Source organism: Mobula birostris, chromosome 7 (assembly GCF_030028105.1).
Source record: "Mobula birostris isolate sMobBir1 chromosome 7, sMobBir1.hap1, whole genome shotgun sequence".
NCBI classification, from domain to species: domain Eukaryota; kingdom Metazoa; phylum Chordata; class Chondrichthyes; order Myliobatiformes; family Myliobatidae; genus Mobula; species Mobula birostris.
This window is the reverse complement of record NC_092376.1, coordinates 149,674,065-149,810,424: the sequence shown is the minus strand read 5'-3', so window position 1 is coordinate 149,810,424 and position 136,360 is coordinate 149,674,065. Positions and strand designations below refer to the sequence as shown.

At 40.6% G+C, this 136,360-nt stretch overlaps 2 protein-coding genes across 5 annotated transcripts; one reads left to right on the top strand and one right to left on the bottom strand.

Annotated features, from left to right (window-relative positions):
• Positions 1-31,850: 31,850 nt before the first annotated feature.
• Positions 31,851-60,132, bottom strand: sar1b (secretion associated, Ras related GTPase 1B). Of its 4 annotated transcripts, none has more exons than XM_072263920.1 (7): positions 60,043-60,132; positions 42,859-42,946; positions 38,422-38,541; positions 36,698-36,763; positions 36,504-36,607; positions 34,439-34,570; positions 31,851-32,973 (listed from the first exon to the last, which is right to left on the bottom strand). In XM_072263920.1, the coding sequence occupies exons 2-7, from the start codon at positions 42,926-42,928 to the stop codon at positions 32,857-32,859; spliced, it is 609 nt and encodes a 202-aa protein (XP_072120021.1). In that variant the 5' UTR covers positions 42,929-42,946; positions 60,043-60,132; the 3' UTR covers positions 31,851-32,856. The 4 variants fall into 4 exon arrangements, with proteins under 4 accessions (XP_072120021.1, XP_072120022.1, XP_072120020.1 ...); XM_072263921.1 differs by lacking the exon at positions 60,043-60,132 and adding an exon at positions 59,920-59,989; XM_072263919.1 differs by lacking the exon at positions 60,043-60,132 and adding an exon at positions 57,643-57,802.
• sec24a (SEC24 homolog A, COPII coat complex component) lies at positions 59,450-127,742 on the top strand. Its single transcript, XM_072263918.1, has 23 exons — positions 59,450-59,755; positions 67,828-68,421; positions 92,465-92,635; positions 99,539-99,616; positions 99,977-100,122; positions 101,386-101,567; positions 101,674-101,776; positions 102,083-102,209; positions 103,549-103,658; positions 104,817-104,929; positions 107,509-107,627; positions 110,379-110,434; positions 111,561-111,767; positions 112,012-112,135; positions 115,722-115,880; positions 116,067-116,240; positions 118,195-118,305; positions 119,174-119,358; positions 120,337-120,474; positions 120,553-120,657; positions 123,189-123,281; positions 123,540-123,643; positions 125,965-127,742. The coding sequence occupies exons 1-23, from the start codon at positions 59,689-59,691 to the stop codon at positions 126,077-126,079; spliced, it is 3,381 nt and encodes a 1,126-aa protein (XP_072120019.1). The 5' UTR covers positions 59,450-59,688; the 3' UTR covers positions 126,080-127,742.
• Positions 127,743-136,360: the final 8,618 nt, after the last annotated feature.

The following is a 136,360-nucleotide window of genomic DNA, read 5'->3' as shown; positions in this document are numbered from 1 at the left end:
TGGGGTGATAATGATTGGTGGGATAAGGGGGGAGGGGAATGACAGAGGAGAATGTTTACCAGAAGTTTGAGAAATTGATGTTCATGTCGTCTAGTTGGAGACTACCATGGCGGGATATGAGATGCTGCTCCTCTAATCTGCTTCTAGCATCAATTTGGCAGTAGAGGAGGCGGCAGACATGTTGGTGTGGCAGTGGGAAAAGGAATTAAAATAACTGGCCAGCAAGAGTTTCCTGCCGGTACAGCTGAAAGAGCAAAGGTGCTCGACAGTGCGATGCCCGAGGGTGCGTTGGGAGTCTCTGATGCAGGGGAAGCCACACTGGAGCTCTGGATACAACAAATGGATGGTAACCATGACCACATCGTTATCAGGTTGTCATAAAAATCCATGCCACTCACTAACGTCTTTCAAATCTGCCACATCGTCACCTGGTCTGGGCCAAATGTCTCATCTGTCTTAGATCTACATGATCTATTTCTAACATTGACATTGTGTTTTCACTTAAATATATGTGGAAGTATCTATGGAAATGAGAAATAGTCAATGTTTTGGGCCAAGACCCTTCTTCAGGACTGGAAAGGGAGGGGTTAGTGTCCTTGCTGTCTGCCAGTCTCTTTCTGGATACCTCCTCCCAATTGCTGAAGAGCTGCTGCCTGAATTGAAGTGAGGATCCCATCTATCCAAAGATGCATAGTCTTCACTGCACACCAGTTCCAAGGAAAGTGCAGGGAGCAGTACAAGTTACTATACATGGTCTTGTTCAGTCTCACTTTAAGCCTTTGACTCCAATAATGGAGAGTGTCTGAGGAATATCCTCTTCAAGTTCATCTCCATCTTAAGATTGCTCCATGATACCAATTGTACAAGCTACTGAAGCATATTCTGGATTTAGGGTGTATAGCAAAATATTAACCAGCAACCAATCCTTAGACTTGAACATGAGTGTAGTTTAAATTTAAAATGCAGCTCTGGACAATAGGTTCCTAGAGCTGTAAACAACAGTCAACTTAAAAGCCGGATAATGCTGTTGGATATTCATTTTGCGTGTCTAGTGTGGGCGCAAAGAAAGAGGTGTGAAAGTTACATGTAATTCGAAGGAAGCATTGCAGATACATTGTAAGTATAGAATTGTCCTTTGATCTTTAGCACATAAAATGTCATGTAATGTTGGATCAAACAGGCCTCTTCCTCTGAAAGGGTCTCACTATGACGCCCGCTGTGTCTCATTTTGTCAAATAAGACGACTTCACATCTACCAGCTGCATCTCTCCGGTGACTTTGTTCATATTAATTATCAAGTCCATAAAAGCACCAATCTCAACTGGTGTTAAACAGGACTGCATTATCAACGTCAATTTTCTCAATACAACTTGTCACTATGTTCAACCTGCAACATGCTTTCTGCAGAATGAAGTTAATCTTAAGAACTGGTGGAAGACTGATCAGCCGAATGGAAACTGCACTCCAGAATCCAGGTCACTCAGACCACAACAATCAAGCCGCAGTACGCAGGCAATACTTGCATTTGCACAGGCTCCGAAGCCCAAACAAAAACCTTAATCTCGTTCACTGAAACATACACAAGGAAGAGCTTAAACTCAACGCCTACAAAGCAAAGGTCTTCTATCAATTAGCCAGTGCTGCATCATACTACCTCGGCAAGACCCTGGATAGCATGGACCATTCCCCACATCTCGGGAGCCACACTTTGACGAAGACAGACACAGTTCAGGAAACTTATCCTGTCATTCTTAACCACCAAGAAACAGGCCCACCTGTGACTCTGCACCCACAGCAATGTGGTCAGCCCTTCAGTGAAGTCCTCTGGATGGCTGTTGTTCTGGGACAGTGAGGGATAGTCAATAAATGCTGGTTTTGCCAGCAACACATACATCCTAATAAATAAATAAATAAATAAGTGGAGAGGTTTTTTTTATATAATTTCCAAATCTCCATCAGCACAGGAGCACTGCTGGGATGTGTACCTAGTAGCCCCCCCCCCCCAACCCCCCAGCTCTACTTGTGTTACACCTATGACTGTGTGGCTAAGTACAGATCCAACACCAGATACAAGTTTGCTGATGTTTTGGGCTGTTTCAAAGGGGCTGATGAATCAGCATGCAGGGGGGAGATTGAAAACTTGGCCGAGTGGTGTGATAACATCAACCTCTCACTGGACGTCAGTAAGACCAAGGAACTGATTGTAGACTTCAGGGGAGGGAAACCAGAGGTCCGTGAGCCAGTAATCACTGGAGGATCAGAGGTGGAGAGTGAAGAGTGTCAGTGGCTTTAAATTCCTGGCTGTCACAATCTCAGAGGGCCTGTCCTGGACCCAGCATATAAATATAATTGTGAATAAAGCACAACAGCACCTCTACTTCCTCAGGAGCCCGCGAAGGTTCGGCATGTCATCAAAAATCTTGGCAAGCTTCTACGGATGTGTGGTGTAAAGTGCTGACCGGGTGAAGACGGCCTGGTATGGGAACACTAATGCTTTTGAGTGGATAATCCTGCAAAAGGTAATGGAATTGGCCCACTATCATCATCATCATCATCATCATCATCATCAGGTGCCGCGCCCAGTTTGAGCTTTGACTGCCATGGCCCACACACTCCTGTTTCGGGTCAAGTGGATCAATTCATTGGTATTCATTTCCAGATCTCTGGCTGCTGTCTCCATCATCATTTGTCTTTGTCTTCCTCTTGCTTTCTTCCCTTCAATCTTTCCCATAATTACCGTCCATTCTAACTTCTCTTTTCAAATCACATGCCCAATGAAGTTACGTTGCCTTTTCATGATCTCATACATTATTTCTCTTTTTGTGTTTTCTCTGTTCATGACATCCTCGTAAGATATTCATTTCATCCATGATATTCTTTGCATCCTCCTCAAAAACCACATCTCTGCTGCTTCAATTCATTTCCTCATGTTACTAGATATTGTCCAACGTTCTAAGCCATATAACATAACTGGATAAACGTAACACTTCAGTGTTCTGAGGCGGGTTGTCATGCCTAGTTTAGTATTGGTCAGTATACTCTTCATTCTCGTAAAGGTGTCTTTTGCCATCCCTATTCTTCTTTTGATGTCCATGTCGCACCTGTCATCTGATGTCACCCAGCTTCCTAAGTAGCAAAAGTTCTGTACTTGTTTTATGTCATCCCTGTTTATTCTCAGCCTGCAGATAGGATTCTCCTTCTTTTTGGATATCACCATACATTCTGTCTTTTTGCAATTGATAGCTAGACCCATTTTTGCACTTTCTTCAACAACTGTATCAATTAAGTTTTGTAGTTCTTCCTCCATAATTGCAATTAACACAGTGTCATCTGCATATCTGAAATTATTGATGTTTTCACCACCAACTTTGATTCCCAAGATCTCTCTTATTTTTTGTAATATTGTTTCACTGTACACATTAAACAAATCAGGGGAAAAAACACACCCTTGTCTAACGCCTCTCCTGATTTTCATAAACTGACTCACTTCTCCACCTATTCTTACAGTGGCAGTTTTTTCCCAGTACAGATTTCTGATGAGGCAGAGGTCTTTCGAATCTAGATCTAGAGTTTCCTGTAATATTTCAAATAACTTATTGTGTTTCACGTTATCAAATGCTTTTGTGTAGTCGATAAAACAAACAAACGAATCTTTTTGCACTTGACTAGCTCGTTCTGATAGTATCCTTAACATCAATATTGTGTTTCTTGTACCTTTGTCTTTCACAAAACCACATTGTTCTGTACCTATCTCAGCTTGTATCTTACTTTTAGCTCGTCATCAAAATTCTTAGAAGTATCTTAGTGATATGACTCATTAAACTTATGATCCTATGTAATTCACATTCTATTGCTCCAGGTTTCTTAGGAAGAGTGTTAAATACTGATTTTTTCATCTCTTCTGGTATTATTCAAGTCTCATAAACGTCATTGATTAAATCAGTAAGTTTTTCAATTCCATAATCTTCAAGGGTGATAATTTGTTCTATCACTAATTCATTAGGACTTGCTGCCTTTCCTTTCTTCATCTTATTTACTGCATTACAAACTTCACCTTCAGATTTTAAAATACTTGGACCTTCAATGTTTTTCTTAATTTCTAGTTTTTTGCCTTGATCGTCTCCAAACAATTCCTGAATACGCTCAGTCCATCTGTTCATAATCTCATCTTTTTCCATGATAATGGTACCATCCTTTGCTTTCAAACATCCACCTGAAGAACAGAGGAGCTTTTTACCAGTGATATTCTTGATTTGTTGATGTAACCTTTTTGGATCAGTAATAGAGATTCTTTCTATTTGCTCACATTCCTGGTTTAACTATTCTTCTTTGGCTTTTTGACATAAGCTTTTAACTTTTTTATCTAAGGACTTATATTCTATAGGATTTGCTTTCTTCTATCTCCTTTCTTCCATTAGATTTTTGATTTCATCTGTCATCCTTTGTGCCTTTTTCTTTTTTAGGAATCACTGACTTTGCTGATTCTACCAAGGCATCCTTTAGAGAGTTAAATTTCACTTCTTCAACAGATTCTATTTCTAGACTTTGAAATCTATTCCTTACTTCAATTGCAAATTTTTGTCTGAGGTTTTCTTTTTTAATTAATTGCAAGTAGTCAAGGGATTGTTCAGGTTTTTGCTTCTTTAGTTTTTTAAGTTTTACTTTTACATGACATATTACTGGGTTATGGTCACTATTACAGTCTGCACCTGGATATGTTTTGCATTGAGTCACTGAGTTTCTAAATCTTTGGTTTATAGTAATAGTGAATTTGATTTCTGGTGTTATCACCTGGACTTTTCCAGGTCCACAAGTGTCTTGGATGTTTTTTAAAGTAGGTATTCACAATGACCTGATTATTCATCTTGCACCATTCTACACATTTCTTGCCTCTTTCACTTCTTTTCCCTAGTCCAAATTTTCCTATGGTATTTCCATCAGCACCTTGTACTACTTTAGCATTTAGATCTCCCATGACAATAACAATATCTTGAGATTTGCATCCATTCTTTGTTTGTTCAAGCTCTTCATTAAATTTATCTATATCTTCATTTGTTCCAACTGTTGTTGGTGCATATACCTGTATAATTGCTAAATCAAATGGTTGTCCTCTGAATCTAACAAGGAGCGCTCTTTCTAACATTGCCCAATGTCCTAAAACACTTTTTGCCATGTTTTCACCCATAAGAATTCCTACTCCATTAGTATGAGATGTTTCACAAGAATAAATTCGTGTTTTATTTCTATTCTGACATGTTTCAGCACCTGTCCAATGAACTTTGAGCAGTAGCTTGATGACAGTCAGGGATCCCCTGCTGAACAGAACCAACCCTACCGAGTGAAGATCCTCTTGATGCTGTTGTTGTGTGATACATTTTATGAGTTTGACCATGGTTTTCTTAGCAAGTAGATTCCAGGAAATCTAGTATCTAGCAATGGTGGTTTGCTATTGCCTACCATTGGGCGAACTAAAAGAAATCGCCATTTCTCTTCCCAAATGTTCATCTGCCTGTACTATAGCCGTTGACATTTGAGGTCTGAGCTCATCCATCTTCTCCATCATAAGTTCAGTTACTGAACCTGCCGGATCTGCTGTTGGCCTTTGCTCGTATCCTGAGCAGGAACCCTTGCAGGTGCTACCGTTCCGGGTCAGAGTGGCCCTGGGAGCAATGAATGACTAAGGGTAAGCTCTGAAAGTCCCCAGTCAGAGCCTCATCACCGGTTGCAGTTTAGAGTCACACCCAGGACACTGGCCCACTATATCATGGTTAAAACCCTCCCAATCATTGAGTACATCTACATGAAACATTGCCATAGAAAAGCAGCATCCATCATTAGAAATCCTCACCACCCAGGCCATGCTCTCTTCTCACTGCTGCCATCAGGAAGAAGGTACAAGTGCTTCAGGATTCGCACCACCAGGTTCAGGAACAGTTGCTACCCCTCAACCACCAAGCTCTTGGACAGAAGGGGAAAGCTACAGTCATTTAAGGACTCTGTTATGTTGTTATTTCATGTTTGTTATTTATTGCTAATTATTTATATCTACATTTGCACAGTTTGTTTACAGTTTACAGTTACTGTTCTACAGATTTGTTAAGTATGCCCGCAGAAGAAGAATCTCAGGGTTGTATGTGGTGAGATGTATGTACTCTGATATTACATCTTACTTTGAACTTTGAAATACGTGAGTTCACATACAGGTTCCACTAGAAATTGTGAGGGCTAATGAAACCTTGACCTTTATTGCTAGAGGACTCCAGTAGAAGGGCTGAGACATCTTGTTTCCAATTACACTGAGAACTTGTGAAACTGCATTTGGAATACAGTTGTGTTAGAGAGTGTGCGGCAATCGGTTACTGGATTGACCGCTGAGCTGGATATTTGTCATATGGGTTGATATTAGTACAGCACAGAAAACAAGCCCTTCGGCACATTGTGTTCATGCCGACCACAGCACCCTCCCTGCTAGTCTCAGTTACCAATGTTAGGCCCATAACCCTTCGAGCCACTCCTCTCCGTGTTCCTATCCAAAAGCCTCTTAAATGTGGCAATTGTACCTGTCTCGACCACTTCTTCCAGCTGCTCATTTCAGGCAGTCGCTGCCCTTTGTGAAAACAAGTTACTTCTTGGGTCTCTTTTATGTCTCTCCCCCCGACCTACCTTGTATCTGTGACTAACTTTGGACTCCCCAAACCTAGGGAAAAGACTTTCCATAGTCCTCATGATTTTATAGACTTCTACCATCAGCAAGCTAGCTAATTGTGCCATGTACATTGATATCCAAATCACGTACATACACAATGGATAACAGAAGTTCCAACACTGACCCTTGGGCCATCCCCACTAGTCACAGGCTTCCAGTCAGAGAACTGAATTTAACGATCACCCTCTACTTCCTATCATTGAGCCAATTCTGAATCCAGCTCTCTAGCCCTCTCTGAATCTCATGTGACCGAACCTTGTCAAAGGCCATACTAAAGTCCACGTGGACAACATCCACTGCCCTACCTTCATCTATCCCTTTCGTTATACTTCCAAAAACTTCAAAATATGCATCCGATATGACCTTCTAGGCACACAACCATGCTGTCTATTCCTACCAGGCCTTAATAGTAGACCCTGTCCCTCGGAATTACCTCCTGTAACTTCCCTACAACTGAAGTCGGTTTGCTGGCCTGCCCTTTCTACCCTTCTTGAACAATGAAACAGCTTTAGCCACCCTCCAATCTTCTGGAACTTGACAAGCTTCTAATGACGAAGCACGTACATTTACAAGGGTTTTTTATCTGAACTCTCCCAAGTAACGCTAGCGAACCTCCTAGCCCGATATTGGTTCCCCTCCAGTTAAGGTGCAACCTGTCCCTCTTGTACAGGTCACCCCTGCTCTAGAAGAGGTTCCAGTGACCCAAGAACCTGTCAATAAATAGTCGACATTTCGAGCTGAGACCATTCATCAGGAAGATTTTGGGCCGAGACCCTTCATCATGAGCCCTACTGAAGGGTCTCGGCATGAAACGTCGACTGCTTATTAATTTCCATTGATGCTACCCGACCTGCTGAGCTCCTCCAGCATTTTGTGTATTGCCCTGTGAATCTCTGGTGTTTCTCCAAGAACCTGAATACCTGCCCCTTGCACCAGCTCTTGAGCCACACATTCATCTGGCCTATCTTTCTATTCATGGAGCTCTCTAACACATGACGCTGTGAGTAATCCAGAGGACCCTACCCCCACGGTCCTTCATTTCAATTTCTGCTTTAATTAAGCAGACTGGGCCTGTACTCTGTTGACTTTCAGAAGTATGAGATGACTTAATTAAAACATACAAACCTTTGACTCTTAGAATTGATATTTCCCAGACTGGTATGTCTAGAACCAGACATGCAGACTCAAAATTAGAGCTGGGCCATTTCGGACAGGATGAGAACAAACTTCTTCACTCAGAAGTCAATAATCTATGGAATTTCCGATACCAGGGGGTTTTAGGCGCTTTGGTTTTTTACTATATTCAAAAAGGAAATTGAGAGATTTGTAAATATTAAGGGAATCAATGATTATGGGGCTAATGTATTAAAAATTCAGTATGATCTTAATGAATGGTAAAGCAGCCCTAAGGAGCTGAAGGACCCATTCTTACTTCTATCTCTCACATTCTTGAGTTTTTATGTTTTCCTATCCGACATTTACAGTTTGAGTTTACTGGATGGGATGTCATGCAGTAAACTAATTTAGCACTACAGATTACATCAGGTCTCTGACATGATTTGTTGATTTAATGATTTGAATTATGACTGGCAGTTTCCTGAGAACTGTACAGCTTCACGCAGGCGTTCGTCATACAGAGTTGAAATTTGTCTACGGTGGCGACCTACAAGGCAGTGCTGCAAAAGACACAGGAGAATGCGGTCTGACAACATCCCTGTAGTATATCAGATTATATTGCAGAACCTCACAAGATATAACATGCTTTGCTTTCTGAATAATAGAACTTAAGTGGATGAGAAGCAGATGAAAGCATTGTAGGCCAACAAAGAGCAATCAGCAGCGAAGAATTGGAAGAGAACTGAATCTACATTTTTTCTCTAGTCAACCTGAAGTTATGTCCCTTTACTTCAACTAATACCTGAAAGGATATTAGTAACCAAATTGCAGATATACAGTACTCTTCCTATACTTGCTTAATATTCTGTTGTTCACCCTTCTCCCGATTAATTTTGTGTTCACCTGCTACCTGTATTCTAACTTTCACCAAGTTCCAGTCATCCATCAAGCCAAGTCAAGCCAAGCTTACTGTCATTTAGCAATATACAAGTATATAATATATACAGAAACAAGATGTTTCTCCAAACACAGTAGTACACATAGCACACAGTAACCTGCGTAGTTACAGATAAAATCTACAGATGAATCACACATAAATAACAAACTAAAGTGCATTAATATTAAATATTGTAAGGTACGGAACAGATTAACCAGCGACACTTTGAATACGATGCGGTCAGGAGTTCAGAAGCCTAATGGCCTGAGGGAAGAAACTGTTTCCCATCCTGCTTTTATGCATCGTAGTCTCCTTCCTGATGGCAGAAAGTCAAAGAGGATGCTGGATGGGTGGGTGGGACCCTAAATAATTCTGAGGGCCTTGCAAGCGCAGCACTCCTGATAAATGTCCCTGTTGGATGGTAGGGAGAGCCCTATGATCCTCTCGACTGTTCTCTCAGTCCTTTGTGGGGACTTCCAGTCCAGCGCTCAGGTGCTCCCAGACCAGATGGAGATGCAACTTTGTCAGGACGCTCTCAGTGGTGCTCCTGTAAATGCAGTTAAGTTGGGAGGTGGGAACCTTGCTTGCCTCAGTCTTATTAGGAATTGGAGGCACTGCTCTGCCCTCTTGTTCAGGGAGGTGATACTTGGGGACCGGGTGTGGTCACCCGTGATGTGAACTCCCAGGAACTTGGTGCACTTAATTTGTTAGTTACTCATTTGTTCATTGGTAGATAATGAATATCCACTAATGATGCTACATTGGTATCATAGATAGTTTTATTTATTTATTCAAGAGGGGGAGGAGCGTAGGAGGAGACAATGGCGTCTAACAGCGACTCTCTTGTTTGCATCTTCAGAAACAGCTCTATTTCCATCTGCAATATCTCTATTTTCCCCTTTCAGGGTTCTTTTGAAGACCCTGACCTGGTGTTACATGCTGACTATGGTTCTTTGCAGGAATGGGCCCAATCTCGGGGTTTCACGGCTGGCCGTTATTTGGCATGCCAAGGGCGTGGCCTAAGAGCTTCGCTCGCCTTTGGGGGTTCAAGATTTCGTGGCTCTGGAGACGGGGGGATCGGAGGTCAGTGTCCAGGCAGGAGATCGGTGTGTCGTGGGAAATGGAAGATCTAAGGCTGTGTGCCCAGAGACCCAAGATCTTTGGGGACAAAGCTCGGAAAAAAAGACACAGCGGACTTTTAACATCGTAAACCAGCGAGTTATTTGTTATGTCTCCCCTCTCGCTGTGAAGTGGAGATATCTCCTTTTCCCTCATTAGGGAGAGAGACAGAGCCTGTGGTATGTTGAATATCGGGTGAACGAGTAGTCTTTGGAGTACTGCAATTCTGTGTCTTTGCTGTGTCTTTGCTCTCGCTTGAGTGTTCAGTGGTGGGTACCAACGCTTTCTTTTTGCCGGTGGGGGGGAGGGGTGATCAATGTTGTGTAATAACAACCTCTCACTCAATGTCAATAAGACCGATGGACTGATAGTAGACTTCAGGAGAGAGAAACCAGGGATCCATAAGCCGGTGGTCATCGGAGGATCAGAGGTGGAAAGGGTCAGTAACTTTAAATTCCTGGGTGTCACTATTTCAGAGGACTTGTCCTGGACCCAGCATATAAACATAATTGTGAAGAAAGCACAACAGCACCTCTACTTCCTCGGGTGTCTGCGGAAGGTCGGCATGTCATCGAAAACCTTGGCAAACCTCTATAGATATGTGGTGGAAAGTGTGCTGACTGGCTGCATCATGGCCTGGTACGGGTTCACCAATGCCTTTGAGTGGAAAATCCAACAAAAGATTACCTTTGATGCCCTGATCGATCAGGAAACTATCAGCTCGCAGCGGCCACTCCGGTGGTGATGTCTGTTATTTGTCAAGTAGGGTACCGTGCACAATCCTGATTTGATGGAGACAGACATGAGAGCACAGAGGAACATCTGGTGAAACTTCTGAAATGCCTGCTTCGCTGCTGCTGCTACTGTGTGGTCCAGAATCTCTGAAGGAGAAGGCCCTGAGTCCTCGGCTTTGCTTGTTTCGGCGGCTGGGGCGGGGTCGAAGCGCTCAGCAGAGGATGGTGCTCAGAGAGGCTATGTCGGAGGGGCTGGTCGGAGGCTCAAAGTTTTCAGACGGACTCAGAGTCCACTGCAGTCGGGTGTTTCCAATGGTGCTGCATCGGTAAGTTGGCGGCGCTTGGAGGTTCATGGCAGGGAGAATTTCTCCCTCCTGCTGTCTGTGTGAGATGATGAGCCTATCGGGACTTTGAGACATTTTTTTTACCGTGCCCATGGTCTGGTCTTTATCAAATTATGGTATTGCTTTGCACTGTTGTAACTGTATGTTATAACTATGTGGTTTTGTCAGTTTTAGTCTTGGTTTGTCCTGTGTTTCTTGTGATATCATTCTGGAGGAACATTGTATCATTTTTAATGCATGCATTTCTAAATGACAATAAACGAGGACTGACTGTCCTCATAATCTAAAAAAAAACTTGCTGACCACATCACCTTCCACCGCAGTCTGAGGCAGAGTATTCCACAGATTCACTACTCTCTAGCTAGAAAAATTCCTCCTTACCTCTGTTCTAAAGGGTTGCCCCTCAACTTTGAGGCTGTGCCCTCTAGTTCTGGATACCCCCACCATAGGAAACATCCTCTCCACATCCACCCTAATTAGTCCTTTCAACATTCGGTACGTTTCAATGAGATCCCCCCCGCCCCCCGCATTATTCTCAATTCCAGTGAGTACAGACCCAAAGTTGCCAAACACTCCTCATAGGTTAACCCCTTCATTACTGGAATCCTCCTTGTGAACCTCGATGGAAGCTCGAAGATGGAAGTATACCTCATAAATTGATGGACTCATCGTGTGTGCTCTTTGGTGCTTTTGAGTTTTGAGATTTTAATCCAGCAATGTTGCTGCACGAGTTGATCAAGGGGCTAAGAAGTCATATGGTGCGTTGGCCTTCATTAGTCGGGGGACTGAGCTGAAGAGTCGCGAGGTAAAGCTGCAGCTGTATAAAGCTCAATTTAGACCACACCTAGCTTGTCCTCCTTCCCCTCCTCCCACATTCTGGCATCTTCACCCTTCCTTTCCAGTCCTGATGAAGGGTCTTGGTCCCAAAGGTCAACTGTTTATTTGACCCTGCTCTTTGACCTTCAGGGCTCCTCCAGCATTTTTTGTGTGTTGCTCTGGATTTCCAGCATCTGCAGAATCACTTCTGTTTATAATGTGCGGTTATTAGTAGTGTGTAATTAACCCCGAAATTTGAGGTAAGAAGGATAATTACAATGATTACAAATTACCAGAAATCACTGGACAATTTGCAATTTTCCACAATTAGGCTTGATAAAACAGCTTTACCATTGGCCCAGAAACTGAGCAAGCCACACAGAAAGCTGAAGGAACACTGCAATTCCAGCAGCATCTGTGGAGGGGAATTAACAGTCAACGTTACAGGCCATGACCCTTCAACGGGACTCTCTCACTGCTGGATTTTTGTCGTAAACCATCTGGTTGTTTTCCCTTCTGACAGTCCTCTATTCTTAAGTGTAGCCTGGGGAAAAGTACACACTCAAGCCAACAAATACTTTTCCGGGTTTTAATTCCTTTATCTGTTTTAGATGTATTCATGCCGGAAGAGGGTCTCAAAACAAAACGAACGAATTTACAACCAGTTCCTGCCATTACAATCTCAGTTTAACTTTTGACCCACACTGTTGTGTATCGACAAATTGCGTATGCAGTATAAAAATAAACCTCACAAATCTAATATAAAACTAATACGGTAGTAGCAATTCTGAAGGAACATAATACAAACAACATTAGAATTACACCAACCCTGTACCTTATACATAGCAGCAAAAATGTAAACGAATACATCTCATCTAAGATGTCTACTCCCTTTTAGTACACATGTGCTTAACTTCCAAACAGAGACTAAACATTCACGTTACGCTGTTACACACACAATCAGTCATGATACAATAAAATTAGACAAAGGGTACAAGCAACATACATCAAAGTTGCTGGTGAATGCAGCAGGCCAGGCAGCATCGCTAGGAAGAGGTACAGTCGACATTTCGGGCCGAGACCCTTCGTCAGGACTAACTGAAGGAAGAGCTAGTAAGAGATTTGAAAGTGGGAGGGGGAGGGGGAGATCCAAAATGACAGGAGAAGACAGGAGGGGGAGGGATGGAGCCAAGAGCTGGACAGGTGATTGGCAAAAGGGATACGAGAGGATCATGGGACAGGAGGCCCACAGAGAAGGAAAAAGGGGAGGGGGGAAAAAACCTAGAGGATGGGCAAGGGGTATAGTCAGAGGGACAGAGGGAGAAAAAGGAGGGAGAGAGAAAGAATGTGTGTATATAAATAATGGATGGGGTACGAGGGGGATGTGGGGCATTAGCGGAAGTTAGAGAAGTCGATGTTCATGCCATCAGGTTGGAGGCTACCCAGACGGAATATAAGATGTTGTTCCTCCAACCTGAGTGTGGCTTCATCTTTACAGTAGAGGAGGCCGTGGATAGACATATCAGAATGGGAATGGGATGTGGAATTAAAATGTGTGGCCACTGGGAGATCCTGCTTTCTCTGGCGGACAGAAAAGATACACTTTGGCACAACTCTTACAAGGCATTGCCTGATAGTTAAATTACAGGAAGACTGACCTACTTGGCCGGTAAGGAAGTTTGCACAAGCCACGCTGTCCAGCGCCGATGCCTTCACTCGTGAAAATCTAAAGTATCCACATGTAAAACCTGTCAAATTACCAATATTCTCGATTCGCCAACAAGCATAAACAAATTCGCATGGATGTCGTCAATTAATACTCACCATTCCTCACCATGCCCAGTATCTCTGGGAGGAACTTAATCCCAAAGCCCCACCAGCTTCTTCTGCAGAAAACAAAAATAGTCTCCCCACTATCCCGTGCGTGCGTAATGACATCAGCGTCTCCACTTAAAGGCACAGACAACTATTCTAGCATTACCTGGTTGGATGCCTAAGTACACTTTTAATGATAATGAATAAGATTCGACGGTCACCCGGTTACCTAAATTCAATTGCTTCTGTTCTTCACCAAGGATCCAGGATCTCCCCGGACTTCATTGTGCATTAACTTACCACATTTTCATTCATTTGTCGTGCAAAATTGTTTTCTGTCGAACTCTGAGGAAAGAATCTAGCTAGTAACACATTTTGTTTTGTTTTACCTAAACATCTGCAGCTTATAACCCTGACTGGGAGTTCCCTGATAATAATAGCACAGAAAGGATATCACTCAACTTCTGCCATCCATACTGTGAGCAGTTTTGGCCTGATTTTGAATTTTGAAGAAAAGATAATGAGAGGGTCCAGAGGGGGTTTACTGGAATGATCCTGGGAATGGAAGAGTTAACATATGAGGAGCATTGATGGCTCTGGGCCTGTACTTGCTGGAGTTTAGAAGAATGAGGAGATTTTCATTAAAATCTACTGAATAGAGAAAGGCCTAGGCAGGAAGTGGATGATTCCAACAGCGGTAGGGTCTTGGACCAGAGGGCATATCCTCATGATAGAAGGATGTCACTTTAAAACAGAGATGTGGAGGAATTTCTTTAGTCACACAGTGGCAAATCTGTGGAATTCTTTGCCACAAACAACTGTGGAGGCCAAGTCATTGTTTAAAGTGGAGGTTGGTAGGACATCAAAGGTTATGGGGAGAAGGCAGGAGAATGGGGTTGAGAGGGAAAATAAATTGGCTATGATCAAATGGAGGAGTAGACTTGATGGGCTGAATGGCCTAATTCTGCTCCGAAGTCTTATGATCTTATGGTCTTGTATTGCATTTCCCTTTGAACTCTCAATGTCCAAATCAGGACAGTATTTTGAATCCAGCTAAAAGTGATGAAATAGGTTTCAGAGGAGTAATTATATTAATTACTTTGTGTGAAGTGAGTTTAGCCAGTTGCAGTTTAGTTCAAAGTGGGAATGTAGATCAAAACTTACAGCAATTTAGATTTGACTGGCTTTCAATTAGCCATCTCATGCAGGAAAGAGGAGGACGATGGTTTACTTCACACACAGCCACAAAGCTGCATTCATCACCAAGGTGGCTGGTTTCCAGTTCTTCGAGGAGGGATCGACTGGCTACTTGAGACAGCAGTACATCACCTTGTGGTGCCTTGGAGCACCTCACAGACAGTTACGTACAGAAACAACGTCACTCTGCTTCTACCCTATGTTGTATTTATTTATCGAGATACAGTGCAGAATAGTCCCTCCTGGACTTGGAGCCGCGCCACCCAGCAGTCCCCTGATTTAATTCTAGTCTAATCATAGGACAATTTACAATGACCAATTAACCTCCCAGCCTGGAGGAAACCACAGCACCTGGAGGAAACCCATGCGGTCACGGGGAGAACATACAAACTCCTTATAGGCAGTGGCAAAATCTAACCCAGTTTGCTGGTACTGTAAAACACTGAGTTAACCGCTACGCTACTGAACCTAACACATGGTGCCCAAAACAGAACTGCATTTTGAATCTAATAGATATTGGGAGCATGGTAACCAAACTGAGCACACTCATACTCCTAAATAACGATGCAATAATAAAAAGAGAACCAGTCTGAGAGACTGAAAAGCAAAAAAGCTGCAAATGCTGAAAATCTGAAATAACAGAAAATATTGGAAATGCTCAGTAGGTCAAATCGCTCAAATGCCCAACATGTCGAGGAACCAACTAGAGAGCAGGCCATTCTAGACTGGATATTGAGCAATGAGGAAGGGTTAGTTAGCAATCTTGTCATGAGAGGCCCCTTGGGTAAGAGTGATCATAATATGGTGGAATTCTTCATTAAGATGGAGAGTGACATAGTTAATTCAGAAACAAAGGTTCTGAACTTAAAGAAGGGTAACTTTGAAGGTATGAGACATGAATTAGCTAAGATAGACTAGCAAATGACACTTAAAGGGTTGACAGTGGATATGCAATGGCAAGCATTTAAAGATCACATGGATGAACTACAACAATTGTTCATCCCAGTTTGGCAAAAGAATAAATCAAGGAAGGTAGTGTCCCCGTGGCTGACAAGGGAAATTAGGGATAGTATCAATTCCAAAGAAAAAGCATACAAATTAGCCAGAAAAAGTGGCTCACCTGAGGACTGGGAGAAATTCAGAGTCCAGCAGAGGAGGACAAAGGGCTTAATTAGGAAAGGGAAAAAAGATTATGAGAGAAAACTGGCAGAGAACATAAAAACTGACTGTAAAAGCTTTTATAGATATGTGAAAAGAAAAAGATTGGTTAAGACAAATGTAGGTCCCCTACAGACAGAAACAGGTGAATTGATTATGGGGAGCAAGGACATGGCAGACCAATTGAATAACTACTTTGGTTCTGTCTTCACTAAAGGAGGACATAAATAATCTTCCGGAAATAGTAGGGGACAGAGGGTCCAGTGAGATGGAGGAACTGAGGGAAATACATGTTAGTAGGGAAGTGGTGTTAGGTAAATTGAAGGGATTAAAGGCAGATAAATCCCTAGGGCCAGATGGTCTGCATCTCAGAGTGCTTAAGCAAGTAGCCCAAGAAATAGTAATAATTTTTCAAAACTCTTTAGATTCTGGACTAGCTCCTGACGATTGGAGGGTGGCTAATGTAACCCTACCTTTTAAAAAAGGAGGGAGAGAGAAACCGGGGAATTATAGACTGGTTAGCCTAACATCGGTGGTGGGGAAAATGCTAGCGTCAGTTATCAAAGATGTGATAACAGCACATTTGGAAAGTGGTGAAATCATCCGACAAAGTCAGCATGGATTTGTGAAAGGAAAATCATGTCTGACGAATCTCATAGAATTTTTTGAGGATGTAACTAGTAGAGTGGATGGGGAGAACCAGTGGATGTGGTATATTTGGATTTTCAAAAGGCTTTTGACAAGGTCCCACACAGGAGATTAGTGTGCAAACTTAAAGCACACGGTATTGGGGGTAAGGTATTGATGTGGATAGAGGATTGGTTGGCAGACAGGAAGCAAAGAGTGGGAATAAACGGGACCTTTTCAGAATGGCAGGCAGTGACTAGTGGGGTACCGTAAGGCTCAGTGCTGGGTCCCCAGTTGTTTACAATATATATGAATGACTTAGACGAGGGAATTAAATGCAGCATCTCCAAGTTTGTGGATGACACGAAGCTGGGCGGCAGTGTTAGCTGTGAGGAGGATACTAAGAGGACGCAGGGTGACTTGGATAGGTTAGGTGAGTGGGCAAATTCATGGCAGATGCAATTTAATGTGGATAAATGTGAGGTTATCCACTTTGGTGGCAAAAACAGGAAAACAGATTATTATTTGAATGGTGGCCGATTAGGAAAAGGAGAGGTGCAACGAGACCTGGGTGTTATTATGCACCAGTCATTGAAAGTGGGCATGCAGGTACAGCAGGAGGTGAAAAAGGCGAATGGTATGCTGGCATTCATAGCAAGAGGATTCAAGTACAGGAGCAGGGAGGTACTACTGCAGTTGTACAAGGCCTTGGTGAGACCACATCTGGAGTATTGTGTGCAGTTTTGGTCCCCTAACCTGAGGAAAGACATCCTTCATAGAGGGAGTACAAAGAAGGTTCACCAGATTGATTCCTGGGATGGCAGGACTTTCATATGAAGAAAGACTGGATGAACTGGGCTTGTACTCGTTGGAATTTAGAAGATTGAGGGGGGATCTGATTGAAACGTATAAAATCCTAAAGGGATTGGACAGGCTAGATGCAGGAAGATTGTTCCTGATGTTGGGGAAGTCCAGAACGAGGGGTCGCAGTTCGAGGATAAAGGGGAAGCCTTTTAGGACCGAGATTAGGAAAAACTTCTTCACACAGAGAGTGGTGAATCTGTGGAATTCTCTGCCACAGGAAACAGCTGAGGCCAGTTCATTGGCTATATTTAAGAGGGAGTTAGATATGGCCCTTGTGGCTAAAGGGATCAGGGGGTATGGAGGGAAGACTGGTACAGGGTTCTGAGTTGGATGATCAGCCATGATCATACTGAATGGCGGTGAAGGCTCGAAGGGCCGAATGGCCTACTCCTGCACCTATTTTCTATGTTTTCTATGTTTTTTTCTATGTCAGGCAACATCTGTGGAGAGAGAAACAAGTTAAACTTTCATCACAACTTCGAAAAGTTTAAAGAGGCATATTTTAAGTTGCAGAGAAGGGGGAGGGGTGAAGAGAACAAAGGGAATGTCTGCGATAGGATGAAGAACAAGAGAGGCTAAATTAGAACAGTGGTGCAGATTAAGACACAGTGCCAAAGATGTGGAAATCTGACAAAAACCTTGTAAAAAGGAAGTATTGATAGTAAGGGACTAAATTATCAGGAGGATTGACAAGGAGTCTCGTATAGTGTGTTGCCTACTAGGAGCACAAGTCAAGACCTCCCTGGATGAGTAGATAATGTGTGAGGGATGTGAAGGCACTGGAGAAAGTTCAGAGAAGGGTGACGAGACTCATTCCAGGTCTGTAGGATATGAAATATGAAGAAAGGTTGAAAGAATTAAACCTTTTTAGCCTAAGTAGGCATAGAATGAGAGGTGACATGATAGAGGTGTTCAAAATCATTAAGGGTATAAGTAAAGTGGAAGCCAGCTGCTACTCCAAATTAATCAATCATCAAGGACACAGGGCCATAGGTGGAGACAGGTTAAGGGGAGTTTTTAGACTAACGTCAGGAAGCATTTCTTTACACAGTGAGTCGTGGACACGTGGAACAAACTAGTTGTGTAGTTGAGAGTGGTACCTGAGAGACTTTCAAATCTAAACTCGATAGTTATTTCAACACACTATGTGAATAGGAACTTGACAAGCTTTGCTAGGCCAAATGGCGTGTTCTCATCAAAAACTTTCTAATGTTCTAATGTTCTGATCTGAAGGTTCTGGAGTATTGCCTTTAGCCCCATCATAGGAAGTATAGAACATAGAAACCTACAGCACATTACACAATGTTGTGCCGATCATGTAGCCTAAACTAGAAACAGCCTAGAATTTCCCAACCGCATAGCCTTCTATTCTTCTGAGCTCCATGTACCTGTCTAAGAGTCTCTTAAAAGAGACTGAGGCTTTGGGGAGGGTGCAGAAGTGGTTTACCTGGATTAGAGGGAATGTGCTGTGAGGAGAGACTTGGGCTGTTTTATCTGCAGTGGTGGAGTCTGAGGGGAGACTTGATGGAAGTTTATAAGACTATGAAAGTCATAGGTAGAATAGACAGCTGGATTCTTGTTCCTAGGGTCAAACTGTCCAGTAGTAGAGGCTGTATATTTAAGGTGAGACGGGGTAAGCACAAAGGAGATGTGTGGGGCAAATATTTTACACGGAGTGTGGAGAGTGCATGGAATGTGCTGCCGGGGTCGTGGAGGAGGCGACCACAGTAAAGCCATTTATGAGGCTCTTAGGCACATGGATATGCGGAGTATAGATTGATATGAACATTATGTAGGTAGAAAGGATTAGTTTACCTTGGCACTTAATTATTAGTTTAATTAGTTTGACACAACTTTGAGGGTTGAGTGACTTATTCCTCTGATCTATATTCTATGTTATGATCCATGGGATCTTTCCACTCTCCACTGCTTGGTAATTTAGGGAGAAGGGCTGGGCTTGCAGGGGTACATGAAATTGGAGGCTGTGGCCAGATCAACAAAGAAAACCAGTGACAATAAGGGAAAATTTGGACCGATGTTTGGTCAATGTTAACCACATTGAGTTGATGGAAACTTTTGTGAAACCAATTGCACCAGAACAACGTTTTCAACACAGGCAACATTTCAAGACAAATTTTGCACTTTATCCCATTGCAAAGCACCTTGAACTACATTGTTTGTTTGAAAAGTGCTCTATAAATAAGTTATTATTATTACTAATATTATTATTAAGGCCTATTTGTGTCTTCATTATAGAATGCACCTACTTCTTCCAAACCCAGTCTCTGAGTGGGTTTGGAAGAAGTAATAAGGATGTCTGCATTGTTCGTGCCATACGGTATATAATTTCCTGTTTAATTTAAGCTGACCTTTGTTATTAGTATTTATACATAAAGATTAATTTCCTTAAAATAAAATACTCTCAGATTTTTAAAAAGTATTCTATATCTTGTGGCTAATGTCATTTTACTGCTTATCTCCCTTGCTATTCATATCAATCGACAGGAAACATAAATCGATTATACAGCAGTTCAAAGTTCAAAGTAAATTTATTATCAAAGTACATATATGTCACCATGTACAGCCCTGAGGTTCATTTTCTTCCAGGCATACTCAATAATTCCAAAAACCATAACGTAATCAGTGAAAGACTACATCCAACAGGTGGACAACCAGAGTGCAAAAGACAACAAATTGCAAATACAAAAGAAAAAAAAGGAAATAGTAATGATAAATAAATAAATGATTAACATCAAGAACATAAGATGAAGAGTCCTTGAAAGTGAGTCCATAGGTCTTGGGGACAGTTCACGCTGAGACAAGTGAAGTTGAAGGAAGTTATTCCCTCTAGTTCAAAAACCTGATGATTGAGGGGTAATAACTGTTCTTGAACCTGGTATTATGTGTCCTAAGGCTCCTGTATCTTCTTCCAGATGACTGCAGTGAGAAGAGAGCATGGCCTGGGTAGTGAAGGTCGCTGATAATGGATGCTTCGTTCCTGCTACAATGCTCCGTGTCGATGTGCTGAATGGTTTTGTAATGGACCGAGATTTATCCACTGCTTTTGTAGAATTTTCCGTTCAAAGGCACTGGATTTTCCTTACCAGGCTGTGACGCAGCCAGTCAATATACCCTCTACTACAGATCTATAGAAGTTTGCCAAAGTTTTAGATGTCACAAACTTCTAAGGAAGAAGAGGCGGTGTTGTGCTTTCTTCATAATTGTATTTACATGCTGGGCCAGGACAGGTCCTCTGAAATGATATCACCAAGGAATTTAGTTTCTGACCCTCCGCACCTGCAATCCCCTGATGAGCCCTGGCTCTTAGACCTCCTGCCTCCTCCTCCTAAAGTCAATAATCAGCTCCTTGGTCTTGCTGACATTGAGTAAGAGTATAATCCATCATAATTCCCTACTGTTAGCTAAAAGATTTAGCAGAGACTGAACCATACTATCATGATTGGCATGCCTATTACAATTCTCCATCAAGTGATGTCAACCCTTGACAGGCGACTGAATTTACAGAAATTATTAAAGAGGCAGAGTGCCATCTAGTGCATCAGACTTTGCCTGTTTTTGGGTCTGTAAAGAAAACCTCTAGTGGCATGTAATCATGTAAAGAATAATAACCCCAAAAATCAACTGATCATATGCTCTTCCTTGGTTTTGAAAGTTTAAAACAGTGAGGGCAATGTTTACAGAAGAAGGAGTAATTGCTGCTGCGTAGCAGTGTGACTGCCAACAGCTGAGTCACAAACATTTCATCAGCCTTCTAAACAGAGGAACATAATATTAGGATCAATAACACAATGAAACGGGGACACCTCATTTCCCTTATTGGGGGGGGGTGGGGAGAGAGTGCTTGTGGCATGTCAAATTATCAGGTGAATGAGTAGTCTTTGGGGTACTGCAAGTCTGTGTCTTTATTGATGCTTTGCTGCATAATTGAGTGCTCAGTGGAGGGTGCAGATGCTTTTATGTTGGCGGGGGAGTGGGGTTCGTTGATTTGTTGCTGCTTATGTGTGTGGCGGGGGGCGTTGGGGGTGCTTTGGAGCTCCATACCCAGAGCCTGGACTGACACCAACCTACTGGCCTCTACTGTGCCTATTGTCTTGTTTATCATTTATTGTAATGCCTGCACTGTTTTGTGCACTTTATGCAGTCCCGGGTAGGTCTGTAGTCTAGTGTAGTTTTGTGTTGTTTTTTTACGTAGTTCAGTGTCGTTTTTGTATTGTTCATGTAGCACCATGGTCCTGAAAAACATTGTCTCGTTTTTACTATGTACTGTACCAGCAGTTATGGTCGAAATGACAATAAAAGTGACTTGACTTGACTGTTATTCATTCTTTGGGGCACTCCTCTGTTTTCATGGATGTTTGTGAAGAATAAGTATTTCAGGATGTATATTGTATACATTTTCTGACATTAAATGTACCTATTGACCTATTGAAACCTATTGAAATCAAATAGTATATAATATTCCCAATCGTACAAACAGAATGATGTAGCACAAAGTCTGATAAAACAAGACACATGGAAAGTGGACATTCATAAATGAGGAACTTGTAATATTAAGATAAAATCTTAGAATATGATTGTTCAATCAAAAGATTATAGAAGTACACTTAATGACCACTTTACTAGGTACAGCTGTATACCTGCTCGTTAATGCAAATATCTAAACAGCTAATCATATAGCAGTAATTCAATGCGTAAAAGCATGCACACCTTGTCAAGAAGTTACATTGTTGTTCAGACCAAACATCAGAATTTGGAAGAAATGTGATCTAAGTGACTTTGACCGTGGAATGATTGGTGGTGCCAGATGGGATGATTTGAGTATCTCTGAAACTGCTGATCTCCTGGTATCTCTCTCCACACACACAGACACAAACATGCAATGAATGATAGTTCTGTGAGTGAAAATGCCTTGCTAATGAGAGAGGTCAGAGGACAATGGCCAGATTGTCTCAAGCTGACAGGGAGGTGACAGAAAATGAAATAACCATGCAGGAGAGCATCGCTGAATGCACAGCATGTCAAACTTTGAAGTGGAAGGGCTATAGCAACGGAAGACCATGAACGTACCCTTGATGGCCAATTTATTAGTGCAGGCTGTACCTAATAAAGTGTCCAATGAGTGTATGATTTCATAATGTGTGCAACTGATAGGTGATCCCCTGAATCAGAAACACCGACAGAAAATGTATAGATCAAAATTTTCATCAATTTAGATTTAACTTGTTTTCAATTAGTGTTGTGTTGTTGTTGTTCGTCCATCATTGACGTCGATGAGGACCCCCATTATGATGGTGCCAAGACCAGCGCTTGACTTGGATTTAAGTGAGGGAGAGTTGCGCAGTGTCAGCCTCACTCTCTCTTCCCAATTCCCATCTGGATCCAGCGGCAAGACAAGAGTCGGGACGGCTGGAGATAGAACTAGGCGCAGTGGATGACCAGGACATCTTCTGTGTCTTGTCCTGCTCTACACATTCCACGACGCTTGACCATTGGACCTTCCATTGGTCTCGTCCGCTCAATCCGCCAGAGTCTGTCTTCACATGCTGAGATAGACAACTCCCTATCTCACCGAGGGTTTGAGACCCGTCGGCTACCCTCACCTGGTTTAGCCGGCTTGTCGAAGCCGTTGCCCAGGGTGTGGCCGATGTTGCATGCAAACAGCTACGGGGAGCCACAGGTGAGAGCTGAGTGCCAGGTGGGGACCAAAGGTGGACTAACCGCCCTGAAAAGGATGCAACGTGTTCCCCCACCAGAGGTGCTACCCCTCCCTGACACCCAATTAGTAATCTCATGCAGTGTATCAGGAAAGAGGAGAGTGATGTCCTGGCTTATTTCATGCAAAACTGCAAAACTGTGTTCATCGCCAGGTCGGCTGGTTTTCAGTCCTTCAAAGAAATATTGACTTTCCATTTTATACAGCAGTACACCATCTTGTGGTGCCTAGGAGCATTTTACAGACAATTACGTACAGAAATTATCTCAACCTACTTCTACCCTGTGTTATATTTCGTCTGAAATCTAAACCTAACACATGATGTCCAAAGTAGAACTGCATTTTGAGTCTAATAAAAGTGGCAACCAAATTGTGCACGCTGGCCTCCTAAATAACGATGCAATAATAAAAAGAGAACCAGTCTGAGAGACTGAAAAGCAAAAAAGCTGCAAATACTGAAAATCTGAAATAACAGAAAATATTGGAAAACCTCAGTAGGTCAGGCAGCATCTGTAGAGAGAGAAAAACTAAGTTAAACTCTCATTCTCAACTTAGCAAAGTTAGAAATCAAGCATGTTCTCAGTTGCAGAGAAGGGGGAGGGATGGAGTGAACAAAGGGAATATATGTGATAGGATGAAGAGTAAGAGGAACTAAATTATAACAGTGATGCCAATTAAGAAAGGGTGCCAAAGATTTGGAAGTCTGAAATGCAGTAAATTCCCAACAGGCAGATGTGGTAAAAGAAACATTGATCTACCTTTACACACTGATGATCTTTCATCATAATCGGTCAACTGTGACACAGGGTGCAATGATAGTGTAGCAGTTAGCGCAACGCTGTTACAACTTGGGGTGTCACAATTCGGAGTTCAATTCCGATGTCCTCTGTAACGACCCTGCGCGTGGGCTTTCTCCAGGACCTCCGGTTCCCTCCCCCCCTCGCAGTTTAAAGAGGTACTGGTAGGTTAATTGGTCATTGTAAATTGTCCCCTGATTAAAATAGCATTAAATCAGGGTAGTTAAGGGTTGCTGGGTGATGCAGCTCTAAATAAATAAAATAATATCTACACATAAAATTTTGATAACCATTCACTTACTCTTGTGATCCTGAATGCTCAAGACTTTTGAGGTGTTGGACTAGCAGATTTTCCAGCATTATTGCATCAGAATCAGGTTATATATGATATATGTCGTGAAATTTGTTGTTTTGCAACAGCAGGAGAATGAAAGACATAAAAATTACTGTTAGTGCAAAAGACTGATAATATGGTTGTGTTCATGGGTTCATAGACCGTTCAGAAATCTGATTTCAGAAGGAAAGAAGCAGTTCTTTAAACATCGGGTCTCCAGGCTCCTGTTCATTGTCGCTGATGACAGCAACACGAAGAGGGCATGTCCTGGATGGTGAGGGTCTTTAATGATGGATGCTGCCTTACTGAGGCAAACTACATTTTGAAGATGTTCTTAATGGCAGGGAGGATAGTGCCCATGATTGACCTGGCTAAGTGTACAACTCTCTGCAGCCTCTTGCGATCCTATGCGTTGAAAGCTCCGAGACTCCATTGTCCTGCTGAAAGATCTCGGTCCGAAATATCGACTGTACTCTTTTCCATAGACGCTGCCTGGCCTGCTGAGCTCCTCCAGCATCTCATGTGCATTGCTTGGATTTCCAGCACCTGCAGATTTCCTCATGTTTTTCATTGAAGGCTCCATACCAGACTATGATGCAACTAGTCAGAATGCTCACCACTGTACGTCAGAAGAATTTTGCAGGAGTCTTTGTTGACATACCAAATCTCCTCAAGCTCGTAAAAAAATTCCACCCGCTGGCATGCCTTCGTTGTGATTGGATCCAGGGTCATCTGAGATGCTGACAGTCAGGAATTTGAAGTAGCTCACCCTTTCCACTGCTGTCCCCTCAATGAGGACCAGTAAACCTAGTAAAGTTAAAGGGAGCCACAAGAGACTGCAGATGCTGGATTCTGGAGCACAAGACTGCAGGAGGAACTTAGTGCATTAGGCAGCATGCGTGGTGGGAAATGGACCATCAATATCAATCCTGCAACTGGGAGTGCAAGAAACTGCACCAGGTAAGTTTAATGGGGTTGCATGTGTTTACCAGTGAAAGGGAACTGAGGTCCCTGTAGGTGGTAGAAAGCATGGAAATTGGGGCCCCAGTAAATGGAGGGAGCCCAGGGAGTGGAAGGAGCTCAGGTATTTGGAGGCCAGTGAGTGGAAGAGAGCACAGAAATCAGAAGCCCATCTGAGTGAAGGGAAGTACAGATCTGAGGTCCCGGTGAGTGGAAGAGAAAATGGAGAACAGGGCCCCGGTGAATGATGGAGATCATGGAAAAAGCCCAGCGTGTAGTACTTGCACAGGAATCAGCAACTGCTGTGCTAGGTGCTGAAGTATCAGGATCTCTGAGAGGTTGGATAGTGGATTATCAGAATTTTACTGAAACTTTTTATCATAACTGGTTCCAATTGTGTAACACAAAATAAAGATCAACAGATCATTATTCAAGAATAAAGTAATATAAGGCAACAAATTTATCCAGCCTTGCCAAGATCACAATGTATTGATGACTCAGCATAACCTACAGTGTTTCCTGTCTTTTCCATGTCAGTATTGTCAGTGTTAACTGAAGCAGAAAGTCTTTAACATTAGAGTTTGGGTGCAGTACTGATGCAATATGGGATGCTAAACAGATAGATCAATGCAAAAAGTCCTATGACATAGCTTGAAGGGGGAATCCTCAACTGACCAGAATGACTGTGCTTATGACGCTTTCAATAAGTTAAAACATTTTCATTTGTGGAAGTCTGCAGTACACTTAGTGACTGCTCTCACGACCAGACTACGTAACAGTTTCTTCCCCCAAGCCATCCGACTCCTCAATACCCAGAGCCTGGCTTGACACCAACCTAATATACCCTCTACTGTGCCTGCTGTCTTGTTTATTATTTATTGTAGTGCCTGCACTGTTTTGTGCACTTTATGCAGTCCTGGATAGGTCTGCAGTCTAGTGTAGTTTTTGTGTTTTTTCCTACGTAGTTCAGTGTAGTTTTTGTATTGTTTCATGTAGCACCATGGTCCTGAAAAACGTCTAATTTTTACTATGTTCTATACCAGCAGTTATGACAATAAAAGGTGACTTGACTTGTAAAGAATTCTATATGACAATGGCAGTTACAATTCAAAACCATCTTCTTGGTAAAGTGCTTTGGAGTGCCCTGAAATTGCGAAGGGTGCAAATTAGTGCGAGCAATTTGGCTCATGCTGTTTGCAGAATTTAACTGTGTACAAGTTGGACTTCATGGTTCTTTGCATTATAAAGCTGCTTACGCAACAAACCAGAGTTTTATAAGCTGTTAAGTGATCCGGGCATTGTAAGGATGTGAAAGATGTTTTGTAAGAGTTTTTTGTTTCCTCTCCCTGGCTTATTGTTACTAACTTATAGCTTGGTTTAATACTGAGAGTTACTGCCAGATGCTCTTGACTCATCTATTGTGGTGTTTCCAAACCCGAACCCTCTACACGGCAGTACTCCCCCTTCCCATTTTGGTGCTGCAATAGTCTGACTACCCTTCCTTGAGAGATCCAACATCAACACTCAATTAATGCTAGGTCCCCTGCTTACAACACAAAGACTCAGAATGTCCACTGAAGCATTTCCAAAAACAAATTTACCACCTGTTAACTGCTATAAATCCCACAACCCTTTTTCTTTAATGAGCTATCAATTTTCTTGAACCTGGAATTATCTGTCTTCTTAAAATAATACACTGAAAAACAGTGTTGCAGCATAACAGGGGTTCGAAGTCAAAACAGTTTGATGGATACAGGACTGAAGGTGCTATATTTAAATGCACACAGTATATGGAATAAGGTAGATGATCTTGTAGCACAGTTAGAGACCTTAAGATCTGCTGGGACCTTAAGATCCAAGGCTACACACTGTATCAAAAGGACAGGCAGGTAGGCAGTGTAGCTCTGTTGGTAAAAAAAAATCAAATCCTTAGAAAGAGGTGACATGGGGTTGGAAGATGTAGAGTTGTTGAAGGTAAAGTTAAGAAACTGCAAAGGTAAAAAAGACCCTGATGGAAGTTATATGCAGACCTCCAAACAGTATTCAGGATGTAGACTACAAATTACAACAGGAGGTAGAAAATGCATGCCAAATGGGCAATGTTTTGTTACTTATGGGGGTTTTCAATATGTAAGTAAAGTGCTGATTTTAGATGCCAAAAGAGAGAATGAGTGCTCATGAGATAGCTCTTTAGTGCAGTTTGTGGTCAAACTCACAAAGGGATCAGCTATTCTGGATTAGGTGTTGTGTAATGAACTGGATTTGATTAGAGAGCTTAAGGTAAAGGAACCCTTAGGAGAAAATAATCATGACAGAATTCACCCTGCAATTTGAGAGGAAGAAGCTAGAGTCAAATGTGTCAGTTTTACAGTGGAGTAAAGGGGATTACAGAGGCATGAGAGAGGAGCTGGCTGAAGTTCATTGCGAGGAGACACTGGCAGGGATAACAACATATCATCAATGGCTGGAGTTTCTGGGAGCAATTTGGAAGTCTCTAAATACAACACAAAGAAGAATATGTATTCTAAAAGTAGGATGACACAACTGTGTCTGACAAGGGAAGCCAAAGCCTACATAAAAGAAAAAGAGCATATAATAGAGTAAAATTTAGTGGTAAATTAGAGGATTTGGAAGCTTTTAAAAATCAAGAGAAGTTAACTAAAAAAGTCATGAAGGAAAAGATAAAAATATGAAGGTAAGCTAGCCAATAATATTAAAGAGGATACCAAAAGTATTTTTTCCAGACATATAAACAGTATAAGAGAGGCAAGAGTAGATATCAGACCACTGGAAAATGATGCTGGAGAGGTAGTAATGGAGGACAAGGAAATGGCAGATGATCTGAACAATTATTTTGCATCAGTGTTCACTAGCAGTAAGCCAGAAGTTCGAGATTGTCAGAAGGCAGAAGTGAGTGTGGTGGCTATTACTGAGAAGGTGCTTGGAAAGCTGAAAAGCCTGAAGATAGATAAGTCACCTGAACCAGATGAATTACACCCCAGGGTTCTGAAAAAGATAGCTGAAGAGATTGTGGAGGTATTAGTAATGGTCTTTCACAAATCACTAGAGTCTAGCATGGTTCTGGAGGATTGAAAAATAGCAAATGTCATTCCAGTATTCAAAAAGGAGGCAAAAGAGAGGAAATTACAGGCTAGTTAGCCTGACCTCAATGTTTGGAAAGATTTGGAGTCAATTGTTAAAGATATAGTTTTGGGGTACTTGGAGACACGTGGTAAAATAGGCCAAAGTCAGCATGGTTTCTTTGAGGGAAAATCTTACCTGATACATGTGTTGGAATTCTACGAGGAAATAACAAGCAGGTTAGACAAAGGAGAATCAATGGAAGTTGTGCACTTGGATTTTCAGAAGGACTTTAACAAGGTGCCACACATGAGGCTGCTTAGCCAGATGAGAGCCCAGGGTATTACAGGAGAGATACTGGCATGGATAGAGCATTGGCTGATTAGCAAGAGGCAAATAGTAGGAATAAAAGGAGCCTTGTTTGATTGGCTGCTGCTGACGAGTGGTATTCTGCAGAGATCAATGTTGGGACCGCTTTTTAATGCTGTATGACCTAATTGATGGTTTTGTAGCCAAGTTTGTAGATGATACAAAGATATATACACCAGCTGGTAGGGTTGAGGAAGCAGGGAGTCTGCAGAAGATTAGGAGAATGGACAAGTGGCAGATGGAATACAGTGCCAGGAAGTGTATGGCCATACACTTTGGGAGAAGGAATAAAAGCGCAGATTACTTCTGGAACTATTTTTTAATCCTTGTGTAGGATTCTTTAAAGGTTAACTTGCAGATTGAGTTGGTGGTGAGGAAGGCAAATGCAACATTAGCACTCATTTTGAGAATACTAGAATATGAAAACAATGATGTAATGCTGAAGCTTTTTAAGGCACTTGTGAGGCATCACTTGGAGTATTGTGACCAATCTGGGGCCCCTTATCTAAGAAAGGATATGTTGACATTGGAGACAGTTCAAAGGAGGTTCTCGAAAATGATTCCTGGAATTAAAGGCTTATCATATGAGGAGTACATGATGGCTCTGGGCCTGTACACCGGAATGTAGAAGAATGGGGGGGGGGGGTGGATCCTTCTTAAACCCACTGAATGCTGAAAGGCCTAGACAGACTGGGTATTTCCTATAGTGAGGGAACCTAGGACCAGAGGGCATAACTTGAGAGTAGTGTTATGTTCATTTAGAACAGAGACAAGGAGTTATTTCTTTAGCCAGAGTGGGAATCTGTCGAATTCATTGTCACAGGCAGTTGTGGAGACCAGGTCATGGGGAGTATTTAAGTCAGAGGTTGATAGATTCGTGCTAAGTCAGGTAATGAAAGATTATAGGGAGAAGGCAAGAGAATGGGGTTGAAAAGGAAATTGATCAGCCACAATCAAATGGCGGAGTGGACTCAATGGGCGAATGGCCTATTTCTGTTCCTATGTCTAATGGTCTTAAAAACACATAAAGACAATGAAAGGGAACATATTTCACATTAATAATTAAGGTGAATGTCTAAAAACTTCATACCCAGAATAACATATCCATGCCTTGAATAAAATCTTAGAACGCCATCATGAGCTTGACTTATTCCGTCACGTTACTCCACTTTCATCTTCATACAAATACCCAGCACACCACGAGATACTGTGTATACACTGTGTATAGACGATATAAGTGATTGTACATTGACACCATGGTGCATAGTTAATCCATTACACGCATCACAAGACATGGCATACATATTTGCATCTCTTTTATTGTTCATTATTGTACTAAAACTCAAATGTCAAGCACACTGTTTTTGTAAGTGCTACTAACATTCAAAGACACCTTTAAATACCCCATTCCTTCAGGCAGTTCACAGTGTGACTTCTGTTAGCTTTATATATGGCCCAATATTAATTTGCTCTTTCTTTTAAAAAAAAGATACCAAAGGTCTGCTTTGAGCATACTGACCAAGCCCCCGTGATATTATTGTGACCTTACTGCAAATTACAGCTGCTTCCCCTCTCTGGCATGCCATATCAGGAAAAAGGGCTAGAGGCAAGTCTCTTTCTTCTTTTTTTTAAAAAGGAGACTTGGAGTAAGAGCAGCTCCAAGCCACATACCAAAAACACTCTCCTCTACAGACCCTCAACTTTAAGGCAGAGACCCAAAGACACCTTGCACACCCCGTAGAGGATGAACACAGCAGTAATGATTGTTTTTATTACAGTTTTTAAGGTTGATCATCCATTTTGAAGCCAAGAATACAATCATTCTTCCATTTACATTTCCTCCCATACTTTAATATTCTTTCTTTACTACTGTGATCAGAATGATAGCTTATCAAATGTGGTCAAACCACTATTTTTGTATTCTCTTCCTCTAAAAATTACTTTATTCATAATGTAACACCTCATCAACCTGCATCGTTACTTTGATTTATTCCTGTATTCTATATTTTATTTATTCCTAGATTTCACTCTTCTACCAAAATCAATTTATCTTCCTAACTAGTTTCAATTCCCCCCCACATCAAACTAAATTGAATTTCATCTTCTGTTTATCTGCACACCAAGATATCTGATTTACATTTGGACATTGAATTGTTTGTATTCTATTATCTGCATCCTACATCAAGTGCTGACGGATTTTTTTTTAGGAAAAATTGTTTATGGAGCAATTTTTCCATAAAACAAAATATTATGTAAAATATACAGATTGGAGAGATTGATGGAGGTAGGTATCCCTTCTCTCCCACCCCTCTACTACTCCTCCTTCAGTGGTGGAGATTTTTTAACTATCCCGTGTGAAGCAGGACATTACTGGAGACAGTGCATGCTTACTCAACATGTAATTGAGCCGTAAAGACCAAGGAAGTCCAGATGCACTATGGAGCAACCTGAATAGCAATAGCACAGCTACAAAAATGGCTTCCATTTTTCTCAATTAAGAGGTGTATTAAAAGCAGTTAAAGTCTCAATTTCTGATTACTATGTGATAATCACTAATGAAAGATGCATGTGTGAAGCCCAACAAGAACAGAATGAAAGTCTGTATCAGAACAATTTTGTAAGAGATACTGTCAAGTCTTGCAGTTTGTAAATATCTACTGTAGGATACAAATACAATCTCATCATAATGTATTCTGTATCCATTTATTACAAGAAACTGTAGTTTCTTTCCCCATTGCTAATTAACATGATACCTGCAAAAGTGTTTCAAGATGTCAACTTTTGACTGAAACCTCTTTAAACAAAAATTGCAAGCTGCATATTTGAGAATGGAGTTTATTATTCTACTCACAAACAATGTGATCCAGAGTGCTTTTAGCAGTTCTCAGATCCACCCACTCCCCTGCTCCAGAAAGTGATTCAATGCTTGTACCTATTGGCAATTCAACTGCTACACAGCCAGGGTTATGTGGCTATTTAGCCACAAAGAGCATTAGAAAGTGCATCGAAACAAGGTTTAATAACACTAGGGATAGATGAAGTTTATTCTGGTTTTTTTTTGCTCACATTACTCTTAAGCACTTCTGTTCTGGCACTGAGGTTTGGTGTCATGCTGAATGACTTTAACGGTGGAACAATGAGATAATGTGTCACCTTTATAAATTAATCTCCAAACCATTATTTAGCACAATGGAGTTAATTCTTTTCTAGCTTCATTTCTAGTTGTGTCTGTCTTGGCATACAAGAAATTAATAATTAAGAGCAGTTGACTCTCAAAGAATTCTTCCAAAACTAAATCAAGTTGCTACACAGCCAAAAGATTAACAAAGTATAAATTAGTTGTTTTAATAAATCCTAACATTTCTCAAGGAAAATGCTAGTGGGATTATTTCATGCATGTATAATTTATTGGTGCTTTTCATATTATTCTATGAGGAAGATATAATTTAAAGCTTTAAATAAAAATTAGCTGTGCTTACATTCTGCACAGTTCTCATTAGAATAACAGAAATAGATCTGGAATGAGCATTTGGTTCATCTATTTCTCAAGCAAGGAATATATTGGTTACAGTTTAATTTAATACATGGTGCTCAGGGACACTCCAAAATGTTAAGGCATCATGCAGTAGGTATCACTTAATTGAGGTTTTTCTAAAAATATTTATCTTCTTCAGATACTAAAAGGATAGATGGTTACACGTTCTAAATTTATTGAACCGAACAATTTCAAAAATAGTACATAAAAAATTTTACATGATCATTAAATACCGCTCACGTGTAGGTTGCTTTCCTGTTAAAAAGTGCATTCAAGAGACTATTTTTGTGTAAGTACACACTCTTTCCAAAACTGTACAGAAAGATGGTTTGGTTAATGTAATAAATCAAATAACGAAACAAGTATATTATCTACTGAAATTAGAGTGTTACCATATTGTAACTTCAAACATACAAATTGTTTAAGAACATTTCTTGGAGGCTTCGTACATACAGATGATTTTTTTTTAAGCACAGCCAACGTAATAGTTATTCTTCTAGAAAAACATCAAACTTTTATAACCAAACATATACCCAGAAAATGTCTATTAGGTTCAAGTTGTTGTATGGTGGTAGATGAGTCTTCGGTCTTTGACTCTTCTCAAAAATCAGCTTCAGTCTATGTACTGGGCTAGCCAACGGAAACCTTCTCCATAACCTTGCCTCTTTAGGACACTGCACATGAAGACTTCTAGTGGTCGTGCATTAAGCTCCTTCATGGAGATATTTCCCTGTAGGACCAGATACGCACAGGAGAGAAAAACATCTTTGATTAATTTTGAAAACATTCACATCTTGTTGCTATGGCAAAGCAATAAATTTCATGACATGTGCCGGTAATATTAAACCTGATTCTGATTCTAATTTCCACTAATGCAGACCTAGTTGCTTTGACGACAAAATGGCGAAAGAAAACAAACTCACAAACTCTACATAGTTATTTTGCTTCTTTTATCTGTCTATCCATTGTCTTAAAAAAAAACTACGCACATATATATATATATACACACACACACACCCAAAGTCCAGTGCGGATGCCACTACACCACTGGTCAGCTAATTTGCATTTACAGCAAAGCACAGCAAAAATGTACCAATACAATTAATTGAATCATTTAGGAGACAAAAGATAATGTCGAGACATGAAATAACACATTAGGATAGATGACAAAATGTTAAGTTTCAAGGGACTTGAAAATGATAAAACTTTCAATAGCTTATGAAAATAATAATTCAGTGAACCCTGGCAGCTATAAGGATGATTCCAAATGGAGGGATGAACAAAAACAAAAAGTCAAAATTGGCACAATGTTCTTAGGTACCTATAGGGCTGCAGAATATAAGAGATAACAAGCATTTAAACAGATGGAAAAAATTGAGGTCAATTGTGTTGCTGGCCAATGAAGGTCAGCAAGAACACTTGGATGGATGAAGCGGAATATCAAGAGAGTATCTGGTATAAAAATCCATTAAAAATTTGTCAAAATAACTTCAAAAAGGTAGTAAACAAAATACTGAAAAAAGCTCCAAGAAAACAGACAGCAACAGAGAAAACTTTCTGCTTTTTGGCCATCCAATTAATTGGCCAAATTGTAACAGTGAGTACAAAAGACATGCTATACAAACCACATACCACATCTGACAGCCATGTTTTCAATGTTACCCAAGTTATAATAGGAAGCCATTTAGTTTAGAATTGGTAATTACCCATAGAGATTCACTAAAATAAACAACACAGGGTCAAAGCTTTAGTACTAGCAGGATCCTCAAATGAGGTGCATTTAATTGAATTACAGGATACATCTTCAAAAGATTCACCACCATAACATTCTTTTGCAGTATTGGTCATGCCTCTCTAGCCCAAGAGATGTGTTTTTAACCACCTGTATACCATAGTTCAAACTTTCTTTAACCAGCTCCTCTTCTTCACCTGACTTCCACTATTTCCCAATGACAAGATGCTTAAAATCTACTGATCCATAATTTTGTTCAACATACATTTTCATTTTAGCTTTTTTTTAAAAAAAAATACCCAAAGAATACTTTTCATTTATTGGTTCAATGCAAATACATTGGAGGTGCAAACACAAGCAGAAAAGACCTACTTTCATGATTGGATTTGAGTGGACTTTGTTCAAAAATTAAGAATAGTATCATTCAAAAATTGATTTACCCATTTGCAAGTATGATGCTTACCTTTCCCGTTGTCTGTCCGTACAGTCCGAATAACTCTCTGAACTTTTCTTCACTGATTGCCTCAGGTCGGTCAATCTTGTTACCAAGGATGAGAATAGGCACATTTCCAACAGTTTCATCTGTCATTAGTGCCTATAGAGAGCAGAAAGGCAATTTATTAACAGGATTGATCCTGCATCACCTACACAGACGTGTGCACACATACATAGTGAGGTGTGCATAAAATCTCATATTTCTCTTAATACAATTATTTACCCTGTTATTTGTAAATTCTACCTCACAATTCATAAATGAAAGGCCGTTAAATTTCTGTTAGAAACATACCAATGCTCTAGATTATCCTTTAATAATTTCAGTAAGGGTGGGAATGTTATCTGTGTAATTGTGTTATAAATGTAACACCCCTTATCACTGATTTCTGGTCAAATCTCAAAAAGCTACTCAAACTCCCACACCAAAACCTCTCTGTCTGCTAGATGTGCTAATCAGCATTTAATTCTGCTTTACACTTCAAGATTGTGAGCTAGAGTAAATTTAATTGGAGATGCTTAGCAGTTGGAAGTAATTGGGATCCATCATCCATAACTCAAAAGCCCAATACTTTAAGAGCCTTCTCTACGGCCATCTGTATTATGAAGTTTGGTCTATAAGGTTTACATATTCAAACTAAACTGCTCCTCTATTCCAACCTGTTGCTTATTCCCACTATACCCATTTTTGATCTTTAAAAAATATTATGCTCAATACATTCTAGTTAAGTCTTCACTGCACTCTTTGACTGATCCTTGGTTTTGCCGGCAGGAGAAAGGCAAAACAAGCAGAAGGGCAGAAGTCACCCGTTTCCCACTTCCAATCAGTGGAAGTGATGGCAGTTAGAAATGGATTTTCTATTAAAAGACCACATATATTGATGTGCTGGGTGAGGATCGGATCATTTCTAGTTAAGGATTAACACTTAATTTAGACATGTTTTATTATGCAACATCACCGATTTCCCCCCTTGAACTCCGCCAATTATAAACTGTGATTTTGCACATCCAGTACTGGATGTCCAGAAACTTTCTCCGATTAAGAACCATAAACTTCCTCTATGTATGTATTGGAAATCTGAAGCCCTTTCACATTCTTCCCAGCCTCTGATTTCCTCCCACTTTTTGACAAGATGAACTACTACTACGACTTCGACTCATGCCTAGGGGGCCGGCGTCAGGACAAGATGAAAGTGAACCAGAACAATTAAATTACGATATAATATCTGATTTCAAGATGTGAATGATCATTTTTATGACTGCATACATCCACAGTAAATATGCCTCAGTTCACCTGCTGCTGAAACCCTAATTGCTACCTTTAACTCTGGACTTGAGGATTCCGACCACTCTTTGTTGATGGCCCTCCTTCAGCAAGTGCAAGTCTCTAACTTGCACCATGAGATGCTCACCAGCCTGTAGGATCTGTAAAATGGTGTTCTCTAAGAATGGTGAAATCAGCTGTGGATGCTTTAGGATATAGTAACTCATAATATAATGTTGTGCCTAAAGATCCGAGGCTGTTTCATTGTCAGCCATATACCTGGGATGTAGCCATATGCTTGATGTACATTGGCTCTTGTTCAGAAATCTCAACATTAAAGTTTTCACCATTCCTTTCGACTCTCTCTCCATGCCTCGGCTGATTTCCATTTGTAGTCTCCTACAGCACTCTCGTCCACCATTGGGTACCATGCCTTCAGAACCAGGGCTCAAACTGTAGAAGCTTTTCTTTAAGCTGCTTCCATTCCGTCTACATGAAGGATCTTGACCCAAATGCTGACTGTCCATTTCCCGCCATAGATGCTGCATGACCCGCTGGGTTCCTCCAATGCTTTTTGTATTTCTCCCCATCCCTAGTTTTTTCTCTTACAACATGATCTCTAAGATACTTGACCAACTAATCTAATATCGTCCTGGAACGCACACAGACCTAATATTTGAAAATGCTACTGCAATATGCATTGCCTTATTTTACTCTCTTGTTGTTACTGTAACTTTTTATACAGATAGATGTTTTAAACTAATTTGCTTACATCAAGCTCTGCTTTAGATTCTGCCAGACGTTCGAAGTCTGCACAGTCAACCAGGAAGACAATGGCATTGATAGCAGGGAGGTAGTTTTTCCAGACTCTGCGGGCTTTGAAACAATAAGGAAAAAAATTAGAACACCATACAAGTTGCAACAGCTTTTTGGTTTTGCCAATAAGCATTACAAATAGATCTCTACCTTGTGCATGGCCACCCAGATCAAAAGTAGTAAAGGTCATCCCAGCAATTGTCAGCTCTTCCGAGGCTAGGGTAGAAGGAAAGCAGTGATTATTTGTCTGGAAATGTTCCAGAGCAGATTGAAAAGGAACGCAATTACATTTAGCAATAGTGCACATTCTACTTAAAACATGAGTAACAATCTGTACATTGACGTACAAAATAGAAGTAATTATGATTTCACATCACTGAGTATGCCATTGAGTACTATTTTAAACAGCCATATTCCGTGCAGAAATGATGCAAAAAGATACACTATATTTCTTTTTCTTGATATTTTCTATGTATAAGTTTTATATATAAGCACACATTACAGTGATATGGCATAAGAGACCATTTGGCTTCTAGATCAACAATCTTATTCCCCTCTCTTTCACCACAGCCCAGCAAACTATCCTTTCAGTTGCCTGTTCACTTTTTTCAAGATCCTTACCATGACCTGAATAGTTCAGCATTTCCTAATTATTTTGTGAACCATCTATTCAAAGTTTCAAATCTTTGTCCTTAAAACAGTTGCTAAACCAGTCGTAAAACTATATAATTTTCCTCTTGCAGAGTCATTTTTTGAACCTTCTTTGGTCAATAGAGAACCATACAACTTCTCTTACCTTTCAAGCTGAAACTCCTCATCCCTGGAATCATTCTTGTGAAACTTTTCTACACCCTTTCTTGGACCATCATGTTCTTTCTTTGGACCAGCACTGGATTTAATACTCCAGCTGCAGCCTAACTAGTGCTTGGTACAGGTCCTTCTATTTATGAGACCCAGGATACCCAGGGTACTTTATTAATCACTCTTTCAACATGCCCTTTCATTTTCAAATAATTATGCATGCGTACAGCTTGATCTTGCAAACCTATTAGAACTGAGTCATTCAATCTGTATGGTCTCTCCTTATTCTTATATTAAAGTGCTTTCAGTTTTCTATATTAAATTTCATCTCCCACGTCTGCAAATTGAGCTAGCCTATTACTATCCTCCTCCTTGTTTAGTATGCTTTTAAGATGAGTCATCTACAAACTTGGAAACATTACCCTGTATACTCATGCCTAAGTCATTAATAGTCAAAAAAAAAAATGCACTCCTCATATTGCCCTGGAGGAAACCACTGCCCATCCTGCAGACTGAAAAATAACCACTCACCACTATATATTTTACTTTACGTTAAATTTCTACCCATGCTGCTAGTGACACTTCAATTCTATGTTTTTCAGTTCTGCTAATCATCCTTAATAAAATGCATATAATTTCCTTGAATTCTTTCATCAATCATCTCTATTCCTTCATCAAACAATTGGATTACTCAAAATCAAAAAGCCTTTATCATATCTGTAAATGCCATTCCTTTATCATAAGGCATCTCCTGGTATGATTTTACACTCCTTTCTGCTCAAAGGGGTTATGTTTACTATTTTCTCATCCTCTGGCACTAGTCCCTTAAGAATATAGAAAATTCTTCTAAATCTTCTCTTCCACTTCCCAAAGAAGCTAGGATCATGCCAACCTGAAATGGTGACATTTCCTTAAGTACAGGCACATTTTTCTAGAATCTATTGCCTCCCCTTTTATTAATGCTGTGGCACATCCCCCATGGGAGAAAGCACTTAAATGACGTAATATAAATGAAAGAATTTATTGCAATTATCCTCCAAGTAAAATGAAATCTTGGTGAATAAGCAACTTACTTGGATGTAGCGTTGGCACGTGTTGTGCCAATCTATCATCTTTGAGCATGTGCAACAGTGTAGTCTTCCCAGCATTGTCCAGTCCTAGAAATACTAATTTCCCTGATTTCTTGTAGAGCCCTACAACAAGAAAACAAGACCTCAACATATAAAAATATATGCTGGAAGTCAAAAATGCAGTAACACATCTGTCTTTCACACACTCATTTCAAGTTAATGTAATACAAAATCTTGGATGAATATGGAACTAAGTGACTCAGTTTGACAGGGCCTTTAGCACACATCACTGAATTACTTGATTATTCGTAAGCATATAAAATGTTATTCTAGAATGTGCCACAACAGACACTTCACACTTTTCACCAAACAGCCTAATGTAAAACAAATATCCAGTGACATATCTGTACATGTTTTACTCGGCCAGGTTAGCTTTTTTTTTGTGAATAGTGCTAACCTTACACATTGAGTTTGGAACAGGTGACTAATTTGGAGATCAGGGTTTCTTACTTGGGAAGGAAATTAGGTAAACAACAATAAGTGCACTGAACTTGAGGTAGTGTCAAAAAATTTGAATTTACAGTATTAGCATACATGACATCAGATAACAAGTTAATTGAGAACATTTTATTTTAAATGTAGAGACTCAAACTCAAAACGTGTTTCTAACAGTTAGTTACATAACAACACAGGATTCCATCAACTTTACCTCCATACATCTGATTGAATATCATTCTTCCTTGTTACAATCCCATTAATTCTGACTGGACTGTTCAGAGGATGTAATTCGGTGAACAGGATTTTATTCCTAGTCCTCCACAGCTGGGGGAGCTTTCCCATGTCACCCTAACTAGAGCAGAAAAACATTTGCTGGAGGAACTCAGTGGGTCAGACAGCCTCTGTGGAGGGAAATGGACCAATGTTTCAAGTCAAGGCCTTTCACCTGATGTGTCCAGATGAAGGGCCACGACGCGAAACAACAAGCAGTCCAGACCAAGGATTTCGACTCTAATCGTCGACTGCCAATTTCCCTCCATTGGTTATTGACTTGCTGATTGCCTCCAGCAGTTTGTTTTCTTAAAAACCCAAATTTATGTTACAGCTATACAAAACCTTAGTTAGACCCCACTTGGAGTACTGTGTTCAGTTCTGGTCACCTCATTTCAAGAAGGATGTGGACACTATAGAAAGAGTGCAGAGATCTACAAGGATGTTACCTAGATTGGAGAATATGCCTTATGAGAATAGGTTGAGTGAACTTGGCCGTTGTTCCTTGGAGCGTTGGAGGATGAGAGGTGACCTGATAGAGGTGTATAAGATGATGAGAGGCATTGAGCATGTGGATAGTCAGAGGCTTTTTCCCAGGGCTGAAATGGTTAAAACGAGGGGGCTTAGTTTTAAGGTGCTTGGAAGTAGTTACAGGGACAGACAGAGGTAAGTTTTTCACGAGAGAATGATGGGTGCGTGGAATGCACTGCCAGTGACGACGGTAGCTGCGAATACCATAGGTCTTTTAAGAGACTCTTAGATAGGTACATGGAGCTTAGAAAAATAGAGGGCTATGCAGTAGGGAAATTCTAGGCAGTTTCTAGAATAGCTTATATGGTCGGCACAACATTGTGGGCCAAAGGGCCTGTAATGTGCTGTAGATTTCTATATTCTATGTTCAAGTTCTAGCAATGGCAGTCTTGTGTCCGACTACACACGAATTTGTGATGTGGGTGCTATAAGAGGCACAAGCTACGATGAGCCAAACAGTTTTTTCACCTGCTTTTCCATAATAACTGTGTACATCGATTTTCCAAGCAGTGTTTCACCGAAGATTTGTCTCAAGAGTATGTAATCTGCATTTTAAAATTTAAAGCCTAAAATTTTGTTGCTTTCTCTATAAACAGACTTCAGAGAAATTATGAAATGCTTAGCAACACTATTTTAATTTCAAACATAATTTATAAGTAAATCTTTCCATGAGCTTTAAAGCTAAGGACATCACCTAACAATGGAGAGCAGAAATAACATTTGGTGCAAAAACAGTGGAAAAATAATTATACCTATGTGATATACAATACTGTGCAAATGTCTTAGGCACATGTATATAGCTAGGGTGTCCCAGACTTTTGCACAGTACTATATTTGTCAACGTGGAGCACTGAGGGAGCAGTATGGGACAAGCAGCAGAGAAGGAGTGCCGGGGCAGGAGGTGGCAAGGGTGCAGACTCACCTAGCCCTGACACACCAGGCAAGGTCATTTCAAACAGTTGGTTTACTGATCATTACAGAATGTCTCTCTGGTGCTTCCTGCTCCTTTCCCCATTTCCCAACCATGATTCCCTTCTCCCTGCCCCCTTTCCCAATCTCAGTCCACAATAGAGACCCATATCAAAATAAAGTTTATCAAACACATGCATCATGAAAATTGTATTTTTTGCAGCAACAGCAGTGCAGTGCAAAATATAAAATTACTACAGTACTGTCCAAAAGCCATGGCCCCCTAGCTATAGATACGTGTGCCCGAGACTTTTACACAGTACTGTAGCAGATTTTCCTTTATACTGTACATCTGGAATTCTCATGTAGTATAAAAGAGCTGAACCATAAAGCAATTTTATAACATTTTTTCCGAAAGTATAACTTTGAATTTGGTGCACCGGGTTACTTTATTTATGTTTATACATGAGCACAGTACAGTTGTAGGCTGATTAGCAGCAAAGCCCTCTTGGAAGATTTTACAATGCAATGGTGAGCACAGTCAGTCATTCGATTTATTTGTGCTGTTTTTTACACTACTGTTTAGCCTTAAATAATAGAGTAACAGTGTAGGGCACTGTTATTTAAAGAGACAAGGATAAGGAAGTGACATAGTTTGTCAATGTTTTTTTTAAGGGGTTTGTATATAGAGTACCTGCGTGTATCGTACAGTAAAGTTTTGAATCAGTTCCCTTACAACTCACTGAACACAACAAGAGCTAGTCCTGGAACAGCCTCATTGTCAGTTTGTCATACAGTAGTTCATTAATCCCCCTCAGAGAGAGTGAAATCTGCCATTTTTAACCAGTTTGATCCGCATACAACTCCAAAGTCTGTGTAATTGCTTAACCGTGTCTTCAGTTCACAGTACCGTAAGTAGGGATGCACAATAAATGAGGGTATTACCAGTGATGTCCACTCCACAATAAACATCCTACGCTTTATGAATTAATATCTGATACGGCATGATATTGTTCAAAAATTTATACAACTTTCATTTGCCTTCAACTCTTCCAAGTACTTTCAAAATGAATCAGGCTTCAAATATTAATCTTCCATGGAATGCCCTATAAAAAAGTCCTAACAGGGTCATTGCACTAAATAAATACATTGGGGGAAAAAATCATTTAATAGATCAATTAAATTATCAGCATTATTTGAAAACAAATACAATAAATGCAGCAAGGACAAAAACTGGAAGCTTTTTGTCTGCTAAGAGAAAATATATCAGCTCTCAAAGTTCACTGCAACTCTACCAGGGAAGCAAACACTTCCATATATTACAGAATATGTTTATTAATAAATTGTGACCTGCTAATTATAATAATGTAGTATGATGCTTAATAAATAAGCTGATCATCCATGGTGTTATATTCACCAACAGTATGAGATACTGTTTGCAACTGTTTATAGCAGCTTTTAAAATAACAAAAAATATTAGGACTCATTAGGAAACAAATCATATTTTCAAATCCTTACATACATAACTAGAATAACAGGATCTTATTTTCTCTAGCTGCATCGGTACAGAAATGAGCAGCTCTTACCTCCATATCCTGTTTTCTTTGTTTCTGGAGTGTGTTGGTAAAGGCACATCAATGCCCAACATTGCATAAGCACACAAGATTCTAAATGTTTACTAATCTAGCTGTGATCCTTTCATGGGTAGCAGTGGACATTGTGCAAAAATACTCAGCTTTCAGAAATATTTAAAATATTCAATTGACACTGCAAAGACAACAGGGAATATTTCTACCTCCATATTACTATTCAGACATTTTTGACTGTCGCAATAAGATCATTTGGTCTGAGAGTCCAGAGATCCCTGGAACACCAATTATTGATATTTCTACATGTGAATTGGTTGAATGACCAAAGAAAATTATTCCACATTAAGAACATTATAATTGGACAAAACAGATCCAATCGGATATGAAAACGCTGGAAACAATTAACAGATTGTACAGATCCTCTGGAGAGTAAAACGGTGTTAATGTTTCAGCTTGACCTGTTGAGTTTGCTACAATTTTATAGTTTGTGACATACAAAATGACACTTCTAAAGACCAATAGAACAGTGAACTTGGCAATTGTGGGAACATATCCTTTGAAATGGCAGGGAGAACAGAGAAAAACAAAAGGTATAAATGGCCACATGCCAAATGATAACATTTAAAACTGTAGGAAATCTTACCTAGAAACTGAAGCGCACTACAAAAACTATTAGTGAAACCACTATAAATCCATTCAAAAAAGGAGGTCATATCCGGGTCTTACGAAATCTGAAAATCAAAAAGAAATGCAATAGTGTTTTAGAGAGCGTACCGGTATAATACTGAGCATTGCAGCAGGGAATCAAACAATATTCCAGATTTTGAAAAGTGAACTAAAGTATTTAAAATGCTTGTTCTAAAACAGGAAAAAGTATTTTTTTAGAGGTGTTTTGCTTAAATAGATACATGTGTTTTCATCCATGTGTATATGCTAGAATCATTCTTATTTCTAGTTAACTAGAACCATTGACTGTATGTGCTGAATACCCATTTTCTATTGTGTAATCTTTCAACACTTCCTCAATGTTGTCATGTAGTTATTAAGCTCCAAACCGTAGTTCATTAAAAATACTGGAAAAGGCATATGTCCAATCAAACTGCTCTATTCCAACATACCAGAGTACTGATTGCCGTTTACACTCGAGTCAGTCTTGAAAACCTGAATGTATTCATCGTTAAATTCAATCTCAGAAAGAACAGCCGTCAGTAGATATATTCTAGCTAACAATGAGCGAAACCAAAGGAGATGTACGGTATGAGACTTTGACAGGGCAGCTGAGATGAGGTAATGCACAGTTCCAGACTGTGTGTCAGTTTAGATTGGACCACCATGAACAATAAATAAAACTTCCCTAGAAATTAATCAGGAACATCAGAAATGGACTTGGGAATGGACAATGTGCTCAAGGACTTTCGGGAAAAAAAGGGAATTTTGGACATGGCAGTGGTTTTCAGAAGAGTTAGGACAGGCTTTTTAAAGATGCTAATGCAAAATCTGGAACAGGTCAGTACCAAAGGAGAGAGAACCACTCAGTCTGTAATAAACTCTCTCCATTAACTCAGCCACATGAAGCATGGGTTCATGAGGGAGAGGCTATTATAGCTAGGATAACTTCAAAGAGAATATTAAGGTACAGCAAGTCCAGGGGGGCAGAATCAGAAAAGAATCTGGAGAAGCATCAGAAACTGTGTCTACTCGATTTAGTACCCCCATTAGATTAGATTCAACTTTATTGTCATTGCGCCGAGGACAGATATAAAGCCAATGAAATGCAGTTAGCATCTGACCAGAAATGCAAAGAATAGTGTTATTCAGGGACCAGGTGAGATCGTCGGAAATGTGGACACCAAGGAATTTGAAACTTGATAACACGCTTCACTGCAGCTCTGTTGATGTAGGTTATAACCCAAGTTTAACCAAGGAATTTGAAACTTGATAACACGCTTCACTGCAGCTCTGTTGATGTAGGTTATAACCCAAGTTTAGTTTTCAGTCCTCATCTGGAATCCTGATAACTATTTTGACACATGAATGCTTGAATCACATTGTCCTAATCCCAATCAATAAAAGTAACGGGACTGATTCTCCCACCTTGGTACTGAGGGAGTGCTGCACTGTGGGAGAGGCAGAACTATTGATCCGAATCACCAGTCACATATTCTTTTCCCTTACTCTTAATGCAGTGTCGATTTCTGAATATGGTTTGTTTGGTCCAATTATGACAACTGGTTATTTTTTATTGTTTTTCCAAAATGTCACTGCCTTTTTCTAGTCTCATAATGGGAGTTTGGTGTTGTGCTGCCATTCTAGCTCAGGTAATAATGATAGGTAGATAAATCTGAACTTCTAATGTGCATTGCTTTGCATCCTTTAGCAATGTAAAAGTAGATTTGCTGACATTGTTATGTGACCATGGTTTCGTTTACTGTGGGTGTCACTTTAAAACGTCTGGATGACGTGGGACTATGATGTCAGAATAACAAGCTGCAACAGATCCCTGGGATTTTCAGAGAAGGAGAGAGAGGGTGAGAGTGGAAGTTTTGGACTGCAAGCTGCTGGCAGGGACTTGTGACAACGGGTAAAGTCTGATACCTTCCCATGCCCAAAGGATTGGGTTGATCAACGGCACACAATGCACATTGGATGTGTGACTGTCACTTCGTATGATCCATAGGTGGATCTTGCTAGAGTATCCTGTGGCGGCCACTTTTGTTAACCCTTACATGGTTTTGGGTATGTTATGTGGTAACCACCTGTGCTTGTCACGTGACTGTCACCTTGTGATACAGGTGTTCCCCACTATCAGAAGGTACAGCGCTCCTTTGAAACCATTCGTAAGCCAAAATGGCATAAAGCGAAGAAGCAATTACCATTAATTTATACCGGAAAAATTTTTGAGTGTTCCCAGACCCAAAAAATAACCTACCAGATCATACCAAATAGCACATAAAACCTAAAATAACACTACCATATGGTAAAAGCAGGAATTATATGATAAATACATAGCTATATAAAGTAGAAATAATGTATGTACAGTGGTGGTCGCCAACCTTTTTAAGCCCAAGATCCCCTACCTTGGCCTTAGTGAAAGGCAAGATCTACCTACTAAATCGCTTAGAGAAAAAACAGCACAGATTGTACTTCCAACTTGAGGGCTTTTATTTGGGCTAATTGTATTTGAATTACATAAAATGCTTTTGTCAAACTTTCAAATTAATTAAACCAAGAAAACACTGTAGCTAGCATATCAAACAGGCCAAAGCTGGCTTTCTTTAAGAGTATTACAATACTTCATACCTTTTGTAGTAACTTCTTCTTTGAAAAAGGACCACTCCACAACTTCATGTCCAAAGGAACAACTTTATCTGGGATGGCAAAACTAATGCAGCAGAGGGGCTTATACAAACATGCGCAGAAAAGACCGAAAGTAAAACCCCGCAACCCCGGAAACACCCTCTGTTTACAAACAGCTTTCCATAGCGGGAATATTGCTATAATACCATTATCCTAATTGGTATTAACTTATTCTTATAATGCTCACATTACAACACTTCTCCCCCTTTAAATTCCAACATTCCCCAAATGTAAAAGAACTGGGAAACAAAAAACAGTGGTGTCATTAGCTTGTGTACCCCTGAAACTTATACTAGTGTCTCAGTAACAGTTTACCAATACAAAACACTTGAAAAATGTGGCATATTCAACATTCTGTCTAACAAAGGAAACTGTCCATTTGAATATTCAGTCCGTCAGGAGGTCTGTGACAGCACCGTGCTGCAACGGTTTGTTGACTTCCTGCCTGAGATAAAGAAACAAGAAGCACGAGGAACTGTCAGATGATGCATGGCTACTGGATTTAGGGTTTCTGACAGACCTAACGGCTAAATTAAACGCACTTAACAACGAGCTCATGGGAAAAGACCGACATCTGCCCTACATAAGTGCAGTAAATGTGTCTAAGGCCAAGCTTGGTGTTTGAATTTCAAATTTAAAGAACGGGAGGCTGACACACTTTCCCAACTTGGAGAAACTGTTATAGGCCATCAAGGAAAAAAAATGCTTTTTGCCCTGAGCAGTACTGTGCTTACCGAGACAAGCTGGCAATAGAGTTTGATCGGCGTTTTATGGAGTTAAACGTCATGAAAGATATTGCTGCATTTATTTCAAACCCATTTCTGCCGATCGATATAGAACAGATAGCAGCTAAATTCCAGCCAGTATTTGGTGTGCCAACTGATATTGAAATGGAAATAATTGATTTGCAAATTGATATCGAGCTTAAAGCAAGATCAAGGAATGGTGACTTTTGGGGACTTGTCAGCAGGGAGAAGTTTCCTCATCTCACCACATGTGCACTAAAAGTCAGTGCCTACTTCGGGTAAACTTATCTGTGTGAAATTGCATTTTCACAGATGAAAATTATTAAATCTAAATACAGGACTTGTCTTACTGACAGTCTCAGACTGGCTGTCTGTAGTTATGAGCCAAATTTCAGGGAACTAGCAGAAAGTATTCAGCCCCAGTCATCACATTGAGTGCAACAGTTAATTTTTATTCATTTATTTTTCCTGTTAAAATAAAATTAAATAATGAAACTTAGAATTAAAGGTGTTGTAATGTGAGCATTATAAAGATAAGTTAATACCAACCAGGATAATGATAATATAGCAATACTTCCGCTACGGAAAGCTGTTTGTAAACAGAGGTTGTTTCTGGGACTGCGGGATTTTACTTCCAGTCTTTTCTGCGCATGTGTGTATAAGCCCCTCCGCTGCATTGGTTTTGCCATCCCACATAAAGTTGGTCCTTTGGACATGAAGTTGTTGAGTGGTCCTTTTTCAAAGTAGAAGTTACTGCATATGACTCACATGTGCGCTCTAGGGGTAAAATCTGCTTTTGCATCAAAAGGTTTGTCAGGCATAATGTATTTGTGTATTTATTTTTCATTTTTTCCCCCCGGGATCTACTGGGAAAGTCTCAAAGATCGACTGGTTGGTGACCACTAATGTACAGTGTAGTTTCACTTATCAGAATCGGAAAGATTGAGCCAAAACAGATTTGTAGAAAAAAATCAGCACGTACACGCATGCACATACACCTGCCCGCGCAAGGCTTCACGGTCATGGTAGTCCTTCTCGGGGTAAACACAAGTTTAAAGCGGGCGTCTTTTTTCGTAAAAGCGAAAATCCTCTTTCGGTTAGCAAAAACAGGTACTAATGTTAAGTCTTTCGTAAAAGCGAAATTGCGTAAAAGCAGACGTTCGGAAAGCGGGGGACACCTGTATTTCTATGTGGATTTCGGGACAACTCAACGAATAAGATCTTTGGCGACTGTTACTTCGTTTCCCCAGCGTGGAACCTGTGAAATTCTTCGTGATCTCTACCTTTTAACGTGGATTTACCACTCCCTCCCCTCACTTATTCTGTGGATTTTCTATATTTTTGCATAGATACTAATAAATATAGTGGTTTTAACATTAAAATCTGACTCAATTTGTGATCTATTGCTGCTGGTACGTAACAACATACACTCTTGAAACTCTGTTCTGAGAACAGTGACAGAAGATGATGAAAGAATGCTCTTAAAGCCTCTTCAAAGAAGTCCAATATCCTGAATGAATCCTGTGTCTACTCAAAGTGGAGGAGGATGGCACTGAGAAAGTTGAGCCATGTGTTGGGTGCAGAGAGATACTCAGCATTACTGTTTGGAAGGAGTACCGCAACTCAAACTACCTGCCGTGATTGTGAAGAACCTCCTGCCCTATCTGTAGAAGGCATTTTTTTCACATTTTGCATCAGTCACCTCAGAATGCAGAGAACTGGAACGGAAGCAAGCCATCTCAATCCCAAACAGCCACCTAATAAAAATCTGTGTGCCCAAATGTACATGAAGGTTATGAATTAAAATTACATTTAACGCCCAAGTGCTAGTCTCTAGTGCCAATCCCATTTGAGATTTGATACCACCAGACTGTTAATTCACAATTAGACCATTGCAAACACAGCAATGATGTGACAAAATGCTTTGGCTTATAAAAACTTCTACCGAGTATTTCAATAAGCAAGATCACAATTGATCGCCAAGGGAGGAGGTGCCCCCAAGCTGTGTAAAACAGGTTAACGTCTCCTCCCCAATACTAGTTTGTGATCCTTCAGAAGGGGTGTGGAGATGTTGGACAAATATAGCACTGGATCCAGTTGCGAAGGCTGCCATAAACTCAGACAGAGTGACAGAAGATTGGAATGTTTGCACAGCATCAGCTTCTGCACACAATTGTAATAGAATGTGAAAAATGTTCATGTAGATAAAGATCTGTGCGGGAAGCTCAGATTCAGATTTATTTATCTGTATATTGAAACATACAGTGAAATGTATCGTTCGCCTAAGCAACCAACACACCCAAGGATGCGCTGGGGGCAGCCTGCATGTGTCGCCACACATTCTGGCGCAAGCACAGAATGCCCACAATGCTCGGCAGAACAACATAGAACACAACAAGCGACAAAGCGTTATTAGCAAAACAAGCCCCGTTCTACCCTCCTAATGCACATCCAGTCTTCTAGCTCCAGGAGTCTGCCTCCAGTGGTCGAGGATTCACAGACAAACAACACTTATGGATTAGCCCCCACATAAATTAACATCTAATTAACTTTAAACATTAACAAATACTGTACAACTGCAAATTTGTAGGTACTTTCAAACTTTTGAAGAAAGCTACACAACAATATTTTTATTCCATCATCATTCAGCTGGTCAGAATTGATAACAAGTAAAGCTGGTAACTTTTCTATTATGATAAGCTCCTGCACAAATTAAATCCTGCATTACATTAGTAACTCAACTGATTTTATATTTATATCTGGCATTCTTGATTTAATTAAGCAAACAGCACATGTTGTGAGACTTCTAAATAAACAGAATTTCTGGGAGGGTGCCAAACTCTGATACAGTGACAGCCATCAATATAATTAACACGCTCACCTTCTCCTAATAAATGTGTAGTAGTGCTATCTTGAGTCAGGTAAAATGTAAAGATCTCAATCTTCTGGATCATTACATATGCCAGCCATAATCATGGGCAAAGCATATAACCAATCTTAATCACAGCTGCTATTTAAAGTGGTTCTAGCTTTTGATCAAGCACATCTTATCAAGAAGTACAAGATCTGAAATGCCATCTATGTAGCCTCGACTACAACAACCAGTTGATCTATAAAACACTGATGTTCCCTCTTTGGCCTTACAGGAATGATACCAGATAATATCTCACACATTGGAAACCAACTTTCACATCTTCAGGTTTTGAATAAGACAACTAATTCATAGAAAATTGAAGAACAGAGAACAGACAATGATGAATGCCAGTAGGCAACTCAGTTATACAATTCCAGAATGGAAGTTGGATATGCATAATCGATTTTCATTTAAAGAGCTCATTAGTTGATCTGATTTTCAGAAGCCCACTCAACTTCCAGGCTCAATGGGATCAAATTTACTACTGCATTAAATTGTATAGATATCTATTACAGTACACGAAATAACTAAGAAAGACCAAAGACCAACACAGAAATTATAGGTGACTGTTTGCTTGTGATGAAAATTCATAATAAAGACAAACTGAGGATGTACTTTTCAATTCAGCTTTAAATTTCAGCACAGGCCAACCTAAACTTATTCCTCACACACCAAAAATAAACGTCATTGGGAGTGTGATCAAAAATACACAAAATGAAGTATTCTTGAAAAAATAGAACAAAAGTAGCTCTTTCAAATTTGATCTGACCCTGCGCATAGAAATCAGCCACCATACTAAAACTACAGCTCCCCCCATCCCCCGCTTTTTGTTTGCTGAGTCAATGATGGCTGCCAGTGGAAGATTTTCATGTGATTTCTGCTATTTCAGCAAAATAATTGCTCTTCTAAGGACAGAATAAAAGAGGTCACAACCCCATAGCGATTTGCCAAAATACATTACTTTAACTAATATTCAATAAAATTAACTTGCTATTTCATCACGATGAATGATGTAACAAAGCATTGAAACTTTAACTTTAAGCATTGGAGGAGGGAGGAGAAGATGGCGGCGCGACGTAGCGCGTGCAGCCGTTCCGAATGAATATTGTATGCGTAACTAGGGGGCCGTGCACGATCCGGATTTGACGGAGACAGCCATGAGAAGCACGGAGGAACACCTGGAGTAACTTCTGAAATGCCCGCCTCGCTGCCGCTGCTACTGTGTGATCCAGAATCTCCAGGGACGAAGGCCCCAAACCCCTCGGCTTTGCCTATTGCCTATTGCCGGGGCCAGGGTCGAAGTGCTTGGCAGAGATGGTGCTCAGTGCTTGGTGTCGGAGAGCTGGTCGGAGGCTCGGAGTTTTCGGACGGACTCGGAGTCAGACCGTGGTCGGATGCTTCCAGGATGCTGCATCGGCAAGTTGGCGGCGCTGGAGGTTCACCGTCTGCGTGAGATGATGGGACTTTCAAGAGACTTTTACTGTGCCATGGTCTGTTCTTATCAAATTACAGTATTGCTTGCACTGTTGTAACTATATGTTTTAATTATGTGGTTTTTGTTAGTTTTTAAGTTGGTTTGTCACGTGTTTCCGTGATATCATTCTGGAAAAACATTGCATCATTTCTTAATGCATGCATTACTAAATGACAATAAAAGAGGACTGCGTGTCCTCATAATCATAACTTCAACTACAATTCCAGCAAACAATCTGGACCCAAATACCTGCCAGTCGAGTACATGAATGCTCCCTTTTTCAGTTCCCACTCAGAAAGCACCTTGACTTTACTTGGCACAAGAGTGGTCAAGGTAAGAATTCACCCAGTTGGGAAGAACACGCAAGATGTCACATCTTCAAAGGTCTATAAAAGGGCGAAGGCAAATCCACCAATGTTGTGCTTGAAGTTAGAAAACTGTACAAACTTGATTTGCGTCTCCTTCCTCTGTAAGTTTTCTCACCTGTTTAAGGATGGTTACACAGGCACAACGTCAGTCTCTCACCAAATTGCTACTATTCAAGAGTGGGCTATTTCTTCAAGTTGACCAATCAAAAAATAGTCCCATTTTACTAACTTTACCATAAAAACAAGCAACTTCAGAGTTATCCTTTGTAAATCTCCTTGACCAATTTCTGAATCTATGGGTACTTCCCTCCTCAAAACTAATATGTGTGCACTGTGAACTCAGGTATAAATAAAATGCAACTAAATTGTCTTGGGTAGAAGCACAACTCACATCTTGCCCCATGATTTTTATGTTAATACCTAATTATTACCTTCTCATTATTAATCGCTGGGCTCCAAAATTAGAATTAACTTTGAGGAACCTGCAACAGTCAGCAATACCTTAATCCAATTCTGCTGCAATGCACAACTTCCTTACCCGAGGAAAAAAACTCCAGTCTTTTTTACACTGAAAAGATAAATCATTATAAAGCTGGACCATTGTCATAAGTGGATATGTGAACAGATTCCATCAGAAGGAGGCAAAGAGGCCTCAAAGAATGAGGTGCATAACCTTCTTACAGACACACTCTTGTGGCTTTCCTCATTGAATCCTACACTATAATTTTAATCCTCAACCTCACCAATTCTTCTAATTCTCTCTCATTAAAATCCTCCTTTTAAATCATTCCTTTAGCCACCACTCCCAGAGCTTTTGCCAACACCTCAACATCCATTTTGTACTCCGATGAAACAGCATGGGATGTTTCCTTGCAAAATAAAGTTCAAGTTGATTGTCACCTGACTGTAAATATATAGAGACAGACGAAATAACATTTCTCCAGACAACACATTGATCACACATAGTACATAGACTAGTTTGATTTGGTCAGGTTGAGTCTTTTTGAAACAGTAAGGGCTTAACTGGAGTATTGTTATCACTTCTGGTCACCACACTTTTTGAAGGACACAAAGATCACAGAGGGTGTGGAAGAGTTACTTGTTGTTGCAGGGATGAGGGATCTTGGTTGCAAGGTTACACTAGAAAAGACTAGGTAATTTTCCTCAGAGCAAGGTAGACTGAAGGGAGATTTAATAAAATTGTCTTCAATTTATAAGTTTGAACAGTATACACATACGTAAATATATTTCCAAGGGTCCAGATACAGAGATTCAAAGTATTCGGCAAATAAGCCTGGGGAAAATCATGTTTATAAGACCATAAGACATAATAGCAGAATTAGGCCATTTGGCCCATCGTCTGCTCCACCATTCTATCATGGCTGATCCTTTTTCCCCCTCGTCAGCCCCACTCCCTGCCTTCTCCACGTAACCTTTGATGCCATGTCCAACCAAAACCCTATCAAACTCTGCATTAAATATATCAAATAACCCGGCCTCCACAACTCCATGGTAACAAATTCCACAAATACTCCACCCTCTGGATGAAGACATTTCAACGCATCTCTATTTTAAATGGATCCCTCTCTATCCTGAGGCTGTGCCCTCTTGTTCTAGACCCCCCCCTCCACCACCACGGGAAACCTCCTTTCCACATCTACTCTGTCTAGGCTATTCAACATTTGAAAGATTTCAATGAGATTCACCCCCATCCTTCTGGATCCCAGCAGGTACAGACCCAGAGCTATCAAACGTTCCTCATGTGATAATGCTTTCATTCCCAGAATTATCCTTGTGAACCTTCCTTGAACCCTTTCCAATGCCAGCACACCTTTTCTTAAGATGAGGAGCCCAAAACTGTTGTTCACAACACTCAAGGTGAAGCTTTATCAGTGCCTTATCAAGCCTCAGCGTTACATCAATTCAAGACCTAACACTGCATTTGCCTTCCTCATCACCAACTCTACCTGGAAGTTAACCTTTAGTGTGTTCTGCCCAAGGACTCCCAAGTCCCTTTGCATCTCAGAATTTTGGATTTTCTCCCTGTTTAAAAAACAGTCTGCACATTTATTCCTACTATCAAAGTGCATGACTACGTATTTTCCAACATCGTATTTCATTTGTCACTTTATACCCAATGAGTGGCTACAGTGAGGAATTTGCTTCACCACGACTTGGAAGTGGCATTTTTGATAGGAACGGGAAGGATCATAGCTGAGAAATAGAGGGGGAAGGAGAAGGACTGAATTGGTTGTTCCATAAGCAGTTGGCACAGAATGGTCTCCTTCTGTGTTGTAAAGATTTTACATCTGTCTGTCTAGGTACCATATCCGATGCGGACTTTGGTGACCGTGGTTTTCCATATAGATCTATCCTTCGTTTTTTGGATGACTTCCATTTCCTCGACGTGTAGCCACCTGGCTACGCTTTTGATGTACATAAGCCGAGGTCTTCCTCTAGGTTTACTCCCCTCAATCTTTCCAGAGTATGAGTCTTTCTAGTTCATCTTTCCACATGATGTGTCCTAGGAATCTGAGTTGTCTTTATCTTATTGTTGGTATGAGAGGCCTCTCAATCAACACCAAGAAGACAGAAAGCATGGTCATCTCCAGAAAGACAAACATCCCACAATGTGTGATCAAGATCGGAAATACGAACATCAAACAAATCAACAAATTCAGATATCTTGGCAGCCTAGTAACAAGTAATGGCAGGTGCGACACAGGTATCAAATACAGAATAGCAATGGCGAAAGAAGCTTTCCAAAAAATGAAGACCATATTAACAGACAGAAAGGTGATCACGTACACTAAAAACAGAAAACTGCAGTGCTACATTTATTCTACCCTGACTTATGGAAGTGAGTGCTGGACCATTTCCCCAGCAATGGAAAAGAGACTACAAGCAGCTGAATTATGGTTCTACAGGAGAATGTTAAAAATATGGACCACACACACATCAAATGAAGTTGTTCTCAGGAGAGCCCAAGCAGTTCAATCACTCATACCAACAATAAATGATTTTATGACTCCAAACAAATCTATTGCACAATTGACATTTGGACACAAATACAATGACTAAACAAAATTTAACCATCTGAAAACCCATCACTGTGTCAAAACTGCATTATCTATATAAAAAAATTTAACGGCTATACTATTAATTGGAATGATTGAGCAATGAGATTTTTATTACACAACTGAGAACAGATATCTAGTGCATTACAGAAACCAAAGGTCAACAACGTGCACTCATGACAGATTCACACATGCCAGATAAGTTCCTGATTGTGCACACTGAATTAATCTGATATACTTAAAACAGGCAAACACAGCTTTGCCAAACAGTTAACTGTTCAACTGCTCTCCTGAAGGAACAGCTAGTCCTGAGATGTTAATTGTGACTCGAGATGCATCCCAAAGGGAGATTCAATTACTTTGTTACTAAGAATTGGCTTCTGATGCAGAGAATATTCTGACAAGATGCCAAATATGAGCACAGAGTAGCTCTGAGGATGTATACCCATCCATTCCTCACCTGCTTTCACACATATACCCACCCATTCCTCACCTGCTTTCACACGTATACCCACCCATTCCTCACCTGCATTCGCAGGTATACCCACCCATTCCTCACCTGCATTCACAGATATACCCACCCGCTCCTCACCTGCTTTCACAGATATACCCACCCGCTCACCTGCTTTCACAGATATACCCACCCATTCCTCACCTGCTTTCACAGATATACCCACCCATTCCTCACCTGCTTTCACAGATATACCCACCTGCTCCTCACCTGCTTTCACAGATATACCCGCCCATTCCTCACCTGCTTTCACACGTATACCACCCATTCCTCACCTGCTTTCACAGATATACCCATCCATTCCTCACCTGCTTTCACACGTATACCCACCCATTCCTCACCTGCATTCACAGATATACCCATCCATTCCTCACCTGCTTTCACAGATATACCCATCCATTCCTCACCTGCTTTCACAGATATACCCATCCATTCCTCACCTGCTTTCACAGATATACCCATCCATTCCTCACCTGCTTTCACACGTATACCACCCATTCCTCACCTGCTTTCACAGATATACCCACCCATTCCTCACCTGCTTTCACAGATATACCCATCCATTCCTCACCTGCTTTCACACGTATACCCACCCATTCCTCACCTGCATTCACAGATATACCCACCCATTCCTCACCTGCTTTCACAGATATACCCACCCATTCCTCACCTGCTTTCACAGATATACCCACCCATTCCTCACCTGCTTTCACAGATATACCCATCCATTCCTCACCTGCTTTCACAGGTATACCCACCCATTCCTCACCTGCTTTCACAGATATACCCATCCATTCCTCACCTGCTTTCACAGATATACCCATCCATTCCTCACCTGCTTTCACAGATATACCCACCCGCTCCTCACCTGCATTCACAGGTATACCCACCCATTCCTCACCTGCTTTCACACGTATACCCATCCATTCACCTGCTTTCAGATATACCCACCCATTCCTCACCTGCTTTCACACGTATACCCACCCATTCCTCACCTGCTTTCACACGTATACCCACCCATTCCTCACCTGCTTTCACAGATATACCCACCCATTCCTCACCTGCTTTCACAGATATACCCATCCATTCCTCACCTGCTTTCACACGTATACCACCCATTCCTCACCTGCTTTCACAGATATACCCACCCGCTCAACCGCTTTCACATGTATACCCACTCATTCCTCACCTGCATTCAGACGTACACCCACCCATTCTTCACCTTATTTCACATAATTTGATTGAAAACTTATTCTTGGCCTCTATCACTTTGATCAAAAACAAACTCTCAGGTTTGCTTATTAAATGTGCAAAACGAGGAATAAATGAATACTCTGGGGTACAGCTGTGTGAAAAACCAGGTAAACAAGTTCCCATGAACTGCCCCAGTTCAACTTTAAGCACGGGGTTACAAATGGTTGTATGCACAGGTAACTTACAAAGTATCTTGGTGAGGTAGTCAAACTCAAGGAGCATCACAACCAACTACCAACTTACCCTCACTAAACAGACTGGCATCAATCACTGAATAATTACAAAAAAAAAACAATATTGAAGAAGCTATGAAGTTAACTGAAGGAAACGAGTCAATAGGGACTAGGAATTAAAACAAATTGGGATGAGCCAAGAGCAAAACTACACCCTCGGAAAAATCAGGGCAATCTTTTCTTTCAGGACGTACTGACCATTTTACAGCGGATCATTAACTCTGAAAAAGTACAAGTACTCTCTTTTGTCTATGACTCACTAATATGTCAACTGATGCCTTTCCCTGTGTGGCCAAAGGGGAAACAAAACAATGCTGTTCATTCATCAAACTGGCTTTCAAAGAGCAAAAAAAGACTAAATCTGAATTGTATTTATTTGCATTCTCTCCAACCCTTATTCTACAGTATCAATACAGTGACCGCTTATAGCCTTGAAGACCCCTTGTTCTTTTACATCCACCTTTCAGTAAACCCACAGTTGGCACCACCAGTCATTGCCAGAGTAAACCACTGTCATTAATTGAAGACAAAAGAGACTGGAATCTGAAACAATAAAAACAGAACACTTAAGAAACTCAGTCGCTGAAGCAACATCCATGGAAGCAATAGATGTGAATGGCATTTTAGGTCAAGGCCCTGCCTCAGGATATTTACTGTTTAATAATAATTAATAATCCATAATTGTTTGTTATTACCAGTCAAAATTCATTAACGTCACGACCCTGACTTAAACGCATCCTACCCTTGAAAATTCTATCAACAACCAAATTTTAAATTTAAAAGCTAAAAAACCTGAAAAAAATTTGTTTGAATTAGCTAAATTGGCAACGTCAACGATACTGCAAACGAATACCAAATTAGAATTTAAATACCATTTTCCTATAGATTTTACTGTACCTGCCCAAGAAGCATCACAGCTGACAACACATTGCTAAATTCTAGTAATCAAATGTAGTACCTGTTTTTCCATACGTACTGGATTCCTGTCAGTATTCCAAGCAAATTGTAAAGAAAGACCAGAACACAATACCAACAATGTGAACCAAGAAAACAGCCGGGCAATAAATCCCGAGGGGCAGCGCAGAGAATCCAGCAAAAATCTAGATTTTAGTTTTCATATCTTTGACAACAGAAAGGACAAAGTAAGACATATTATCGCAGAGTTGTGATGAGACTGCACCTTCGACGAAATGCGGAAGGAATGATGTAGAGTAAAAATAATCGCGACTACAAACCTCTGTATTAAATTGTGAACAGGAGCTCTTCACAAAAGAAGAAACTCCCGGCTCCTTCTACTTATCTGATTGTGCAAAGCCCAGCGAATAGAGACGGAAGCCGGGGACCGGAGGGGAAACGGGACAGACACAAAAGGCCGGGGGTCAAGGGCCCAGAAATGCCGGATCGGTGGAGGCCCGGAGAAGCCGGCTCGGGAGGGCGATGAAGGGAAAGGACACACGCCTCCCCCGGGTAAGGCGAGGCGGGAATGAACTCACCCGGAGAGTGTCAATGGAGGAAGCCGGGGCTCTGTGTCCGATGATCGGCTGCCTGAACTCGTCTAATGCCGCTCACAAACACCTCAGCGCTGTCAGAGCCACGACACAACAATGGCGACAGCTTCACTTCCGCTCCGTGCAACCCAGTAACAATTCCCACCCCAGCACTGTATGCCACGTCGCTCTCAGCTCGGCACAGTGTGAAGGAGCAGGGCGATTCCTCCCAGGCGAGATCCCACCAAGCAGAAGAGTGTAAACCCATTTGATGCCAGATAATATACCAGAACAATAACCCAAAGCCGCAGACATCCGAATCACGATGGGCGGCTTCAATGCCGAGATTTCAGTGAACAATGTGATTTCTTCGAATGAAAACAAATGCTTCTTAATCACAATAAATTTGTGGGGGTTGCAATCTACAACGTGTCTAGAAACACGAACTTCACAAAAGAATACTTAGGAAAAATAACTTTTGTGTTCTGGTAACGCGTATTGCGCTATCTATTAAGCACCTAAGCGTGGAAGAATTATGAAAAAAATACGAAATCAGCACAAATGCCAACATAACGTAATAAGGTACATAACCGTGGCATACTGCAAAAATGCATCTTTACGTTAAGGGATATTCCGAAAACCGTTCAATAAAGAATTCTTGCAGCGGAGTTGGACAGAGAAACCCCTATTGCCACTGATAGCCGCGTACCTCCAAACGTTTTCTTATCTTGCAATAATGACACTAATGAAAATTTGTTCTTAAAAATGCATAATATCAAGTTAATTATTGGTAGATATCCGCTCATATGCCAAACTGGCCTGAATTTTAACTGCATTTGATGGCATTTAATCGGGACAGTTACCAATAAAATCACAGTCATATATAAAGCAGGAGCAGATCACTGCGCAGGATAGCTGGACAGTATTTGTAAATGAAGTTTGCCCATCCTACATTTATAATGACAGTCTACCAATTGTGATAAGTACCGTGACGGAGCAGACTCGATGGGCCGAACGGAAGATTTCCGCCCCTATGTCTTATTGTCTTATGGTGGGTTTAGCAAAACCTAGCTTTAGTAAACTAACTCTAACAGTATTGTGACATTAATATGACCAGTCTAAAGCACTGCGGATGTTTACAATCATAAAGGCATAGCGGTGTGAACGAACTCCAGCTTAAGGTGGGAGACAGTTACATACCACCGGACTAGACGTGCCTAGGCATAGTATCTGATGAAGATAGCAGAGTTTGGTTTAGATCGATACCTGGACCCCGTTGGAAGTTTATTCGAAATAATATGAATTAAGAAAACTAAGATTTAGGTTGAGGTTCACTGTTAGTGGAATGTTAGCAAAATGTAATTGAATCAATTTACTGTAAAATGAAATGAAGTGATTCATTCAATTTGCTCATTTTGGTCCTGAGTAGAACGCGGGAGCAATGGTACGTGCCATCGAGTAGTCATCAGCAAACACATCTGGGATTTCCTGAACTGGATAACTAAGATGTGCAGTTCCTTTACGAGTTTGGGGATTGGATAAAGCTAATGTTCCGCAATCCGTGAATTCATTCCAGTGAAAGAGCTCGGTTACACATGTGTGTAGTCAAAGTAAACGAATGTATCATTCTATTTGATCTAGTGCCGCGTTTCGTTTCCTTCACCACACTTTAGGGTGTTGCGCCGGAAATGCCACGTGTACTGACTGCGCTTGCGCGGGCGATAGGCGGTGGAATTTCGATCTGGAGCCGGTGTTGATCCGATCGGAAGCTGGTGGGTGGTGCGCGTGCGCGGCCTTCATCGTTTGGGGGGGGGAGAGAGGAGGAACAGCGTCACCATCGGGCGGCGCGCGGCCTTCCGAAGGCAGCGTCACGATCGGGTGGAGCGCGCGGGGCCTTCGGAGCGGAGCGTCACGACCGGGTTTCGGGGGGCAGCGTCACGCCGAGCGCCCGAGTCATAATCGCCGGCCCGAGCGTCACAGCCCAGCTCAGCTTCGCGGCCGCGGCCGAGGCCCTGAGAGCGCACCGGAGCTCCCGCGCGGCGTCGTGGAGGCATGTCGGGGGCTAGCTCCGGCTACAACAGCCCGCATCTCGCCAGGGCCGCGCGGCCTTGTCTGAACGGTGAGTGGGAGAGCAGCGGAAGGTGTGGGCCTGTGGAGGCCCCGAGGATGGAGTTGTCGGCCTATACCCGCGTTCTCGACGGCGATCTGGGACTGCACCCCCCGCCTCTCCGACAATTGGCCCGGAGACCGTCCGAGATCGATTTTCGGTGCCCACTACGTTACCCTATTTACGCCCAGCTCTTCGCGGACTCCTTCCGGGCATCCGCACTTTGACCGATTTCCCTTCTCCCTCCCCACAGTCTCTGGGTTGGATTTAGGCTTCTCTCCCCCCCGCCACCCCAATACCTTCTCCCGATCGACTCCCGTCCCTCCCCAACAAACAATCTCGGCCACTGCTTTCTCCCGGTCCTGTCAACGTGTCAGTGCAGCTCGGTGACGTCCCGATTTTCTGCCCCTTGTAGGTTTGCAGCCTTTCGCAATCGTTGAGCATTACCCTTGTTTTTCTTACGCCAAATAAACCGTTGTTAGCAAGGGTTATTCTATACTTTTTTACATATCTGCGTTACTCATACCTGTCACTGGCTGGTGTTCGTGTTCCCAAGTGCTTTATGCTGTTTTGCAACGCACTCTGCCGCAAACTGTCTCATGATTATTTGAAACTGTCCCAGTTTTCTAAGTTCTGCAGTTCCCCAGAGTAATCAACTTCCATTTTGAACGCTGGAGAAGAGATGTCAAGTGTAAGACTTTACTTTCCATGAACCAAAGAAGAATATTTTGAAGGTTCAAGAAGTCTATTTGGCGAGGATGAAAGCTCATTGTTTTCATATTTTTACTCCATTTTGCTTTGCCTGAATATTTCTAGTTCTTTATTAATAACAATTTTTGTGATGCAGAGAAAATGAAAAATGCTGGAAAAGCCCACAGGGCTAATTTTCTTTCAGGTTTCCAGCATCAGCAATTTTTTTGTATTTAATTCTTTTGGATACTTCTGGGAAGGGAACGTTTGAAACTTAGAAAACCTACAGCACAATACAGGTCCTTCAGCCCACAAAGTTGTGCCAAACATGTCCTTACCTTAGAAATTACCTAGGGTTACCCATAGCCCTCTATTTTTCTAAGCTCCGTGTGCCTGTCCAGGAGTCTCTTAAAAGACCCTATCGAATCCGTTTCCTTTGTTCCTCTCTTCTCACCCAAAGTGTGAGATTCTGCTGTTTAAAAGTTAATGCTGACTTCTCAAAATTTTCTCAGGCTGAGCATTTGATATAATAAAATTAACTCTAAATATACTCTCCTTAGTTTTAGATTCAAGCATGTTCTCTTGTTTTATTTATATTTATGGATCATGTAGAGAATCCTGCTGAAGATTCTTGGCCTGAAACGACAACTGTCTATTCCTCTCCATAGATGCTGCCTGACCTGATGAGTTCTCAACATTTCCTGCATTTCCAAAATCTCTTGTGTTGATTTATCATAATTTTTTGTTTAAAATACTTTGTGGTTTTCAGTGTCATTAAGATCTCTTTTACTTTCTCCATTACATCTAAATTAACTGTTTGACATTCACATTTGGGTGAACAAAATTTTACAGTCAGCCAAACATTGGAAAGGACAAAGTCATCAACCTTATCATCTTCTGGAAGATATCGACCAGTTTCAGCAAGTTCAGAACCTTCACGTCATAATGATACTTGTTGCCTTTTGGGCTGTTTCATTGCTAACATTTGCTTGTTTCTATTTCAAAATATCTGATTAGCCTTGCATCAGTGTTGCTTTTCATCTCTGCCTCTTGTCTCCCGCTTTGATAGTTCCAATGCAATAAAAAAAATGGTGGGGGGGGGAGAGGAGGAAAAACTGTAGAAAGATAAGATAGCATTTCACGTCCAAATGGTCATCCATCAGATGCTGACTTCCCCGGATGTTGAAAAATATTCTTTATGCTTGACAGCACTTTAAATGTGGAGAATGAAAAGTACAACATTTTACTTTTGCTTGCCTGATATGAGCACTCAGTCTAAATGGCTTCCTTTGCTACCATTTTATTTGCTGTTTACCCAAGGGGCGTAGGTGTAACCTTAATTTAAGATGTTACTCAAAACTTAGCAACTGAGAGTAGAGCATTCAATTACGGACTTATTATCATCTTGGATGATATAGCATCACTGTGCAGTGAGATTAGAACCCATATATCCAAAATCACAGGTTTCACTAATCTTCATTAGGATTAGCACATGAATGTCCCTCAGACACTCACATTTCTAGAGAGGGATTTTTGAAGTTACTTTTGTAAATTTGAATAGATTAGTGAAAAGTCTGAAGATCATGAAAATTTAACTCTGTTTCTCCATTGGTTTTAGTCTTGCCTGATGGTTCCTAGCAAATATCAAAGTGTATAATGTCCATTAGTAAGTTTTCTGTGCTGTATCTCCAGGTGGAAGAATTTGCATGAATTCTATCTGTATATCACCATGTAACTTTGTGAAAATATCACAAGGACTTTCATGCAAACATTACCAACCCAGAATATGTAACGCTCGTTTCCAGAAAATTTCATTATACTTTAATGCAAATGTATCTTTAAACAGCTGTTTCCAATTTATTTAAGTGTTAGCTTGCTTGAGGAAAGTTGAGATAATATCCCATGGAATTATTTAAAGAAGGAAATTAAATCTTTCGGTGTTAGGCCAAAAATAGATTATTTGATTTACATTTAACATTATTAGCTGTGTACTGTGCTCGTTTAAATTGACTGTTATATATTGCATTTGCACCAAAGAAAAGAAGGTCTTGGTAATGGTGCTCCAATCACAAACGAGAAAATCAAAGGAATACACACAAAATGCTGGCAGAACTCAGCAGACCAGGCAGAATCTAAGGTAAAGAGATACTTCAGTCCAGATGAAGGGCCTCAAACAGAAGCGTTGACTGTACACTTCCATAGATGCTACCTGGCCTGCTTAGTTCCTCCAGCATTTTGTGTGTGTTGCTTGGTAATAGTGACAAGGGTGAGGCCATTTCTAGTGTCCAGTTTGGTCTCATTGTCAAAGATTAGATTAAAACACAAACTGCTGACCTGGACAGCAGATTATATGCATCTGTGCAGGCAAAAACAGTTTGAAGTAACTTTATTATCAAAGTACATACCTGCCACTATATAAATCCCTGAGATTCATTTTCTTGCGGGCACGCTCAGTAAATCCAAGAACCGTAATAGAACCAATGAAACACCTCACTCAACAGGGTGGGCACACAACCAGCATGCCTCAGACAACAAACTGGGCAAATGCAAAAGAAGAAAAAAGGTAGTAAATAAGCAATACATGTCGAGAACATGGCATGAAGAGACCTTGAAAGTGTGTCCATAGGTTGTGGGAACATTTCAATAATGGGGCAAGTGCCCAGAACAGACCCTCTGAGATGATAACACTGAGGAATTTAAAGTTGTGGACCCTCAGCTGCCTGATTTCCCCCAAAGAGAACTGGCTCATGGACCTGCAGTTTCCTTCTCCTGAAGTCCATAATCAGCTCCTTGGTCTTGCTGTCATTGGGCAAGAAGTTGTTCTGACACCACTCAGCCAGGTTTTCAATCTGCCTCCTATGTGCTCATTTCTCACCACCTTTGATTCGGCCTACGACTGTGGTGTCATTGACAAACTTAAGTATGGCTTTGGAGCTGTACTTAGCCACGCAGTCGTAAGTGTAACGTGAGTAGAGCAGGGGGCTAAATGCACAGCCTTGTATACCTGTACTGATGGAAATTGTGGAGGAGATGTTGCTAACCAAAAATGGTAGGGGTTTGCAAGTGAAGAAATCGAGAATCCAATTGCAGAAGGATGTGCTGAGGCCAAGGTCTTGAAGCTTATTGATTCGTTTTAAGGGGATGATAGTATTGAATGCTGAGCTGTAGTGGATCAGAGCATCCTTATGTATGTGTCTTTGCTGTCCAGATGTTCCAGGATTGAGTGAAGAGCCTATGAAATAGCATCTGCCGTGGACCTGTTGGTCCAGTAGGCAAGTTGGAGTGGATCCAAGTTGCTTCTCAGGCAGGAATTGATATGCTTCATCACTGACCTCTCAGACTTTGATCTGCTGATGTGTCATCGAAAATGGCAGGATAGTTTAGAGATGAAAGGTCATTGATCTAAAACATCAATTTTACTCCTCTCTACTGATGCTGCCTGAGTTGCTGAGTATCTCCAGAATTAATCTGTTTTTACTTCAGACATTCTCCCAATATGGTGTTTTGAATTGGGTTTGCAACAAATGATAGCCTTGTTTACAGAGTGAACAGGAAGCATTAGAACTCTCAAAACTAAAATGAAAACTTCAGAACCCAGGGGTTTCTGTACCATGACCAAACATAGTTCTGATGATATCCTACCACTAGCCAGTGACCACCCTTCTGTATTATAGTAAGCATTTCAGTATTTTTTTTAGTACTTTCGGATTATAGAAAAAACTATCACTCTAAAACTCATACCATTTTATCTTTTGCAAATGTTCTTTTGGCCACTTTGTCTATGTTCTATGTTGATTGAGATGCAAGCTCCAGTTCCTGGGGTGAGAAAAGATTGAAATCTTGCTTGCATTTGTCATGATGTCAAAATGTAACTTTTAAAGTAAGTTTCTTTCTTGCATAAATATTGCAGAAAAGCCAGGCTAAGCTTATGGACATCAAGTTATCTACATTCTTAATATTATGCTCTAGATAAACATTGAATCTTCAGTGCATCACCTCTTAGTGTTAATAAGAACACGGCACAGTTAAAAAATGGCAATTACTGTCTCAGCTTCACTTGAGGAATATCCCTGTCTTTTCCTGGGATAATGAAGTTTTATCAATGCACAATTGATTGCTCGGGTGAAAAGTTTTGAATAAGTAAATAATTTTCTTCATTGGCTCAGTTGTGTTTACTTTGGCCCATAGTGTGCAGTTTTGCTCTGACATTGTTGGAAGGGGAAAGTTGGCAAAAGTTGTTACCTTTGATAGTTATTTAACCCCTCATGCCCCAGAAATGTACTATACTGGCATCAGATTAGTTTAAATGAGTTGTACTCTCTGTCCTTGTATCAAGTAAATAGCACTTTGTAGAGGGCAAGAGATTAACATGTTCTTTTGAATAATATTAAAAGGAACTTATCTCTTTGTAGAGATAAAATTGGTGAAAGGTTAAGATAATTGCTGTTTGACAGTTACTGATTTAGTAGAGGCCTGGTAAATATGACACTTGCTGTGCAGATTGTTGATTGGAATAGTATGTTAACTGATTAGACATTTGAACTGGGTTAATTTGATCACCCTTTCCAAATATGTTTTCAAGAAGCTGGTGCTTTACATCTTGTGTCATAAATATCAGATTTTTAAATGTCTCATACAGCTTACCTTTACAGATGATATTTCATCACTTGATGTTCAACAAATTTTTAATATAGTTTGTGCTATTCAAAATCTTCAACTTGGAGCCACAGTTTTGAATAAAAGACAACCAAGGGAAGCCATGTCAAGTTCTAGCATCTGATTTCTCACTCCACACCCGCATCTGTTTATTTCAAACTGGAACTTGTATCACAATCATTCATTAATTAGAAAACCGAAACTATAAATAGATATGAAACCTATTTGTTATAATTTAAATACATCCAAATCTTGAAAAAATTGGCTTTATTGTTGTTCTGGCTTCAATGTGATGTGCTATAGTCTTGTTTCTGCCATAAAGGTCAGTGTTTTCATGAAAAGAGATAAAAATGGAATTCATTTTATTGGCTATTAGCCACATTTTTTGGTGTTTCTGATAAGACGTGTCCTCTGTAGATTTGAGAGAGTAAACTTTTATTGGAGTATCCTTAGCTAATAGCCCTGGTAGAAATATGTACTTTGAGTTTTACAAGATATAGTTGGCAATATATAGTGTTCATTATTTAAGAAATTTAATAATTTTGTGAATTGAACTTCTATAAAGTTGCTATTTTAACTTGTGCCACTTTGCAAAAGCGTTTAGTTGTGAGTTTTTGCTAAGCTCCAATTAAGCTAAAACCTACTCTTTTACCTTTTTGGATTCCAGAATCGAACTCGTTTCTGCATACCTCGACACGGTTTTATCACCCCTTGTTCAATCCCTTCCGACCAATGTTCATGACACTTCTCACGCTCTTAAACTTTTCGATGATTTTAAGTTCCCTGGCCCCCACCGCTTTATTTTCACCATGGATGTCCAGTCCTTATATACTTCCATCCCCCATCAGGAAGGTCTCAAAGCTCTACGCTTCTTTTTGGATTCCAGACCTAATCAGTTCCCCTCTACCACCACTCTGCTCCGTCTAGCGGAATTAGTCCTTACTCTTAATAATTTCTCCTTTGGCTCCTCCCACTTCCTCCAAACTAAAGGTGTAGCTATGGGCACCCGTATGGGTCCTAGCTATGCCTGCCTTTTTGTTGGGTTTGTGGAACAATCTATGTTCCGTGCCTATTCTGGTATCTGTCCCCCACTTTTCCTTCGCTACATCGACGACTGCATTGGTGCTGCTTCCTGCACGCATGCAGCACTCGTTGACTTTATTAACTTTGCCTCCAACTTTCACCCTGCCCTCAAGTTTACCTGGTCCATTTCCGACACCTCCCTCCCCTTTCTAGATCTTTCTGTCTCTGGAGACAGCTTATCCACTGATGTCTACTATAAGCCTACTGACTCTCACAGCTATCTGGACTATTCCTCTTCTCACCCTGTCTCTTGCAAAAACGCCATCCCCTTCTCGCAATTCCTCCGTCTCCGCCGCATCTGCTCTCAGGATGAGGCTTTTCATTCTAGGACGAGGGAGATGTCTTCCTTTTTTAAAGAAAAGGGCTTCCCTTCCTCCACTATCAACTCTGCTCTTAAACGCATCTCCCCCATTTCACGTACATCTGCTCTCACTCCATCCTCCCACCACCCCACTAGGAATAGGGTTCCCCTGGTCCTCACCTACCACCCCACCAGCCTCCGGGTCCAACATATTATTCTCCGTAACTTCTGCCACCTCCAACGGGATCCCACCACTAAGCACATCTTTCCCTCCCCACCCCTCCTGCATTCCGCAGGGATTGCTCCCTACGCAACTCCCTTGTCCATTCGTCCCCCCCCATCCCTCCCCACAGATCTCCCTCCTGGTACTTATCCGTGTAAGCGGAACAAGTGCTACACATGCCCTTACACTCCCTCCCTTACCACCATTCAGGGCCCCAAACGGTTCTTCCAGGTGAGGCAACACTTCACCTGTGAGTCGACTGGGGTGATATGCTGCGTCCGGTGCTCCCGATGTGGCCTTTTATATATTGGTGAGACCCGACGCAGACTGGGAGACCGCTTTGCTGAACATCTACGCTCTGTCCGCCAGAGAAAGCAGGATCTCTCAGTGGCCACACATTTTAATTCCACGTCCCATTCCCATTCTGACATGTCTATCCACAGCCTCCTCTACTGTAAAGATGAAGCCACACTCAGGTTGGAGGAACAACACCTTATGTTCCGTCTAGGTAGCCTCCAACCTGATGGCATGAACATCGACTTCTCTAACTTCTGCTAAGGCCCCACCTCCCCCTCGTACCCCATCTGTTACTTATTTTTATGCACACATTCTTTCTCTCACTCTCCTTTCTCTCCCTCTGTCCCTCAGAATATACCTCTTGCCCATCCTCTGGGTCCCCCCCCCCTCGTCTTTCTTCCCGGACCTCCTGTCCCATGATCCTCTCGTATCCCCTTTTGCCTATCGCCTGTCCAGCTCTTGGCTCTATCCCTCCCCCTCCTGTCTTCTCCTATCATTTTGGATCTCCCCCTCCCCCTCCAACTTTCAAATCCCTTACTCACTCTTCCTTCAGTTAGTCCTGAGGAAGGGTCTCGGCCTGAAACGTCGACTGCACCTCTTCCTACAGATGCTGCCTGGCCTGCTGCGTTCACCGGCAACTTTGATGTGTGTTGCTTGAATTTCCAGCATCTGCAGAATTCCTGTTGTTTTCTTTTACCTCTTTTATATCCTTTTTCAAGTTTTTCTGAGACAAACAAAATTCCAGAAGCAGTTTCCCTTGTAGGTTAAGTATATCTAGGTCTGTTTTGTAAATATAAGAATGGTGTTCTAATATTTGTATGTTTTTTTTCTCAGGTCCTGGTCCAAATCAATTGATGAGTCAAAATTCTGCAGTTCCCACTGAACAAGGGTATAATGTGGTTCCTCAACCACCACATATGCAACAATTGCCAGCAAAGAACTTTCCACAGGTTCCTGTTGAACAATATAATTATGAATATCAACAAAATCTTCAGCCTGTTGGTAATATTCAAAGTGTGGGACAGACTGTCAGCAGACCTTCACTACATGCTAACATCTTACAGAAGGGGAGCTCTGCTGGTGTACAGAGTGCTTCTATGGCTGTGTATCCAGGATCTTACTCAAGAATGCCACTGTCTTCTCAAAGTTCATTTGCACCTCCGCCTGCCAACACCGTTCCACCTAGAGCCTCACCCCTTCCGCAATCAAACTGGCAGCTTGGTCCTCCACAACAATCCCACCCTGTTAGCCACCCTCCAGCAGGGATACAAAAAAATCACATAGTTTCAACTGAAGGAATTGGCCAGGGCCATATGCCTCCAGTGGCCACCTCTGTCTCCTATGGAATGGCAGGTCCAAAGCCAGCAATACCCAATCAGTATGGTAGTATGTCTGGAAGGCCTCTGACACAGAATTATGCAAACCAAGGTAAGATAAAATTTATGCGTTGTTTTCCATGTGAAGTTTCAATGGTGTGGCTAGGGATAAAAAAAGGAGTGTTGAAGGATTTTGTTCTTCCTTTCAGTCATGGAGATGTTGTTATCTTTCAAAAAAATGGTAATGTTGCTTTAGAATTAAAGTGCAGTGTTATTCCTGGCAGGAGTTGTTCAAGCTGGGTTTGTATCAAATTGAATGGTGGGACAGGCTTGTGGAGCTTCACCTTATTTTCCTTTGATTGCGTTGCATATCTAAGCATTAACATTTGATAGATGTATGGAATTTCTCCAAAGTGAAGTTGGGGGATCAGTCATGTAATAACAATAATGTTGTGTTTTTACTGAATATAGTACATGTTATTATTCAGAGGATTTTCACATAATTTGTTGGCACTGCTTTTAGAGAGAGCGGATTTAAACAACACTGTTGTCCTTACAAATGATCTAAGCATGATATACAGTCATGCTCTCAAGCTTTCCCAAATTCAAGAAATAATTAACTTTTTCCATGACTTTATGAAATGGGGCTGTTTCATCTTTGAAGATTACTTAAGAAATTCAGAGTATGTACAACAGACTCCGGTTAATTGGTGTAGCCACTTATTTGGGACAACTCTTAACGAACAAAAATTGAGGAAATAGGGACTTCCTTCGCTGATTTAATATACTCTGCCACTTAAATTGGGACAGGAGACTGTTGCTGAGTAGTTTCTAACTAGCGTCAGCCACATACGCTTGTGTGGCCGTTAGAGCTAACCAGTTTAAAATAGAGTCAGATGTGCGTTTTTGTGTTTTTGAAAAGCAGTTACTTTTATCACCGATAGTTGGTGAGAACTAAGCAGTGAAACATTTCCAAACTATTTTGCTCACTGTGTTTACCAGCATTCGGGCCAGAAATAGCCAGGAGTAAAAATGAAACCATTTCACTACTTCAACAAGTTAGGAACTATGAAGAATTTGAAGGTGTGGACAATCATTCTGAATATTACCTTTGTACATCACTGGGCACTCAGCTCTCACCTGTGGCTCCAAGTAGCTGGCCATACACCAGTACACTGCTTTGACAGGTGGGCTAAACTAGGTGAGGGTAGCTATTGGGTCTCGTACCCCTGCGAGAGAAGGACATGCCTGTCCTCCCATGCGAAGTTAGCTCTGGCGGACTGGGCAGATGAGATCTACAGTGAGATCCAACAACTAGGAATGCAATTCAGCAACGCTGCGCAGAGAGTGAAGGGCATGACAAGGGATATAAGTCGTGGTCATCCACTGCAACCAAGGAAGACCCCAGTTATGAGGACCACTCGTACCACTGGACCCAGACTTCTGAGGTTGAGAGAGTGTAAGCAGCTTTTCCACTTTAAAACTCTGCACAGGTTACCTGTCATTGTCAAATATGATGGGCAACCTCCAGTAGCATTGGCACTGTACGAATTTGTTCTTTATTTCATTTCAATACATAATTTGTTACTCAGTTAAACGGTAGTTGGTCTTTTTTTTAATACCTTTTTAAATATCTCCGTGAAACTGACTAATTGGGGCAGCTGCTTAATTGGGCCAAAATCTACTGGTCCTGATGTGTCCCAATAACTGGAATCCACTGTGATGAAAAGCGACTTCCCTTTTGAAGTATTCAGTTTAAAGCAGAAATGTAAGGGAATTGAAACAGTACAAAGTGCTGACAGTAGCTATTTCCTGAACTATGTAGCTTGTAACATTGTCACAAAATAGTATTGTGCTGCATTGCTCACAGACTTGCTTACCAGTAGAAAGTGAATTGTGGCATCTATGTTCCTATGGCCAATGGGAATGAAAGTTTGCTGATGTTGAAGATGATTGTCAACTACCTGTGATTGTCACCAGGCAATCATGCCAGTATTCTAATGGAGGGGTCTGGAAAGGTTCTTAACTTTTCATAATGTTTCTTTCAATGACTGAATAGTAAACTGAATAAGAATATCCTTGTGGTTTAATAATTTGGATTGTTTTACGTATAGTCAGTACTTCTTGATTCCCTGTTGCAACCATTTGTGCGAAGAAAATTTACCCTTGGAATTTGCAAATCACTACTCAAAACCTTCAGATATTACTTCCGAGTAAAATTCATTGCCATGGAAATTTGCATAAGGAGAAAGATAGATAAGTCAACCTAAAATTTATTTATTTTTATCAACTTGCATTTCTTGATGTATATGCAGATGATGTGGCTTCACATGACAGAAAAACTCAGTCATCATTTTCTAAGAATATATCCCCCTTCCCAATTAATATCTAGACTTGGAGGTGCAAGCACAATTTCTAACTCTGTGTGAAATGTGAAATTAAAAACAGGAAATGTTGGAAATCTCTGTGAGAAGGTGGGAATGTGAAGACCCCTCATCAGAATTGTGAAGAAGAGAAATGACACACTGAACTAGGACTGGGGAAGGGGATGACTGCGGGTTTAAATGCAGGATGACTCTGGTGATGAACTATAGTTGCAAGAAAAAGTTTGTGAACCCTTTGCAATTACCTGGTTTTCTGCATTAATTACTCATAACATGAGATCTAATCCTAACTAAGTCACAGTAATAGACAAACACAATCTGTCTAAACTAATAACACACAAACAATTGTACTTCTCATGACTTTATTGTACATATTATTTAATTGTTCACAGTCTGTTCTGGAAAAAATGTGTGAACACTAGTATTTAATAATTGGTAGAACCTCCTTTAGCAGAAATAGCCTCCGTCAGACGTTTCCTGTAGCTGGTGATCAGACTTGCACAACTTTAATCGTATCGCTTTACACAGAACTGTTTCGGTTCATCAGTATTTCTGGGTAACTTGCCTGAACAGCATTCTTCAGATCATTCCACAGCATCTCAATTGGGTTAAGGTCTGGACTCTGACTTGGCCATTCCAAAACAGGAATTTTCTTCTTTATAAACTATTCTGTCATTGGTTCACTCTTGTGTTTTGGATCATTGTCGTGTTACATCATTCAACTTCTAATGAGCTTCAGGTGACAGACTGCTTCCCTCACATTTGCCTGTAAAATGTCTTGATACAGTTTTGAAATCATTGTCCCCTCAACAATTTCAAGCTGTCAAGATCCTGAGGTGGCAAAGCAGCCCCAAACCATGATGCTCCTTCCACCATGCTTCACAGTGGGGGTGAGGTTTTGGTGTTGATGTGCAGTGCCCTTTTTCCCTCCAAACAGTGGTGTGTACTTATGACAAAAAGTTCAACTTTTGTCTCATCTTTCCGCAGAACGTTGTCTCAGAAGCATTCTTGGAACATCCAGGTGGTCTTTTGCAAACTTGAAATGTATAGCAATACCTTTTTTTGGAGAGCAGTGGTGTCCTTCCATGAACACCGTTCTTGTTCAGTGTTTTTCTTATAGTGGACATTTGAACAGAGACTTTAGCAAGTTCTAGAGATTTCTGCAGGTCTTTTGCTGTAACCTTTGGATTCTTTTTCACTTCCGTCAGCATTGCACGTTGTGCTCTTGGTCTGATCTTTTCAGGATGCCCACACTTGGGGAGAGTAGCAGCAGTACTGAGTTTCCTCCATTTGTAGATAGTTTCTCTAACTGTGGACTTATGAACACTCAGGTCTTTAGAAATGCTTTTGTGGCCTTTTCTAGCTTCATGCATCTCTGCAATTCTTCTAAGGTCCTTTGAAAGTGTGCACATAAACAGATCTTTCTTGAGAAGAGCAGGCTCTGTCAGTAACCTGACTTTGTGTGTCTTTTTTTTAAATAGGGCAGAGCACCTCATACAACCCACACCTCCAAACTCATCTCATTGATTGGAGCACATGACTCCAAATAGCTTTTATAGAAGGCATTACCCTAGAGGTTTGCAAATATTTTTGAACCTAGACTTTGATTGCTTAAATGGTGTACTCAGTATCGATGAGAAGGAGTACATTTGCTTGTGTGTTATTAGTTTAGGTAGATTGTTTGTCTATTCTTGTCAATTAGTTGAAGATCAGACCACATTTTATGTGTAATTAATGCAGAAAACCAGGTAATTGCAAAGGGCTTGCAAACTTTTTCTTGCAACTGTATGTACAAGGTTATCTGGTTCATTAGTGAATAGGGGCAGTTTGACTGAGAGAACATGAATTTAAAAAATGTTGAAATTGCACAATGCAGAACAGAAAGATATGCTCGGCAGTCAGGGTGGGCATGACCTCCACTTAAGAGAATTAAGGGCAGGGGAACAACAAACTGAGCTAATGTTACTAATGGATCACTAACACACAGCCACAGAATTCAGTTAAATGCAGAAAACTGTATTGTGCCCAAATGGAAGATGAGGCTCTGTTTATCAAGCTTACATGGGTACATAACAATGCAGGTAAGTATGCTGAATCTTTATAAAACTCTAGTCCAATCATATCTCATTACATTTGTAGGAAGAATATGAGAGAATGGTTCCTGAGTGAGGCTCTACTGGTGCAAGGATAGTTTGGAGAGGCTGGAACTTTTCTTGAGGGGAGAAGGCTGAGCAGAGATTAAGTAGTATATAAAAGTAGTGAATGGTCTGGAAAAGATGGATAATAGAAGGCTGTTTTCATTGGAGGTGTTAAAGGTTTGAAGTAAAGGTATAAAATCAAGGCAAACAGAATTAAGAGTGAAATATGGAAAAACACTTTCACTCAGCACATAATTGGAATCTGGAAGAGCTCACCTGCCTACAGGAGTATTTGATAGATATGATGGAATTAATGGATAGGCTACCAGTGGATGGAACTAGAGTTGCTCAAGGAGAGATAAGCAAATTGATCTTCTGTGGTCAAAACTAAAAGTCCAACAAAAACACTTCTATATTAGGGCACATTGTTCTAGGGGAGCAGGATTATGCAGATCTCTTACTTTTATGATTCAAGTCAATGTTCCTTAGTTAGTTATACAGTTCAATTGAGATGCCAGTTGGGGCAAAGGCAGTAAATATGGGTTCTCCAGCCAAGTTTCTTAATGCACTTCTAGATATTTATGAATATTGTCATGAGTTCCCGATCCTTCACTTATTTCATAACTTGCATAGCAATATCAATTAATGGATGTTTGTACTCAGAACAGGCATATTTTGATATGTAGCTTATTAGAGATTGAAATTTGCTTTCACTAAATACGCAATATAGTGCTTCAGATTTGCTTGTATCTTAAATACAATATCTTTAATTTTTACTGCAAGTTTTGACACTTAACTGTTCATTGCAGTTCAAGATCAGTTGGGTTGAGACTTGTGCTGAATCTGTCTGTTAGGCTTTTAATGTAGTTTATTATCTGCTGGAGAGCAAGTTAGCAAGTTACTATTTTGTTATAATTTGCTGAATTTTAGTTAGAGAAATTAATTTGGATTGTCTTAATTATGCGTTTTAAATGTTTGCTCTTGACCGTACATTTGTTAGTTTCATTTGTATTTGGGAGTTTGATTTCTCCTATCACGATGTGGATTCTCCTGGCCTCCCTCCCCTTTCTCCCTGTCTCCATCTCTGGAGACAAACTGTGGATTAACATCTTTTATTAAGTCCATTGATTTCCACAGTTATATTGACTATACCTCTTCCCTATAAAGATGCTATTCTCTTTCCTCAGTTCCTTCATCTCTACTGCATCTATTTCTAGGATGCAGCTTTCCTTTCCAGGACATCAGAGATGTTCTCCATTAGGGCCCCAAACAGTACTTCCAGATGAGGTAACACTTCACTAGCAAATCTGCTGGGATTGTCTATTGTGTACCGTGCTCCTGATGCACCCTTCTCAAGGTTGGTGAGACCCACCGTCAAGAGGAGGGCCACTTCTTCGAGTACCTCTGCTCCAACTTGCCTAAAGTGCAACTTCTGGGTGGCCAAACATTATGATTCTGATCCCCATTCCTGCTCTGAGATCTCAGTCCATGGTCTCCTGTTGTGCCAAGATGAGGCCAGCCTCATGGTGGAGGAGCGGCACCTTGTATTCAATCTGGGTAGCCTCCAACCTAATGGCATGAATATCAATTTTCCTTCCAATATACAAAATCACTCCCTCTCCCTCCCCTCTTCTTCTGTTCCCCAATTTGGCCCCTTACCTCTTTTCATCTGCCTGTCACCTCCCTCTGGGTCCCCCTCCCCCCCTTCCCTTTCTCCTATGGACCACTCTCCTATCATATTCCTTCCTCTCCAGTCTTCTACCTTTCCTACCCATCTTACTTCACCTATTCCCCTTCTAGCTATCCTCCTTCCCCTTGACCCAAATTGTCAACTATTTATTCATTTCCATAGATGCTGCCTGACCAGCATTTTGTGTGTGACCGTGCTTCTGTCACATGATGCTGTTGCTAATTCAGTATAATCCTACAGATCCTCAGTTGATGTATATTTTATTCTCCATGGTTGCTATTTCTAATCAGGCAATTTGATTGGGTGTTGATTTATGTCAGAAGACTCGAAGCCATTACCCATCCTATAATGCAACATATTTCTATGGGTGGAGGAATGAAAATATCCCGTTTGTTCCATTTTTCAAGAAAGTGATGTTGTTGTCAGTTATATCTTTTTGTACATCTTAATTGCCCTTAAAAGGAAAGTAATGATCTCCTGTGATAAGTTTAGTTATTACTGTTCCTTAACTGTTTATCCATTGATAGGCCAGTCACCTGACCAGGCTCATGGCCCAACACCACATCTAACACGACCAGCCCTCTTGTTGGACTACTTGCATATTGGTTTAAGACATCTTTCTGGATGCAGCTAACAAAGTCTGCCCTGTCGAAATCTCATTAAGTAAGGAGATCATGGAAAGTTGAAGTCACCTACCACGCACTACAAGAATCTTGCTGTCTTTAAGCCTTTCCCTAACTTGGGAAGGTAGGGGGTGACGTTGTCATATAATTCTATCGAAATGATTGCACCTTTCTTACTTCTGAGTTTTACCCATGTAGACACAGTGGACGAAGCTTACATTATATCCTGAGTGCAGCTGTGATATTATCCCTAACTAATAGTATAACTCCCTCTACCCCCACCCCTTCCATCTCTTACCACCACCTCTTTTTTTCTAAAACACTGAAACTTTGGAACGTTAAGCATCCATTCCTGTCTCCTATCTGTGTGTTTGTGTGTCCTCCCCCCTCTCCTCCCTCTCCCACTCCTCCCCCCTCCCATGATACCCTAATATTAAAATATACACACTTCAACCCGTTCATCCCAGTGTGTACCGTTATTATGGGTTATAACATCTACCAATCTCTCCACTTTCTTACCTAGTACTCTGTTTCCTATCCCCCTACCAAACTAGTTTAAACCCTCCCAAAAAGCATTAGCAAACTTCCTAGTCAAGTTCAAACAACAGGAATTCTGCAGATGCTGGAAATTCAAGCAACACACATCAAAGTTGCTGGTGAACGCAGCAGGCCAGGCAGCATCTGTAGGAAGAGGTGCAGTCGACGTTTCAGGCCGAGACCCTTCCTCAGGACTAACTGAAGGAAGAGTGAGTAAGGAATTTGAAAGTTGGAAGGGGAGGGGGAGATCCAAAATGATAGGAGAAGACAGGAGGGGGAGGGATGGAGCCAAGAGCTGGACAGGTGATAGGCAAAAGGGGATACGAGAGGATCATGGGACAGGAGGTCCGGGAAGAAAGACAAGGTGGGGGGGGTCCCAGAGGATGGGCAAGAGGTATATTCAGAGGGACAGAGGGAGAGAAAGGAGAGTGAGAGAAAGAATGTGTGCATAAAAATAAGTAACAGATGGGGTATGAGGGGGAGGTGGGGCCTTAGCGGAAGTTAGAGAAGTCGATGTTCATGCCATCAGGTTGGAGGCTACCCAGACGGAATATAAGGTGTTGTTCCTCCAACCTGAGTGTGGCTTCATCTTTACAGTAGAGGAGGCCGTGGATAGACATGTCAGAATGGGATGTGGAATTAAAATGTGTGGCCACTGGGAGATCCTGCTTTCTCTGGCGGACAGAGTGTAGATGTTCAGCAAAGCAGTCTCCCAGTCTGCGTCGGGTCTCGCCAATATATAAAAGGCCACATCGGGAGCACCGGACGCAGTATATCACCCCAGTCGACTCACAGGTGAAGTGTTGCCTCACCTGGAAGGACTGTTTGGGGCCCTGAATGGTGGTAAGGGAGGAAGTGTAAGGGCATGTGTAGCACTTGTTCCGCTTACGCGGGTAAGTGCTTGGAGGGAGATCAGTGGGGAGGGATGGGAGGGACGAATGGACAAGGGAGTTGCGTAGGGAGCGATCCCTGCGGAATGCAGAGAGAGAGGGGGAGGGAAAGATGTGCTTAGTGGTGGGATCCCGTTGGAGGTGGCGGAAGTTACGGAGAATAATATGTTGGATCCGGAGGCTGGTGGGGTGGTAGGTGAGGACCAGGGGAACCCTATTCCTAGTGGGGTGGTGGGGGGATGGAGTGAGAGCAGATGTACGTGAAATGGGGGAGATGTGTTTAAGAGCAGAGTTGATAGTGGAGGAAGGGAAGCCCCTTTCTTTAAAAAAGGAAGACATCTCCCTCGTCCTAGAATGAAAAGCCTCATCCTGAGAGCAGATGCGGCGGAGACGGAGGAATTGCGAGAAGGGGATGGCGTTTTTGCAAGAGACAGGGTGAGAAGAGGAATAGTCCAGATAGCTGTGAGAGTTAGTAGGCTTATAGTAGACATCAGTGGATAAGCTGTCTCCAGAGACAGAGACAGAAAGATCTAGAAAGGGGAGGGAGGTGTCGGAAATGGACCAGGTAAACTTGAGGGCAGGGTGAAAGTTGGAGGCAAAGTTAATAAAGTCAACGAGTTCTGCATGCGTGCAGGAAGCAGCGCCAACGCAGTCGTCGATGTAGCGAAGGAAAAGTGGGGGACAGATACCAGAATAGGCACAGAACATAGATTGTTCCACAAACCCAACAAAAAGGCAGGCATAGCTAGGACCCATACGGGTGCCCATAGCTACACCTTTAGTTTGGAGGAAGTGGGAGGAGCCAAAGGAGAAATTATTAAGAGTAAGGTCTAATTCTGCTAGATGGAGCAGAGTGGTGGTAGAGGGGAACTGATTAGGTCTGGAATCCAAAAAGAAGCGTAGAGCTTTGAGACCTTCCTGATGGGGGGATGGAAGTATATAAGGACTGGACATCCATGGTGAAAATAAAGTGGTGGGGCCGGGGAACTTAAAATCATCGAAAAGTTTAAGAGCGTGAGAAGTGTCACGAACATAGATCGGAAGGGATTGAACAAGGGGTGATAAAACCGTGTCGAGGTATGCAGAAGCAAGTTCGGTGAGGCAGGAGCAAGCTGAGACAATAGGTCTGCCAGGACAGGCAGGTTTGTGGATCTTGGGTAGGAGGTAGAAACGGGAAGTGCGAGGTGTGGGAACTATAAGGTTGGTAGCAGTGGATGGGAGATCCCCTGAGCGGATAAAGTCGGTGATGGTGTGGGAGACAATGGCCTGGTGCTCCTTAGTGGGATCACGATCGAGGGGTAAATAGGAGGTATCCGCGAGTTGTCGCTGTGCTCGACAAGGTAGAGGTCAGTACGCCAGACTACAACAGCACCCCCCTTATCGGCAGATTTAATAGTAAGGTTAGGATTAGTGCGGAGGGAGTGGAGAGCAGAGCATTCCGAAGGAGTGAGGTTGGAATGGGGACAAGGTGCGGTGAAGTGGAGACGGTTGATGTCCCATCGGCAATTAGCGATAAAGAGATCCAGAGCAGGCAGAAGACCAGAGTGGGGTGTCTATGAAGAAGAGGAGGGTTGAAGACGGGAGAAGGGGTCATCGGTGGGGGTGGAAGAGTCCTTGCCGACGAAGTAGGACACCTTCCTCCCCTTTCTAGATCTTTCTGTCTCTGGAGACAGCTTATCCACTGATGTCTACTATAAGCCTACTGACTCTCACAGCTATCTGGACTATTCCTCTTCTCACCCTGTCTCTTGCAAAAATGCCATCCCCTTCTCGCAATTCCTCCGTCTCCGCCGCATCTGCTCTCAGGATGAGGCTTTTCATTCTAGGACGAGGGAGATGTCTTCCTTTTTTAAAGAAAAGGGCTTCCCTTCCTCCACTATCAACCCTGCTCTTAAACGCATCTCCCCCATTTCACGTACATCTGCTCTCACTCCATCCTCCCGCCACCCCACTAGGAATAGGGTTCCCCTGGTCCTCACCTACTACCCCACAAGCCTCCGGGTCCAACATATTATTCTCCGTAACTTCCGCCACCTCCAACGGGATCCCACCACTAAGCACATCTTTCCTTCCCCCTCTCTCTCTGCATTCCGCAGGGATCGCTCCCTACGCAACTCCCTTGTCCATTCGTCCCTCCCATCCCTCCCCACTGATCTCCCTCCTGGCACTTATCCGTGTAAGCAGAACAAGTGCTACACATGCCCTTACACTTCCTCCCTTACCACCATTCAGGGCCCCAAACAGTCCTTCCAGGTGAGGCAACACTTCACCTGTGAGTCGACTGGGGTGATATACTGTGTCCGGTGCTCCCGATGTGGCCTTTTATATATTGGCGAGACCCAACGCAGACTGGGAGACCGCTTTGCTGAACATCTACGCTCTGTCCGCCAGAGAAAGCAGGATCTCCCAGTGGCCACACATTTTAATTCCACATCCCATTCCCATTCTGACATGTCTATCCACGGCCTCCTCTACTGTAAAGATGAAGCCACACTCAGGTTGGAGGAACAGCACCTTATATTCCGCCTGGGTAGCCTCCAACCTGATGGCATGAACATCGACTTCTCTAACTTCCGCTAGGCCCCACCTCCCCCTCGTACCCCATCTGTTACTTATTTTTATGCACGCATTCTTTCTCTCACTCTCCTTTTTCTCCCTCTGTCCCTCTGAATATACCTCTTGCCCATCCTCTGAGTCCCCCTCCCCCGCCATCTTTCTTCCCGGACCTCCTGTCCCATGATCCTCTCGTATCCCCTTTTGCCTATCACTTCTCCAGCTCTTGGCTCTATCCCTCCCCCTCCTGTCTTCTCCTATCATTTTGGATCTCCCCCTCCCCCTCCAACTTTCAAATCCCTTACTCACTCTTCCTTCAGTTAGTCCTGACGAAGGGTCTCGGCCTGAAACGTCGACTGCACTTCTTCCTACAGATGCTGCCTGGCCTGCTGCGTTCACCAGCAACTTTGATGTGTGTTGCTCCTAGTCAAGTTAATTGTTTGTCTCCAGTTATGGTGCTAACTGTCCCTCTTGTGTTCTGAAAATATTCCAGTGATCCAAGAACCTGAAATCCTATCCCATGCACCAATTTCTTAGCCACACATTCATTTGTTCTTTTTTCTTATTCCTGCCCTTCTTACAGGAAACGATATTAAGCAATCTTGAATCTTTGTTATCTTTTGAGGTCCTGCTTTTTGAACTCTTTGCTAAATTCACTGCATTGGATGCAAAATACTGGAGTATGGAAAAGAGTACAGTCGAAGTTTCAGGCCGAGACCCTTCAGCAGGACTTGTCTGCAGTCTTGATGAAGGGTCTCAGCCTGAAACGTCGACTACTTTTTTTCCATAGATGCTGCCTGGTCTGCTGAGTTCCTCCAGCATTTTGTGTGTATTGCTTGGATTTCCTGCATCTTCAGATTTTCTCTTTTTTGTCATTGCACTGGACCTTTTCCCTCGTTCTACCTGTGTCATTGGTGCGAATGTGAATGTTGAGAATGTTCTGCAGCCACTCTTGACTCTCAAGACATCCTTGACCCTTAGCACCTTGCAGCTTTTCTGCTGATGGCCAGATACAAGTTAGAAATGTGGTGAAATACTCCATTACTTCTGGATGACTGCAGCACCGGTGATGCTTGAGCTCCATCTATACATTACTAAAATTCTCATTCTGTTTATCTGTTTGTCCGTTTGTCTGTTTGTGCCCTCAAATTAGCCCAAACGGTGCATTAAAGCGGCACTTTTTTTGACTAAATGGACTTAAAATGCGCTAACTTACAGAATGCATGCAAAGGTCAGGGTTATATTCGTATAAAATTGCTCACTCGTCAACAGGCCCCGCTTTCCACACCCAGTTCTAGCTTTCATGGAAGCCGCGACACGACGCTACGACGCATATGCGCGGCCAGCCTCCGCAGCGCCTCACGATGCTCACAGCAGCGACACCAACGGCAGCAAAAGGGCAGGGCAGCTCTATTTCGAGCGGTCACATTCTGCTAATCACCATCAGCATGTGCAGGATTGGGACAGATCAAACTGCGACCCATCAATAAGAAATAATTAAATCTTATTGTAATGAAGTACTTCAAAACACCCATCAAACCCTTTGCTGCAGTCAAAAGACAGTGGTGACTATATCATGTCTATTTAGGAGAGCGCCAACCACATCATCAAGAGAAATCAGCATCCTGGAGGCTTTGGTGTTACTGCTTCATATCTTCTATCCAGCATTAAGGTAAAAAAAAAATGGTCAGCCTAATTATGCTGCATGGAAAGAGAAGGGGGTCATTATGGTCAAGAGATTATACCAGACGTCATCGGGAAGCGGCAAGGAGAGGGAGGGAACAAGAATCAGATGAGGCCAAGGCCGCACGACTCCAGAATCAAAGAGTCAGGACAAAAAAGATGAGAGAAGAAGAGACAGAGGAGGAGAGGCATGCACGTCTCCAAAATGACAACAATAGGAAAGGAATCTCTCTTCAATGATTTTCATTAATGCACCAGGAGGAACATTTATCATCAACTTGATCCTCGCTAAAGTTAGGGGAGATGGAGGTGTTGCTATTGCTGTAGCATCATCTGGTATTGCAGCAACATTGATGCCTGATGGTAGGACAGCACATTGAAGATTCAAGATACCGCTCAAAGTCAATGAAGGTACCCTTTGTAACATCGATTAAAAACACCAGTACTGCAAATTTACTCCAAAATGCGAGGCTTATTGTCTGGGATGAGTGCCCCATGATTAAGAGGGAGAGCTTCGAAGCCGTGGACCGGACTTTTCGTGATGTATGCGGCAAGAATGAGGCCTTCGGGGGTATTTTAACCATTTACTGTGGCGACTTCCATCAGCTTCTAGCAGTTGTGGAACGAGGAAATGATGCTGATGTGGAGAATTCATGCGTAAAAAAAATCCTACTTATGGAGAAGCTTCAAGTTTCAATTGAAGAGAAACGTGATTGAGTGAGGGAGAAGGACGATATTCTGATTTCCTGTTGGATGTTGGAGAAGACAAAATTGAGAAAAATGAAAACTATGAAATCAAATTACCTGAGGATATGATTCTGCCAGCAAAAACTATGGAAGAATGTATCGATTTCATCTACCCGATATTTGACAATCCTGCAGAACTGTCGAGGAATTCTCTCTTGGTTCCTCTCAATGAAATGATGCGAAAAATAAACTTCGCATGCATTACATGCTTCCCTGGAATCATGAAAGAATACTGTTCCTTCAATGCCGTAAGTGAAGGAGCTAACGCCACTCATTTTCCAACAGAATTCCTTGATTCGGTTGAACTCTCTGGATTGCCACCACATAAACTGGAATTGAAGAGGGGATCTCCCATCATTTCAATGAGGAACTTGGATCCACCAAGGCTTTGCAATGGAACGCGAATGATGGTGGAAGAACTGCACAACAATCTCATCGTAGCAAAGATAAACATTGGTGTGTTCAAAAATGACATTGTCATGATCCCAAGGATGACTGTCAGTTTATCAGAAGGAGAAGATGTCCCTCTTCAGCGAAGCCAGTTCCCGATACAGTCATGCTTTGCTATGACTATACATAAGGCGCAAGGCCAAACCATGGAGAATGTGTTGATGTATCTGGAGAAACCGGTATTCCAACATGGTCAGCTGTATGTGGCTTTAAGCCGGGAAAAAAGAAATGAAAATGTTAGAGTATTCTTGAAGGGTGGCAGATCAACCAGAAATGTTGTCATCAGAAGTGTCCTTCATTAAACAAGGAGGAGCTATATTGTCTGAGTTTTTCTTCTTTAATTTCCAAAGCAAAGTGATAGCAATAGCATTCGGGGAAATTTAATGTTCATTCTGATCACATCATACTGCACGACCTTTCTCACAAAGGGTGCCCCAATGGGTCATATTATCTAAAAACAAAGCAGTCCTGAGCAGTTATTTCCTCCACTAATGCACCGTTCAGTATATTTTTTTTTACCAGCATGTGGAAAGGGCACTACATATACTTTCCTAACTTAAATACACTGGCTACACTGAACTTGCCTATGCCTACATTAGAACATCCTTCTGCCTTATGAAGGAAGAAGAGTCTTGAGTGTGTAGGAACAGCATCGTCTGCAGGCTCCCCCGCCATTCTCACACCATCCCGAATAAGAAATGTAGTGCCTTTGTTTTGACGTTGATGCATATAAACATCTGACCCTTTCCAGGCAGCACTGGGAACACCTTGATGTGGAAGAATTGGAGTAGTTGAAAAATGGCAGCTTGTCACCTCCTTCTGGAAAACTCTGGGCAATCCACAAAGAATAGATACATTTAAAAGCAAGAATAACTCTTCAATGCATGAATGTGGTGATTAGCCAATGTTATGTTTGTCTATCAAAGTTTTCTTTAACCTCCACATGTTTTTTTTGTTTGGGAAGAATTTGCTAATAAGAGATTGGGTGTGGGCAATCATGCACCAACTGAAAAGACCTTTGTAGCTACTGTAAGTCAATATTGGAAGTAGGTGAATATTTGTCGTATGGTTACGTCAGCTTTGAAATCTTGGAAATCTGCTGGGAAATTATTTTTGCTAGGAACACTTTTTTCAATTAAAGTAATGAGCTTTGTATTATCTTGGTGATTACTAAATATTGCAGATAAATAATCTGGTGGTAAGTTCAAACCAGAGCTATTAACATTTGCACAATAAAGTAGCTTTGCTATTATCTCTTCAAGCCACTTAATAAAAGTTGGTAGTTGTAATGGTAGTCTTTAGAGAGAAGTGATAACTGTGAGGGAACGAGTAAGTTATCTTTTGGGGAACACCAGTCTTGCAAACATGGTGTTCTGTGGTTTATTGCAGGTTTTGATAGTTTATGTGTGCAGTTCATTAAGCTACAGTAGAAATAGAGAACTTGAAGAAATGGACAGTGTGGGGAAATATACAGTGGTAAAATGAGCAAAATTGTGACCAGTAATAATTATGCATCTTTTCACATAGAAGTGTAATTGTTGATGATTGAAAATATTGCCCGTGTTAACACTGCCTCTGGGTATTCAGTTAACCTTGTGATTTAAGGAAAATGTAGCTTTCTTATCTGGTAAGGGTGGCTATGTTAAAAAAACAGACTACTGTAGGATTAAGCAGTTCCAGATCATTGTCAGATAGATCTCTTTTTAATGTTTTTGTCCCATTTATTAAAGCAGCAGAGCATGTTGACATAATACACGGTATGAATCCATTCTTCAGGTAAAACCCCATTTAGTCAGTTACCACACAATGACTCCTACTTGACTACCACACAAAAGGCTGGAGGTCAGGCAGCATCTGTGGAGAGAAATAAACAGTCAAAAGTTTTGGGCCCAGACCCTTCATCAAAACTCGGCCCGAAACACCATTTGTTTACTCCCCTCCATTGCTGCTGCTTGACTTGAATTCCTCCAACATTTTGTTTGTGTTTCTCTGGATTCCCAGCATCTGCAGAACCTCTGTATAAAAATAGTCAGATATGAGTGTGTCCCCCCACAAAATCAGTCAGTCTTCCCCAAGCAGAAGCCCCTGATGGACCATGAGATCCGTAATCAGCTGAGAGCCAGATCAGATGCACTCAAGGCCAAAAAAGTTATAATAAATCTAGGTATGATTTCCAGAAAGTCAGCTCAAGGGCGAAGTGTCAATTCCAGACTAAACTTGAATCAATGAAGGTGCTCGACAGTGGTGGCAGGGCTTGAATGCTATCATCTTTTATAAAGCAAAATCAAGCGACATAAGCAACAGAAGAGCTTCACTCCAGATGAGCTCAATGCTTTCTATGCTCACTTTGACCATCAAACTCCCACAGCTCCCTATGATCCTGTGATTTTAGTCTCTAAGGCTGACATACAAGCAGCCTTTCGGAGGGTAAACTCATGAAAAGCATCTGGCCAGGCGGGGTACCTGGCCAAGTACTAAAGACCAGTGCTGATCAACTGACTGGAGGGTCCACTGAGATCTTTAACCTCTCGCTTCGGCAGCCTGAGTCAAGCGGGCTTCACTCATTCCAGTGCCTAAGAGTAGTGTGGTAACCTGTCTCAATGGCTGTCATCCAGTAGCACTTATATCCACAGTGATGAAGTGTTTTGAGAGGTTGGTGATGAAATATATCAACTCCTGCTGGAGAAGCTACTTTGATTCGCTCCAATTTGCCTATCAGCAAAACAAGTCCACAGCAGATGCCATCTCACTGGCTCTTCACTCAGCCCTGGAACATCTGGACAGCAAATGCTCTTTATTGACTACAACTTGGCATTCAAGTTCATCATCCCCTCAAAACTAATTAATAAGCTTCAAGACCTTTACCTCCCTGTGCAATTGGATCCTCAGCTTACTTACTTGCAGTCCCTAGTCACTTCAGATTGACAACAACATCTCCTCCACCATCTCCATCAGCACAGGTGCTCTACAAGGCTGTGTGATTAGCCTCCTGCTCTGCTCACTTTATACTTAGGATTGTATGGTTAAACACAGCTCCAGTGTCATTCAACTACTGTCATAGGCTGAATCATGGGTCAGCATGTAAGAGGGAGATTGAAAATCTATTTGAGTTGTGCCACAACAACAACCTCTTAATATCAGCAAGACCAAGAAGCTGATTGTAGTAAAGTTGTTAAGTTTTCCACAAAAGACGTCTCCTGACTTTTCACACCTTTTGGCTTCAACAAAAGACATTTGCTGATAGAGCTTAAGACAGGACATTCCTTTATCAATTAAGATTTAAATTTCAGTGGAGTCTTTTATCTAAATTATTAAGTTTTGCTCTATTTGAGTAGCTGGGATGTCTATTGAACTGATTGTTCTTTTGTATCAACCTAAGTGTTCTTTTGTATCGGTGGCCTTATAACTTATAACAATTCTGATGTCAGGCAGCGAACTTGTTGAACCGCTGAAGGGATGAGAATGCTTCTCCCCTGATGTCGGGACCAAGTTCACTCGCTGGCTGAGATAGAAGAAATAAACTGGTGTAAAGATAAGTAACGATTTTTTTTGTGCTGTGATTATTTGATCCGGCAAATTTACGTTTACAATCATGGGCAACAGGAGAAGGAAAACTGGTCCGTGAGATAAGAGGTCAGCAAATTCCTCAGTGTTATCATTTTGGAGGACCTATTCTGGGCCCACCATGCACGTGCAATTACAAAGAAAACCCGGCAGCACCTCTACTTCCTTAGGATTTTGCAAAGATTCAGCATGACATCTAAAACTTGCATATATGTATGGTGAAGAGTATATAGATGAGCTGCATCACAGTCTGTTATGGAAACACCAATGCTCTTGAATGGAAAATCATACAAAAAGTAGTGGATGCGGCCTAGTCATCATGGGTAAAGCCCTCCCCACCATTGAGCACATATGCACAGAGCGCTGTCGTGGGAAAGCAGCATCAATCATCACGGACATCCACCACGAAGGTCATGTTCACTTCTCGTTGCTGCCACCAGGAAGAAGGTACAAGAAGCTCGGGACTCAGCACCAGGTTCAAGAACAGCTATTACCCCTCAACCATCAGGCTCTTGAACCAGAGGGAATAACTTCACTCGCACCATCACTGAAATGTTCCTGCAACCCATAGACTCACTTTTCTTCATCTTATGCTCTTGATATTTATTGCTTACTTCATTATTATTATTTCTTAATTTTTGTATTTGCACAGTTTGTTTTGCACCCTGTTTCAACTTTCAAGTTGGTGTGGTCTATCATTGATTCTATTGTGGTTATTATTCTATAATGGATTTATTGAGTATGCCCACAAGAAAATGAATCTCAGGGTTGTATATGGTGACATGTATATGCTTTGATAATAAATTTACTTTGAACTTTAAATCGAACACAGTGCATCTACCATTTCTTTCTTACTCTTACATCTTTTACAGTAATAAATTTATTTAAATGTGATTTCCCCTTTCACCATTTCTTACAATTCAGAAAGGTCAATGTGGTTTCATTCTGATTTGTCTGAATATCCTGCTAGATAAATTATATGTGGTTTCCATATTTTCAGTAATTCATTGCAGAAAGTTTTTTTGCGCAAACCTAAAGTTTAAACAAAAACCTTTCTGCAATGAGCTGGCCAATTATTAATCTTTACAACATGATATACTTTTTTTTCAATTTACTACCACTTTTAACTTAGTTTTCTATCTCTTCAATTCTCAGTGGAATACGTCTATATTCCAGTTCATAAAATCCTCAAATATCTGTGTATTGCCGTTTATAATTCATTTTATTACCCACTAGCCAAATTGCCATCATTTTTAAAAAAGTTTTAGCCATTTGTTTCAAACCGAGGGTTCTTGGTCAAACCTAATCCAAAATTACATGTTACAGTCTCTCTTCGCCAAAGGATCACTTGCTCTCAAATCATTAATTCAGTTTGATTGTACACAGCTGATCTTAAATAGTTGGGCCACAATGTACAAGCTAATTCAAATATCCTCTTTGACCTTGAGGCTACTTTGTCAATGTACATAGATTAGTTGCAACCCAGTTATTTCTTGGTTTACCCTGAACTACAGTATAGCTATTGTTAGGAGCTCTGCAGATTACTCTGTTATTTTTCTGTTGTAGTTTCTTGCACTCGGCCAAAATAATTTCTTTGATAACTTTCTTCTTTTACTGATCCAATTCCATATTTATGGAATTAGCATAATCATTTGTTTCTGCTATCCTAGGGTTTGTCATTTGCTCTTGAATCTTTAGTTCCCTCACTTGGTCAACTTGCATCCTTGTCTCTATAGGTGATGTCCTGATGAAGTCTTTGCCCAAAACATTGACTATGTATTCCCCTCCATAGATACTGCCTGCTTGTTGAGTTCCTCACCAAGAGCCTCGGCATCCACTACTCAATGAGACATAGGAACAGAATTAGGCCATTCAGCCCATTGAGTCTGCTCTGCCATTCTATCATGGCTGATCCTGGATCCCCTCAACCCCATATACCGGCCTTCTTGTCATATCCTTTGATGCCCTGGAAACTATCAACTTCCATCTTAATATTCCCATGGACTTGGCCTCCACCGCTGTCTGTAGCAGAGTATCCCAAGGATTCACTACACTCTGGCTAAAAAAATTCCTCCTTACCTCTGTTTTAAAAGGTTGCACCCCTCTTCCCCCATCTTGCCCCCCCAATTTTGAGGCTGTGCTGTCTAGTTCAGGATGGTTCTGGATAAACCCACCAGAGGGAACTTCCTCTCCACATCCACCTTATCTAGTCCTTTGGGTAGATTTCAATAAGATCCCCCTGCATTCTTCTAAATTCCAGTGAGTACAGGCCCAAAGCTGCCAAATGCTACTCACGTTAACCCCTTCATTCCCAGAATCAGCCTGGTGAACCTCCTCTGGACTCTCCAATGACAGCACATCCTTTCTGAGATATGGGGCCCAAAACTGTTGACAATACTCCCAAATGCTGCCTGACTAGTGTCTTGTAAAGCCTCAGTATTATCTCCTTGCTTTTATATTCTATTTCCCTTAAAATGTATGTCAATATTTAATTTAGCTTCTTTACTACAGACTGTACATTAACCTTCTGGGAGTCTTGCACGAGGACTCCTGGTCCCTCTGCACCTCTGATGTTTCAGCTTTCTCTCCATTTAGATAACAGACCGCACTATTGTTCCTTTTACCAAAGTGCATTATTGTACATTTCCCAACAGTGTATTCCATCTGCCATTTTTTTTGCCCATTGTTCCAATTTGCACTACTAGCCCCACCACCTGTCTTCGTATCATCTGCAAACTTTGCCAAAAAGCCATCAATTCCATTATCCAAATCATCAACAAGCAATATGAAAAGTAGCGATCCCAATACTGACCTGTGAGGAACACCACTAGTCTCTGGCAGCCAGCCAGTAAAGGCCCACTTTATACCTGCTCTCTGCCTCCTGCCTGTCAGCCATTCCTCTATCCATACCAATATCCTGTAACAGCATAGGATTTTATCTTGTTAAGCAGCCTCATGTGGCACCTTATCAAATGCCTTCTGCAAATCCAAGCAAATGACATCTACTGCCTCTCCTTTGTCCACCCTGCTTGTTACTTCCTCGAATAACTCCTAACAGATTTAGCAGGTGAGATTCCCCTTTACGGAAGCCATGCTGACTTTGACTTATTTTATCATTAGTCTCCAAGTACCCTGAAACCTCATCCTTAATAATACACTCCAACACTTTTTCCCAACCACTGATGTTAGGTTGACTGGCCTATAATTTCCTTTCTTTTGCCTTCCTCCCTTCTTAAAGAGTGGAGTGACATTTGCAATCTCCCAATTCTCCAGGACCATGCCAGAGACAAGTGATTCTTGAAAGATAATGACCAATGCATCCGTTATCTCTTCAGCAGCTCCTCTAAGGACTGTAAGATGTTGTCCATCTGATCCAGGTGACTTATCCATCTTAAGACCTTTGAGTTTGCCTAGCACTTTTTGTTTTGTATACCAATGGCACTCTCTCCTGCTCCCTGATACTCATGGACCTCTGGCACACTGCTAGTGTCTTCCATAGTGAAGACCGATGCAAAGTACTTACTGTGTTCATCTGCCATTTCTTTAGACATTTAACAACACCTTTCATGAACACCTTTGTAATGCTGGTGATAGGTGAGTAACCAAAACTGCACACAATGGTTCAAATCCTCACCAATGTCTTGTACAATTTCAACATAATATCCCAACCCTTACGTTGACACAGGCCAATGTGCCAAACACTTTCTTTACAATCCTACCTTTGACATCACTTTCAAAGAGATATGGATCTGTATTCCCAGATCCCTCTACTGTGCCACACTCCTCAGTACCCTACTGATCACCGTGTAAGATCTACCCTCGTTAGTCCTCTTCAAATGCAACTCAACATTTTTCTGTATTAAATTCCATCCGCCATCTTTCAGCCCATTTTCAAAGCTGGTCAATATCCCATTACAAGCTTTGATAGTCTTACTCACTGTCTACGACACCCCCAATCTTGGTGTCATCTGCTAACTTGCTGATCCAGTTTACCACAATATTATCATGATCGTTGATCTAGATGACAAAAAACAAAAGACACAGCACCAATCCCTGTGGCATACCACTAGTCACAGCTCTCCAGTCAGAGAGGCAACCATCTACTATCGCTCTCTGGCTTCTCCCACATAGCCAATGTCTAATCCAGTTTATAATCTCATTTTGAATGCCGAGCAACTGAATCCTCTTGACCAACCTCCCATGAGAGACCTAGTCAAATGCCTTGATAAAGTCCATGTAAACAACATCCACTACCTTGCCTTCAACTTTGCTGGTAATTTTCTCAAAAAACCTTTTGGTTGGACATGACCTACCACACATGAAACCATGTTTACTATCCCTAATCAGTCCCTGTCTTTCCAAATACTTATAAATCCAGTCCCCTAGAACAGTCGTCCCCAACCTCCGGGCCGCAGATTGCAGGTTGGGGACCACTGCCTTAGGATACTTTCTATTAACTTTCCCACTACTGATGTCAGGCTCACTGGCCTGTAATTTCCTGTCTTATTCTTAGAGCCTTTCTTAAGCAATGAAACAAGATTAGCTATCCTCCAATCCTCCAGCACCTCAGCTGGGGCTTTAGATATCTCTGCTAGGGCCCCTGCAATTTCTGCACTAGCTTCCCACAGAGCCCAAGGGAATGCAGTGTCAGGCCCTGGGGATTTATCCACCTTAATTTGCCTCAAGACTGCAAACACCTCCTCCTTTGTAATCTGTATAAGGTCTATGACCTCACTTCAGTTTTGCCTCACTCTGTAAATTCTTTGTCTCCTGACTAAATACAGATTTAAAAAAATCCATTTAAGATCTCTTTTGGCTTCACGTATAGATTACCTCTCTGATGTTCCAGAGGACCAATTTTGTCCTTTGCTATTTTTTTCCTTTTGCAAGAGCAACCTCATGTCTTCTTTTAGCCCTCCTGATTTCCTCCTCAACTGTTCTCTTGTATTTCTTATACTATTCAAGTATCTAATTTCTTCCTACTTGCCTATTATTTGCTATGCATCATATTTTTCTTAACCCAGGGCCTCAATATCTCTCAAAGAACCAAAGTTCCATGAATCAGTTATGTTTGCCTTTTATTCTGACAGGAACATACAAACGCTGTACTCTCAAAATTACACTGTTGAAGGCCTCCCACTTACCAAGTACACCGTTGCCAGAAAATTACCTGTTCCAAAGCACACTTACTGGATCCTTTCTGATACCATCAAAATTGGCCTTTCTCCAATTTAGAATATCAACCCAAGGACTAGGCCTATTTGTTTCTCTATACAATAGTGCCATGGCAGTGCAGCAGTTAGTATGTCGCTGTTCAGTTCTGGTGTCCTCCGTAAGGAGTTTCTGTACATCCTCTCTGTGGAATGCATACGTTTTCCCCATGTGCTTTGGTTTCCTCCATACTGGATAGGTTAATTGGTGATTGTAAATTGTTCGGTGATTAGGTTAGGGTTAAGTCGGGGTTACTGGGGCTGAAAGGGTCTACTGCGCGCAGTACCGCTAAGTAAATAAACAAACCTCTGTCACCTGCCCTGTCTCATTCTGTAATAGGAGATCCAATATCTCACACTCTCTAGTTAGGATCTCATGTATTGATTAAGGAAACTTTCCTGAACACACTTGACAAACTCTTTCCTCATCCAGCCCTTTTACAGTATGGAGTCCCAGTCATTATGTGGTAAGTTAAAATCACCTACTATAACAACCTTATGTTTCTTGCTACAGTCTCTGTACAAGTTTGCTCCTCTGAGTCATGCAGACTGTTGAGACTGTTTGGTGGTCTATAATATAATTCCATTAATGTATTCATACCTTTCTTATTCCTCAGTTCTACCCATAAAGCCTCGCTAGACAAGCTGTCCAGTCTGTCGTGAATAAACACTGCTGTGACATTTTCCTTGACTAACAATGCCACCCCTCCCCCTTTAATGATCCATACTGCTCTACACATCTAACACAACAGAGCCTTGGAACTTTGAGTTGCCAGTCCTGTCCCTCCTGCAACCAAGTCTCACTAACGGCTTTAGTGTCATAATTCCATGTGCTGATCTATGCCCTAAGCTCATTTGCCTTTCCTACAATACTCCCATGCCTTGAAATATACACAGTTCAGGATCTTAGTCCCACCACGCTCAGCCTTTTGATTCCTGATTTGGTAGTCTTTCTCCGCAACCGCTTCTCTATCTGTTCTGGTGCTCTGGTTCCCATTCCCCTGCAACTCAAGTTTAAACCTCACCCTAGTTAATGGTAGGGGCCCATGGCATAAAAAATTTGTGAACCCCTGTTCTACACAATCCAATGCCTCCTCGGGAACTGTGGATTGCAAAATTCTCCTCAAACTAAAGTGTAGTCAGGGTTGTGCCTTCTTTGTAATTGCATCAATATGTTGGGTGCAGGATGGACCAGCCTTTCCACTTCTTATCTCTTGATGAGTACTGGTGTGTGTTCCCTCGATTTTCCCCATCCTGAAGTACGTAATCATTAGCAGTCTTCCGAACATTAACATTGCCAAAGGCTTTGGGAGCAAATATAGCATTTCTAAGATGTGGATAGCTCCACCCATTAAGGTTTTGAGAAAGGGGGCATTTATGCTCTGCAGCTGTTTTTATAAGTTTAATTTGAAAAGTTCCTTGACCTTTCATAGCATGAATGAGCAGAAATTCTGGTCAATGTTGAATGTGTTTCCTTGCATTTTCAGCTAACCCACATGGAGTAAAGGTATACAGCGGAGAATATACTGTATGAAAGCTTGTGTTAAGATTTTTTTCACAGGTATTCTTTGATATTTTGCTCTAGGTCTACATTTTGTGGAATATCATTTTAGGTTTGTGAAATAGAGTATAACCATATATATGTAATCAAAGGTCACGAGGTAATAGTAATTTCATTTTCTGCAGGATCATTTCATCCACCAGTCAACCAACCATCACAACACATGTATCAGCCAGGCAGGGCACCTCTGGGACCCCCTCCAAGTGGGGGCCCTCCTTTAATCAGACCACCTCAACCTCTGGCGAACACTAATCATGATGTACCACTGGATCAGAACATTTCAAGAGATTCTGAAGGTAAAATTTCTAAGTAAAATTTCTACTTGGTTTTCATTTAAATACAGAATATGGTGTGCAGAAACTTGGGTGAACACATGCTATTTTAGATATAAGCATCAACCCCAAGTGCAGCAGAGTAGATTTGTCAGTTCAGGACTTCAGAGGTGCTGGACTGTCAGATTATGTGAACTGTTGAATGTTACTCCTATTAATACATCAACCTTGTTTTAAGTCAGTTATTTTTTTTAATGGTGTACCAGTGAACTAGGTAAGTTTAAAAAGAGCATGAGAATTGGGTCACTGACTTCTGAATAGCAGATTATTGAAGTTTTAGTGTAAACAGAAATTGGTGCTATTGAAATTCTCGTTCACTTCAAAGTAAAAACCTAATGCTTCAGAAGTACATGTCGCACATTTATTTCTCTTGAAACTAAACACCAAAGATATATTTCAAGTTTAAAGAACGCAAAGTGAGAGATTTATGTTCAAGATGTGTTTGGTTTTTTTTGTATTTGTGGTACAGCCAGATAAATTTAGCCATGTTAGGTTTAAAATATTATATGCTGTTCATCTTCCACGACTGCTTCAGTCCTCTCATAAAGGTCCTTCCACATTGCTGTTAGGTAGGGAGTTCCAGGATATGAACCTAGTAATAAAGAAATTTCAACAGATTTCTAAATCAGAATGAGACGTTCCTGCAGGTGGTAGTGTTTTCAATATGCCTTCCCTTGTTTTTAGTGAAAGAGGCTGTGAATTTTTGCAAATTGAAGAGACTTCCGTCATGCTCTTGACTGTTTTGTAGATGGTGGAAAGGCTTCAAAGACCTGCTCTTCTAGTCACACTACATGTGGCTGGTTGAGTTGATTTTCTGGCGAGTGGTGTTGCTCAGAATGCTAATGACGGTAATGTGATCTGATTTCAAGGGTAAATTCTGCATTCTTGCAGTTTTGTGCCAAGTAATATTCATACCACTTCTTTACCCATGTGTGAATCTGGAGTAGGTCTAGTCCTTGCTGCACCCGGTTCCAGCTGGTTTATTTAAGAAGTTGAGAATGGAATTGAACAGTTGTTAAAAGTGCAATTCCATTTAGTGATGATGTCACTAATGCTGCAATTGAAGATACTTTGGCATGGGCTGCCTTAAAGCCTTGCAGCAATATCCTTGTCCTGGAATTATTGATCTCCAGTATCTACAGCTTTATTCCTTTGTGTCATTTGTGGATCCAATCATCGGACTATTTTCTGACTTCAGCTATATCGTGGCTTCCAGATGGTCAAATGCTGCCCTGACTTTGGAATTTTACCCTTTGATTCACATTTTGCCCAAAGCTGTGCAGAGGTCAGAAGCTATATGATTATAGCAAAACCCAACCTGGGCAGGTTTTTAAAAGAGTGCTTGGTAGAACTATTTAGTAGTCTGATGTATAGCGGTTTGCTGAATTAGATCTATCCGGTGCTCCCGACGTGGCCTTCCATATATTGGCATGATGCAGACTGGGAGATAATTTTGCTGAACACCTACGCTGTATCCGCCAGAGAAAGCAGGATCTCCCAGTGGCCACACATTTTAATTCCACGTCCCATTCCCATTCTGATATGTCTATCCACGGCCTCCTCTACTGTCAAGATGAAGCCACACTCAGGTTGGAGGAACAACACCTTGTATTCCGTCTGGGTAGCCTCCAACCTGATGGCATGAACATTGACTTCTCTAACTTCCGCTAATGCCCCACCTCCCCCTCGTACCCCATCCGTTATTTATATACACAAATTCTTTTTCTCTCTTTCTTTTTCTTCCTCTGTCCCCCTCACTGTACCCCTTGCCCATTCTCTAGGTCGTCCCCCCCTTTGTTTTCCTCTCTAGGCCTCCTGTCCCATGATCCTCTTGTATCCCTTTTGCCAATCACCTGTCCAGCTCCTGGCTCCATCCCTCCCCCTCCCACTTTCAGATCTCTTACTAGCTCTTCTTTCAGTTCGTCCTGACGAAGGGTCTCGGCCTGAAACGTCGACTGTATCTCTTCCTAGAGATGTTGCTTGGCCTGCTGCGTTCACCAGCAGCTTTTAAGTGTGTTGCTTGAAATTCCAGCATCTGCAGAATTCCTCGTGTTTGCGCTAGATCTATCCTGTTTGCTTTCACACATCACACAACTTTATTTTGCAGCATTAAGGCATATTAAAAAAATCAAAGTTGTGTTGTGTCAGTCTAATAGGTTAATTTAGATTTAGTGTCCATGGAATTGATAATTGATGTAGTCTTTATGGAGCATTGTAAGAAAATAGAAAGGTGTTGAGATTTATCAAAAGGAGTAAACTAGATTTGCAGGGGAATGGGAACCAGATAGTGGAGACAGATGTTCTTAAGACTAGACAAAGTCAGGAATCAAAAGGTTAAGCAAGATGGAACTAATCTTCAGAATTCCATGCATTTCAATACCATAGAAACCATAGAAACTACAGCACAGAAACAGGCCTTTTGGCCCTTCTTGGCTGTGCCAAACCATTTTCTGCCTAGTCCCACTGACCTGCACACGGACCATATCCCTCCATACACCTCCCATCCATGTATCTGTCCAATTTATTCTTAAATGTTAAAAAAGAACCCGCATTTACCACCTCGTCTGGCAGCTCATTCCATACTCCCACCACTCTCTGTGTGAAGAAACCCCCCCTAATATTCCCTTTAAACTTTCCCCCCCTTCACTCTTAACCCATGTCCTCTGGTTTTTTTCTCCCCTTGCTTCAGTGGAAAAAGCCTGCTTGCATTCACTCTATCTATACCCATCATAATTTTATATACCTCTATCAAATCTCCCCTCATTCTTCTACGCTCCAGGGAATAAAGTCCCAACCTATTCAACCTTTCTCTGTAACTGAGTTTCTCAAGTCCCGGCAACATCCTTGTAAACCTTCTCTGCACTCTTTCAACCTTATTTATATCCCTCCTGTAATTTGGTGACCAAAACTGAACACAGTACTCCAGATTCGGCCTCACCAATGCCTTATACAACCTCATCATAACATTCCAGCTCTTATACTCAATACTTTGATTAATAAAGGCCAATGTTCCAAAAGCTCTCTTTACGACCCTATCTACCTGTGACGCCACTTTTAGGGAACTTTGTATCTGTATTCCCAGATCCCTCTGTTCCACTGCACTCCTCAGTGCCTTACCATTAACCCTGTATGTTCTACGTCCTTCCAACGTGCAATACCTCACACTTGTCAGTATTAAACTCCATCTGCCATTTTTCAGCCCATTTTTCCAGCTGGTCCAAGTCCCTCTGCAGGCTCTGAAAACCTTCCTCACTGTCTACTACACCTCCAATCTTTGTATCATCAGCAAACTTGCTGATCCAATTTTCCACATTATCATCCAGATCATTGATATAGATGACAAATAACAATGGACCCAGCACTGATCCCTGTGGCACACCACTAGTCACAGGCCTCCACTCGGAGAAGCAGTTCTCTACCACCACTCTTTGGCTTCTTCCATTGAGCCAATGTCTAATCCAATTTACTACCTCTCCATGTATACCTAGCGACTGAATTTTCCTAACTAACCTCCCATGCAGGACCTTGTCAAAGGCCTTACTGAAGTCCATGTAGACAATATCCACTGCCTTCCCTTCATCCACTTTCCTGGTAACCTCCTCGAAAAACTCCAATAGATTGGTCAAACATGACCTACCACGCACAAAGCCATGTTGACTCTTCCTAATAAGTCCCTGTCTATCCAAATGCTTGTAGATTCTGTCTCTTAGTACTCCCTCCAATAACTTACCTACTACCGACATTAGACTTAGCGGCCTATAATTTCCCAGATTACTTTTCGATCCTTTTTTAAACAACGGAACAACATGAGCCACTCTCCAATCCTCCGGCACCTCACCTGTAGACAGCGACATTTTAAATATTTCAGCCAGGGCCCCTGCAATTTCAACACTAGTCTCCTTCAAGAAGTATTGTAGGAAAAGCAGGTGAGCTCGGGGCGTGGATCAATATCTGGAATTATAATATAGCCACTACTGAGACTCGGTTGCAGGAGGGGCAGAACTGGTAACCCTGTGTTCCAGGGTTCCATTGTTTTAGATGAAGGGAGGAAGAGTGGCGTCACTAGTCAAGGAAAATGTCACAGCAGTTCTCAGTCAGGATAGACTGAAGGACTCGCAATGCCATTAGTTTCAAATTAAATATGCAAGAAGATAGGTCTAGTGGTTGTGTGATAGTAGGTAAATGTTAAATTTCCGTATACTGACTGGAACTCTTGTACTGTGAAAGGCCTATTGGGATAGAGTTTGTCAGATCTGTTCAGGAAGGTTTTCTTAATCTAGTATAAAGAAGTTCCAACATAGTCAATGTCATAGTCATAGTCATACTTTATTGATCCCGGGGGAAATTGGTTTTCGTTACAGTTGCACCATAAATAATAAATAGAATTGGAACCATAAATAGTTAAATAATAATATGTAAATTATGCCAGTAAATTATGAAGTAAGTCCAGGACCAGCCTGTTGGCTCAGGGTATCTGACCCTCCAAGGGAGGGGTTGTAAAGTTTGATGGCCACAGGCAGGAATGACTTCCTATGACGCTCTGTGCTGCATCTCAGTGGAATGAGTCTCTGGCTGAATGTACTCCTGTGCCCACCCAGTACATTATGTAGTGGATGGGAGACATTGACCAAAATGGCACGCAACTTACACAGCATCCTGAGTGTCTGCAATACTGGATTTGCTATTAGGGAATGAGATGGGGCAGGTGACATAAGTTTGTATGGGTGAACATTTTGCATCTGGTGATTACAGTGCCATTAGTTTCAAATTAAATATGCAAAAAGATAGATCTGGTCTGTGGGTTGACATTCAAAATTGGAAAAAGGCCAATTTTGATTGTATCAGAAAGGATCTGGAAAGTGAAGACTGGGATAGGCTCTTTTCTGGCAAAGGTGTACTTGGTAAGTGGAAAGCCCTCAAAAGTTAAATTTTGAGAGTATAAAGCTTGTATATGCCTGGGGTGTATAGCAGGATAGGCAGGTAGGAACAAGTGAGGTGCTTATGGGGTATAGAAATGCAAGAGAACACTTAAGAAAGAAATCATGAGGGCTAAAAGAAGGCATGAGGTTGCCTTAGCAGTTAAAGTGAAGGAGAATCCTAAGGGATTCTACAGATATGTTGAGCAAAAGGATCACAAGGGACAAAATTGGTCCTCTGGAAGATCAGAATGGTAATCCATGTGTGGAGCCAGAAGAGATAAGGGAGATCCGAAATGCATTTTTTTGCATCTGTATTTACTCAGGAGACAGACACAGAGTCTATAGGAGTAAGGCCAGATAACATGAACTTCATAATCTGTATACAGAGCTGGAGGTGTTTGTTGTGTTGAGGCAAATTAGGGTGGATTAATCCCCAGGGCCTGACAGGGTGTTCCCTCGGACCCTGTGTGAGGCAAGTGCAGAAATTTCCTGGGCCCAAGCAGAGTTTTCAAGGAAGTTACCAGGAAAGCTGATGAAGGCAAAGTAGTGGATTTTGTCTACATGGACTTAAGCAAGGCATTTGACAGGGTCCTCCATGCGAGATTGGTCAAGAAGATTCAGTTGCTTGGCATTCAAGATGAGGTAGTAAATTGTTTTAGACATTGGCCTTGTGGGAGAAGCCAGAGTGTAGTAGTAGATGGTTGTTTCTTTGACTGGAGGCCTGTGACTGGCTAGTAGAGTGTCGCAGGGGTGGGTGCTGGGTCCATTGTTGTTTGTAATCTTTATCAACAATCTGGATTATGTGGTTAACTGAATCAACAAATTAGCAGATGTCACTAAGATTGGGGGTGTAGTGAACAGCGAGGAAGACTATCATGGCATGTAGTGGGATCTAGAGCAGCTGGAAGAATGTGCTGAAAAATGGCGGTTGGAATTTAATTCAGCCAAATATGAGGTGTTGCACTCGGTAGGACCAATCAGGGTAGGTCTTACACAGTGATAGGGCACTGAAGAATTAGGTAGAACATAGGGATCTGGGAATGCGAGTCCATAATGTACTGAAAGTGGCGTCACAGGTTGATAGGGTCGTAAAGAAATCTTTTGACATATTGACCCTCGTAAGTCAATGTATTGAGTTCAGGAGATGGAATGTTATATTGTGTAAGACATTGGTGAGGCCTAATTTGGAGTGCTGTTCTTTGTTTTGGTCACTTATTTACAGGAAAGATGTAAACATGATTGAAAGAGTACAGAAAAATTTGCAAGGATGTTGCCGGATCTGAAGAACCTGAGTTTTATGGAAAGGTTGAATTGGTTAGGACTTTGTTCCTTAGAATGTAGAAGATTGAGAGGAAATTTGATAGAAGTATACAAAGTTATGAGGAGTATAGATAGGGTAAACGCGAGTAGGCTTTTTCCACTGAGGTTGGGTGGAACTACAACTAGAGGTCGTGGATTAAGGGTGAAAGGTGAAAAGTTTAAGGGGAATATGAGGGGAAACTTCTCTTGGGGTTGTGAGAGTGTAGAACAAACTGCCAGCACAAGTGGTGCATGCGAGCTTTAATTAGAAAAATTTGGATGGGTGCATGGATGGTAGGGGTATGGAGGACTGTGGTCCTGGTGCAGTTTGATAGCAGGAGGCAGTTTAAATGGCCCAGCATGGACTAAACTGCTGTACTTTTCTCTGTAAGTACAAGAGTATCAATCAGGATTCAGTGCTCGAAGACTTGGCTGCTGTTAGTGGGAGTCATAAAACTGGAATACTCGTGAGGCAAGTGTGGAGAAGAAAACATATATCTTGGTGGTTGCAGAGCTGTAGGAGACTTAGGTCCAAGACTGAGTATTATGAAAACTACAGAAATATTTTAAGTAGTGATTACAGTGTAATAATAATTTTAAAATGTGTAAAACGTGAATTTAATTTTGATGCTATTTTTCTGTCTCCTAGAATTTAACTCTGGATCATCGGGTGATCAGTCAGAAGCTCCTGATAACTATGATACTTTGGAAGGTGGTGGTAAAATTAGTAAGTGAATTTAGTCACTGCATGTTTGCACAGTTGTTTGGAAAAAGTGCAGGAGCTGATAAAGCTGTTTATTGTACAATTAGTAAACTCAAGACTCTACTCTGACAACTACTTTATATATAGAAGAGCCTATTTGCAATTATGAAAGAGACCTTACTGTAAAGAATACATTATTGTACATTGATTTTTAACCGGAGATTTGCCTGATGCATGGGGTGATTTCTTTCCTTTACCCCAGAAGTCACCATACTTCATATAGCATGAAATGCTGTAGAGCTTGTCTTTTCTCTATGTTGCATGTTAATTCTGCTCTGTTATTTCTTAAAGTACAATTTGATGCCTATTTTTATTTCGCTACAGTGCAGCCACTTCAGCAAGGCCTCAAGACCAGAGGAGCACTTGGTCACTCTTATCCCTCCATGCCTCCTGGATACCAAAACTTAGCAGGCCCTGGAATTCCAGGCAGTAAGTTGCCAGATGCAGCAGGATCGCAACAATTCTCTCAGGTACTTAAGGTGCAGATTCTATTTTCACTATTCCATTTAGTGAGAAATAAGTTAAATGTCCATCTGAGTAGTTGTTCTGCTCTGGATACTTGGTGAAGCTAGAACTTTCTTTTGATGGGCTTTTGGAACATGGGTTCCTGCTGCCACTATCTTGATCATGGTAGAAAAAAGGTTCAAAGGTTCATTTTATTGTCAAAGTATGTATTCCAAATACAACTCTGAAATTTGTCTTCTCCAGATAGCCATAGAATACAGAAAGCCACAGAAGTAATAGAAGATCCAAGTTGAGGTGCAACCAAGCTGAAAAGGGGGAGTAAATGGAAAAGTCTTTATTCCATTCATCCCTTCATTTTGAGTAAAAATAAGATCATGGGAGCAAGTTGCTTGTGATCTTGCCTTGTGGAATATGGAAAAAATGTTTATTCAATTAAAAATATGCTGCACATTTTCCTTACTGAAGGTTACCTGCACACAATACTCATTGAAATCTATATAATAGTATTTTCAAAGTTAATATTAAAATGCACAACAATCTTTTGAGCTCTTGCAATCTAAGAATTACCTTTTCCTTAAGATTTTCTGAATTTAAGTAATGTCATTAAATTGTGGTTCTTGATCTCTTCACAGCTAGTTTGTGATCAGATTGGAGAATGTCACTTTTTTTGAAAATTTATTCATTGCTGGTAACTCAGCCAAATGAATTGCATACTGCAGTGTATGATTAAGAAACTTTTGGGCAGATGGGGCTAATCAGCCTTGACTAGCAGCTCATCTAGGCGAATGAAAACTCTGATCTCAAACCAATGCTGCCTTGTGGCTATACCCACTCAGCAGGAAGGCTTTGGGAGTAAACCCCGAGGAAAATTCCAGAGCTGGAGATCCTAAGCCAGTCCTACATTGAGTTCAATGCTGACTGGCACTCCCTGTGATGCCACTGGTGCCAAACTGTATTGGTCTCTGTGTTCCTTAGAATTCATCGTCTGTGTGTAGGGTGTGAGCCTGCTGCATGGACAACAGCTTGCCCTCCATTTTCTATCGCCCTGACTTTCGCATCACGTACACAGCTAGGTCACAATATCCATGTTCGACACTATGATGGGTTGATGCTTTAGGGTAGATGAGAAACAAAATTCAGTGCAGACCAAGACAAATTAAATAAAATTTCACTGTATTCAAAAAGGTTGGTGGAAAAGTCTCTTTCAAAATACCAAATCTGTGTTTGTTATCTCTGCCGGTCCTTAAATCAGAACTTGTTCCCTCTAGGCTCCGCATTTTAATCAAATTATGACTGGGATAGGTGGACTTAATCTTCAGCAGGGCCACCAGTCAGAAGGAGCACGACCTGTGAATCTCCTGCAAGAAAGAAATATTCTGCCTTCGGTTCCTGTCAAGGCCCCTCATCCAAACCTGCACAAAGACCTACAGAAACTGAACTGTAATCCGGAGTAAGTATGGGCTTTTCAATATATTCTTATGTCCAGTTAATGTAATTGAGAATTTCAAAATCTCTCCCTATTTATTTCTGCTCAAATGATTTTTTCCTTTTTTTAGAGTGTTCAGGTGCACATTGACCAACATCCCTCAAACTCAGTCTTTACTGAGCAAAGCTAAGCTTCCTTTAGGATTACAGCTGCATCCATTTAGAGATCTGTCGGTAAGAGGAAACTAATGCCTAGTCTGTTTTGGAAAATGGAAACTGCTATTTTTTTTTTATCAAACTGCTTGTGATGTTAGATACAGCTTGATCACCTTCCCACAGCAATGTGGTTCAGATCAGGAGCACATGATAAAGGAGATAAAATGAAAGGCTCATGCTAGCATTTATAATTGAGTTTGCTGGACTGGTCTAAGGTTTAAATTTTCATAATTGTAATTTTTTACGGGAAACATTCATTTGTACAATTTCCTTTTAACTTGTGCCCACATCTTTGGTTGCTTAGTGTTGTGGTTTTTGTTGCAGCAATTGCCTGTGGTTACATCAAGTACCATTGTGAGATGTCGCTCTTGCAGAACCTACATAAATCCTTTTGTTAACTTTTTGGACCAAAGAAGATGGAAATGTAATTTGTGCTATCGAGTAAATGATGGTAAGTTCAGCAAAGTTTAACATACTTAAGTTAATTTTAAATAAAATCTTTTCAAAAGAAATCTAATGTTAACTTAAGGAGAAAAGGAACAATGTAAACCAGCTGTTATATGAACTTCTAAGATATAGCTGGCTAACTGAAAGGAGATTTAGTCAAATATTTGGAGGGATTTTGGACTTGTAGCATTGAGTCTGCTTCAGCTGCAAAAGTGTACCAGGAAGGTGTGTGGACAATGAAAATCACATTTGCGGAAGAATAAGAGAGAGTTTGCATTTACACACTGTTTTAGCTCAGGATGATTCTTATTAAAAGTGGACTCTTAAGTCTGAGTATATCACTTTCAATATGGCATTGCAGGATCTGTGCAGGAAATTGATCGGCTTTGGCACTAGCTGAAAAACATGTATTGCTGAAGTTCATTTTCTCCCCTTCAAATAGTTGTGAAATTTCTTGTCATTTCTAAAAGTTGATACAGTCTTGGTTTAATGAATCCTGAGTCCTATTCTTTTGCTCCCTTTTTCACCTGCAGGTCATTTCTTTTCAATATTTGAAAGCAAGTTCCAGTAAGCATCTTGGGTTCGAGGGCTGGAGCATTTAAAGACTCACCAATGATCTTTTAACAACCTAAGTTCAGTTTGATGGTCTCTGTAAACACCTGAAACTGAGCCACATTTAAAAACCACATGCATGAGAAAGATTATTGTACTTTGAGTTAGATGTGACCAGTGGGCAGCATGGTGAATGCTGTCACACCAATATTGTTTTTGTGCCACTAGGGAAACTCAAGCCTTTCACTCCAGTTTGTGTTTGTATTACATTTAATGTGCCCTTGAGCAAGTCATAGAAATGTTGTCAACATAATTTAACTAAGCCTTGTTCTGAGGAATGTCTTAATGATGTTTAAAGAGAATACTGGTTTGGGTCCTTTTGAATTTGATTTGCTAGAAGTGATTTGATTCTGAGGAAATGTAGGAATCCAGAGTTGGAAAAGGATTTCATATGGCTGTTTAACTAAAGGAATATAGAAATGAGGAGGCACGAGCCATGGAGGGATTCAAACACTAAGATGAGGATTTTAAAAATTGAGGCATTGAGTTAATGAAAGTCATTGAGAGTCCTGTGTAATGGGGCTCAATGTGGTTTAGGGTATAGCAGCAGAAATTTGAATGGGCTGATGTTCATAGAAGAGGGGACATGAAAATTTCCTTTAGTTGTGTTGGAATAGAAAATTCCAATGGCAGATGAGGCATCAGCTGAACTTGCCCATGTGGAAGTTTGTATGATATTTTCTACTTCCTTGCAATTTGAAAATTTCTGTTAATGTTCCACTGATGCTTAGTTCCTGAAGAATTCATGTATAACCCTGTGACACGATCATACGGAGAACCGCATAAGCGACCTGAAGTTCAAAGTGCAACTATAGAGTTCATTGCTCCTTCTGAATATATGGTAAGAGTACACCTTTTGTATTTTTTAAGGTACCATATAGTACTGTCATGTTAGGGATAATAAATGATGTTACTATCACCTCTGCATATTTTCTAGTTGAACCTATTTTGTTGGTGAAGCATGTGGGGTATGAAATTGTATTCCAAAATGCTGCTATACCTTGACTGAAAATTAACTTATTTTCTGATTAATGGAGTTTGTAGTTTTATGGATCATATCACACCAACTGGAAATTTTGACTGAAGGCTAACTATTATAACTCCAGCATAATTTCTACCACAGGGACCTGCATGATGTCATTCTCTTTACAAGGCTCTTTTTTGGAGTGTTTTAGAAGAACTTAGATTGCATTGTTTTGGGTGTATTTTAGGAAAAGCTTGCCAGAACAATTTTTGTAATCCTACAATGCCAACATAGGAGACCTATTGATTTTAATAAAACCTTAGTACATCTCCCTTCCATTATTCTGTGAATGTCTACTGGTCTGAGGCCAGCCTTTGACATCCCCATTGTTTTATGTGAAGGCCCATGCTGATTTTCCACTTCCTGGCCTTGTGCCTGTTTCTCAAATTATCATTCTCCTCCCTGCTACCCCACCTCACTGACATCTTTGAAACTTTCAAGTCCAGATTGAGAGGAGATTTTTTCATAAGGAAGCAATGTTAAATTGCATGTGATCTTAAAGTGGCTATAATAGTTCAATGTTTTCTCTATATCCTTCCCCCCAGCCCCACTGTACAGAAGCAAAATGTACTGGCAAACGGGAATTCTGAAATAAAACAAAGTGTCAATTTTCTGCATACTTCATAACATCTCTGAGAATAAAAACTGAACTAATATGTCAGAGCATCAAATTCAGTTCACTTTAATGGGTACCCTCCATGTACTCACGTGCCAATATTCTGCTCAGTTGTGACAAAGGCATTGATATTTTATTTTAGTAATGTTGGCTGAGAAATCAATGTTGATATTTTTTAACATTTTGATTATACAATTTGATACACTAACAATGTTATTTTAAGGAAAATGGGCCGATGCTTGTTTTTGGTTGCAATAGCATGGTTTATTAGTTTATAAAACAATTTTCATTTACTTGTGAGCTTGTTTCATTACAAAATCAATTTTTCTCACTGATGAATATATTTCTCTCTACCTTAGCTGCGACCACCACAACCTGCAGTCTACCTTTACATCTTGGATGTGTCTCATAATGCAATAGAGTCTGGATACTTACATACTGTCTGCCAGTTGTTGTTGGATAATCTTGACATGTAAGATTAATACCCTTTCCCTCACCTTCATTTATTAAAAGTGGTTTATGTTTGGAATACTTGATAGGCAGATTTGTATGATGTCTGTTTAAAAATGTATATATGGATGTGTTATGAACTAAAGGATTGGGAATGATATTTGTTTCAGATTTCATGGCACAGAAGCTAGGAATTTTTAGTGAGTAGCAAAAGGTTCTTTTAGCATATTTAATAGAATGCAAAGTTATGTGTTATTTCCAGGTTTCAGTATTTTGCCAAAGACTCCAAGTTAAATTCATCAGGCTGCCAAGTTTGTTCCAATCATAACATAATTGGTAAAAATGTTCTGGGTATTTTTTAATACCTCTTCTCGAGAGAAATGTATCCATGTTTGCAGAAGTGCCAATAATTGATTGAAGGTGGGAGAACATGACATGCAGCAAGCAGTCTGCTAAAGTAAAGTCAATGCACAAGAAAACTGAATCTTTAATGAGCTTAGGGGGAAAAAACTAGCTTCTCTAAATAAGACCTTGGAAATTATCTAGAATAATTAGTTAGTGAAGGGTGGTTACAAACAAGTTATGTAATAAAATGATTCTCAGTCACAAACAGCAGTGAGGTTACTAAACTTGATTGGCAAAGGACTTGGCACAGTTAACTCCATTCTGACTATTAATCCCTGAATGAATTTTTAACAAGTATGGAAATAACTTGAGGTATTGTACGTTGTGCAAAATTATTTGATGGTGAATGCTTTGGGTGAACAGCAAAGGACATTTTACATACACTCCCTGTTAGATTTTTATCACATAAGTTGAGTTTTATAATAGGTGCACTCTTGTTTTTATTTATGATTTCCAAGCCTTGGAACTGTAGAAATCATTCCAGATTGTACACTGTGGAGTTGGGGTTTTATTTTCAGAGGTAAATCTCACTTGGGTTCTTTGGAGTTCTTCAATAAAAATAGAAAATGTTGGAAATACTCAGCGGGGCAAACTTCAGGAAAGAGAAACAGCAAATATTCAGATGAATTTTAGAATGTTTGAGTCAAATTCCCCTTTCAAGTTTCCACTAAATTTCGGTACATGAGATTTAAACTGGCCATTAATGTTTAGTTTGGGGATGTACTCAAGGCTGTATTAGGTTTCATCCAAATGTCAGATAGGTTCGACACCCAAGAATATGTAGAAAGTAGGCTGGTAGAGCGGAACACTTCCACCCAAGCATTTGTTGCTGATTACTTGCGTGGAAGTGTTTCTCTCTATTCACCTGCTGTTAAAATTCTGTAGCAATTACAGCTGCATCCCACTGGAGAAGGAGCATTGAAATTCAGGTCGGATGATGACACACAATTTTTTTTGGATTGTGTTCTGCTATGAATGCAACCACATATTTAGATTATTTAGAATTGAGATGATAATATGTGGTAAACTATTATTGGCTATTTTGTTAGTCACCCTGTAAATATAATATTGGGCTGCATCATACGGACATGGTTCCTTCTCCCACCGGAATTAATTTCCTTTGGACTGCTTTCACTTGACCTTCTCTGGACCAGATACAGAGAGGGGTTAGGTTTTACCAGCTCAAAGGTCATCACTTTCTATACTATTTAGATAACTTTTACATTCAGAAACGTTTTTAAATAAAAACTTCAATTTGTGTGAGAAGAGGCGATATTGTATAGAATTAAAGGTTTAAAATCTGAAGATTTTAAGAAAAGCTGAGAAGCATACCCATTTAGCCCACCTTGTCCTTACTGACCATGGTATTTATCTGCACCAATCTTATTAGCCTGCATTAATCCCCTGTCCTTCTATGGTTTTCCTATCTAACTACTTGTCAAAATGCAGATTAAATGTTGTTATATCCACCCTTGCTACCTCTTCCAGAAGCTCTTTCCTTGTAACACCCACTGGTTCTAGATTGTTCTATATTCCCTTGCCCTGGGGAAAAGGACTCCTGACTATCTATTCTGTCTGCCCCTCATAATTTTATAAACCTGTACCTGGTAGCCTCCACAGCCTATGTTCCCTTAGGAGTGAACTCTTAATTCTCCTTGGATCTGCAGCCCTCCATTCCAGGAAATATGCAGGTGAATCTCTTCTGCACATACTCTACTTGCATTTCCTTCTTTTCCATAAATCTTTGTTTCACAATGCCTAATAATATATGTCGGTCTGTAGTCCTGCACCATCTCAGGTGATTTGGGAGTCTTTTTTATTGAACTTGCATGTGAAAGTCGGAGACATAATTTCACATCTAACAATGGAAGGCTGGCAATTCCAATAAAAATCATTAGCAAATGGTTAGTATAATTCGTTCTATGTCACTGAAAGCCTCTACATTTTTATATTTTAAATTTCAAAATAACTTGATTCTCTGCAGTTATTTTTGTAGACTTTGTTCAAATACATTATATAAAATTCCTTTATAAATTCACATTGTTTGCAAAACATTTAGGTTTCCTTTTGATGGTACAAAAGGTTATAAAAATAGAAAAATGCTTAATATCTTTAAATGAATTATTTTCTTCACAAGGAAACTGCAGTGCCAGTAAGAATAGATACTTGGTGACTTGGCTTTGTTTTGAATTTCAGGTTACCTGGTGATTCTCGTACAAGGATTGGTTTTATTACATTTGATAGCACCATTCATTTCTACAATCTTCAAGAAGGCCTGTCGCAGCCTCAGATGATGGTTGTTTCTGATATAGAAGGTATGTTTTTAATAACTAGGTTAAGTTATGGACTGTAACAACATTTGGTGTAAGCAGATATATAATTTGTATAAAATGTATTTGCTTGTGAAATAAACATCACAACTAGCATTGTAACTGCAACATCTGAATTGCAGGTTGTAACTTTACCTCTGGAAGGTCCCTCAAATCCTGAATGAATAATTCATTTGAAAATTGGAATGCTATCAAGTGTTTCATTCTTGATTGAGCCATCATAATCTACCACATTTTTAGAAAACTAGAACCATTGTATACATCTAATAAACTGTTTCCCCTCCTCTTGCTCCATCCATGTCACTGCCTCTGACTGAACTGGATTGTTTCCAGTTCTGCATCTATTTGAACTCAAGTTGATGCACTTTGATCACCCTTATCACTGGTCACCTCCAAACATTGCTTTCTGTGGCCAGGTTTCCCATCTCCATGCTCTTGCGACAGATTTCATCTGCCAGTAAAGTTTCCCCTTGTTAACTTTTTAAAATCATAATCTAATTTTAAAAAGAAAAAATCCCAATAAACCTCATCATTGTATTCCTCAGCGCTTCAGTTCATTTCTGTACTGTAGAGAGGCTACAAAAGGACTTAGATTAGGAGAATGGGCAAAGAAATAGCAGATGGAATACAGTGTTGGGAAGTGTATGGTCAGGCACTTTGGTAGAAGAAATTGAAAGGGTGGACTATTTTCTAAATGGAGAGAAAATAGAAAAAACTGAGATGTAAAGGTTCTTGGGAGTCCTTGTGTAGGATTCCCTAAAGGTTAATTTGCTGGTTGAGTCTGTGGTGAAGAAGGTAAATGCAATGTTAGCATTCATTTCAAGAGGACTAGAATATAAAAGCAAGGATGTAATGTTGAGACTTTATAAAGCACTGTTGAGGTCTCACTTGGAATGTTGTGAGTAGTTTTGGACCCCTTTTCATAGAAAGGATGTGCTGAAACTGGAGAGGGCTTAAATGAGGTACAGGAAAATGATTCCAGGATGAAATGGCTTGTCATATGAGGAGCATTTGATGGCTCTGGGTTTGTATTCTTTAGAATTCAGAAGAATGAGGGGTGACCTTACTGAAATCAATTGAATGGTGGAAGGCCCTCATAGAGTGGATATGGTGCCTATGGTGGGAGAGTTTAAGACCAGAGGACAGAATTCAGAATAGAGGGTCATCCTTTTAGAATAGAGATGAAGTGGAATTTCTTTAACTAGAGAGTGGTGAATCTCAAATTATTTGTCACAGGCAGCTGTGGAGGCCAAGTGTTTGTTTATAGTTAAGGCAGAGGTTGCCCTAATCTCAAATAATAATGAGGCAGCCTACAGAGAAGAAGTCATCACCCTGACACAGTAGTGTCAAGAAAACAATCTCTCCCTCAATGTCATAAAAATAAACGAGCTGGTTGTGGACTACAGGAGGAATGGAGACAGGCTAACCCCTATTGACATCAATGGGAATGGGGTAGAGGAGGTGAACAGCGTTAAGTTCCTCAGCATACACATCACTGAGGATCTCACGTGGTCTGTACATACCAGCTGTGTTGTGAAAAAGGTACAACAGTGTCTCTTTCACCTCAGACAGTTGAAGAAGTTTGGTATGGGCCTCCAAATCCTAAGAACTTTCTACAGGGGCACAACTGGGAGCATCCTGACTGGCTGCATCACTGCCTGGTGTGGGAACTGTACTTCCCTTAATCACAGGACTCTGCAGAGAGTGGTGCGGACAGCCCAGTGAATCTGTAGATGTAAACTTCCCACTATTCAGGACATTTACAAAGATAGGTGTGTAAAAAGGGCCCGAAGGATCATTGGGAACCCGAGTCACCCCAACCACAAACTGTTCCAGCTGCTACAATCTGGGAAACGGTACCACAGTATCAAAGCCAGAACCAACAGGCTTTGGGACAGCTTCTTCCACCAGGCCATCAGACTGATTAATTCACGCTGAAACAATTGTATTTCTATGTTATATTCACTGTCCTGTTGTACATACTATTTATTATAAATTACTATAATTTGCACATTGCACATTTAGATGAAGATGTCATGTAAAGATTTTTACTTGTGTATATGAAGGATGTCAGAAGTAAAGTCAATTCAAGATTCATGATTGGTCAGGGCACGAAGGGATGGGGGAGAAGACGAGATTGGGGCTGGGAGGAAAATTGGTTGAAATAGCGGAGCAGAATTGATAGGCCAAATGGCCTACTTCTGCCCCTATATCTTGTGGTTTTTCATTAAGACTTTTCAGCTGTCTTATCTCAAGTTCTGAAATCTGCAAATTTCCTGTCTTTCCATCCTTCTGGCATCTTGATCAAACTTTTGGCAAGCATATGAGCATTGTTTTGAATCTTGTTGCACACAGCTATGCCCCAGAGAAGTCTGGATTTGTGTATCGTCTGAAGCTGACTGAGAATACTTCCACAATTATTTGGAATTTGTTGTTGGATATCTTGATCAGCTGCATGTGGAGCTCTACCGATATGGTTGATGAAATGCATACCAGTGCTAATGCTAGAGTTTCCACGTTTCTGTGGAAATCCTGATGTCTAGTATTGCAGCATCTTCTGTTCTTGTGATGCATCATGTGGAAGGTCAGCAAACCAGCAGAAACTTCCATTGAGTTTGCATTACATTAATGAATAGAAGAAATCACCGAGAAAAAAGTATGTGATGTTGATGAAAAAAATATTCCAAACTAAAAATTCTTGATCAATAATGCAGAAATATTGTTTGCCTTTTGCAGATGTCTTTATACCAACACCAGACAACTTGTTGGTGAATTTGAATGAAAGCAAAGAGGTAAATGTTGTAAATGTGATATATTTGTATTGAACAGAGATTCCATTAGGTTTTTTAAAATATAAAACAACAATACAAATTTGGAAGATTGATGATAATCCCATAGGTATTTTGCAATATGTCATTAAGTTATTGGGCATTGAACTTGATACAACTGCAACCACTTTCGTAAGAATTTGGTTGCTGAACTAGTTGATTATTACACCTGGAACCATAAAGTTATTGATTATTGGACTTGTTTGGTTCATGTTCACCACAATCATGGTCGATTCAGATAGTGAAATCTGACATGTAGTAGATAACATGTGAAGTACCAATACCATCGAAAAGATAAATTTCATTTTGCAATGTAAAATTTCCCTAAGTTGTTAAATTGTGGAGCTGTCTATTGTAAAGTTAACTTTGACTCATACCTGGCTTCGTTAACTTCCCTTGTGGAAAGCAACTGTGAACTCTATAATTGGATAAATTAAAAACTGAATTTATTAATTCAGATTATTTCAATCATTTGATACCCAACTGACCAAAATACAAGGCTTTTTTTTGCCTTATCTTCTCGTTTGCTGGGGGGGGGGGGGCGTATCTTATCTTTTTTCATTCATATCAAGGATATTATTAATAGATGCAAATACAGGTATGAGGTAATTTTGTCAAATTTCACTGATACCAGAATGTTTAGTACGTGCAAGATTAGAAACATAGAAAACCTATTCACAGTAGAGGCCCTTTGGCCCACAAAGCTGTGCCGAACATGTCCTTACCTTAGAAATTACCTAGGGTTACCCATAGCCCTCTTTTTTTCTAAGCTCCGTGTACCTATCCAGGAGTCTCTTAAAAGACCCTATCGTACCTGCCTCCACCACCGTCGCTACCAACCCATCCCATGCACTCACCACTCTCTGCGTAAAAAAAAAAAAAAAAAAAAAAAAAAAAAAAATTACTTCTTACATCTCCTCTGTACCTACTTCCAAGCACCTTAAAACAGTGCCCTCTCATGCTAGCCATTTCAGCCCTGGGAAAAAGCCTCTGACTGTCCACACGATCAAAAGCGGTCAGGATTGCTTCAGTTTGTTTAACATGTGAACTTGAACCTAAAGTAATTATGTATCTTTTTGTTTTATTTCAGCTGATCCAAGACTTGTTAAGAAACTTGCCACAAATGTTCACCAATACATTGGAGACTCAAAGTGCTCTAGGTCCTGCCCTACAGGCTGCATATAAATTGATGTCACCGACTGGCGGACGTGCCTCTGTCTTCCAGACGCAGTTACCTTCATTAGGTGTAGGTGCTCTGAAATCTAGAGAAGATCCCAATCAGAGATCTAGCATAAAGGTAGGTTGCTGGTTGTTTTCCCAATATTTTATCAGTTGGCGATATTCTTAACTACTGTTGTAGCTAAAATGTGAATTATCTTTGTTGCAATTGGTGTTCATGGTTATTCATGAGAAGATGCATGAATATTTTATAAGTAAAAAGAACATAGGATATTTAATCTGGACTTCATCTGATAGCATGTGCAAATACTAAATATCTTTTAAAATTTTCTTTCTAAAATGCCTTTTTAAAATATTTTAAGGATGTCCAGCACCTTTCGCCAGCAATTGATTTCTACAAGAAACTTGCCCTGGATTGTTCAGGGCAACAGATTGCAGTAGACCTCTTTATGCTGAATGGCCAGTATTCTGACCTGGCATCTCTGGGTAAGTAAGTCTAGTGTTCGTGATGCAGAAAGTTAAACTCTAATTGCTCTACTTGAGTTAGTGGCGTAAGTATTTTATCAACGTGCTTAATTCTAAATGCTTTCACAGCCACTGCACCATTTTGGTACTTGGCACTTAATTGCAATGTCGTTACAAAAATTGCTTATTTCATATTACACAATAACTCCTATTTTGGCCACTGTCCTTGGTTGTTTGCTTCTGGTGATTATAGCAGCGTTTTTGTTACTTGTAGATTGAACTAATCCAATGCTGTTGCCTGACTATTCATTTCATATACCCCCATTCTTATGATATCCAAAATTTCTGTTTTGTCCTATCATGTTCACCACTTGACCTAATTGACCAGTATTAGGCCTTGTCAATTTTAATGTTGTCTTCCTCAAGTTCAAACCTCTCCTTCCCTTTCTTCTATCTGTTCCTATCACCCTGCAAGACCTGTCCATTCTTTCACCTCAGCCTCTTGTGCATGAATTACTCTTTGTCATTGCAGTGTCAGCTACTGTATGACATCAGGGGCCAAAATATGGGCTATAGAATTCTCTTTTAAAATTTGTCTCTTTCTTAAAGTATTTAAAATCTACATGCTACGTGTTTTTCTGAACTTTTAGTCAACCATCTGCATATACAGTGCTTATCGGAAGTATTCACCCCCTCCTCCCCCCCCCCCCCCGGAAGTTTCACGTTTTATTGTTTTACAACATTGAATCACAGTGGAATTAATTTGGCTTTTTTGACACAGGAGGTACAAAAGCCTGAAGGCACACACTCAACAATTCAGGAACAGCTTCTTCCCCTCTGCCATCCGATTCCTAAATGGACATTAAAAATCTGTTTTTTGCACGATTTTTAATTATTCGGTATATGTATACTGTAATTGATTTATTAATTATTATTTTTTCTACATTATGTATTGCATTGAACTGCTGCTGCTAAGTTAACATATTTCACAACACATGCCGATGAAAATAAAGCTGATTCTGATTCTGTTCCTCTAATATTGTGTCCACAATTTGGGGTAGTACAGTGACCTTTACTTGGGGCACCACAGCTCAGTACAAGAGGACATGGCTTTAGGGTAAGGGGTGGGAAGTTCAAGGGGGATATTAGAGGAAGGTTTTTTACTCACCAGAGAGTGGTTGGTGTGTGGAATGCACTGCCTGAGTCAGTGATGGAGGCAGATACACTAGTGAAATTTAAGAGACTACTAGACAGGTGTATGGAGGAATTTAAGGTGGGGAGTTATGTGGGAGGCAGGGTTTGAGGGTCGGCACAACATTGTGGGCTGAAGGGCCTGTACTGTGCTGTACTATTCTATTTTCTATGTTCTCTGACACTGATCAACAGAAAAAGACTGTTTCATGTCAAAGGAAAAACAGATATCTACAAAGTGATCTAAATTAATTACAAATATAAAACATAAAATAATTGATGGATAAGTATTCACCAAGTTCGTATTTAGATGCACCTTTGGCAGCAATTACAGCCTTGTGTCTGTGGATAGATCTCTATCAGCTTTTCACATCTGGACACTGCAATTTTTCACTATTCTTCTTGACAAAACTGCTGAAGCTTGTGCCATATTGGATGACTGGGCCACTCCAGGATGTTAACTTTGTTGTTTTTAAGCCATTCCTGTGTAGCTTTGACTTTATGCTTGGGTCATTGTCTTGCTGGAAAATAAATCTCACAAGTCACAGTTCCCTTGCAGACTGCATCAGGTTTTCCTCTAGGATTTTTTGGTATTTTCTGCATTCATTTTACCCTCTACCTTCACAAGCCTTCCAGGGCCTGCTGCAGTCAAACATCCCCACAGCATGATGCAGCCACCACCATGCTTCACGGTAGGGCTGGATGTGCAGTGTTTGGCTTATGCCAAACATAGCGTTTGGTCTGATGGCCAAAAAGCTCAATTTTGGTTTCGTCAGACCATAGAATCTACTTCCAGCTGCTGTCAGTGTCTCCCACGTGCCTCCTGGCAAACTCTAGCTGAAATTTCATGTGAGTTTATTTCAACAGTGACTCTTTTTGTCACTCTTCCATAAAGCTGTGACTGGTGAAGCACCTGGGCAACAGTTATTATATGCGCAGTCTCCCATCTCAGCCACTGAAGTTTGTAACTCCTCAAGAGTTGTCATAGGTCTCTTGCTGGCCTTCCTCACTAGTCGCCTTCATAGTCATAGTCATACTTTATTGATCCTGAGGGAAATTGGTTTTCGTTACAGTTGCAGCAACCAAGAATAGAGTATAAATATAGCAATATAAAACCATAAATAATTAAATAGTAATATGTAAATTATGCCAGGAAATAAGTTGAGGACCAGCCTATTGGCTCAGGGTGTCTGACCCTCCAAGGGAGGAGTTGTAAAGTTTAATGGCCACAGGCAGGAATGACTTCCTATGACGCTCAGTGTTGCATCTCGGTGGAATGAGTCTCTGGCTGAATGTACTCCTGTGCCCAACCAGTACATTATGTACTGCATGGTCATTCAGATTTTGAGGACGGCCTACTGTAGGCAGATTTACAGCTGTGTCATATTCTTTCCAAGAGATATTCAGTAACTTGGAAAATTTTCTTGTATCCATCTCCTGATTTATGCTTTTCTGTAACCTTTTTGTGGAGTTGCTTGGACTTTTCTTTTGTCTTCGTGGTGAAGTTCAGTGGTCTGCAACATCTGGGCCGTGGACCGATACATTGCCGCAAAGAATGCAGCGGTACAGCGGTAGCCAGAACGCACTCAGCACATCTTTAAGAAAAAGGCTGAAATAAACAAGCTAATTAATTAGGTGCCACTTGGCACGTAAATGTTGGCCCAGATCAGAGGTGACACAATCGTCAATCGCCTCTGATCTGGGCCAACATTTACGTGCCGGGTGGCACCTAATTAATTCGCATGTTTATTTTGGCTTTTTTCTTAAAGATGCTGGGTACGTTCTGGCTACTGCTGTACCGCTGTGTTCTTCGCAGCAATGTATCGGTCTCCGGAGGTTGGAGACCACTGGTGTAGTTTTTGCCAGGATATGGAGCCATCAGCAGTTGAACCTTCCAGATACAGGTGTATTTTTACTACAGTCAATTGAAACACCCTACCGCACAGATCTCCATTTAACTAATTATGTGACTTAAAACCAATTGGCTGCACTGGTGATGATTTGATTTGTCATATTAAAGGGTGGTGAATACTTAAGCAATCAATTTTTTTTTGTTTTATATTTGAAATTAATTTAGATCACTTTGTAGAGATCTGTTTCCACTTTGGCACAAAAGAGTCTTTTTCTGTTGATCAGTGTCATGAAGGCCAGATTAAATCCACTGTGGTTCAATGTTGTAAAACAATAAAACATGAAAACTTCGAGGGTGGTGAATACTTTTGATAGGCACTGTATTTGACCAAATGGCATTTGCTAATAAAATATTCAGTGAAGTGCTCCGGAATGTTTTGCTGTATTTTTTAAAAGAAAATATTACATTTGTGTAAGTTATTTAAGAGGGAAATATAAATAATTTGAGTGCTTTTGTTTTTGTAGTCCTTCTATCTAAATTTGACAATTTGCTAATATTTTTCAGCTTGCATTTCAAAGTTCTCTGCTGGTTGCATTTACTGCTACCCATCCTATCATCACAAACACAATCTTGTCCAGGTGGAGAAATTTCAAAAGGACTTTAAGCGTTACTTGACAAGAAAGATTGGCTACGAAGCAGTCATGAGGATACGTTGTACAAAAGGCAAGTCACCAATTAGAAAATTCAGGTGCAGGAAATGATAAGGTTATAAATTACTGCTACTTCTAGGATGTTTAGGAGTTCTTGTTGAACAGATTTTACTATGAGGCATAGCTTGAACGACAGTTTAATTTCAGGAATGTTACCATTTTGAAAATGAAGTAATAAAATTTGTTCTTCTGTCATTAGGCCTTGCCATCCATACTTTCCATGGAAACTTCTTTGTGCGTTCTACAGACTTGTTGTCACTGCCCAACATTAATCCTGATGCTGGGTTTGCAGTACAGATGTCAATAGAGGAGAATCTGGTGGATGTGCAGCTTGTCTCATTTCAAGCTGCCCTATTGTATACTTCAAGTAAAGGTGTGGACAAACAACAACATTGATTTCTATAAGTTTTAGCAACCACTCCTCTCTCCCTGGCTTTGTTGGCTCTTATCCTAGCAGACCCATTGCCCCTTCTATTTCCCCTGCCTCACCCTTTTGATCTTCCCATTTCACATTCCTCCCTGCAGTTCCCCTCCACATCTCCTTCCCCTTATTCCATGCTCCGCTGTCCTCTCCTATCGGAATCCATCTTCTTCAGTCCTTTGTCACTTCCACCTGATACTTCCCAGCTTTTTGAGATCATTTCTGTTCTCTGTCACCCCCACTTACCAAACTGTCCCTTCTCACCTGGATTCACTGATCACTTGCCCACCCCTTTATACCAGCCTGTACTATTTGCTTCATCTGTTTCTCCTGATGTGGAGTCCTTTTCCAGGAGAATTGCGAACTCCTTACCCTGAGGCTCACGTGGGATAAATCATTGGTGTTTTCAAATACAGAGTAGGTATACTTCTGAAAGATTAGATATTTGAGGTTTGTGGGCTCCTAGCATAGAAGAGGAAGTTATGCTTATCAGCTATTATCGTATTGAAAAGCAATTCTGACTTCAATTGCCCAGTGGCCTATTTCTGCTCTTAAATTCCTTTGTTATTGTGTTCTTGGACTCTTCCTATTTTCTTTGGAAACTAAATGGATGTTGTTAGCGTAAGTGAATATGATGTTTGTAATCCTTTAGCAATATTTGCTCTATCGGATTTATTGGGAATTTTCTGCTTTTGGTCTTTGGCACCTCCACATGTGTAGAACTACCTCTGCTTCTATGATAAAAGTGAAATCCTGTAGGCTAGATATACAGAAAATGCTGACCACTTTGGGCATCCTTTGGAGTTATGATCAAGGTTTGTTAGCCTGTAGTGATAATCAAATAAGGGATTTGAATCTCCCTTCTAGCTTATTGTTTTCCATATATCTCTAGTGAGTGTAATTGTTACTGATGGGCATTTCTACTACCTTCTCCACTGTCTCCAAATCTCAAAGCTGGTACTGTATATTGAACTTACAAACATAGAAAACCTACAGCACAATGCAGGCCCTTCGGCCCACAAAGCTGTCCTTACCTGAGAAATTACCTAGGGTTACTCATAGCTGTAACTTGAGTATCTTTATCAAGCTTAATATAGGCTTAGCATGATTTATGATTTACTATTTCTCCATTTTTTTTGTAATTGAACCCATTTCATTTCTAAGAAGTCTTATTACTTTGCACAGCTGTTTTATGTATATTTCTATCTCATTCTTTTTGTTTACCTCAGTTGTCAAGCAGCATTATCTTTCAGGTGGTTGGTTGAAATTGTTCCATAAGCAGATGGCTGGGGTCAAGTCTGGGCGCAACAACAGTTAGATATATTGGCTCTCTTACAAATGCAGCTTTCTCTGTAAGACTACTAATATCTCTGAATGAGCACACAAGTAAGTTTGATTTTGGTGTGGAAATGTGCTTATTCCAAGTCTTTTCTCCCATTGAATAGAAATGGTCCTACACCAAAAGCAGTTGTAATATTGCTAGCCACTTAAGGCTACTAAAGAGTTGCTCTGTGTTCTGACTTCACTCATTATTGATTAGTATTCAGTCCAATGTTTATGTGCTTCCCAATCCTATTTGTGTTTTTGCATTCTTTGCTATTTTCCATACCTCTTGTATTTAATAGTTCTTGTAGTACTTTCTTGGGGTTTGAAGGTTTAAAGCACAAATTCAAGGTCTAACTTAGACGGTTTTCCTCTCCCTTTGAATGTACTGCCCCCATTTCCTTGCCACACTTCCCTAAAGTTCCTTGCTGAGGCAAGATTCAAGGAATAACAGGTATTGAAGCTTGATGGGAGAAAATACCATAGAAAGCGGTGTTACTCTTGCTTAGTGTTTATATACTGCCATTTTGTAACCAATTCAAATATTTAAAAAAAGTGAAAACTGTGTCTTGTCACATTGCAGGTGAACGTCGCATTCGGGTTCATACAATGTGTCTGCCAGTTGTGAGTTCACTTGCAGATGTCTATGCAGGAGCTGATGTTCAATCTATTACTTGTTTGCTGGCCAGCATGGGTAAGTGCCCAAACTCAGCCTGTCAGAGTTTTGTTTGAGAAATTGTGCATTTTGGATTTCTCTGAGCACATAAATGCAGTTTCTCTCTTTTTGGACAGGTCTGTTAGATCTTGTTGTGGAATATTTCAGTGTTTGAGATCAGTCTATGTCCACATACCCAGATTGTGGTTTTACTTTTGTTAAGTGTTGCCCTTGCTTCTTGCTTTCAGTAGTCAGACCTCTACAGACCATTTCTCTGATGTGTATGCAGATATATTTTTTATCCATGACGTCACCTGGCACTGCTGTGCCAATATGTGCTGGTCTTTCAAATCTCAAAGCAAATTATCATAACGATAGTGCAGTGAATTCCGGAGTACTTGCAAGCGGAGTCTTTAATCTCGCCACAATGTGGCTTGACAGGCTAGGCCTGATGTGGGAATACCCTTGGCTGAGTCTCAAATAAGGCATTCAGGACTGAGATAAGATTTTTTTTTCAGTCAGAGGGCAGCAAGTCTTCTGGAGTTCTCCATCTATGAGGGTGGTGTAGACTGGAAATGGGCCAGTACAAGGAAATAGCACAATCACTTTCTGAAATATAAGAATTTCAGGATGTATATTGTATACATTTTTCTGACATTAAATGTGCTTATTGAAACCTATTGAGTTTTTCTCATTGTGTGGACATTATTAAAAAATTAATAATTGAGGTCCACTTGTTGTAGCTCTCTGCTAAGCTAACCTGTTAAGTAAAGAACTGGCTGTAGAAAAGAGTATAATAGCATAGAACAATTTAAGAAAGCCTAGCAGAGCAATTTAGTTTTTTGCAGGGTGATGCAAGGTTTCAGTTTTGAATATGATCGTGCTTTGCCTCTTTTTTTTAATTTAGCTGTTGACCGATCTATTTCATCGAGCTTGAGTGATGCCAGAGATGCTTTGGTTAATGCTGTTATAGATTCACTTGCTACTTATCGTACAGCAGTTTTAAGCCAGCAGCAGCAACAACAGCCGGGTGTCATTGCTCCCTTCTCATTGCGGCTGTTTCCTCTCTATGTCTTAGCTCTACTCAAACAGGTATGGAATATCTTTCTCTTCCAAACACCCATATCTCTAGCATGGAATTAGATATCAAACATTATTTTTAAACATAACATACTTAAACATCTTCATGTGGTGTCCAAGTAATTTTTCTCTAAAACTTGATGGGATAATTTGTGCACACCTCTGAGTCTCCATGCATTTGATGCATAGACACAGACTTCCTTCAGTGTACACTATAGTTTATAGGGGAAAGATACAGAAGTTTTACAAGTTCTTTAGGCCTTATGTGCTGAAGAATATCTTCTGCTGGGGCTGAGGTTTGCACTGGTGTTCATTTAAAGAGTCATCCCTCTTCTGAAGAGTGCAAAATTATTTTGTTTGCTTCTTTCATCCTTTCCTTCACTGTTCAGCTCAGCTTGGTTGTAACAAATCTTAATTTTATTACACTGGTGTTTTGACACCAGACACCAGTTATGAAACACTTGGTAGTGCATCCCACTCTTGATATGAGGTGCCCAAATAGTCGATTTTTTTGTTCACTGTTCATCAGTAAATAAAGGCAATTATTCATTTGCTTCTCTCATATCTTAAAGAATATTTTGCAGTGGGAGCTGCTCAGTCTTGGTATTCCAGTTTTTAATGACTTTAAATGATTGAATGCACATTCAAACTTTACCAAAGCAGACAGTGGGAATATTATTAATGCAAATACTCATGGAGTTTCTTACAAACTGCTCTTTTAACTATCATCTCATATTTTCTATGTGTGTTTCTTGTGTGACTTGGAAATGGATTAACCACTGCAGAGAGGTGCTAGTTTTACTTCTGCCAGTCTACATTTCAACTCCTCATGCAGAAATGCTAGCATAATTGGAACTTGCTTTTAGGAAATGGAAGCAAATTTTACTGAAGTTAATGTTGAAATGTTGCCTATTAAAATGTATTTTCACTTCTGGTTTTATCCTCAAGCGGTACACGTGGTGGCTAATGGCGTCTCTACCTTTATTGCAGAGAGCTTTCAGAACTGGAACTAGCACAAGGCTGGATGACCGTGTGTTTTCCATGTGCGAAGTGAAATACCAGCCTGTGTCTTACCTCATCCTCATGATTCATCCACATCTGTACAGGATTGATAATCTGTCAGATGAGGTAGGCTGCATTTTGTACTATTTCTTTTGGAGCAAATATTACGTAACAAGCCATTTTTAATGCATTTTTATTTTACAGGGATCTATTAACATTAATGATAAGACTATACCTCAGCCACCAATTCTTCAACTGTCTGTAGAGAAACTAAATCGGGATGGCGCCTTCTTAATGGATGCTGGCTCTGTGAGTGACTTGTTATACAAATCCATTTGGGTTGCCTTGTATTTATAATCTCTATTTCTTCTTGTGGGTGATTTTTTAGATTTTGGTGTACCATGTCTTGGAAAAGTACAGACTTTATAGGACCTAATTGAGAGGCTAGGCACTATGTGTGAAAATATTATTGTAAATATACTTCATTGTAGTTTCATTCTGAAAACCAAATCTCCTGTTTGCAGGAGATAAAATTGAGATTTCCTGGATGTATTTTTAACATGGCAAATATTTAGTTGGAATGTTAAGTGGATTATAATGTGTGTTCGTATGTATAATAAGCCTGCAACTTGGGGATTGTTGGAAATAGCCAAATTTTTATTGGTGTAAAAAAAAATTGGCCATTTATGTAGCATTTCCTGAGTTGATGCATAACTTCCCTCTGCTGTTCTGTCAAATTAAGGTGTTAATTTTGTTACAGTCTTTTTATTTGAATGAAAGTATTAATTGCTCTCCTTTTATTTTTTTTAGTTTCTAATGTTCACCTGATCTAAATTAGGCAGCCTGTCAGTAAATATTTAACTCTTTGCTGTTGCATATACACATTTTGATTTGCAAAGTTCCTGTAGCTCTTTGGAAAGAGTTCCAGATTTAATAATATTGTAGAAAGGATGCTTCAATGCTAAATGCTCTAGCTTAAATGTTTTTCATGCCCTGTGTTCTACATTGCACCCATCAGAAAAGATAATTGATCTGTAATGACCTTGACTTTTTAAACACATCAATTACTTCACAGTTGTGCAGTTTCAGGGGAATGCAAGGTGGTCTGTGTAGCATGATTTAATAATTTAATCTCTTAAATTCTGGTATAATTGTAGTGAACTTGTTGCATACCCACGACATCTCCATTCTCCTTTATATTCTTGTAGTAATCAATATACATCATTGTAGCCCATTTGACTTTTTAATTTTTTTTTTCATTTTTAGCACCTTGTCACTAGAATTGCTTTTGTTTTCACAAATCATTCTTTTGACACATGAGTAAAAATTATTAACCTACTGTGCATTGTCACACTGAAGACCATTGCTCTTTTCCCTTCTCACTTAGCTTGTCCATGCATCTTTTCAACTTCCCACTACTATGTATATAATTTACTGCGTTTCCTTGCTTAATGCTATTTGTGTATCTGGACATGCAACTGCCTTTTTTCTACAACGTTAGTGTGTGTAGTTTACGCAGCAGTAGACAGTTGCCAAGGAGGGACTGCAGTAGAAAATCATTAAACAGGTTCTTGTGATGTTGGTTCTTTAATGAGCAGTGATTAAGTAGACTATAAGTAATTCACGCAAAATGCTGGAGGAACCCAGCAGGTCAGTCAGCATTCACGGAAAGGAATAAACAGTTGACCGAGACCCTTCATTGGAACTGGAAAGGAAGGGCTAAGAAGCCAAAATTAGGTTTGGGTGGGTGGGGGGGAGGAAAAGGAATACAAGCTAGAAGGTGATGGGTGAAGCCAGGTGGGTGTGGGAGAGAGGGATATAGTGAAAGGTGGTAAAAGGATGAAGGAGGAGGAAACGATCAGAGAGGGGGAGCAGTGAGGACCTCACTCTACTCCCGTCAGTGAGAAAATCTCAACTTCTTAACTAGCCTTCTGTTCAGGCTCCTTCCAGAGGTGATCTGATTAAAATGTACACTAGTTTTAAGGACTAAAGAAAATAATTACAAGGAGATTGCCTACCCTGTCTGTAGCACCAGGGATTAGAGTGTAACAGTATGGGATAAGTCTTTCAGGACTGGAGTGAGGTGAAATTTCTTTTGCATTTAGGATTATGAATGTTTGGAATTCTCTACAGCTCATTGCTGTGGACAATATTGAGTTCATTCAAAACAGAAGATGGGTAAATTTCTGACTATTAAGGGAACAAAAATCATTTTGAGTATAATGCAGTAAACAGTGCTGAGGCAGATCAGATCTTGCTCAGGTCCAAAGAGCAAATAATTAACTCCCAGTGTTTTAATGGTGAAAAGCTAAGTTCCCAGCACTGATTCCTGGGAAAAATCATTGATGTACTATTGGCTTTTGAATAAAGGGAATTGCTTTTAGTTTGCAGAAAATGGTTACAGTAAATGTAATTTATTTCTAGAGCCATTCCTGTGATTCTTAGTAGGTTTTAGTTTGTAAGATTTTCACTTACAACTGCAGTTTGAAGTTCTGGCTGAGATTTCAGATAGGTTAATTGCCCGTCACGTTGAGGGGTGCACTTACATAAAGCAATATTTTTCGATGTGATATTCTGAGATGTGCTATGCAACTTTGTTTGCAATTTCTTTGGATAAAGTATCTTAACTCAAATCTGGCACTTTGCTGGACAGATAGGATTATTTGAATTTTCTATGTGGTCTTTGGCAAATAGCTTGTATTTATTTTGAATATATAGTTTGTTTTTTGTTAACTTAAAATTGCTCCAAGCTTAATTATTTGATTATTTGAATAATAATCATTTTTATTTTTAACATGGGGAGGAAAAATGACTTGAAAAGGTTTTAATCTTTCTTTCAGGCTTTCTTCCTTTGGGTCGGAAAAAATTGTTGCACGCACTTCATCAGTCAAGTTCTTGGTGCTTCTAATTATGCTTCGATACCACAATACATGGTAGGTCAAGTGCATCAGTTTTTCTCGTGCCTCTGGAAATTGCCTTTGATTTGCAGCAATGGAGATCTAAATAAATAGCTACTCCTGTTTATGTAGACAGTTAACACTGACTTGTGACTTTAATTTCCTAATTATGAGTTTTTGTGAGAGTATCAAAACAACCGATCTCTTTCTGCTGGCTTTTGATTATTTCAGAATTTTATGTTGTTGACTATGACATTTTTCCATACTAATAATGTTCATAATCCATTTAAAAAGACACAGCTTCCTGAACTGGATACAGCTGAATCGGAACGTACCAGAGCCTTCATTTCCTGGTTGCGGGATCAAAGACCATTTTATCCTGCACTTCAAGTGGTTAAGTAAGTGATATAATTTTTCATACATGTTTATACTGCAGCACAGAAAAAGTCTATTTTGCTAATCAGGCCAATGCCAGTATTGTTTTCCATATTCTTAACACTACAAATAAAGTTTCTCGTGTATTTCCGTTTGGGTTCATTAGTGACTTTAATTTACAACCCCTAGCTTTTGTGTTTCACTCTAGCAGAAATGTTTTCCATGATTAAAGATAGAAAATGCTGAAAAAGTAGAACAGGTGAGAAAATATTTCTGGTCAAAGAAACATTTCAGGTCAATTAGGACCTTGAATTTAGAAAACTTGTGTGCTTAAACTCCAATGAAGGGGAAGGTTCAGAACAAAGAATGTCTGTAGAATGGAGATCAGAAGAACACATCATACATTAGTCTTGACAAGGAGATGGTGATATATGTTTGTTAACAGTAACAAGGGGCATGTAAATGGAGGGAGAATAGTAGATAGAGAGGGGAGATCTATAAAGGAAATTGCTGGAAAGGTAGCATCTGTGGATAAAACATTCATCTATGTCCCAGGCTGATAATCTTCCTTCTGCCCCCCTCACCTCACCCCTATCCACTAACAGCAACTGGCTGACTCTTGTACAAATAGAATATTGTTCTTTTCAGGATTATTTTTAATTGTCGTCTGTGTTTGTAAACCAAATTGTAAATCTGCTTTAATTAGTTTTAAGTTATTTTGCTAATTCAAGGTATTGGAGGCCCTTTAGCTGAGGTTGTAATCTCACAGGATAACATATGTAATGTAATTGTGAGATTTCTTTTGATTTAAAATAATTTTTCAATACCATTTCTTTTGTCCAGTTTCAATAATCCTCTTCCACGTTTTTGACATTTGTAATGGTGCTTTTCTGAGGGCACCAAACAATTTTCTGTCAATAACAGTAACAATTTCAGTAACAAAACAGCATTTCTGGGGGATACGAGAGAGGCGGTGGATAACGGTGCTTCTGTGTCAGAATTCTGCTTGCTGTTTATCTCATTTCTGAGATGTCTGCACCAGTCACTGCAATTGTAATATACTTACTGAGACCTGTCACCCCCATTTTTTGTACAGGCTCTTGCCACCGGATGACTGGATTTCTTCTTCCAGTAGGAAAGCTTTGGAATCCCATTGGGAAGAGGACTTAAGTCTTCAGTTTGAAATTAAATTTAAAGTGTTGGCATTGACTCATTTGGATTTTATATTCATAACATTCAAGAGAACTGGAAAATCTTCCATAGTGGGGGTATAGATAGGATAAATGTATGGTGGCTTTTTCTGCTAAATTTGGGGGAGACTAGCACTAGAGGTCATGGGTTAAGGGTGAAATGTGAAATGTTTAAGGACAACATGAAAGAAAGCTACTTCACCCAGAGGGTGGTGAGACGGTTGAAGGAGTTGCCACAGAAGTGGTGGATGCGGGTTCAGTTTCAACATTTAAGAGACCTTTGGTAAGGATATGGAGGGGAGGGGTATGGAGACATATGGTTTGAGTATAGATTGATGGGACTAGACAGAATAATAGTTCAGCATGGACTGGTTGAGTCCTGTTTAATACTTCATTATTATGCCTAAGATAGATATTTGTTAAATGCAGAATTTTGAAATATGAGGAAGAAATTTGAAGGTAAATGATCAGTGCTATGGAGGAAGCAAGTTCACTTTGGTAGAGAATGCTATGAGGAAAGGAATTTTCTTTGCATTTATATAATTTTAACCTACTCACAAGAGGAGAATAAAATAGCTCTCTGCCCTGAATCATGTTTTACATTCCAACATCTTTTTGTCGTATTTGTGATGTTCACAATTCCCACTTAAAAACAATTGAGAAAGCATTATTTATACAACTTCCAACAGATTTACATTTTTAAAAGGAAAAATGTTCTGAATAATATTCTGAGGGTGCATTTCAATCTTAAGCACCATATGCATTCTTTACTTTTCTACTGCACTTGTATTTGGAATTTCTAAAATATCCAAGAAGACAAAACTGAATGTTGTTGCAGTGTAGTGTTCAAATTCCAATTTTATGGCGGGTTAATTATCTACATACGAAGATAACTATTTTCATTTTTATGCACAAATATCAAGAAGTGATCCATTGTGTTACTACCAGAACAACACCGAGTGAACAATAAACTGTTGGATGAGAAGACTCTTGTTCTTCTATAGATATTAATGTGTTAGACTTTATTGGCACTTTTTCTAGTAGTTTAAAAGCAATAAACATTTATTCGGATTGGTGACCAAAATTAAATTGAATTTAATTTCACAAATTTTTACAGTTTTCATAATGTTTTTTTTGCTCTTTCCATGTTGTAGGGATGAGACTCCTGTTAAGACTAGCTTCTTACAGAATATGATTGAAGATAGAACAGAATCAGCATTGTCTTATTATGAATTCCTACTTCATGTGCAACAACAAGTGAATAAGTGATCCACAGAAGAAATGTGTTTCAGTTGTGTGGAAATGGCTCTTGCTGGCACAAGGAAAACCAGTATTTATTTCTGCTTAATAAAATATTTAAATATTGGGATCCTTGTGTAAATCACATTCTAGCTTTCATTGAGGCAGTCTACATTTTCTGCACAGTGTGGAAACATTTAATAAATGGTATCACAAAATATAAATAGAACTAAGCCATTTTTATGTTAATAGCATTTTGAAGATTTACCTAGTAAAACTTAGCTACATACAGTTGTGAAGACCTAGGTACTGTTCATGATTTGGGTTTCTTCTGTTGGGAGTATGGAACTATTTTTGAATATCACACAGGAGTGATAGCATGGTTTAAATATTCTGTTTGTAAAAGCTGTGGAAACTAGAGGAAGTCATCATGGTGTAGAGTTTGGTGTAAATTTCTGGTAAGTTCAAATCAATCAGTGGTTGAACGTTCCTCCCTCAGATGAGACACAATATTACAGGAGATGCTTGTAAAAAAAAATTCGAATGTGTAACAGTGGATTGTTATCATTTAACTGTATGTGTTCTTCACAACTAGCAAGTTAAAGATCGGGCACACTTGAAGTTGCTGTTTGTAATCATATGTGCTGGTAAAGCAGGTTTTAGACTTTGGGCTTAACATTATAACATTTGCTTCTCCTGTTTATTTCATCTGGTCTTGAAACCATGAGGTATGATTACATTCAGTGTAACCTTATCCTAAATTTGGTATATTTTTCTAGTTTCTCCTGCTTTTTTTACTAGGAAAATACAGATTTATGCGAAAGTGACTTATTTATGTAATTCACAACATATGGTAAAGTGTGATTTATATTAAGGTTGCTGTATTGCTAATATCGCATCTTTTGTGCTTGGAGTATCATGTGTGTCACCTTTTTAAATTTTGTCTTGATACTTAAGTTTGAATGATTCTAATGCTACTAGGCAGAGATTGTAACATTACCTGCCATGTCTGATATTTCTACTTGAATAGAACAAACACTTTTGAAATCATTGCAACGTGTGTATTTTGCAGACAGGATTTTTATTACAGAATTGTTTAAATTAGTGAAAAAAATGAATGCTGCAAAACCTCCTGTAACAGTATCTGGGACCACAAATATCAATTTGAAAGTCCATACACTATGAAATGTAATCTGTAAATAGTAAATTGCATTTTGTAAAGTAGTGTATAAAATTGTAACAAATTAAATCCTAATTCTCTAAAGTGTCTAATATTGAGAATTTCATTGTTGATGTGTTCAGCAATTTAGATGTTTCTTGAAGGAGTGAAATTGAATGCAGAGGAGAATATAACTTTGCATTCAGCAGTTTGCATTTACTCTTAAAATCGTAATTATTGAACAAAAGGTGCATTTGTAATGGGTTTGAAGGATTTTTGTTGTGGAGGCAAATGTAGGATGAAATTGCAGTGAAAAGTCACGAGAACCATTCAATGCACTGCCTAATTTGCTGGTAACTGGAGAGCACCAGGTGACAAAAGTGGTATAAGAAAATGTAAAGAAATGGAATCGAAATGGCTCACAAGATTGTAACTACATTCAGACATGCCTAATTAATAATTTTCTGACCAGCTGATCTCCAAATAAACACTTGTATCAGATTGGAGTAAAATGCCCCCAGGAATCTTTTGTCTTTATGAACATTTATATACTGAGTGGATTGACACAACACCGTAAGCGATTACTTAAGATGTGTCACGTATTTAACCCTGATAATGGACAGCATCAAAACCCATTAGGTATATTTTACTGGGAATGTTGGATTTCTGTAGTTTAGGATTTGAACTGAAATGTAAAACTCCACTTCATTGTAGCATTTCTGCAGCGGAGAATTGTTCAGATACTAATTATTCTCATAAATGAAGCCATGCCTCAGACTCTAAATTTGCTATTTATTTGACTTATGAAGCTTTTGTGGAAATTTCCTTTGAATGCAACACATGAAGTCCACATTTAATTATGAAAAACAGATCTGAAATCTAGGACTCTGAATAAGAATTGCTCAACAGACTTGGGCACCTCCTGAGAACTGAACGATAGTTACTAAAGTAGTCCATTTCTTTGGGAAGTATCCTTTAATTTGCTGAAAATACTTAACTGTGTCCACCTTTGACAAACTTTGCTTTAGCATCTAGTTCAATTGATGTGATCGCAATATATTACCACTATATTTTACACATTCGAGGGAAATGGTTAGGTTACAGGATCTGTTGGAAGGGAAATGTTACTTCCATCAACTAAAGATATAATGTTTCTTTTAATCTGTTAGCTGTTGAAGCATTTTAAAGAACTTTACAGGTTGCAGGTTTTATTGCACCTGATGACAGATTTATCAGTTACTGCTTTGTGGCAAGTATTTGGACATTATGAAGAAAGGTGGAGCGGCAGGTAATGTTGAAGAAACAAGTAGTCTGCAGAAGGATTTAGATGGAGTAGGAGAAAATGGGCAAAAAAGGGGCAGATGGAATATAGGGAAGTTAATAGTCATGTGCTTTGGTAGTAGGAATTACAGAATAGACTATTTTCTAAACTCTGAGAAAGTTCAGAGATGCAAAAGGATTTGGGAGTGCTCGTGCAGGAATCCCTAAAGGTTAACTTGCAGGTTGAGTTGATGGTAAGGAAAGCAAAGGAAACATTCATTGGAAGAAGACTAGAATATAAAAGCAAGGAGGTAATGCTGAGAACAACAGGAATTCTGCAGATGCTGGAAATTCAAGCAACACACATAAAAGTTGCTGGTGAACGCAGCAGGCCAGGCAGCATCTCTAGGAAGAGGTGCAGTCGACGTTTCAGGCCGAGACCCTTCGTCAGGACCCTTCGTGAGGTAATGCTGAGGCTTTATAAGACATCAGTCAGACTGCACATGAAATATTGTGAGCAATTTTGGACCCCTTGGCTAAGAAAGGATGTGCTGGCATTGGAGAGGATCCAGACGAAGTTCATGAGAATTGTTCTGGGAATGAAAGGGTTAGCACGAGTGTTTGACTGCTCTGGGCCTGTATTCACTGGAGTTTAGAAGAATGAGGACAGATCTCATTGCAACATATTGAATGTTGAAAGGCTTAGTGCAGATGTGGAGAGGATGTTTCCCATAGTGGGAGAGTCTAGGACCAGAGGGCACAGCCTCAAAATATCCCTTTAGAACATAAGTGAGGAGGAATTTGTTTAGCCAGAGGGTGGTGAATCTATGGAATTCATTGCCATAGACGGCTGTGGAGGCCAAGTCATTGCATATATTTAAAGCGGAGGTTGGTTGGTTCTTGATTAGTAAGTTTGTCAAAGGTTGGAGGCTGGAGAATGGGGTTGTTAGGGCTAATCAGCCATGGTGGAGCAGACTGGATGGGCTAAATGACTGCTGTTGTGTCCTAAGGTCTTATTTTACTATCCTGAGCAAAAGATACTATTTCCAATCTTTGTATCCTTTTTCATATTAGGGTAAGCCCCTCCTTTTCCATCTATTTATGTCAAGTCCCCTGGAATATTTGAGTCCTATGGTTACTATGGAGTTGGATTGTGCCCAGTCAGTGAGTGGGAACACAACAGGAAGCAGTGATTTCATGTAGGTTTGCGACTGACGTTTAAAATCAGTGAATGGGATTTATTAGAAAGGACAAATAAAAATCAGGCAGGGGAGAGCAGAGTGGCCATTGTGCGAGTGGGCCAGTGTTAGGCTTCGGCATGATCAGGCTTAGAAGGAGTATATTGTCGGTTTCTTCCTCATTTTCCTCATTTTTTTCATTCCTTGTCTGTTGAGGCACAGTTAGTGCAGTGAGAATAGCTCCAGAGGTTGTGTTTCTGTGTGTGAGATGTGAGAATTCTGGGAGACCTCTATTCTCTCAGATAACCACATCTACATCAGATGCACTGAGCTGCAGCTTGACCTTCAGCTCATAAGGAGACTGAGGAAGTGATAGGAGCTACAAGTAGTCAACCCGAGGTTGCAGGAGAAGAGATTTTAGGGAGGTAGGTAAAGAGCTGAAAAACAGGATATCTGGGGTAGTAATCTCTGAGTTGCTATCTGTGCCATGCACCAGTGAGGGTAAGAATAGGGTGATTTGGCAGTTTTGCCAGAGCTGTTCCGGAAATGGATCAGCCATGATGAAATAGTGAAGCTGACTGGATAGGCCAAATAGCCTAATTCTGCTGCCATATCTTGCGGTCTGATACCTCAGTATCAGTTTTCATGTATTTGCATATGCATCAAGCACCATTTCACAATGTACAAAAGTATGTTAGGCATGTATCAAGTGCACAAATAGGAATTAAATATTGGAACTGCATAATGTATGAAAAGCTTATGTAGAATTTCTGGGTCAATAATCTTAATTAATCCTGAGAGAAGCTGAAAAACAGGACCTCCAGGGTAGTAATCCCTGGATCGCTGCCTATTCCACATGTCACTGAATAGGATGATTTTGCAGGTGAATGTATGGCTGAGGAACCGATGCAGGGGACAGATTCAGATTTATGGATCATTGGGATCTCTTCTGGGGAAGGTACGACCTGTGCAAAGGGGACGTGTTCCTCCTGAAACTGAAGGAGTCCAATATCCTTGTGGGCAGGTTGGCTAGAGTTGGTTGGAGGGTCTAAACTACTTTGGCAGGAGGATGGAACCAAAGTGATAGTACCGAGGATGAGGTAGTTTGTTTGTAAACAAAGGAAATGTGTAGTGAGGCTGCTAGAAAGGAGAGGCTGATGATAGGGCAACATAGCAGTCAACAGGATGAGTTGCAATGTAAAAGGTAGACAAAATTGCAAAGGGTGAATAGAGGACTGAAGGTATCATGTTTGAATGTGTACAATATAGGGAATAAGGTAGATGACCTTGTAACATAGTTACAGATTGGCACACATGTTGTAGGCACCAATGAATCATGGCTGAAATAAGTTTATAGCTGGAAGCTTAATGTCCAAGGATACTCTTTGTAGTGAAAGGACAGGCAGGAAGGCAGAGGCGGCAGTCTTGCTCCATTGTTAACAAATGAAATAAAATTATTCGAAAGAGGTGACATAGGATCGGAAGATGTTGAAACATTGTGGATAGAGCTAAAGAAGTGCAAGGGTAAAAAGACCCCCAAACAGTTGTAAGGGTGTGGCTTACAAATTACAACGGGAGATAGAAAATGTATGCCAGATGGGCAATATTACAATAGTCATGGTGGATTGGGAAAATCAGGTTGGTGCTGGATCCCAATAAAGGAATTTCTAAAATGCCTACTAAATTGCGTTCAGAGCAGCTCATGGTTGAGCTGACTCAGGGATCAGCTATTTTGGATTGAGTGTTGTGCAATGAAACAGAATTGATTAGAGAGCTTAAAGTAAAAGAAGTTTTTGGGGAAAGTGATCATAATATGTTCAAATTCACCCTGAAATTTGAGAGGAAATTAAAGTCAGATGTATTAGTATTATAGTGGAGTAAAGGGAATTACAGAGGCATGAGAGAGGAGTTGGCCAGAATTGAATGGAAAAGAACACTGGAAGGGTTAATGACAAAGCAGCAATGGCTGGAATTTCTGAAAGCAATTTGGAAAGCACAGATTATATACATCCCAAAGAGGAAGAGGTATTCTAGAGGAAAGATGACACAACCATGGCTAACAAGAGAAGTCAAAGCCAACATAAAAGCCAAACAGAGGGCATATAATAGAGCAAAAATTAGTAGGAAGTTAGAAGATTGGGAATCTTTTAAAGATCAAAAGAAGGCAATTAAAAAGTCATTAACAAGATAAGGAATACAAAAGTAAGCTAGCCATAATATTCAAGATGATACCAAAAGTTCCTTCAGATACATTAAGTGTAAGGAGAAGTGAGAGTGGATATCGGACCACTGGGAAACGATGCTGGAGAGTTAGTAAATGGGGACAAGGAAATGGCAGATGAACTAAATAAGTATTTTGTGTCAGTCTTTACTGTGGAAGACACTAACAGGCTGGCCGAAGTTCCAGGTGTCAGGGGTCATGAAGTGTGTGGTTACCATTACTGGAGAGAAGGTTCTTGGAAAACTGAAAGGTCTGAAGGTAGATAAGTCACTTGGACCAGATAGACTATACTCCAGGATTCTGGAAGAGGTAACTGAAGAGCTTGTGGGGCATTAGTAATGATCTTTCAAGAGTCACTAGATTTTGGTTTGGTTCCAGAGGACTGGAAAATTACAATGTCACTCCACTGTTTAAGTAAGGAGACAGGCAGAGAAAAGAAATTATAGGCCAATTAGCTTGACTTCAGTGGTTGGGAAGATGTTGGATTCCGTTATTAAGGATGAGGTTTTGGGGTACTTGAAGGCACACAGTAAAACAGGCCAAAGTCAGCATAGTTTCATTAAAGGGAATCTTGCCAGACAAATCTCTTGGAATTTTTTAAGGAAGTAAAAGGCAAGATAGACAAAGGAGAGTCAGTGGATGTTGTTTACTTGAACTTCCAAAAGGTGTTTGACAAGGTGCCACACATAAGGCTGCTTAACAAAATAAGAGTCCATGGTGTTATAGGAAAGATACTAGCATGGATAGAAGATTGGCTGACTGGCTGGAGGCAAAGTGTGGAAATAAAGGGAGTCTTTTCTGGCTGGCTGCTGATGAATAGTTGTATTCCGCAGAGGTTGGTGTTGGGACCACTCCTTCTCACATTATATGTCAATGATTTGGATGATGGATTTGTTGGCTTTATGGCCAATTGGAGTTGGTGGTGAGGAAGGCAAATGCAATGTTTGCATTCATTTTGATAGGACTAGAGTATAAAAGCAAGGATGTGATGCTGAAGCTTTATAAGGCATCAGTCAAACCACACTTGGAGTATTGGGTGCAGTTTTGGACTGCTTAGCTGAGAAAAGATGTGCTGGTGTTGGAGAGTGTCCAGATGAGGTTCATGAGAATTATTCCGGGAGTGGAAGGCTTAACATATGAAGAGTGTTTAATGACTCTGGGCCTGTACCCTCTGGAGGTTAGAAGCATGAGAAGGGATCTCACTATCAAATATTGAAAGACCTAGATGGAGTGGATGTGGAGAGGATGTTTCCTATAGTGGGTGAGTCTAAGACCAGAGGGCACAGCCTCAGAATAAAGGGATGTCCATTTAGAACAGAGATGAGGAGGAATGTTTTTAGCCAGATGATAGTGAATCTGTGGTATTCATTGCCACAGATGGCTGCGGACAAGTCATTTGGTATACTTAAAGTGGAGGTTGATAGGTTCTTGTTTATTAGGGGCATCGAAGGTTATAGGGAGAAGGCAGGAGAATGGAGAGAGAGAGAGAGAGATAATAAATCAGCCATGATGAAATAGTGGAGTAGACTCGATGGCCAAAATGGCCTAATTCTGCTCCTATGTCTTATGGTCTTATAGTCTTATACCAGATGGTACCTTGGACTACTCCTGTTACATTTCATTTTAAATTATCCATTGATTTGCTGTTAGTTCAATATTTGAGAGTATTTGCTTTTTTTTGGAAGATTGAGTGGAGTTATGGGACAATCTGATGAGAGCACAGATGAGTCAATGGCATTCCTGTAAGACTAATTACCCATTTGGGCTGGAGCAGATAGTAAGAGGTAAGAGTGAAGGGTTAGGGAAACAAATGGATAAAATTGGAGGGAGGGAACTGTGAAAATGAGGGCAATACCTACCTGTTAACATACGCTCATCAGTCCACCAGTCGTCCCAGAACCCCTCCTTGTCACTCCCTTCTCTCTCTGCTTGCCATCTCAGTTCGGCTCTCTCAACCCTGACGCAGGGTTTCAACGCAAAGTGTTCTCAGTTTCTTTCCTCCTACAGATACTGCTGAATGCCCTGAGTCCATTCAGAAGATCGTTTGTAGCAACGAGAAAGAAATGGAAGAAAATGGTGCTGAAATTACTAGTAGAAATGTAAACGTGTTAAACAGGCCTTTACCTGTTTAAATACTTAGTGATACTTGAAGGATGTTACCACACCTTTAGAAGAAAAACCTTTTTCCAAAGAGAGAGACATTTAATGGGGGAGGGGGTAGTAGTACTGCTGTTGCCAGCTGCCTGGTCACACTGGTCACCTCTCTTTGGGGTATGATATGCTTAGTTCTGCGGTTACCTCTGTGTTCAGTCAGCGGCACGGCTCATTAGAGAGGCTCAGCATAGACAGCAGGCAATGCTCATAGGACGGTCCTGAGAACCAGTTAACTTCTGCCCCGTATTAAACCTACTGTTCATATTGAATATTGTGAACTCACTGGCAATCACAAACTTCCAATTTCGAGGTATTATATGTGGATTATATTTAGAATTGCTCTGGCATTTGATTCTGTACAAGTAAGTTCTACTTTTCAATTATGTACCTCTGGGTAATAAATGCTAATGGAATACATGAGTATATTGTCCAATATTAATGCATTAATTAGTAACTCAATGTATTGGTTGTTGTCCCTCATATCTGAAAATAACAGGAAACCTGTGCAGGAGAGTTTTTAAAGTGGAAAACCCACTGCACTGGGCAGTTCTGTTCTCTTGACCTCGGGGGTCCAGGTCCAGTGGTACGAGTAGTCATATCATTTGGAGTCCTCCGTGGTTGCAGTGGATGACCTTGACTACTTCTGTGCTTTGCCATGCCCTTCGCTCTCCACGGAGCGTTGCAGAGCCACTACCCTGCCCATTGAATCTCACTGTAGACCTCATTCGCCCAGTCCACCCAAGCTGACTTCACAAGCTAGGACAGGCATGTCCCTATCTCCTCAGGGTAAGAGGCCTGCAGGCTACCCTCACCAGGTTTAGCCCACCTGTTGAAGTGGGGTACTGGGGTGTGACCACTGTCGCATGCAAACGGCTACTTGGAGCCACGGTTGAGATCCGTGGTTGAGATCTGAGTATCTGATGGAGATTGAAGACAAGTGAGTTGCCCCAGACTGAACATGACGAGCCCCTTCACCACAGGTACTACCCCTCCCTAGTTACACCCCAAGTATCAACCAGTAATTAGTACACGGAGAGGACACTCAACCCATTTTTCCAAGCCAACTCCCAGCAAAGTCATCGTTTCAGCCTCATTTCCCCCTCATTTGTTATTTTGTAATTATATTTTATTTCCTATTTTGATTGATGTTGCCCATTAATTATACAGGGGGTAATTTTTACAAAAGCCACTTCTGAAAACCAGATTACCATGGAAGATCCATGCAACTGTGGGATGGATATGCAAACTGCTCACAGGATTTCCAGATCTGGGTCCCAGGAGTTCTGAGTTAGCGACACTAACTTACTCTGCCATTACGCCACCCACTGGGGTGATCTTACAGAACGTATAAGATACAACTTCACATGATTTGAGCTGGCTTTGAACACAAAAGAAGTTACAGATTTCAATCTTGTTCCATAATACTGTGTGCAGGAAAGCAGCATCCACCAACAGGGACCCCCACCACCCAGGACATGCTCTCCTCTCACTTCTGCTATCAGAAAAAAGGTACAGCAGCCTCAGGACTCCCACCATCAGCTTCTGAACAGTTATCACTCAACCATCAGGATTTTCAACCAAAGCTGAGTGAACTTCACTCAACTTCACTTCATCATTGAATCGCTTCTAAAACTTATGGACTCACTTTCAAGGAAACTTCATCTCACCTTTTTGATATTTATTGCTTATTTATTTACTATAATTCTTTCTTTCTTTTTTGTATTTACAGTTTGTGTTTTTGCACTCGAGTTCAATGTCCAAGGTGGTGTGGTTTTTCATTGATTCTGTCATGGTTATTAATCTTTTATGGATTTATTGAGTATGCCTACAATAAAATGAATCTCAAGGTTGATGATAAATTTACTTTGAACTTTGAACTTTTGGGACTTCCTGCTGGCTGTGGATGGAATAACAGCATTTTGTAGCTGCTCCTAGCTTACTTTACTTTTCTTACTTTCCAACCTGATTTGAAACCTTACTTTTGAGAATAAGACTTCAATGTGCTAATACTTTGTGTGCTAAGTTTAAAAGCATCATGTTAGAGCTGTTCAACAAAAATTTACATGAACAACTGTGTGTTTTACCTCTGGTGAACCTTGTAGTCAACTCTCTTTTTGAACCCTTTAAGGTTTTATTTTGAGAATAAGACTTTAATGAGCTAACACTCTGTGTGTTCATATTATTTTATATTATACTTATTTCTCTAGAGTTCTTGATATCAGAATTAACTGTTTCTTTATTATCTGTTGTTTTGACTAGGTTGGAATACTTCTAAGCTTGAAATTAATTTGGAGCTAAGCCAGCAGGATTTTTTGGGGGGATGTTGCTATTAGTTGTAG

Bases quoted from the DNA above. Each gene is read 5' to 3' on its own strand.
- sar1b (XM_072263920.1), bottom strand. From the start codon at position 42,928: ATGACCTCCTTTTTTGAATGGATTTATAGTGGTTTCACTAATAGTTTT. The intron at 38,542-42,858 runs GTAAGATTTCCT...TTCTTGTTGTAG, and splicing joins TAGTGCGCTTCAGTTTCTAG to GGCTCTACAAGAAATCAGGG. The intron at 36,764-38,421 runs GTAAGTTGCTTA...CTTCTACCCTAG, and splicing joins CGTGCCAACGCTACATCCAA to CCTCGGAAGAGCTGACAATT.
- sec24a (XM_072263918.1), top strand. From the start codon at position 59,689: ATGTCGGGGGCTAGCTCCGGCTACAACAGCCCGCATCTCGCCAGGGCC. The intron at 107,628-110,378 runs GTATGTTTTTAA...TGCCTTTTGCAG, and splicing joins GGTTGTTTCTGATATAGAAG to ATGTCTTTATACCAACACCA. The intron at 111,768-112,011 runs GTAGGTTGCTGG...AAATATTTTAAG, and splicing joins ATCAGAGATCTAGCATAAAG to GATGTCCAGCACCTTTCGCC.